At 43.9% G+C, this 144,179-nt stretch overlaps 2 protein-coding genes and 1 long non-coding RNA gene across 6 annotated transcripts in view; 2 read left to right on the top strand and 1 right to left on the bottom strand.

Moving 5' to 3' along the window:
- Window positions 1–31,004: 31,004 nt before the first annotated feature.
- fam78bb (family with sequence similarity 78 member Bb) lies at window positions 31,005–90,895 on the top strand. Its single transcript, XM_028810875.2, has 2 exons — window positions 31,005–32,493; window positions 89,228–90,895. Exons 1-2 carry the CDS (start codon window positions 32,231–32,233, stop codon window positions 89,748–89,750), a joined length of 786 nt encoding a protein of 261 aa, XP_028666708.2. The 5' UTR covers window positions 31,005–32,230; the 3' UTR covers window positions 89,751–90,895.
- Window positions 90,896–107,375: 16,480 nt separating this feature from the next.
- Window positions 107,376–108,090, top strand: LOC127529389 (uncharacterized). 3 transcript variants are annotated; one of them, XR_007936066.1, is made up of 3 exons: window positions 107,376–107,424; window positions 107,818–107,918; window positions 107,966–108,090. It is a non-coding gene; the product is annotated as an uncharacterized LOC127529389 (long non-coding RNA). The 3 variants fall into 3 exon arrangements; XR_007936065.1 differs by having other exon boundaries at window positions 107,380–107,424; window positions 107,818–107,928; window positions 107,985–108,090; XR_007936067.1 differs by having other exon boundaries at window positions 107,382–107,431; window positions 107,807–107,918.
- Window positions 108,091–134,666: 26,576 nt separating this feature from the next.
- The window catches only part of trabd2b (TraB domain containing 2B), a 384,138-nt gene continuing 374,625 nt past the window's right edge, over window positions 134,667–144,179 (bottom strand). For both annotated transcript variants that reach the window (XM_051932730.1, XM_051932731.1), the window contains exons 6-7: window positions 142,888–143,127; window positions 134,667–135,083 (exon numbers count right to left, since the gene is read on the bottom strand). In XM_051932730.1, the coding sequence (XP_051788690.1) occupies window positions 134,855–135,083; window positions 142,888–143,127 (469 nt within the window). In that variant the 3' untranslated portion in view covers window positions 134,667–134,854. The remainder of the gene's footprint in view (window positions 135,084–142,887; window positions 143,128–144,179) is intronic.

Here is a 144,179-nt window from a genome sequence, read left to right as displayed (position 1 = left end):
GCTGGGCAAACGACCCCCTGAATCCCGATGAGGGACAACTGCGATAACAAATCTCATGCACGTTAAGTACAATTATCAAATTCCCTCATCAAGACCACTTACACCACACGGCTTTCCTCCTGCACACCTACACTCATGGGGTCTGCGCTGCCTCATTGTTTTTAATTAAGTCCATATACCACCAATGGACCCCTAACTCACTTTACCAGGGAGATATGAAAAGCACTATATTATATATACACAAATGAAAGATACTATAAAATAGACAGACAGATAAATATGAAAGGTATGATATAGTATCTAAAGGTATCTATATATGATATAGAGTCAGTGCATGCATATGAAAAACATCATGTAATAAATAAGCAGGTATGTCATAATACATAGATATAAAAAGCATCCAATTATATATATATATATATATATATAAATATATATATATAAATATATATATATATATATATATATATATATATATATATATATATATATACAGTACTGTGCAAACATTTGAGGCAGGTGTGAAAAAATGCTGTAAACAAAGAATGCGTTCACAAATGGAAGTGTTAATCATTTATTTTCATCAATCAACAAAATGCAGTGAATGAACAAAAGAGAAATCGAAATCAAATCAATATTTGGTGTGACCACCCTTTGCCTTCAAAACAGCATCAATTCTTCTAGGTACACTTGCACACAGTTTTTGAAGGAACTCGGCTGGTAGGTTGTTCCAAACATCTTGGAGAACTAACCACAGATCTTCTGTGGATGTAGGCTTCCTCACATCCTTCTGTCTCTTCATGTAATCCCAGACACACTCGATGATGTTGAGATCAGGGCTCTGTGGGGGCCATACCATCACTTCCAGGACTTCTTGTTCTTCTTTACGCTGAAGATAGTTCTTAATGACTTTGGCTGTATGTTTGGGGTTGTTGTCCTGCTGCAGAATAAATTTGGGGCCAATCATACACCTCCTTGATGGTATTGCATGATGGATAAGTATCTGCCTGTATTTCTCAGCATTGAGAACACCATTAATCCTGACCAAATCTCCAACTCCATTTGCAGAAATGCAGCTCCAAACGTTCAAGAAACCTCCACCATGCTTCACTGTTGCCTGCAGACACTCATTATTGTACCGCTCTCCAGCCCTTCGACGAACAAACTGCCTTCTGCTACAGCCAAATATTTCAAATTTTGACTCATCAGTCCAGAGCACCTGCTGTCATTTTTCTGCACCCCAGTTCCTATGTTTTCATGCATACTTGAGTCGCTTGGCCTTGTTTCCACATTGGAGGTATGGCTTTTTGGCTGCAACTCTTCCATGAAGACCACTTCTGGCCAGACTTCTCCGGACAGTAGATGTGTGTACCTGGGTCCCACTGGTTTCTGCCAGTTCTGAGCTGATGGCACTGCTGGACATCTTCTGATTTCGAAGGGTAATAAGCTTGATGTGTCTTTCATCTGCTGCACTAAGTTTCCTTGGCCGACCACTGTGTCTACGATCCTCAACGTTGGCCGTTTCTTTGTGCTTCTTCAAAAGAGCTTGAACAGCACATCTTGAAACCCCAGTCTGCTTTGAAATCTTTGTCTGGGAGAGACCTTGCTGATGCAGTAGAACTACCTTGTGTCTTGTTGCTGTGCTCAATCTTGCCATGACATGAAACTGTCTTCCACAACCTCACCTTGGTACAGAGTTTGGCTGTTCCTCACCCAGTTGTAAGCCTCCTACACAGCTGTTTCTGTTTCAGTTAATGACTGTGTTTCAACCTACGGGTGACATTGATGATCATTAGCACCTGTTTGGTAGAATTGGTTGATCAGACACCAGACTAGAATCCTACAAAATCTGTGACTTTGTGCAAGTGGACCTATAAGAATTGATGCTGGTTTGAAGGCAAAAGGTAGGAACACCAAATATTGATTTGATTTAGATTTTTCTTTTGTTCGCTCACTTTGCATTTTGTAAATTGATAACAATAAACGATCATTATTTATATTTCTGAAAGCATTCTTTGTTTACAGCATTTTTTTACACCTGCCTAAAACTTTTGCACAGTACTGTATATGTATATATCCATCCATCATCCAACCCGCTATATCCTAACTACAGGGTCTGCTGGAGCCAATCCCAGCCAAAACAGGGTGCAAGGCAGAAAACAAACCCCGGGCAGGGTGCCAGTCCACCGCAGGGCACACACACACACACACACACAGCAAGGACAATTTAGGATTACCAATGCATCTAACCTGCATGTCTTTGGACTTTGGGAGGAAACCCATGCAGACACGGGGTGAACATGCAAACTCCATGCAGGGAGGACCCGGAAAGCGAACCCACTGCGCCACTGTGCCACCATATATATATATATATATATAGATATAGATAGATATATGAAAGGCACTATATAAAAGATTGATAATAATAATAATAATAATAATAATAATAATGCATTAGTATCTATCTATCTATCTATCTATCTATCTATCTATCTATCTATCTATCTATCTATCTATCTATCTATAGATAGATAGATAGATAGATAGATAGATAGATAGATAGATAGATAGAGAGATAGATAGATAGATAGATATGAAAGGCACTATATAACTGTAGGCCCCCCCTTCCTATACAGCATGTAGCTGGTGGAGGTGTAGATTAGAATGCGATTGCTTATCAGAGGTGCTCACTGTCCGGTGGGTCACTTGCTGGAGACCCTGCAGATGTCGTGACACTCATTCACTCGCAGGACATCCACTGCGAACCCACTGCGCCACTGTGCAACCATATATATATATATATATGTATGAAAGGCACTATATAAAACATAGATAATAATAATAATAATAATAATAATAATAATAATAATAATAATAATAATGGGCGGAACGGTGGCGCAGTGGGTAGCACTGCTGTCTCACAGTTAGTAGACCTGGGTTCGCTTCCCAGGTCCTCCCTGCATGGAGTTTGCATGTTCTCCCCGTGTCTGCGTGGGTTTCCTCCCACAGTCCAAAGACATGCAGGTTAGGTGGATTGGCAATTCTAAATTGGCCCTGGTGTGTGCTTGGTGTGTGGGTGTGTTTGTGTGTGTCCTGCGGTGGGTTGGCACCCTGCCCAGGATTGGTTCCTGCCTTGTGCCCTGTGTTGGCTGGGATTGGCTCCAGCAGACCCCTGTGACCCTGTGTTTGGATTCAGCGGGTTGGAAAATGGATGGATGGATGGATAATAATAATAATGCATTAGTATCTATCTATCTATCTATCTATCTATCTATCTATCTATCTATCTATCTATCTATCTATCTATCTATCTATCTATCTATCTATCTATCTATCTATCTATCTATCTATCTATCTATTTAGATAGATAGATAGCCCCTCCTCGAACTGCCAATTACCATGGTGGAGGGGTTTGCGTGTCCCAATGATCCTAGGAGCTCTGTTGTCCGGGGCTTTATGCCTCTGGTAGGGCCACCCAAGGCAAACTGGTCCTAGGTGAGGGATGAGACAAAGAGCAGTTATACAAACCTCCTATGATGAATAAAAAATTTGGACGCGTTTTCCCTCGCCTGGACGCGGGTCACCGGGGCCCCCCTCTGGAGCCAGGCCTGAAGGTGGGGCTCGATGGCGAGCGCCTGGTGGCCGGGCCTGCACCCATGGGGCTCGGCTGGGCACAGCCCTAAGAGGCAACGTGGGTCCCCCTTCCCATGGGCTCAGTACCTATGGGAGGGGCCAAGGAGGTCGGGTGCAGTGTGAGTTGGGTGGTGGCTGAAGGCGGGGACCTTGGCGGTCCGATCCTCGGCTACAGAAGCTGGCTCTTGGGACGTGGAATGTCACCTCTCTGAAGGGGAAGGAGCCTGAGCTAGTGCGCGAAGTTGAGAGGTTCCGGCTAGATATAGTCAGGCTCACCTCGACGCACAGCTTGGACTATGGAACCAATCTCCTTGAGAGGGGCTGGACTCTGTACCACTCTGGAGTTGCCCCCGGTGAGAGGCGCCGAGTGGGTGTGGGTATACTTATTGCCCCCCGACATTGGGGTTTACCCCAGTAGACGAGAGGGTAGCGTCCCTCCGCCTTCGGGTGGGGGGACGGGTCCTAACTGTTGTTTGTGCGTATGCACCGAACAGCAGTTCGGAGTACCCACCCTTTTTGGAGTCCCTGGAGAGGGTGCTAGAGGGCATACCTTCTGGGAGACTTCAATGCTCACGTGGGCAATGACAGTGAGACCTGGAAGGGCATGATTGGGAGGAATGGCCCCCCCGATCTGAACCCGAGTGGTGTTTTGTTATTGGACTTCTGTGCTCGTCACGGATTGTCCATAACGAACACCATGTTCAAGCATAGGGGTGTTCATATGTGCACTTGGCACCAGGACACCCTAGGCCTCAGTTCGATGATCGACTTTGTGGTCGTGTCGTCGGACTTGCGGCCACATGTCTTGGACACTCGGGTGAAGAGAGGGGCGGAGCTGTCAACTGATCACCACCTGGTGGTGAGTTGGCTTCGATGGTGGGGGAGGATGCCGGTCAGGCCTGGTAGGCCCAAACGTGTTGTGAGGGTCTGCTGGGAACGTCTGGCAGAGCCCCCTGTCAGAAGTAGCTTCAACTCCCACCTCCGGCAGAACTTCGACCACATCCCGAGGGAGGTGGGGGACATTGAGTCCGAATGGGCCATTTTCCGTGCCTCTATTATTGAGGCGGCTGACCGGAGCTGTGGCCGTAAGGTGGTCGGTGCCTGTCGTGGCGGCAATCCCCGAACCCGTTGGTGGACACCGGCGGTGAGGGATGCCGTCAAGCTGAAGAAGGAGTCCTACAGGACCCTTTTGTCCTGTGGAACTCTGGAGGCAGCTAATAGGTACCGGCAGGCCAAGCGGAATGCGGCTTCAGTGGTTGCTGAGGCAAAAACTCGGGCATGGGAGGAGTCTGGGGAGGCCATGGAGAACGACTTTCGGACGGCTTCGAGGAGATTCTGGTCCACCATCCGGTGTCTCAGGAAGGGGAAGCAGTGCAGTGTCAACACTGTATATAGTGGGGATGGTGCGCTGCTGACCTTGACTCGGGACGTTGTGGGTCGGTGGGGGGAATACTTCGAAGACCTCCTCAATCCCACTAACATGCCTTCCAATGAGGAAGCAGAGCCTGGGGACTCGGAGGTGGGCTCCCCCATCTCTGGGACTGAGGTCACCGAGGTGGTCAAAAAACTCCTTGGTGGCAGGGCCCCGGGGGTGGATGAGATACGCCCGGAGTTCCTCAAGGCTCTGGATGTTGTAGGGCTGTCTTGGTTGACACGTCTCTACAACATCGCATGGACATCAGGGACAGTGCCTCAGGATTGGCAGACCGGGGTGGTGGTCCCCCTCTTTAAGAAGGGGGACTGAAGGGTGTGTTCCAACTACAGAGGGATCACACTCCTCAGCCTCCTTGGAAAAGTCTATTCGGGGGTTCTGGAGAGGAGCGTCCGTCGGATAGTCGAACCTCGGATTCAGGAGGAACAGTGTGGTTTTCGTCCTGGTCGCGGAACAGTGGACCAGCTCTACACCCTTAGCAGGGTCCTGGAGGGTGCATGGGAGTTCGCCCAACCAGTCTACATGTGTTTTGTGGACTTGGAAAAGGCATTCGACCGTGTCCCTCGGGGAATCCTGTGGGGGGTGCTCCGGGAGTATGGAGTACCGGACCCCCTGATAAGGGCTGTTCGGTCCCTGTATGATCAGTGCCAGAGCTTGGTCCGCATTGCCGGCAGTAAGTCGATCCCATTTCCAGTGAGAGTTGGACTCCGCCAGGGCTGCCCATTGTCACCGATTCTGCTCATAACTTTTATGGACAGAATTTCTAGGCGCAGCCAGGGTGTTGAGGGGGTCCGGTTTGGTGGGCTCAGGATTGGGTCACTGCTTTTTGCAGATGATGTTGTCCTGTTTGCTTCATCAGGCCATGATCTTCAACTCTCTCTGGATCGGTTCGCAGCTGAGTGTGAAGCGGCTGGGATGGGAATCAGCACCTCCAAATCTGAGACCATGGTCCTCAGCCGGAAAAGGGTGGAGTGCCCTCTCAGGGTTGGTACCGAGATCCTGCCCCAAGTGGAGGAGTTCAAGTATCTTGGGGTCTTGTTCACGAGTGAGGGAAGAATAGAGCGTGAGATCGACAGGCGGATCGGTGCGGCATCCGCAGTAATGCGGGCGTTGCATCGGTCTGTCGTGGTGAAAACGGAGCTGAGCCGCAAGGCAAAGCTCTCAATTTACCAGTCGATCTATGTTCCTACCCTCACCTATGGTCATGAGCTATGGGTAGTGACCGAAAGAACGAGATCGCGAATACAAGCGGCTGAAATGAGTTTCCTCCGCAGGGTGTCTGGGCTCTCCCTTAAAGATAGGGTGAGAAGCTCAGTCATCCGGGAGTGGCTCAGAGTAGAGTCGCTGCTCCTCCGCATTGAGAGGAGTCAGATGAGGTGGCTCGGGCATCTGATCAGGATGCCTCCTGGACGCCTCCCTGGTGAGGTGTTCCGGGCATGTCTAACTGGGAAGAGGCCCCGGGGAAGACCCAGGACACACTGGAGGGACTATGTCTCTCGACTGGCCTGGGAACACCTCGGGATTCACCCGGAAGAGCTAGAAGAAGTGGCCGGGGAGAGGGAAGTCTGGGCATCTCTGCTCAAGCTGCTGCCCCTGCGACCCGACCTCGGATAAGCGGAAGAGGATGGATAGATAGATAGATAGATAGATAGATAGATAGATAGATAGATAGATAGATAGATAGATAGATAGATAGATAGATAGATAGATAGATAGATAGATAGATAGATAGATAGATAGATAGATAGATAGATAGATAGATAGATATGAAAGGCACTATATAACCCTTCCTATACAGCATGTAACTGGTGGAGGTGTAGATTAGAATGCGATTGCTTTTCAGAGGTGCTCGCTGTCCGGTAGGTCACTTGCTGGAGACCCTGCAGATGTCGTGACACTCACTCGCTCGCAGGACATCCCGTTCGAAGCCGGAAGCGCCTTTCCTGCCGCGCGCCCTGTGGTTTTCTCCGTGACCCCCAGCCTTCTGTGTCCCCCACCCTCTGACAGTTTTAGTGCAGGAAGCGTTTCCTGTCCTTTTTTCTTTATCACACTGTATAGGTAGAATTGCATTAGACATTTCACAAAATAATTATCAGACCCTTAAAAAGTACATTGTAATGTTTAATTAAATACTCCTCGAACTGCTTGTGACAATAAGACGCCGTGTTGCAGGCTCAATGGATGCTCAGTTTCACGGCGTTGTTCCTGGGATTGGCCAAATAAAAAGGAACTGATGGCCCCCATTCCCGAATCGCCTCGGGGATGTCTTTGTGCAGAATGTGAACGCCTCGCCAATAACTGCGTGCTTTATTGATGGGAGCCTTTCTCTGATTCAAACGAGTGATCGACTTTCTAACTAAAATCTTGAAATGACACGCAGAGCCGCGTACAGCAAAAGAAGGTCTGCGTGTTAACCAAACAATGTGCCGTCCCAGCACTTGCTGCCTCAGCTCGTTCGCTCACAGGGCAGTCTTGACGATTTGCTTGTTGAAGGTTGCCTTGCCTTGCACATTTCTGTTGCCCGTCACCCCGGGCCGAATGTTTGCGACATTAACAGCACTTAGATAACGGCCGATTCCCTTGTGTAAGCTTGGGATTCACCAGGGATTCCCTTTTCCTTCCAAGGTGCACATTGTCGTGTGTGAGATGGAATGACGGAACGAGGTCGCTGCGAAGTAAAGAAGTCGGAGTAGTCATCAGAGCAGACGATTATGACGGTTGCTTTCCGCAAATGGACGAGAACCAAACTCGTGTACAGTACTTGATGAATTGACACCTCTAGGCGAATGTGAACAACCAGGCCTGCGTCCCGTCCAGAAGTCCTTCCTGTCCTACACATGTACAGTAGCTGTCGCGGTGGGATCCGTTTCCTTGTGACATTGTAAAGGAAAAGGCGATTTCATAAAACGGACGGATTGCATAAAGCACCACAGCCATGTATGTCCCATTAGCCGTGCCATAAATAAGTTAACAAATGAGGGATTTATCGACTTACGTGGTGGAATATTATGTGTTGGCATGGAAAAACAAGACTAAAAATTTTGTTTGTTGGTCCCATAGCGATCTACGGAAGCGTACCTCATTTAAGGTTATATTTTACTTAATTTTAGACTGCCAACTGACTACTGCTGATTACTTATAGTAGAATTTGTTTACAAGACTGGCACAGAAAAACCTGCTCTGGAGGGGCGCCATGTCAGAAAATAATTAGGGATTGGGCAGCATTAGCAGTCCTGTTGCATTTAACAATGTTCTAAAACAAATGAATTCATATTAATTGCTCAATTAATTCACATGTAAAAAAAAGTGTAATATACATCCATCCATCCATTTTCCAACCCGCTGAATCCGAACACAGGGTCACGGGGGTCTGCTGGAGCCAATCCCAGCCAAGACAGGGCACAAGGCAGGGAACCAATCCCGGGCAGGGTGCCAACCCACCGCAGGACACACACAAACACACCCACACACCAAGCACACACTAGGGCCAATTTAGAATCGCCAATCCACCTAACCAGCACGTCTTTGGACTGTGGGAGGAAACCGGAGCGCCCGGAGGAAACCCACGCAGACACGGGGAGAACATGCAAACTCCACGCAGGGAGGACCCGGGAAGTGAACCCAGGTCCCCAGGTCTCCCAACTGCGAGGCAGCAGCGCTACCCACTGCGCCACCGTGCCGCCCGTGTAATATACAGTAAGTATTTATTCACTTACAACTGGCAAACCAGCCACAGGGGATACACAAACCAGTGTGCTTCTTTCTTTGTGCCCGTCTCAAGCCCGGACAAAGATTATCCGCTGTGGTAAACACTAACGGGAGCAGCCGAAAGAAGAAGGAGATTCACTCACAACTTGTCCGGAGAAGGTGGCGCAACTGCTTCTTGGAAACCGCTCAGTTATTCAATTGAAGGTTGTTTTTTTTTTTTTTTATTTGCCTTCTCATTGCAGCCATAAGCTTAACATTTGTCCAACACCCTACCAATTTAAACCTCAAGGTAAGCGTACACCTTACGATAATGGTAATGGTTTACTTGTTACTATACCAAGGCATCTCTGTAATATATACATTTAAATCAAATCAATAAAATAATTAAACAAATTCTTACAATCAAAATTCATTGACCCTGAAATGCAATATTTATCTTTATATAGGAAGCTTTACCCACAATTCCTCTTCACTGTATCTTAGTGTATGCAAATAAAGCAATCGAATGTTCCAATCAATGCACAGCCTCACAGTTTTTATTTTTATTTTTTTTTTCAACGAGAGATGAACTACAGAGGACCCCTTTAACGTGGCAAGTGCGAATGAAAGATAATGGGAAGTTTTACCGCAAGTTTTCATGTAAGCTTCAGAGATGATCATAGTTGGAATTAAATTAGCGTTTGGCAACGCGTTCAAGAGTTGCTGTGTGTGTCTTCTATGCTACAGTTTGAAAATTATTATCATAAGCAGTAGTCAGTCAGTCATTCTCCAACCCGCTACATCCTAATACAGGGTCATGGGGGTCTGCTGGAGCAAATCCTAGCCAACACAGGGCAGGAATAAACCCAAGGCAGGCCACACACACACGCCAAGCACAATGCATGTCTTTGGACTGTAGGAGGAAACTGGAGCACCCGCAGGAAACCCATGCAGACACGGGGAAAACATGCCAACTCCACACAGGGAGGACCCAGGAAGTGAACCCAGGTCTCCAAACTGTGAGGCAGTGGTGCTACCACTGTGCCACCATGTAGTAGTAGTAGTAGTAGTAGTAGTAGTAGTAGTAGTAGTAGTAGTAGTAGTAGTAGTAGTAGTAGTAGTAGTAGTAGTAGTAGTAGTAGTAGTAGTAGTAGTAGTAGTAGTAGTAGTAGTAGTAGTAGTAGTAGTAGTAGTAGTTCTTGTAAGAGCCAAATCCTTTAAGTTAATTTTAATAGTTCAGTGTTCAGTGCAGACCGTGGTACGTTAAAACAAACCTCTTGTTATATTATGAAGTCACATAGTGCCCTAAAATGACTCATAAAAGACAAAAACTGGATATTCGCCCTTTTCAAGACTCTTGGACGAATGAATATGGGTCTGTAGAACAAAAGGATCGTGCTGTGTGTACGTCATACTGTGAGAGTGTCGCGTGTCGTACGTCAAGTGTACAAAGACGTCATCAGACTTAACATCAGTCCACGTTTAAAATCTCTGATGAGAAAAGTGAAGCCTTAAAAATGTCTGTTTCTGGCTTTAAGGAGCACATAATGGAAACATAAATCAAGCCACCAAATGCAGTTATACAATTGCTTTGCATTAATTGATTAATAACTCTGATTAATAATAAAGAATGATTAATCATATTAGAATTCTTGACCATTTTTTTTTATTCAAACTATGTATTTTGTATTGAAAAAACTGGTACTTTATAATTGTAATACAATTTTTAATTAATACAGTATGTTGAAAATTAAAATTTGATAAAACATTCTTTTCACATATGATCCTATGTATTTTAAAACATTGAATAACCAATAATATAAGATCCAGTTAAAACGGGGTATATCTTTGAAGCCCATTGTAACCAGACCGATTTTGATACTATATACAGGGGGCTGAAAAAGTATTCGACCCCCTAGACAAAGTTTAAATTTCCTGTAATATTTTACTTTGAAAATGCATCTGTAGTTTCATACTGTCACATATAAATGAGGGCCTCTTGGATAATAAATTTTCACTAAAAAATCCTGAAAATCAAATTATGCTGCAACGATAAAGAATATATCAGTGAAATCTGCTGTTGACTAAGTATCCGAGGCCTAATAGCTTGGAGACTGTATGATTGTTAACAATGCAATAAGGGTAATGAAAACAGGCGTAAACAATCAAGCCATTAATCCTCTAGCGTGTTGACTGGTCTAGAAGTGATTATTTAGAAGACAAGACACAATCTAATGCATTTCTGGATACATTAGAGATACCTCAAATAGATACTCTTAGTGCAGAGAAATTGGATAAACCTCTTGCGCTACCAGAATTACTAGATGCTATAAGGTCACTTCAGAGAGAGAAAGCAGCAGGCCCCAATTTGCTATCCTGCCGATTTTTATAAGAAGTTCTCCATTCAGCTAGCTTCCCTCCTATTAGCAACATTCACAGAAGCTAGAGACAATAAAATTCTACCTCAAACTTTTCGTCAAGCATTAATCACCATCTTTCCTAAACAAAATAAGGACGTATTACAATGTGCATCATATAGACCAATTTCACTTCTGAATAATGATGTTAAGATACTGTCCAAAGTCCTAGCTAGAAGGAGGGAGAAAGCGCTGCCTTCAGTAATATTACAAGATCAAACTGGATTTATTAAAGGCTGGCATTTAGCATCCAATCTCCGACGCCTGTTTAATGTAATATACTCACCCGCAAAGTCAAACATCCCAGAGATTTTATTAGCCTTAGATGCAGAAAAGGCATTTGATATGATTAAATGGAACTACCTTTTCACTACATTGGAGAAATTTGGGTTTGGCCCGAACATTTGTGCATGGATCAAACTACTGTATACCAATCCAGACGCTTCAGTTTATTTTAACAACATTAATTCAGACTACTTTAAACTAGAACGTGGTACCAGACAAGGATGCCCCTTGTCACCACTACTTTTTGCAATTGCCATTGAGCCACTGGCAGCTCACTTTCGAAATGCTTATGAGATAAAGGGGATTATCAGAGAAGGACTTGAACAGAAAATTTCTCTATATGCAGATGATATGGTACTGTATATATCAGACTCACAAAATACTGTGCCTGCCGTCTTAACGGCACTAGCAGAATTTCAAAAGATTTCTGGTCTCAGAATTAACTTGACTAAAAGTGTGCTCTTCCCAGTGAATTCTCAAGCACACAATATTAGATTGGGCACCTTCCCTTTTATCATCACAGATCAGTTCAAATATCTAGGGGTAAACATCACAAGTGATTATTTAGGCCAGTTCTTAGGAACACACAACTGAGAAATCAGTACGAGTGGCTTATTTGGGGAAACCTCAAAAACTGGCAAAAATGAAGACAAGGGAACTTTCTAATGACTTGAGACGCACTGTGATTAAGAAGTTTAAAGGTGGCAATGGTGCCAAGAAGAATACCGAGCTCCTTAGACTCAGTGTGTCCACTGTGAAGGCCATCATAGCAAAGTGGAAGACAACTGGAAGCATAGTGAACCGGCCTAGGTCAGGCTGCCCTGTTAAAATAACAAAGAAAATGTCAAGAAAACTAGTCAGAGAAGTAAGAGCAGATCCTAAGGTGACTCTTAGTGACTATCTGCAGCTGGAGTGGATGTGCACAAGACTACAATAGTGAAGGGGTTGTATAGCAGAGTTGCCAGAAAAAAGTCACTGCTAAAAAAATGTCATCTGAAAGCTCGATTAGAATTCACTAACAGACATCTTGACAAGAGTCCTGCATTCTGGTGTCTGATGAGACCAAAATTGAACTTTTTGGCCTCAACACAAAGGTGTTTGTCTGGCGAATGAAAGGGCAAACACCATACCTACCGTCAAGCATGATGGTGGGGAGCGTCATGCTTTCAGGCTGCTTCTCTAGGGCAGGCACTTGGGTCCCTTGTCCGCATTGAAGGAAGAATGGATAGTAAGAAGTAGATCTAGACTTTGGAAGAAAACCTTCAAACGTCGGCCATGAAATTGGGACTCGGACGATGCTACCACTTTCAGCAGGACAACGACCCGAAACACTGTGCAAAAGTAACCAAAGCATGTTTGACAAAAATAAGATCCAGGTCTTGCAGTGGCCTAGCCAGAGTCCGGATCTGACTCCGATTGAAAATTTGTGGCATGATCTCAAAATTGCAGTTGACAAACGAAAGACCTTCAAACTTTGTCCAATTGGAGCAGTTCTGCAAGGAAGAATTGGAAAAATGGCCTCCATCCAGGTCTGCTAAGCTTGTAGATGGCTATCCAAAGCGATGGCAAAGCAATAATTGGTGCTGCTGCCAAGTATTGACTGTGTGTCATGTGAAGGGGTTCATTACTTTTTCAACAGCATTTTTCACAAACATGACTCTCAATTTGCATTTGTTTAGTTCACCAAGCTCTAAATGTTTCAAAATATGTACACAGAGAAATAAAAGTTCACTGTGATACTCTGCATTTGTGATTTTTATAGGTTGTAATGATGTAAGATGGAAATTCAGTGGCTTTCCAGAGGGGGTCAAATACTTTTTCAACCCACTGTATAACAAAATTGGTAGAATTATGTCAGCACGTGGATTAATAATAGTGCAACTCAGGTTCGGCACGACACCGCTGAAAGGTTGCTGACCCCTGGTATATAACATCAGGTACCCACTGACTTAACAGAAGGTGAGTTAGGATTCTTCCAGTTGAGCAACACAAGTCTACGTGCTAATAGTGAAGTAAAGGCAATTCCAGTTTGCTTGACCTTCTCCACTTTAAGCCCCTCTGTGAGCCCACCAAACACAGCTGTTAGTGGATTAGGAGGGATTGGGACCCCAAAGCTGTCTGATAGGCATTTTAAATTTTTGCACCAGAATGACGTTAATTTGGTGCACACCCAGAACATGCGGCCCAGTGAGGCCGGAACTCGATTGCAACGTTTACAGGTTGGATTTTACCCTGGAAATATTTTGGACAATTTTAAATGAGATTGATGCGCTCGATAAAAGATTTTAAGGTGAATAATTCTATGCTTTGCGCATTTGGAGCTCGAGTGAATTCTGTGCATTGCTGCCTTCCATTCCTTTTCTGACATGTGGAGTGAGAGATTCTTTTCCCACTGTGCTCTGGGATCTTTGAAAGGAAGAGACTTTAAAATGTTTTTATATATTACGGAAATGCTGTCTGAGTCCTCAAGACTGATCAATATCTCTTCTGGAATAGAAGTAGGTGGGAGGTGAGGGAAACTGGGCAGATTTTGCTTAGTAAAGTTTCTGATTTGGAGAGAGTGGAGAAAATCGTGTTGATGGGAAGTGTAAGAGATGGCCGGCAGCCCAGCCTGGCTGGGACACCCAAGAAGTGGAAGGCTGGGGGAAGGCAGCCTCTTTAGGGCACTGCTTCCCCCAGAATGCTAGATGGCAGCTCCCCTGGATTGCAGTGGTGCCCCAAATTCTCACAGGGCACTATGGGACTTGGAATTCTTTATCTCAGTCCTGCTGGGTACCATGGGTGCTGTAAAAATGGAGGAGACATATGGCATTGGGGTTTCTGCCTAACCCAGAAGTGCTTACAGACCACGTGGTCGGAAGAACAGAAGCACTTCTGGTTCAGACACTAAAAGGACTTGCCAGCCTCACAGCGACGAGCCAGAATCAGGGGGTGGAGGACAAAGCTTGCGAGGAAGAATGGAGGTGACACAAGAAGAAGAAGAAGAACAAGAAGAGACTTTGTGTCATTAGATGGTGCTTGTGTAGATAGATAGATAGATAGATAGATAGATAGATAGATAGATAGATAGATAGATAGATAGATAGATAGATAGATAGATAGATAGATAGATTTGAAAGGCACTATATAATATAGATAGATAGATAGATAGATAGATAGATAGATAGATAGATTTGAAAGGCACTATATAATATAGATAGATAGATAGATAGATAGATAGATAGATAGATAGATAGATAGATAGATAGATAGATAGATAGATAGATAGATAGATAGATAGATAGATAGATAGATAGATAGATAGATAGATAGATAGATAGATAGATAGATAGATAGATAGATAGATAGATAGATAGATACTTTATTAATCCCAAGGGGAAATTCACATGTGTACTGTGCTGTGAAGTGAGGAGCAAAAGAAAAACACTTCCCCATTTAAATAAATGTATGGTATTAGTCTGTCTGTGTCGGGATTTGGGGAGCGGTACGCCCCCTAGTGATCCACAGAAGCTAAATCTGGAGCATAATTGTTCACAGGGTGCACAGACGTTACCTGTGTTGTCGCACACATGCAATTGGGAGGCAGCTAGAGGGCCTAAATAATAGTAGTACCATGCCAGACCAGGGGGTGGCGAACTGCACTAACTTTCTCTCTCTGTCCTCTGCAGAATATCCATGGAAAATCCCATTAGGTGCCGGCACTATTGTTGATGTCACTTCCGGTACCGACACTATGGATGACGTCACTTCTGGTCCCGAAGATGTCACTTCCAGTTCTGGTGCCATAGATGACTTCACTTCCGGTCTCAACAACATCACTTCCAGTTGTGGTCCAGATGATGTCACTTCCTGTCATGGCCTTTAAAGCCACCATCTTATCAAACTAAAATCAGTTCTGTTTTGGATTTCAACCTGAACACAACTCATCAAAAAAATACCCATTTGCAGCCAGGGCATATTATATGGGTGGCTGCCCCAAACCTTTGATATCTCTTGGCTAACTTTGCTACAATATATAAATCTCTAAGTGATTTAATCCCGCATGCTTTCCAAACATTAAAAACTGTGTAAATTAGAGAGGATTAAAAAGGTGGTTATTGTGTTGAGGTGCCACAGATAAAAGCTTCCCCAGCTTGAAGTGCTTCCTTTATTGGTTCCATATTCTGAATGAATGAAGGACAATTGGGTTGTTAGTATATTGACGATAACTCATACGATAACTCGTATTGCTATTATTCAAAGCAAAGAATATAAAGAAGAACTGAAGGATTTTATTTCTATTGCAGACCAAGCCTGCGTGTGTTCATCTATTTGTGTCAATCTCCAGGTTTTTATAGCTTGTATATTTGCTTCCCGTTAATAAAATTGTAAGTTAGGTAGTGCCATGCCACCTTCTGATTTAGGTCGTTGTAGGGTTGTCCTTTGGAAAGCATGGAGCTTTTGAATTCCATATAAATGAGGTTATGATTGAATCTAACTTCTTAAAAAATGCAATGCATCCACTCTGGGCGCAGAATTTTCTGACGCATGTATGTATATGCGGTGAATGAGATAACAGCTGGAAACCTTAAGAAACGTAATCTAGATAATCAATACCATAAACCAGTGACGTGCAGAACTGTGACACTCTCAGAGAACTAAACCTGTTTAGTCTCGAGCAGAGGAGACAACGTGGGGACCTCATCCAGGCCTTCAGAGTCCTCCAAGGCATCGACAAAGCTGATCCAGTAGAATCCTTTGAACCTAAGGGTGAATCACATACTCGAGGACATCTCCAGACAGAGGAGCAGCTTCAGCCACAGACTGCTGTCACCGTCCTGCTCCACTGACAGACTGAGGAGATCGTTCCTCCATCACACTATGTGACTCTTCAATTCCACCCGGGGGGGTAAACGTTAACATTATACAAAGTTATTGACTGTCTGTATACCTGCATTGTTATCACTCTTTAATTTAATATTGTTCTTTATCATTATGCTGCTGCTGGAGTATGTGAATTTCCCCTTGGGATTAATAAAGTATCTATCTATCTATCTATCTATCTATCTATCTATCTATCTATCTATCTATCTATCTATCTATCTATCTATCTATCTATCTATCTATCTATCTATCTATCTATCTATCTATCTATCTATCTATCTATCTATCTATCTATCTATCTATCTCTTTTCATGAGACAACACTGAAGATATGACACTTTGCTCCAATGTACAGTAGTCCGTGTACAGCTTGTATCACAGTGTCAATTTTCTGTCCCATCGAAATAACTCAACACACAGCCATTAATGTCTAAACCGCTGGAAACAAAAGTGAGTACACCGCTAAGTGAAAAATGTCCAAATTGTGCCCAATTAGCCATTTTCCCTCCCCGGTGTTATGTGATTCGTTCGTGTTACAAGGTCTCAGGTGTGTTAAATTTGGTGTTATCGCTCTCATACTGATCACTGGAAGTTCAACATGGCACCTCATGGCAAAGAGCTCTCTGAGGATCTGAAAACAAGAATTGTTGTTCTACATAAAGATGGCCTCGGCTATAAGAAGATGGCCATCACCCTGAAACTGAGCTGTAGCACGGTGGCCAAGACCATACAGTGGATTAACAGGACAGGTTCCACTCAGAACAGGCCTCACCCTGGTCGACCAAAGAAGTTGAGTGCACGTGCTCGGCATCATATCCAGAGGTTGTCTTTTAAAAATAGACGTATGAGTGCTGCCAGCATTGCTGCAGAGGTTGAAGGGGTGGGGGGTCAGCCTGGCAGTGCTCAGACCGTACGCCCGCTGCACACTGCATCAAATTGGTTTGCAGGGCTGTCATCCCAGAAGGAATTCTCTTCTAAAGATGGTGCACAAAAAAAGCCCACAAACAGTTTGCTGAAGACAAGCAGACTAAGGACATGGATTACTGGAACCATGTCCTGTGGTCTGATGAGACCATGATAAGCTTATTTGGTTCAGATGGTGTCAAGCGTGTGTGGTGGCAACCAGGTGAGGAGTACAAAGACAAGTGTGTCTTGCCTACAGTCAAGCATGGTGGTGGGAGTGTCATGGTTTGGGGCTGCATGAGTGCTGCCGGCACTGGGGAGCTACAGTTCATTGAGGGAACCATGAATGCCAACATGTACTGTGACAACTGAAGCACTGCAAGATCCCCTCTCTAGGCCGCAGGGCAGTATTCTAACATGATAACGACCCCAAACACACCTTCAAGATGACCACTGCCTTGCTAAAGAAACTGAGGGTAAAGGTGCTGGACTGGCCAAGCAGGTCTCCAGACCTAAACCCTATTGAGCATCTTTGGGGAAGGTGGAGAAGCACAGGGTCTCTAACATCCACCAGCTCTGTGATGTCGTCATGGAGGAGTGGAAGAGGATTCCAGTGGCAACCCGTGAAGCTCGTGTGAACTCCATGCCCAAGAGAGTTAAGGCAGTGCTGGAAAATAATGGTGGCCACACAAAATATTGAAACTTTGGGCACAAGTTGGACATTTTTCACTTAGGGGTGTACTCATTTTTGTTGCCAGTGGTTTAGACATTAATGGCTGTGTGTTGAGTTATTTTGAGGGTACAGCAAATTTACACTGTGATACAAGCTGTACACGGACTACTGTACATTGTATCAAAGTGTCATATCTTCAGTGTTGTCCCATGAAAAGATATAATAAAATATTTACAAAAATGTGAGGGGTGTACTCACTTTAGTGAGATACTGTATGTCTTATGTGTTTCACTTTCCTTTTTATCTTCAACATCTTTTATATAAATATACACTCATTGAGTGGATTATTAGGACCACCTGCATGTCTGCTTACCGGTGCTATTATCTAATCAGCCAATCGTGTGGCAGCAGCACAATGCAAACGAATCCTGCAGATGCAGGTCAGGAGCTTCAGTTCACGATCACATCAAACGCCAGAATGGGGAAAAAAATGTCATCTCAGTGATTTGGACCCGTGGTGTGATTGCTGGCACCAGACGGGCTGCTTTGAGTATTTCTGTAATTGCTGATCTCCCCAGGGGGTCTCCACACACAACACTCTCGGTGATTTACTCTGACAAAACCAAAAAAAAATGCTCAATGAGGAGTAGTTCTATGCACAGCTAGAATGATAAGCGATGATTTGTTTATGGTGGCAGACTCTGGACAAACCAGCGTATTAATTCTGTTACAATACAATACAATGCAATTTATTTTTGTATAGCCGAAAATCACACAAAGAGTGCCGCAATGGGTTTAAACAGGCTCTGCATTTTGACAGCCCCCCCTCAGCATTGACTCTCTAAGAAGAGAAGAAAAAATTCCAAGCTAAACAACCCTTGAAGGGGAAAATAATGGAAGAAACTTTGGGAAAGGCGATTCAAAGAGAGAACCCTTTCCAGGTTGGGTGGGCATGTGTGGGGGTCATAAAAAGGGGGAGAATACAAAACAATACACAGAACAGAGCAGACGTAATCCTCAATACAATATGAAATATTACAAGTACAGAGCAGAATTCAACAGGAGATGATATCACCTCAGTGCAGCATATGACACTCGGGTTAGACATGACATTCTACTCTGCAGGACATGCTGGGTACCCCTGGCACTGCCCTCCAGTGGTTTAAGGCCACAGCTGGCCCAGCTCAGCACCAGTCACACAAAGAGTTCCTCAGGGCTCTCTCCTTGGCCCTCTGCTCTTCTGTATCTTCATGCTGCCCCTCTGCCATATCATTTGTAGTTTTAGACCAGGGTATCATTTCTATGCAGATGATAGATGAAAAGTGTTAAGATTTGCATTGGATGTGACGAAGATGAACAGGATTAGAAATGAAGACATTAGAGGGTCAGCTCAGGTAGGATGGTTTGGAGACAAAGTCAGAGAGGCGAGATGGTGTTGGTTTGGACATGTGCAGAGGAGAGATGCTGATGGGAGAAGGGTGCTAAGGATAGAGCTGCCAGGGAAGAGGAGAAGAGGAAGGCCTAAGAGGAGGTTTATGGATGTGGTGAGAGAGGACATGCAGGTGGTGGGTGTGACAGAACAAGATAACGAGGACAGAAAGATGTGGAAGAAGATGATCCACTGTGGCGAATCCTAACGGGAACATCCGAAAGAAGAAGAAGATACTCAACTTTATTTCAATGTTAAAAACGAAACTTCATCAGAGCTTTCTCAGGTCACAACTTGGCTCATTGAAATTAAAACCTGGAATGGAGCAGAACTCTTTCAAAATGAAACTGCAACAAAAACTGAACTCCTGCAAATTGGCACTAAAGCGCAACTTAAGAAAACGACCCCTTTGTCAGTCACTCTTGACGGTGATCTCATCAGACCTTCATTAAATGCAAAGACTCCTGGTGTCACTTTTGATTCCTCCCTTTCTTACTCCACCCACGTAAAACCACATTAAGAAACATTCTGACTTCCAGCTCCGTCACGTACCCCGTGTCCGCTCATTACTCTCCTTTTCTAATGTCTACCACATCCTGTATCGATTATTGTAACTCTCTACTGGCAGGTGCCCCTTCTAATCTTATAGCACAGCTCCAGTGGATTCAAAACTCTGCTGCAAGAGTCCTGACATGGACCAGCAACACAAGCACATCACAGCCATCCTGCTGCTGGACCTGCACTGACTGACTCCCTGTGTCTTGCAGGATCGAATATGAAATTCTAGTAATTACATGCAAAGCTTTAAATCGCCTCACACTGGACTCCATCAGTGACCTTCTCCATCAATCTGCTCCTGTTCACCCACTAAAGGTGCTCTGATTTTGACCACCTTGTTGTGCCCCCCACTAACCTGCACATGGTGGGTGACAGCGGGGCCTTCAGTTGTAGAGCTTTTTATTTATTTGTTTATTGTCCTATGCAGAAACTGTTTGCATTATTTTGTTTTAAGTTTCTTGAGCATGAGAAGAGTGCTATATAAATAAAATGTATTATTATTATTATTATTATTATTATAGTGGCATGGTGGCACAGTGGGTAGCGCTGCTGCCTCGCAGTTAGGAGACCCGGGTTCACTTCCCAGGTCAGGTCCTCCCTGCGTGGAGTTTGCATGTTCTCACCGTGTCTATGTGGGTTTCCTCCCACAGTCCAAAGACATGCAGGTTAGGTGCAGTGTGCGTTTGGTGTGTGTGTGTGTGTGTGTGTGTGTGCACGCCCTGCGGTGGGCTGGCGCCCTGCCCAGGGTTTGTTTCCTGCCTTACGCCCTGTGTTGGCTGAGATTGGCTCCAGCAGACCCCCATGACCCAGTAGTTAGGATATAGCGGGTTAGATAATGGATGGAGCGCTGTTGCCTCGCAGTTAGGAGACATGCAGGTTAGGTGGATTGGCGATTCTAAATTGTCCCTAGTGTGTGCGTGTGTGTGTGTGTATGTGTGTGTGTGTGTGTGTGCGCGAGCCCTGTGGTGGGCTGGCACCCTGCCCGGGGTTTGTTTCCTGCCTTGCGCCCAGTGTTGGCTGGGATTGGCTCCAGCAGTCCCCCGTGAACGTGTGTTATGATATAGCGGGTTGGATAATGGATGGGTGGATTATTATAGTGCACAGAATGACCTCCCTAAATTAATTAGATCAGCTGACTCAATTCATTCTTTTAAAAAGATGTTCAAACTCATCTGTTCAGGAATGTATTTAACTTAACCTGACATTAATAATAATAATAATAATAATAATCCATCCATCCATCCATTTTCCAACCCGCTGAATCCGAACACAGGGTCACGGGGTTCTGCTGGATCCAATCCCAGACAACACAGGGCACAAGGAAGGGAACCAGTCCCGGGCAGGGTGCCAATCCACCGCAGGACAAACACAAACACACACACACACCAAGCACACACTAGGGCCAATTTAGAATCGCCAATCCACCTGACCTGCATGTCTTTGGACTGTGGGAGGAAACCCACGCAGACACGGGGAGAACATGCAAAGTCCACGCAGGGAGGACCCGGGAAGCGAACCCAGGCCCACTGCGCCACCGTGCCGCCCAGTAATAATAACAATAATAATAATAAATTTTATTTATACAAGGCGCCATTCAGAGAACTCAAGGACACCGAACAAACAATAAATCTATAATAATAAAAGGCAAAGCCCTCACTGACTGACTCACTCACTGACTGACTGACTCACTCATCACTAATTCTCCAACTTCCCGTGTAGGTGGAAGGCTGAAATTTGGCAGGCTCATTCCTTACAGCTTACTTACAAAAGTTAGGCAGGTTTCATTTCGAAATTCAAAGCGTAATGGTCATAACTGGAACATATTTTTTGTACATACACTGTAATGGAGGAGGCGGAGTCACGTATCGCGTCATCACGCCTCCTACGTAATCACGTGAACTAAAAACAAGGAAGAGATTTACAGCACGAGTCACACGCGGGAACGAAGGTAAATGACGTTAATTTTTGACTGTCTTTTAATACTGTGTAAGCATACATATTAACACATGTGCAATTAAACGTGTGCATTTACGGGGTGATTTCTCAGGCTTAAAAGCTCACCTTTTATCAAACGCGGGAACAAAGGTAACTGACGTTGTTCACTGTCTTTTAATACTGTGTAACCATACATATTAACACATGTCCAATTAAACGTGTGCATTTACGGGGTGATTTCTCAGGCTTAAAAGCTCGCCTTTTACTAAAAAGGTAAATGCAAAACTATTTTCAATCAGTTTATTGAAACACTCCCGTTAAGGATTGCAATAACATATTCGCGAGATAAAAGAACGAAGTAGGGGGAAATGGAGGAAGAGCCGCAAACAGCGAAGACCAAAAAATTAATTAAACAATTGAGAACGGAGCGAGTTAAGCATACAAGCATGTTCATAAGGGAAACAAAGCACGGTGTAAAACGTAAGTTTAAATTAAGTTTATAGAAACGCTCCCGCTGCGGATTGCAATAACATATTCGCGAGATAAAAGTTTAATGAGAAGACACGAGGTATAAACAAACCACACGCCGTGGCGCAACGTTAGGGGCAACAGTTTCAACCATTCTATGATCTGCTTCTCGCAACTGAAAGACGGCACATGGCGGATGTTAGCCGACTTGCTGACCGCAACGTTAGGGGCTTCAACTATGGCGCTGACGCCACATCTCAGTGCCAACACTTTGCAGACTGTACTTAAAAGACACGCCCTCCTCACTGGACAGTTAAAAAGACCAATCAAACTAACGATGACATCAAGTATTACCCAATCAAAAGTAGGAAAGGCGGCATCTTCATAAAATGCGTGTGGGATGATTTGCATGAGACGCTGCTTTAAAAAAAAAATGATAAAAAAAATACGGGATAAATCCCGTCCAGTATTGATTCAAAACGGGACGCGCAATTTCATTCTCAAACGCGGCACGATTCCGTATTTTAAAGGACGGGTGGCAACCCTACAGTGCCAGGTAACCACCCATACAATCAGATTGTGATTCAGACTAGGAATGCAATGAATGTAATTACCCCGATCTACATACAAGGCGAAAGTCTTGCAACATTCAAAGATGATGGTTTGGGATAAGTACACCATACAACATAAAAGAGCTTATGAAGCCTTGAACCGAAAAAAGCAAGATCTCAGAGATCGTAAAAAAAAAAATAGGAGGTAATGTCGTTTTACTCGCTGTAGATTTTAGTCAAACATTACCAGTTACTCCACGAGGGAGACCAGCAGATGAACTCAACGCGTGTTTAAAATCCATGCTTCTCCCACGCTCGGTTATATGTCGCGTGTTCTCGGGTAGGTGCACCAAAAAATGTATACATTTAAGCATGTAATGGGCAAACAAAAAATGAGGTATACCCGAAGGCACTGCAGTAGTACTCTATGTAACTTTACTTCTTAAATGTTAATGTTTTACTGTTTAATAATTTATACGCTTCTTATATGTTGTTCAAATTCTTTTATCAAAATACCACTGACAGCGCAATGCACGATAACATGGAGTGAATACACCATACGCATCCGCCCACGGCTGCCCTGCTGTGCGCAGATAGGAGTTGATTCTACAATAAAATAAAATTAACATAAAAAGAGTAAAACAATCATCACCCATAAAGCGTGTGTGTGTGTATATATGTGTATATATATATGTTGATATGTGGATGTGTATATGTATATATGTATATATATATATATATATATATATATATATATATATATATATATGTAGATATGTATATATATGTGTATATGTATATGTATATATATGTTTATATGTGTGTGTGTGTATTTTATATATATAAAACACAGCAACACTCATAACAATGACAACACAATTACATTGACAATCATGTTACGTTATTTTTAAAATGTTTCCTTTTTTTTTTCATAACCTCTTTAACACACTACTTCTCCGCTGCGAAGCGCGGGTATTTTGCTAGTAAATAAATAAAAGACACAGTTATAAACAACTTAAAACATCAGAAAATCTAAAAATTAAAACCAAACAAAACCACTATAATCAGTCAGAAGGAAAAAGAAAAAGCCATTTTAAACAGATGTGTTTTAAGTTTACATTTGAAGGATGAATATGATTTGATATTTCGGAGATCCGCAGGTAATGAATTCCAGAGCTTGGGAGCAGAACGGCTGTAAGCTCTGCTCCCCATGGTGGTTAGACGGGCGGGAGGGACGGTCAGATGGGTGGAGGAAGAGGATCTAAGGTTACGGGATGGAATGGCAACATGAAGAAGGTCAGACAGATATGGAGGGGCGAGGTTATGGATGGCCTTAAATGTTAATAGCAGAATCTTAAAATTAGTACGAAACTTGATCGGGAGCCAATGAAGCTGCTGCAAGACCAGAGTAACATGGTGAAAAGATGAGGTTCTAGTAATGATGTGTGCTGCAGAATTCTGGACTAACTGAAGCTTATGAAGAGATTTATCAGGGAGACCAAAGAGGAGTGAATTGCAGCAGTCCAGCCGAGACGTGACAAGACTATGAACAAGAATGGCAGTGGTATGAGGAGTGAGGGACGGGTGAATGTGATTAATATTACGTAGGTGGAAGTAAGCAGACCGGGTGATGTTATTAATGTGACATTGGAAAGATAGAGTACTGTCGAGCATGACACCCAGACTCTTGACCTGAGATGATGGGGAAACAACAGAGTTATCAATAATAAGAGAAAAATGATTGGTTTTGGATAATGATGATTTTGAACCAATGAGGAGAACCTCAGTTTTGTCACTGTTTAATTTAAGAAAATTTGAAGAAAAACAGGATTTAATTTCAGAAATGCAGTCAATAAGCGAGGGTGGTGGAAAAGAGGAGGTGGGTTTACCAGCAAGGTAGAGCTGGGTGTCATCAGCATAACAGTGAAAATTAATGTTATATTTGCGAAAAATATTGCCAAGGGGAAGAAGGTAAATAATAAAAAGAAGAGGCCCCAGGACAGAGCCCTGGGCCACACCAAAAGTAACAGCGGTGGGTTGGGATGTGAAGGTTTTAAGCTGTATGAACTGAGTGCGGCCTGAGAGGTAGGATCTAAACCAATCAAATGAAGTGTGAGTAATGCCAATCAAAGATAATCTATTAAGGAGAGTGGTATGACAAATAGTATCAAAGGCCACACTCAGATCAAGGAGGATGAGAATAGTGATTAGACCAGAGTCAGCAGCCATAAGGAGGTCATTGGTAATTTTAACAAGTGCCGTTTCTGTACTATGAAGAGGGCGAAAGCCAGACTGGAACTTTTCATATAGAAAGTTCATGTGCCCCTTCTTTCAGTCTACCTCTCTGTCCAGATGCTCAGCACAATTTGTGTATGTGTGTGTGTGTTATATTACAGATTAGCTGAGCCTCGTGTCTCCGTCCACATAGTACTGAAACAGGACAGCAAGGAGGGCCCTGCCCTGCTCCCCACTCCTAACGTCACGTTTCCTTCTCCCCTCGGCCCGCACCCTCTGTCTCAGATTAGCCCGAATATATCGCTCCTGCAAGTGAACTCTGATTCTTAGCACAATGAGAGAAGTCGCAAAATCAACCATAATGTTCAAGCAAATTATAAAAAAAAAATGCTCAATCTAAATCTTTCATTTAGTTCTCTCGCTAGCTAAGCAGAGGTAAGGTACGCCCCGAGACTGATGCGTGAGTGAGGAGGGGCCCTCCCACCTTCCCTCAGCCCGCTGCGTGTTTCTTGGATTCGTGCAAATAAATCAGTACTGCAAGTGAATTATGATACATAGCAAGATGACAGAAGTCGCAAAATCAACCGGAATGTTCTAGCAAATTATAGAAAAAAAACAAAAAAAACCCAATCTGAATCCATTCAGTAGTTCTCTCATGAAAAGCGGACAGACATACAGACAGACAGACATTGGACTTTATATATATATATATATATATATATATATATATATATATATATATATATATATATATATGATATGATTTGTTCAGGTGTTTTTTTTAGTTTTAAATTTAGTATTCTACTCTGGTTTACTTTGTGTATCCTGTAACGTAATGGAATGCAGAAAGTAGTTACATTTAATGGTACATACTGTATACCCTGCTGTTCTTTGTGAGAGTCTGTGAAGTGACCTGAGCATGGGAAAAGCAGTGGCATAGCTAGGGGGGGGCGGGCAAGGGGGGACATCTGTCCCTGGGCACAGCATCCAGGGGGTGCCAAATTTCCCTTCCCCATTGCATTTTGGCAAACAGGGGGGGGCGTGAAATCTTCAGTTGTCCCCGGGTGCTGAAAACCCTAGCTACGCCTCTGTGGGAAAGGTGCTATATAGATAAAATATATTATTATTGTTATTATTATCACTAGGGGACTTCGCTTGGCAACCCCCCTGGCCTGCACTACGTGCCAGCCACTTTTCGTCTCTAATCCGTATTAACACCTACTCTCTCTTCTGTTCTTTTTCTGGTTTTCTGTGTTGTTGTGATCTGCACCACCACCACCTGATCAAAGCACCGTGATGTCCTTACATTGATGGATTACACGGCCAGAAGTCCACGTGACCGTCATCATCAAGTCCTTCCATGAGAATCCTGAATACCATGAGGACTGATTGAGGTCATTGATGTTAGGTAGAATGCCTAGAGGGGGCTGGGTGGTCTCGTGGCCTCGGACCCCCTGCAGATTTTATTTTTTTCTCCAGCCGTCTGGAGTTTTTTTGTTTTTTCTGTCCTCCCTGGCCATCGGACCTTACTTTTATTCTATGTTAATTAGTGTTCTCTTATTTTAATTCTTATTTTGTCTTTTTTTTGTCTCTTTCTTCATTGTGTAAAGCACTTTGAGCTACATCATTTGTATGAAAATGTGCTATAGAAATAAATATTGTTTCTGCCGCTCGTGTATGTGGATTTCACTTTCACCAAACAACAAATCTTTAAATTCTCGCAGACAGGCCTCTTCATTGGGAAGAAACGCTACTTTTCCCTGATGGCAACACGAATTAGACAATCTACAAGTCTCCGACTTAAAGTTTTAAGCCGAGCAATATCTACATAGTTCTATCATATCACCGATGTTCTTTTATTCAATCTCTTTTCGCTGTTCTGTTATTTCACCAAGTAATAATTTCCGTTCGTTTGCGCTAATCTGATCTTTACTCTCAGTTTTTTGAGACTTTTGAATTTTCCCACTTCCATAATCTCTAACCTGCTCTGTATGTGTATCACACCAACGTTTATGAATTCTTTACGACGTTCTACTTTTGTCATCTACTCTTTGTCTTTTATTTCTGGTCCCGGGTCTGGTTAAATCTCTTGGCACAAAGTCTCGTCTCGAGGGACATGAAAGTGTCTCTCTGATAAAGTCTCGTCTCATCCCAGGCTAAAAAGTCTTAGATAGATAGATAGATAGATAGATAGATAGATAGATAGATAGATAGATAGATAGATAGATAGATAGATAGATAGATAGATAGATAGATAGATAGATAGATAGATAGATAGATAGATAGATAGATAGATAGATAGATAGATAGATAGATAGATAGATAGATAGATAGATAGATACTTTATTAATCCCAATGTGAAATTCACAAATTCTTGTCTCTTCCCAGGATTTTTTTTGTTATAATAGAGAGATTACTATGGAAATGCCTTGTTGGTGAAAGAGGTCAGACTGGTCTAAACTGAACAAAAGGCGTCCATATGTCAGATCACTGCTCTCTAGACATGTGGTGAGCAGGAAAGCATCTCAGAAAACACAACATGTTGAACCTTAAGATGGATGGGCTACAACAGTAGAAGATCACATCGGGTTCCAGCCAAGAACAGAAAGCTGAGGCTGCAGTGGGCACAGGCTCACCAAATCTGGACAGATGAAGACTGGAAAAACATCGCCTGGTCTGATGAAGCTCGATTTCTGCTGAGGCACACAGATGGTAGGTGCAGAATTTGGAGCCAACAGCACAAATCCGTGGACCCAACACGCTTTGTGTCAACAGTCCCAGCTGGTGGTGGTGGTGTACTGATGAGGAGAATTTTCCTTGGCACACTTTGGGTCTGCTAATACCAACCAATCATCAGCCTATCTGAGTGTTGTTTCTGACCATGCACATCCCTTGATGGCCACAATTTACCCATCTTCTAATGGCTACACCCAGCATGATGATGGACCATGTCGCAAAGCAAAACTTGTTTCATGAACATCACAATGAGTTCAGTGCTCTTCATTGGATCTCCCAGTCACCAGATCTGAACCCAATAAAACATCTTTGGGATGTGGGAGAATAGGAGATGAATGTGCCGCTAAGAAACCTGCAGAAACTGGGTGATGCAATCGTGTGAACGTGGACCAGAATTTCAACTGAACATTAGCTTGAACATCTTGTTGGGCTTAAAGGGGCTGCTCTTAACTGGTTCAGGTCATATCTAACTGGTAGACACTTTTCCGTGACTTTAAATTCCTCTTTTTCGTCTACTGCTCCTCTTAAATGTGGTGTTCCTCAGGGATCCATTTTGGGTCCTATTTTATTCTCCATATACCTTCACCCTATTGGAGCAATTTTTAGGAAATTTAGCATTGCTTTTCACTGCTATGCTGATGATACTCAGGTTTATATTCCCGTCTGCAACTCTGCAATGAATCAACTGCACAACTGTCTGTCTGAACTAAGATCCTGGATGGCTAATAATTTTCTTGATCTGAATCACAATAAAACTGAGGTGCTTATAGTGGGTCCATCAGCTGAAGTCCAAATTGGTCTTGGACTTCTCGGCTCTTTCTCTGTCTTATACAAACCTCAAGTCTGCACTCTTGGTGTTATCTTTGACAGTAACCTCTCTTTTGAGAAACAAGTAAATTCTGTAGTCAAGAGTTGCTTTTTCCAGCTTCGTCTTTTAGGTAAGATAAAGTCTTTTTGACCTTCTAGGGTTCTTGAGATAGCTACTCATGCGTTTATTTTTTCTCGCCTCGATTACTGCAACTCAATGTATTCTGGGATTAGCAAATCTCTGATACGCAGGTTACAGTTGGTCCAGAATGCTGACGCTCGCTTCTGATGGGGCAAGAAAGTCTGACTCAGTTTCTCCAATATTAGCTTCTTTACACTGACTGCCTGTCAGTTTTCGAATTGATTTTAAAATCTTGCTGCTAGTTTTTAAATCTTTACATGGGTTTGCTCCTGCCTATTTATCTGAATTGTGTGCTTTACACCAGCCATACAGAGTGCTTAGATCTTCTGGTCAGTTGTTTCTTGTTGTCCCTTGTACCAAGTGTAAAACTAAGGGGGACAGACAGGTCTTGTGCAGCTGCTGCTCCTCACCTGTGGAACTCTTTACCTCATCACATAAAGGAGTCGTCTACAATTAAACTGTTTAAAACAAAATTAAAGACTCATTTCTATTCACTTGCTTTCCGTGACCTTCAGTAACGCTGATGGTTTCATCATTGTGATTATGTAACATTACTTCTATTTATTATTTATTTTATTTATGTTCATTTATTTTATTTCTATTTATGTTATTCATGTTAATTGTATGTTTTTCTTTTATTCTATTATTGTAAAGCACTTTTTCCACAGCTTTCCTATGTTGTTTTAGATGTGCTATATAAATAAATTGACATTGACATTGTTTCCAACTTCTTGTAGAATCCATGCCATGAAGAACTAGGGCTGTTATGAGGGCAACAGGAGACCATACCGGTATTAGGATGGTGGTCCTAAGAATCTGGTCAGTGAGTGTATATGTTTAATATATTTTTGAGCCAACTGAGGTGGCTCGGGCATCTGATACTGTTACCTCCTGGATGCCTCCATGTGTGGGTTTTACAGGCACAACTAGCTGAGTGGAGACCCCCAGGGAAGACGCAGGGCTTCAGGGATGGTTATGTCTACCAGGTGGCTTTGGGATCCCATAGTGTGAGTTGGCAAATGTGGCTGGGGAAAGGGACTTATGTTCCTGACTGCTAAGACTGTTGCCCCACAACCCGGCTTCAGATAAGTGGTGGAGAATGAATGAATGACTGAATGACGTAATTAATTAATTAATTAATTAATTAATTAATTAATTAATTAATTAATTAATTAATGCAGGGGCGGCCTTAGGCATGTGCAAACTGTACACCTGCACAGGGCCGCCAAATCCCAGGGGACGCCACGCCAATATATATTGAATATAAAACAGAAAGAAAAAATAACGACACAGCTGATGGCAATGTGGCCGAAAAACATTGTGTTTCTTGTTAATTAGTACACCGTATTTACTAATGTCGCTCGAGTCGGAGCAGTAAGCTATATGTAGTATTATAACGTTCTGCCGTAATGAGAATATCATGGGCCGCCATTTAGTTTTCAAGTTACGGACACGCGTATATAGAAGCGAAGCTAGTGCAAGTGGGCGAGTCGTCTTACAAGTTAATAAGATACTGTGTATAAGATACAATATTGACATTGGGGGGCGAAGGGGCCACCGATTCTTTCTCTGCCCAGGGCCACCACAAGCCTAGAGCCGCCCCTGATGAATGAATGAATGAATGAATGAATGAACTCTGAATTTGTTTAATTCTGAGTTTATGTACATCACCTTAGTCAACATTTGTTGTGTTTCAATGTGCTTTATAAGTAAAAGATTGATTGATTGATTGATTGATTGATTGATTGATTGATTGATTGATTGATTGATTGATAAGAAACCAAATCCATAAAATTAGCATGTCGACTGTGTACCCACAACCCGGCTTCAGATAAGTGGTGGAGAATGAATGAATGAATGAATGAATGAATGAATGAATGAATGAACTCTGAATTTGTTTAATTCTGAATTTATGTACATCACTTTAGTCAACATTTGTTGTGTTTCAATGTGCTTTATAAGTAAAAGATTGATTGATTGATTGATTGATTGATTGATTGATAAGAAACCAAAGCCATAAAATTAGCATGTCAAATGTGTACTTCGCTACTCTTAGTAAAAGAATAAGGGTTTTATTAATTAATTAATTTATTTATTTGAGACCAGATTATTTATTTTCTAAGATTTTTCAGGTAATGAAGACCGATGTTGTGAGGTCAGGTAGTTGTACTCACTGAACATGGCGCCCATGACTGACCACATGTTGCACGCCGACTTTCCCTGGACAATTTTGTCCACGTGACAGTTGTCACTATATCCTACAACCTGATAATAAATTCGGTGCATCCACCGTTTTCCCGAGCAGCGGTGTTTAGTGAAAGCAGTGAATGATCCGGGGTTATCACTGCCTCGGTTGTATACAGAATCCCCAAATCTCGCAGATGTAGCGTGCCTGCGGCATATTAAATCACTCAGCAGTTGCGAGAGGAGGGCACATGCCAGTCGGCATCGTGCGCATGGCACGGGGCGCGATTATCGGATTGGAGCTGATTATCTGTCAGACCGCTTGCCACTGCGTTCAGCAGGCTTATTACCGCAGCTCGCTCTACAAATTGCAGACTGCCGGCTCAGGACGGATCGCCGCTGCGGCCAAACTACATCCACGTCCGTCAGTCGCAAACTAACGCGACGCGTTTTTTTTGTTTTTTTTTTTACGTTTCCAAAACTGCTTCATTGAGCATCATCTCTCGGCAAGGAAACAAAGGTGTGACGCTGATGAGAGAGGATGAGTCAGGGGGAAGCCGATGCAGAAGAGTGCGAAGCTGGAAGGATTGCGTTCAGTTGAAGCTGAGGCACCTTGCGTACGCGGGGTTGCTTGGTTCTTACGTCTGCACCTCAGCAAGAAAAGGACCTGCGCGACACCCGCAATGAAAGATGTCTTACATCGCAGGTCGTCTGAACGTCGCTCAAACCGGTCCATGTGCCACCGGTAAATCTAGCCGGGGATATGACGGTAATGCAGGGGTCTCTGCCCTGCTGCTCTCGCTGTGCCCCTCGCCATTCTCTATGATGTGGAAAACCGCCGCGCCGATCTCCTTCTTCTCTTCACTTTGGCTTATCTGTTCGGAGACATGCTGACCTGGCTTCCTCTGCGCTTATTTCCTGCTCTTTGTGAAATGACAGCCAAGGGGAGACGAAAAAAGGGGCGCAGACCGGGAGCCGGACGTGTGGATTTTAAAAGAAGGTTGAGCCGATAATAAAGCAAAAAGGGAGTGAAGCTTAAAGAGTCGAAAGGGTGCCACATAAAAAGGGAAGAAGGCAAAAGGAGAAAACGCACAAAGAGAAGCCGCTACCGCTGCCTCAGGAGAGATCCGCTATACGAGCTGCTTGGAAGCCAGCCAGAGAGGCATCCCCGACTCCATCCCCGTCTCTCCAGGATTATCCGTGGTTTGATCGCTTCATTCTCATTGTATTCGTGTTTATTTGGTCTGTGACTCGCTCGCTGTGTTCACCCCCCATATCGCACACACCCAAACCATGGGATGCATACAAAGCATCACTTGCAAATCGAGAATCAAAAGGGAGAATATTGTGGTGTACGACGTATCAGCAACCATCGACCCCTGTCCAACGCTCATCGAGGAGAACTCTCCGATCGTGCTGCGCTACAAGACCCCGTATTTCAAGGCGTCCGCCAGGGTAGTGATGCCCGCTGTCCCACGCAATGAGACCTGGGTGGTCGGCTGGATACAAGCCTGCAATCAAATGGAGTTTTACAACACCTACAGCGACTTGGGCATGTAAGTGGATTTAATGCTGGGCTCCTAGTGTTTGGGGGGATTGTCGGAGGGCGAACAGGTCGAGGACTAAGTGAATCTGACGATTCCTGCAGGGTTACATACAGCGCGGGGCGAATGCAGCTGCGGTAGGGGGCAGTCACCCGCACAGACAGCACATCCACAGGCGTGCAGCCCCTGCTTCACCGATCGGCCTTAATAAAACGACCCACCTCAAGTTATGGTGCTTTGTGGGATCATATGGGCATGAGGCGCTTAACTGGCATTCGGCATGGGTGCTGAGTACTGCCTATCTGTCTTGGAAAGGGCGCTTTTCACATCTATCTATCTATCTATCTATCTATCTATCTATCTATCTATCTATCTATCTATCTATCTATTATATAGTGCCTTTCATATTCATTTATCTATGCTATTTAGATTTTTATATTTATTTAACTATTTTATTGTGTTTTTCATATTTAATTATTATGCAGTATAATTGTAACTTTCATATCATAAATGTATCTATTGTATACTGCCTTTCAACTTTATTTATAATATAGTGCCTTTTATATCTCTCTATTATATAGTGTCTTTCATCTTTGCATATAATATAGTGTCTTTCATATCTATCTATCTATCTATCTATCTATCTATCTATCTATCTATCTATTATATAGTGCCTTTCACATTCATTTATCTATGCTATTGTGATTTTTATATTTATTTATTATGCAGTATAATTGTAACTTTCATATCATATATGTATCTATTGTATACTGCCTTTCAACTTTATTTATAATATAGTGCCTGTCATATCTGTCTATTATATAGTGTCTTTCATCTTTGCATATAATATAGTGCCTTTCATATCTATCTATCTATCTATCTATCTATCTATCTATCTATCTATCTATCTATCTATCTATGACATAGTGATTTTCATATTTATGTATCAATTTTATTGTATATTTAATTCTTTCATATTTATATGAAATTTAAATGAATGTGAAATGAATTAAATATTTATATATTAAATAGTGCATTTTCTATGAATGTATCTATAATATATGTATAGTGCGTATATAAATATATATATATAGTGTGTGTATATATATATATATATATATATATATATATATATATATATATATATATATATATATATATATATATATATATATATTAAATAGTGCGTTTTCTATTAATGTATCTACAATACAGTGTGCTATAAAAATCTATTAGTGCATTTTCTATCTAGCTATAATATAGTGCCCTCTATCTATCTATCTATCTATCTATCTATCTATCTATCTATCTATCTATCTGTCATATCACATCATATAGTACCTTTTTATCTATCTATCTATCTATCTATCTATCTATCTATCTATCTATCTATCTATCTATCTATCTATCTATCTGTCATATCACATCATATAGTACCTTTTTATCTATCTATCTATCTATCTATCTATCTATCTATCTATCTATCTATCTATCTATCTATGATATAGTGATTTTCATATTTATGTATCAATTTTATTGTATATTTAATTATTTCATATTTATATGAAATTTAAATGAATGTGAAATGAATTAAATATTTATATATTAAATAGTGCATTTTCTATGAATGTATCTATAATATATGTATAGTGCGTATATAAATATATATATATAGTGTGTGTATATATATATATATATATATATATATATATTAAATAGTGCGTTTTCTATTAATGTATCTACAATACAGTGTGCTATAAAAATCTATTAGTGCATTTTCTATCTAGCTATAATATAGTGCCCTCTATCTATCTATCTATCTATCTATCTATCTATCTATCTATCTATCTATCTATCTATCTATCTATCTATCTATCTATCTATCTATCTGTCATATCACATCATATAGTACCTTTTTATCTATCTATCTATCTATCTATCTATCTATCTATCTATCTATCTATCTATCTATGATATAGTGATTTTCATATTTATGTATCAATTTTATTGTATATTTAATTATTTCATATTTATATGAAATTTAAATGAATGTGAAATGAATTAAACATATATATATTAAATACTGCGTTTTCTATTAATGTATCTACAATACAGTGTGCTTTAAAAATCTATTATATAGTGCATTTTCTATCTAGCTCTAATATAGTGCCATCTATCTATCTATCTATCTATCTATCTATCTATCTATCTATCTATCTATCTATCTATCTATCTATCTATCTATCTATCTATCTATCTATCTATCTATCTATCTATCTATCTATCTATCAACTGCTGTTGCTAGCTGCGTGAAACTGGACGCTTGACAATAATTGGAAACCACAACTGACACGTGGTGTAACGTAATGAATCACGTATTGTGTTTTTAAATCCTCGCATCTGTCCAGACTTGCGGTAACCAGGCGTGGGCACAGTCTCCAGGGACCTGGGCGTGATGTATTTGGGGCAGAATCTACTCGATGGCATACTTAAGGTTTTTTTTTTTTTTTAATGGAGTGAAGGGGTCGCTATCTTCTTTGAGCCTCCTCCAGCTCGACCCCAAACGCGGGGTATCATCCATATCCCATGTCTGTGCAGGTTGTAGCAAATGTCTATGAAATGCCTCACACACTACTTTTTTCACATGAACTAAGGAAATATCTCACGGAATGTAAAATGCGGAAAGGCGTTTTCAAAAATTAATATGGATGTGGCTGTTGAAAGCGTTTAGCAAAGCGTTATCAGCGTTTGTTTGAATTCATTTGCGTGGAATTTTAATGCTGTTGGGTGCCGAACCTCGCACTTGAAAAGGGCAGTTTGATAATTCGCAAGGAATAATGTAAAATGATAGGTGTGATGGAATTATTACCGGATAAGTAGCGAGAGAAGGCTTGATCGCCTAATAAGTTCAGATATCATGAAACGACTTCCAAATTTTAATGTAAAAAAGAGTCTGGTAAACATAACCGCCACGTTACAGCCGGTAAACAAGCCAGCGGTTCGGTTTCGCGCTTTATTACGTTCTGATCCCTCATTCTTGGCCGGAGTTCTCGTCTTCACACCGTTAACTAGTAGTAGTGAGGCGGACGGGGGCGCCGTGTACGAGAGACGGTGTGTTGCTAGTGCAGTATTAATTGAAACAGCGCGAGACCTCCGTTATTCCCGCTATCCCGCTATACGCCTCTTCAGTTCAGGTGAACCGGCGTGTTCGGCGTGAGGGAGCGGGCTGTCTGCACACAAGCGCGCTCTTTTATATCCTTAATGCATTTAAAGCGAATCGCCGAGAAGACATCGTGACATTTGGACCGAAGAGGTCATCTGGCAGCTGTTTCCCCAGGCATGCGTAGATAGGACGAATCCGTACACCACGCACCTTTCAATTCTAGGTACATTGATTTACAATAAACATATATATATCACCTGCGGTGGGTTGGCACCCTGCCCAGGATTGGTTCCTGCCTTGTGCCCTGTGTTGGCTGGGATTGGCTCCAGCAGACCCCCGTGACCCTGTGTTCGGATTCAGCGGGTTGGAAAATGGATGGATGGATGTATATATCACACTGAATTTACACTATTGATGTAAAACAGCCAACGCTTTTAAATAGGAGTAGATAATAAAGTGATGCATAGATGGCATTTGGTCACCACAATCTGGACAACTACACATCTACTTGAAGCGCTGTTGAGATTTCCTTGTCCATCCATCCACTTTGTTAACCAGGGAGGATCGCGAGACAGCTGGAGCCAATCCCATCAAGCATCGGACGCAAGGCAGGAACAATTCTTGGAAGAGATGCCAGTCCCTCACAAGGTGAACACACACACACACACACAAACATACTGGTCAGTTTATCTATAAACAGCATGTCTTTGGACATAATTGGGCTGAGCCCAGTAGGATGACGCGATTTGTCTTCAAGTTGCTAACAGATCACGTGATTGGTTAGTTTGTCCGCTGGCGCTCAAGTGTCGCTCTGGTCAGCCGCCTATAAGGACTTTTGCAAACCTTTCTGAAAACTTGTTTTCACTTTGCCGTTATGGGTTATTGAATGTAGAATGCTGGTGGACAAATTGCAAAAGTATCCATTTAATATTGAATAAACACAATAAAGTGTGCAGAAAGTGAAGGGGTCTGAATACTTTCTGAATCCTCTGTACTTTCAAGGGCTATTGTTCTCGTTTAAGTATTGTTGTCATATACAGATAACAATAATAATAATTCTTTACATTTATATAGCGCTTTCACCAGTATTGAAATTCCTGAACTCGGAGTTCCCTTTAGATTGCACAGTAAAATAAGAATAATGTAAAACAATAAAAGTAAGAATAGAATTGTAAGGTGCATAGTAAAAAATTAATTGTCTGTAGAGCAAGGAAGTGTTGTGCGTGTATATATTACTGTACGGAAGGTAAACCCAAAATTGAGTATATTATTTTTTAAAATGACTGTTGTTGTCAAAGTGATCGTCGCTATTCAGTTCAATAGACGATGGCTTGTGGGTAGAAACTGACCCTGAACCTGCTGCTGGCGCGGGTCTGGATGCACCTGTACCGCCTGACAGTCTGTGGCTGGGATGGATCAGAGAGGATCCGCCGTGTCTTCCTCCTGCAGCGCTGGGGTCCTGGATGGCTGGCGGCTCAGTCCGGGCGATGCGTTGCGCCGATCTGATCACCCTCTCTAGAGCTTTGCAGCTGCCATCACAGGTCGTGATACAACCAGATAGGATACTTTCGATGATATCATTAGAAGTTGGTGAGTATTCTAGAGTCCAGGTGCTAAATAAATCCTCATCCGCAGTATAAGAACCACTGTCTTTCGTGATCGTGTTAATATAGCGCGACCAGCTTAGATCTTCAGTGATGTCTGAAAAAACCGAAATTCTCCACCTCTGCCCCCTCAATGTGAATGGGGGGGGGGGGGCGCCCACCACCCCGCAATCTCCTATAATAGTCCACGATGGACCTTGCTGACTTTGAGCAGCAGGTTGTTGTCCCGACATCATGATGTCAGGGCTGTCACCTCTGCTCTAGAGGAAGACTCGTGTCTATCTGACATGCAGCCCATACTAGTTGTGTCGCCTGCAAATTTAATGACAGCTCAGGAGCTTTGTGTGGCCGTACTGTCATGGGTGAACAGGGGGCTGAGCACACATCCCCTGGGGACACCGGTGCTGAGTGTAAGCGTGGAGGAGGTGGCATTGCCAGTCCTTACCACTTATGGTCTTTGAGTGTCAGCATGGAGGAGGTGGCATTGCCAGTCCTTACCACGTGTCAGGAAGTCCAGGACCCAGCTGCACGGGGATGCACTGATGCGCTGACCACTGTAGCTTCCTAACCAACCTGGATGGATTTATGGAGTTGAAAGCGAAGCTGCGGGCAGCATGTAGCGCAAATGCCATTGCATCGTCTGTGAGTCTGTTTGGCCTCTAGGCGAACTGGAGTGGATCGAGTGTAGCGGGTAGCATGGATGCGATGTGATCTTTAACCATATTTGCTTAAAGTGTTCTTTATGGTTAGCGTGTGTGTATCTACTGTAATATAATATGCTGCTGTCTATAAATCTGAATGCGTTTGTATCCTAATTTTGCAAATTTTCCAAAAAAAAAACAACGTCTCTTTATGAAAATGTAGTGACCGCGCTTGCATTTTATTATACTTAAGTTCTCCCAGAAGGCATTTCTGGGACTTGGGACGCGTATCTAAAGTAATCCCCCTCGGGGGTTTAATCTGTTCTCCCCTTTGGGCAGTCTACTTACTGTCCGCACATGCGCTTTACTTCACCCTGCGCAGCGCTGGGCGCCACGCTTATAATATTGGTATTAGTACAATCTATTTAACTGACGCCTTTATCCAATGGGACTTATAACATGGGCGGCACGGTGGCGCAGTGGGTAGCGCTGCTGCCTCGCAGTAAGGAGACCTGGGGACCTGCATGTTCTCCCCGTGTCTGCGTGGGTTTCCTCCCACAGTCCAAAGACATGCTGGTTAGGTGGATTGGCGATTCTACATTGGCTTGGTGTGTTTGTGTGTGTCCTGCGGTGGGTTGGCACCCTGCCCGGGATTGGTTCCCTGCCTTGTGCCCTGTGTTGGCTGGGATTGGCTCCAGCAGACCCCCGTGACCCTGTGTTCGGATTCAGCGGGTTGGAAAATGGATGGATGGATGGACTTACAACATTTGCCATACAATTGGTGACATTTCATTTGTTTTCCGCAATAGGGCAGGTGAAGCGACTTGCTCAGGCGCCACAAATTTGTTGAACCCCACATCCTCAGGGTTGCTCTACCAATAAAAGGCGCATGCAGTCGCCGTATCTTCCCATGTACACACTCGGATACCTTAGCGCCCCGTCTCTTCCATTTTCAGTAATGATTAAATGGGCACACACGTTGCCTCCTGTTAGATTTTCGACACAAACCTCCAATTCAGATCTGTCGGTATGGCGCCTTCTCTCTGTCACGTTCATGCTACTTAAAAGTCTCCAGACCTTGTTGGCCAATTTAAGGCGTGCGACTTGGTTGCAGATCGCCAATGTATCGCCCAGCTGATCAGAACTGGTGCCAGTGACGTAGTGTCGGGGTGGGCGGGCCAAGCTAGCAGCGACACGCTCCTCAGAGTCCTCAGCCAATTGACATAATTAGACTGAGCCCGGCAGGATGACGTCATTTGTCTTCAAGTTGCTAACTTGTCATATGATTTATCAAAGTGGTCCGTTTGTCCGTTCGGGTCAGTCGCCTATATACGGGTGGGCTGGTCTCGCCACTAATCACTGCTACTGAGCTGCCCAACTGTTTTCATCCTCTCAAAATGACAAAGTGGGCGTCTCGGGTTACAAAAAACTGACGTATCCTCGTCAGGCGCACACACAGCCACGTCTTTAACACATTCTCCATTATTCTGCTCTTCAGATCTACTGTATTAAATAGTGACTGTCGTTCCAGAGTCCTTTCAATTCTGGTATCCATAATCAGGCCCGCGTGCATGACAGCGACAACTACTGGGCAGTGGGCACCACCACGTGTAGAGCCGTTTAAAAGGAGTGAACTGGAGGGCATCGAACGGTGTCAAAGCTCATGAAGCGAGATAAGGGCGCTGTCAGAAAACATCCCGTCTGAATTTGGGATGTGCCTAAATAATTAATACTTAGCTGTTATAGGTGGCTGTCTCTCCCCGTCTCACAGAAAAGTAGTTGTATATCGACAAATATGAAAGGCAGGGTGTGAAAAAAGATATGAGAGGATATAAAACAGCTGTAGACAGATGGCAAGGAATGAAAGGCAGTGCATAAAAGTGATCTACTCCTCCTATGGAATAGTATAGTTATGTAGATATTAACGTCACTGACTGTGAAAAGCACCTAATAGATAAATAAGACAAATAATGGAGTGAAACGACTTACTTGATAAATATATAAACTGAAAGACACCATGTAATAGACGTGTATGAAAGGCGCTATATAAAACTGTTGTAGACAGATGGCAAGTTTTGAAGTGCACCGTGTAAAACTGATCAAGACAGACGGGCACATGTGAAATATTATAGTTATATACTGTAGATATAAAGGTCTCTGTATGTGAGATATGAAAGGCACTATATAAAACGGATCTAGATAGACAGGTACGTGTAATGTTTTAGACAGATGTGAATGTCACTTTCTGTGAGATTGGAAAGGCGCTATATAAAACCGTTGTAAATAGATGGCAAGTTTTGAAATTCACTGTATAAAATTCATCAAGACAGACGGGAACATGTGAAATATTATAGTTGTACAGATGTGAATGTCCCTATATGTGAGATATGAAAGGCACTAAATAAAATGTAATTGACAAAGACAGATATGATTGAGTGAAATGCTTTATTTGATAAATATAGATACAGTGAAAGGTACAATGTAAGAGACAAATATGAAAGGCACTATATAAAACAATTATATGGGATAAAACTGATCTAGGGAGACAGATATGATGTATTAAACTGACATGAATGTCCCTCTATACGAGATATGAAAGGCACTATATAAAACAGTTGTAGACAAAACAGCATGTTATGAAATGCACTGTTTAAACTAAACTGATCTAGGTAGACAGGCACACATGATGTATTATCCAGATATGAATGTCACTATAGTGTCACTATGAAAGGCGCTATATTAAACAAAGATAGATGGAAAACACACATGATAGAGTAGCTGAAAGGATGTGTGTAATAGATGGATATGAAGGCACTATATAAATATGAGGTGTCACTATAGGATAGCTATGAAAGGCACTATAAAATACACAGATAGACAGAAAGCGTGTACACACATGATGTAGTAAATTTCTTTTTTTGCTAGATATACAGACAAAGTGAAAGGCAACACGTAAGAGATGTAGATAGATGGCAAATTATGAAATGTACTATAGAAAATGACTTAGGTAGACAGACGCAGAAGAAATATTATACATACAGTGCATCCAGAAAGTATTCACAGCACATCACTTTTTCCACATTTTCTTATGTTACAGCCTTATTCCAAAATGGATTAAATTCATTTTTTTCCTCAGAATTCTACACACAACACCCCATAATGACAACGTGAAAAAAGTTTACTTGAGGTTTTTGAAAATTTATTAAAAATAAAAAAACTGAGAAATCCCATGTCCATAAGTATTCACAGCCTTTGCTCAATACTTTGTCGATGCCCCTTTGGCAGCAATTCCAGCCTCAAGTCTTGTTGAATATGATGCCACAAGCTTGGCACACCTATCCTTGGCCAGTTTCGCCCATTCCTCTTTGCAGCACCTCTCAAGCTCCATCAGGTTGGATGGGAAGCATCGGTGCACAGCCATTTTAAGATCTCTCCAGAGATGTTCAATCAGATTCAAGTCTGGGCTCTGGCTGGGCCACTCAAGGACATTCACAGAGTTGTCCTGAAGCCACTCCTTTGATATCTTGACTGTGTGCTTAGGGTCGTTGACCTGCTGAAAGATGAACCGTCACCCCAGTCTGAGGTCAATAGCGCTCTGGAGCAGGTTTTCATCCAGGATGTCTCTGTACATTGCTGCAGTCATCTTTCCCTTTATCCTGACTAGTCTCCCAGTTCCTGCCGCTGAAAAACATCCCCACAGCATGATGCTGCCACCACCATGCTTCACTGTAGGGATGATGCCAGGTTTCCCCCAAATGTGACACCTGGCATTCACACCAAAGAGTTCAATCTTTGTCTCATCAGACCAGAGAATTTTCTTTCTCATGGTCTGAGAGTCCTTCAGGTGCCTTTTGGCAAACTCCAGGCGGGCTGCCATGTGCCTTTTACTAAGGAGTGGCTTCCGTCTGGCCACTCTACCATACAGGCCTGATTAGTGGATTGCTTGCGAGATGGTTGTCCTTCTGGAAGGTTCTCCTGTCTCCACAGAGTACCTCTGGAGCTCTGACAGAGTGACCATCGGGTTCTTGGTCACCTCCCTGACTAAGGCCCTTCTCCCCCGATCGCTCAGTTTAGATGGCCGGCCAGCTCTAGGAAGAGTCCTGGTGGTTTCGAACTTCTTCCACTTACGGATGATGGAGGCCACTGTGCTCATTGGGACCTTCAAAGCAGCAGAAATCTTTCTGTAACCTTCCCCAGATTTGTGCCTCGATACAATCCTGTCTCGGAGGTCTACAGACAATTCCTTTGACTTCATGCTTGGTTTGTGCTCTGACATGAACTGTCAACTGTGGGACCTTCTATAGACAGGTGTGTGCCTTTCCAAATCATGTCCAATCAACTGAATTTACCACAGGTGGACTCCAATGAAGCTGCAGAAACATCTCAAGGATGATCAGGGGAAACAGGATGCACCTGAGCTCAGTTTTGAGCTTCATGGTAAAGGCTGTGAATACTTATGTACATGTGCTTTCTCAATTTTTTTATTTTTAATAAATTTGCAAAAACCTCAAGTAAACTTTTTTCACGTTTTCATTATGGGGTGTTGTGTGTAGAATTCTGAGGAAAAAAATGAATTTAATCCATTTTGGAATAAGGCTGTAACATAACAAAATGTGGAAAAAGTGATGCGCTGGGAATACTTTCCTGATGCACTGTAGTTATCTAGATACAAATACCATTAATGAGAGATATGGGAAGCACCAGATAGATGAAAAAGACACTAATTATGGAATGAAATGCTTTCAAACATATATAAAATTAAAGTATGACAGTATGAACAGATATGAATGTCACTATAGGATAGCTGTGCAAGGCGCTATATAAAGCATAGATATAGAGAAAGTACACAAATGATAGAGTGCTTTATTTGATTGATTTACAGATAAAGTGTAAAGCACCTTGTAACAGAGAGATATTTAGGCACCATATAAAACAGACCTGCAGTTTCACACAAGAGGAATATTGGGGCACCAACCTGGTCGTCCAAGTTTAATAAATGCAAAACAAGCACTCGATGGTTCAAAATAAACAAACTAAAGTGGTGTCCTGTCGAGGGACGTTTCTCAAGCCTCATAAAGTCACAGCAGGATGAAGCTCCGTCCTGTGGTGCATTCTCAAAATTAGTGACGCTTCCTTCTGGGAACCAGGGAATCCAGAAGGGACGGAGTCATTTGTCCTCACTTGGTGTTTTCTCAGAGCTGCGGAGGGAGAAAGCATGGATAAGGTTAGTGCCAGCGCCCCCTCTTGACCCGGCATGGAAACACATACCTCAGAAGAACCTAAACAATGATGTGTGAGATATTTATATGTGTGTGTGTGTGTATATAATATTGTGGTTTGGTGGTGGAACAACAGTCTTCAACTCAAAGAATTTTAGGGACGCCAACCTAGTCTTCCCTTTTCTTCGTCACTAGACGAATGAAAAGCTTTAAAAAAAAGATAGAAACGTATGAGTCCTTGCACAAATCAATGCTGTGGGGTTTCACATATGTATATATATATATATATATATATATATATATATATATATATATATGGTTGAAATAGTTTACTGTCAAATAAATGCAAAGAGTACACGACACGTGTTTCGCCCTCATTCTGGGCTCATCAGGCGTTACCTGGTAGGTAACCACCCACACTATCAGATTGTGACACAGACTTCGAATGCCGTGAATATATATATATATATATATATATATATATATATATATATGTGTGTGTGTGTGTGTGTGTGTGTGTGTGTGAGACCGAAGGAAGTGATGTCAATAGTGGGGTCGGAACCAGAAGTGACATCATCGGGGCCAGGCAGAATTTCTTTTAACTGATCTGCCAAGAAGTGAGAGAAGAGTTTAGTGCACACCACCACCCTCTGGTCTGGCATGGAATTACTATCATTCAGCCCTTTAGCTGCCTCCCATGTGCATGTGCGTGACAAATTTTTATATATATATATATATATATATATATTTGCTGGCATCACCCCCTGCTCACTTCGCTCAAACAACCCCCCCACCCCTGCCAGCGCTACGTGCCGTTGTGAAGAGGGGGACTGAACGCTCTTCTGAAACCCCCTCTTAAAAGGTGATATAATGGGTAAACAAATCTTTTTATTTTTTTACCTCCTCTTTGCTCAATCAGCTGCTGCTGCTGTGCTGCATGATGTACATCTAGCACGGCGCTTCGAACGTGTAAAAGCCTTTTGTCTCACTGCCTTGTCTCTCTTCTCCCCTAGATATCCTCACACACTATTCAATCTCTTTTCGCTGATCTGTTATTTCACCAAGTAATATTTTCCGTATGTTTGCGGTAATGCGGTCTTTACTATGAGTATTTTGAGACTCTCGAATTTTCGCCTTTGTAGATTTCAAACTGTGTTTTGGGTCGTTGTCTTGTTGGAATATCCAACCCCTGCGTAACTTCAACTTTGTGACTGATGCTTGAACATTATTTGTTGATATTGGGTTGAATTCATGTGACCCTCGACTTTAACAAGGGCACCAGTCCCTGAACTGGCCACACAGCCCCACAGCATGATGGAACCTCCACCAAATTTGACAGTAGGTAGCAGGTGTTTTTCTTAGAATGCGGTGTTCTTCTTCCGCCATGCAAAGCCCTTTTTGTTCTGACCAAGTAACTCCATTTGTGTCTCATCAGTCCAAAGCACTTTGTTCCAAAATGAATCTGGCTTGTCTAAATGAGCATTGGCATACAACAAGCGACTCTGTTTGTGGCGTGAGTGCAGAAAGGGCTTCTTTCTCATCACCCTGCCATACAGATGTTCTTTGTACAAATTGCTCTGAATTGTAGAACAATGTACAGATACACCATCTGCAGCCAGATGTTCTTGCAGGTCTTTGGAGGTGATCTGTGGGTTGTCTGTCACCATTCTCACAATCCTGCTCATATGCCGCTCCTGTATTTTTCTTGGCCTGCCAGACCTGCTGGGTTTAACAGCAACTGTGCCTGTGGCCTTCCATTTCCTGTTTCCATTCCTTACAGTTACAGAAACTGACAGTTTAAACCTCTGAGATAGCTTTTTGTAGCCTTCCCCTAAACCATGATACTGAACAATCTTTGTTTTCAGATCTTTGGAGAGTTGCTTTGAGGATCCCATGCTGTCACTCTTCAGAGGAGAGTCAAAGGGAAGGAAGCACAACTTGCAATTGACCACCTGAAATCCCTTTATATCTCATGACTGGACACACCTGTCTATGAAGTTCAAGGCTTAATGAGCTCATCAACCAAGTAATCAGCATTGAGCAGTGACAGGCATTCAAATCAGCAAAATGACAAGGGGACCCACATTTGTGCACAGCCAGTTTTTCACATTTGATTTAATTTTATACAACTAAATACTGCGTCACTAAAAATCTTTGTTCGGAAAACACCGCAGTACTCAGATGTTCCTAGGAAATGAAAGACAGACCACTGTTATCTTTTTTGTTGAAAGGAGAGTCAATTATTATGCAGGCTGAGAGGGGGTCCCAAACATTTTCATGACTGTATATATATATATATATATGGGCGGCACGGTGGTGCAGTGGTAGCGCTGCTGCCTTGCAGTAAGGAGACCTGGGTTCGCTTCCTGTGTCCTTCCTGCGTGGAGTTTGCATGTTCTCCCCGTGTCTGCGTGGGTTTCCTCCGGGCGCTCCAGTTTCCTCCCACAGTCCAAAGACATGCAGGTTAGGTCGATTGGTGATTCTAAATTGGCCCTAGTGTGTGCTTGGTGTGTGGGTGTGTTTGTCTGTGTCCTGCGGTGGATTGGCACTCTGCCCGGGATTGGTTCCTACCTTGTGCCCTGTGTTGGCTGGGATTGGCTCCAGCAGACCCCCGTGACCCAGTGTTCGGATTCAGCAGGTTGGTAAATGGATGGATGGATATATATATATGTATATATGTGTATATATATATATATATATATATATATTGTGGCAGGAGGCTGGGGGGCAAACCCAGCCGGGATGCCTGAAAGGACCGGGAGGTGGTTTATATGTCCCCCGGGCCACGAGAGGGCATCCATTCTGGATGTCGAGCGGACCACGGGGAAGAAGCAAGGAGGCTCAAGCCCATTGGGGCCCGTGGTCACCGCCAGGGGGCGCCCTGAGCATTGTGGAATCCGGGAAACATGAACTTCCGCCACACCTGGGAAGGTGGAGGAAGATCCTTCCAGCAATTCCCGGAGTGCTTCTGGGTGCAAGGGCAGCACTTCTGCCACACCAGGAAGTGCTGCCGGAAGGACATCATCAGGCACCTGGAGCACATCCGGGTTGAAATAAAAGGGGCCGCCTTCCTACAATCAGGGAGCTAGAGTCGGGAGCGGGAGCAGGAGCAGGATGAAGCTCCCGGGAGCAGAGGAAAGGTGGTCCAAGGACATTGTGGAGAAGGCCCGTGTTAGGGGTGTTTGGTGCGGGAGCACTCTGTACTGTGTGAAGTAGAGGAAAAATAAACGTGTGCTTTTATAAAGAAGTGGTGTCTGTCTGGTGGTGTTCGGGCGTATCTCACAGTATATATATATATATATATATACACTAGTCATTTAGCCCGTTACAATAATGGGCGCTAGAACAGTAGTACATAAACATTAGTAGGAACAGTCTATATTAAATGGCAAGGGACTTTTGTTGATGTTTACTTGCTGAGCTCACCGTTCTTCGTGGGTTGCCGCCGTCTTTTGTGTGTCTTTAATTTTCTGTGACAGTAATACAGTCTTGTACGTCCGCTGGCTTGTACGTCCGTAATATACCTTTAATTTTCTCTGGCGGTAATACAGGCGTGTGCGTCGGTAATATGCCTTTAATCTCCTCTGACAGTAACACTGGCTTGTATGTGGCTGTAATATGCGTCACTGTATTGTGTACCTTTAATTTCCTCTCGCTGTAATACTGGTTTGTATTTCCGTAAAACGCCTGTAACTTTCTCTGACAGTAATATCGCGCCTCGCACCGTGCCCCGCGCACGCGCACTTCACCAGAAGACACCCACACACGGACACCTGGATGCACATAGGGATTTTATTAAAGAGGATATATCTATATGTATTTTTGTATATTTATATAGCTATAGATGGATTATATTTAATTTAGTGTGGTGCTGAGGTGTCGCCCTCTGCACTTGGGTCCCAATCCGGGTCACAACACGAAAATGAAGGAGTCACAAAAAGGTTTGTAGATGGTTGCATACAAAGTAAATCAAATGGTTTCATGGAGTTCAAAATAGAACTTCTGCATAGGTGGAAAATGGTGGTATTTAAAGAGAGGCAGAGGAAGTGATGTCATCGGGACCAGAGCCGGAAGTGACATCATCAGGGCCAGGTGGAATTTCCCGAGAATTGTCTGCAGTGGAAGAAGAGAAAGGTTTAATGCACTCTGCCCCCTTCTGGTCCGGCATGGAATTTCCCTCATCTGAGCCCTTTATTTGCCTCCCATGGGCACATGTGTGACAGTATATCTATATCTATACATTATATAAGAAGACTTATAGATTTGAAATTCAGTACTGCATATAGATATGATGTAGGTCCATAGCTAAAATGTGATATACAATTTATTAAACAGACATGGATAGTGAAAACAACATGTGGAAGAGTGAAAGGCTCTATTTAATGCATACATAGAGTGAAAGGCACTATATAACAGACAGATGTGAAAGGCGCTATATAAAAGAGACTTGGCTATAAATTAAAATGCTATAGAACACAGGCGGAGATAGATGAGTTCTAGACATCTAGACAGATGGCTAGAAAAGGCCCTCCACAATAAACTGCACAAAGCCACCTTGGACAGGGGTGGTCTGACGTTTTGGCAGCTGTACTGTTTCCTCCCCCCATATGCGGTGGTCTTCCCAGTATTGTGCGTCCGGACGCTGGATGAGGCCGTTATTAATAACTGATTGATGGATGGCTAAGCACCATATTATTATTTTTTTTTCTGCTCTCATTTATTTCCAAGGTGATTGATGGTGGCAGCGTTTTGCTGCTTTGAAGTGCCTTGCAGCGTATTTCAGCCTGACAAATATTATATGAAGACGGTTATTAAAAGCATCCTTTCTTGAGATGTTCATTGATTTCTTTTTTAGTTTTATTTTTAAGTTTGTTTCTCCAGATACTCGTCACTTGCTTTTAGATCTTTTCGAAGCCTTAAATCGGTTGCGGCTTTCCAGATTTGCTCCATCTACCGTGGATGTTTTTTTTTTGTTGCTATTTATAGAGTACCTTGAACTATTTAGTTTAGAATGAGCGGCGCTCGGAGTTTCATGCAAAGCGTGGAGCTGCTAAACGTTGTGATGGAGATCAGGTTGCATTCGTATCCTTTATTGTGCGTGTTGTATTTTAGTTTGCTTTGTCATTTGGTGGCACGCTGGCACAGTGGCTGGCATTACCTGATTCAATTGCTAGTTTGTGTACATTCTGTGTGTACTTTGCATGTTCTCCCTTTGACCCTGGACTTCTTCGAACTCCTAAATGAACTCTGGCGTGTGGGTATCTGAGTCAATGAAGGCCTTGGTTTTTTAATAAAACAATGTGCCCCTCAAAAATGAAAAGTCATGCCAGCCCCTGAATGCCATGCACGTCAAAAGCCTCATTCTTCTTCCTAATGGATTCCATTGACCTCCTTCATCTTCAAAGACCCTAACGTGAGGAGTTGGTGGTGTAACTGTCCCGTCAGGAGACTGCAGTGTCCACCCCTCCGTGTGCCATGGACTTCGCTTCATTTGATTTTGATTGTCCATCCAACTTGTTTTTTTTTTGTTTTAGTCAAATCACAGGCTGGGATGTCCAGTTAATGGCTGGATAATTGCATAGCATGTTTCGTTCTGTGGCGGCATGGTGGCGCAGTGGGTAGCGCTGCTGCCTCGCAGTTAGGAGAGCTGGGTTCACTTCCCAGGTCCTCCCTGCGTGGAGTTTGCATGTTCTCCCCGTGTCTGCGTGGGTTCCCTCCCACAGTCCAAAGACATTCAGGTTAGGTGCATTGGCGATTCTAAATTGGCCCTAGTGTGTGCTTGGTGTGTGAGCGTGTTTGTGTGTGTCCTGCGGTGGGTTGGCACCCTGCCCGGGATTGGTTCCTGCCTTGTGCCCTGTGTTGGCTGGATTGGCTCCAGCAGACCCCCGTGACCCTGTGTTCGGATTCAGCGTTTTAGACAATGGATGGATGTTTCGTTCCTCATGTGTAAACTGCAGCCATTTTGGAGCATCACTTTCATGAAGCTGCAGAATGTATTTTGTTCTATTGCAGCCTTGTGCTAAAATCTTTTAAATGTGTTTTTTCCACTCCTGATGACACCATCAACACCCCCCAGAATGACAAAGCGATAACTGGATTTTAAAATTTCAGTGCATTTATTAAAAAAATAATAAATAAAATAACAACAAATATCTCATTGAGACAAGGATTCAGGTTGCCTGCCTTGTAACTCCGCAGGTGTGGCGTCCCTTTCTGGAGCCTGGGTGACAATTGAGCAGGTGGCAGGTGACATGACAAAGTCGGTCAGCACAGGCGATAAGATCTCGAGGTCCGGCGACTTTCCTGTGTGTTGGTCATCCCTTATGGACACCCTAGCTGACGCTCAGAGGGAGACTCCATGCTTGCCACTCCACTTGAAGTGGTGGGAGTTGTGGATGCAGTAGGGATGGCGAGGAGGAAGAAGGTAGCAGTGGGAGGCAATGGTTAAGTCCATTAGCGCTGTCCACAAACCCTTGTAGGTTGAAAGTGGGGTGCGGTCTATTAAGACGTCCCCCAACCCGCTCTCTCCGGAAATGGGGGGGGGGTGGTTACCTTGTGTTTGGTATTCTATTGCACCCCCTGAGGACTGAGCAGTAAAAGAGTAGAATCCTCAAAAACAGAACAAACTGCTTGGAAGGTCTCCTCGGAGGGCTGAAAACCTTCATGGTATCCTACACCTCCATGAGGGAATGGCTCTTACATCTGCTCCCCTGGCTAAGTAAGCCCGGTTCCAGGGGGCTACTCTTAGAGGTTTTGACCCAAGCTGAAATGGCAGCCTAGGCATACAAATAGAAAACCAAAACCTTAGGAGACTCAGTGTAACATCTACAGGTGCATCTCAATAAATTAGAATATCATCGAAACGTTCATTTATTTCAGTAATTCAATTCAAAAAGTGAAACTCATGTATTCTATAGATTCATTACACACAGAGTGACATTTCAAGCATTTATTTCTTTTCATTTTGCTCATTATGACTTACAGGTAGGCGGCACGGTGGCGCAGTGGGTAGCACTGCTGCCTCGCAGTTGGGAGATCTGGGGACCTGGGTTCGCTTCCCGGGTCCTCCCTGCGTGGAGTTTGCATGTTCTCCCCGTGTCTGCGTGGGTTTCCTCCGGGCGCTCCGGTTTCCTCCCACAGTCCAAAGACATGCAGGTTAGGTGGATTGGCGATTCTAAATTGGCCCTACTGTGTGCTTGGTGTGTGGGTGGGTGTGTTTGTGTGTGTCCTGCGGTGGGTTGGCACCCTGCCCAGGATTGGTTCCTGCCTTGTGCCCTGTGTTGGCTGGGATTGGCTCCAGCAGACCCCCGTGACCCTGTGTTCGGATTCAGCGGGTTGGAAAATGGATGGATGGATGGACTTACAGGTAATGAAAACTCAAAATTCAGTATCTCAGAAAATTAGAATATCACATAAGACCAATAAAAACAAATGATTTGTAATACAGGAATGTTGGCCTACTGAAGAGTCTGTCCATGTAGGCACTTGATACTTGGTCAGGGCTCCTTTGTCATGAATGACTGCATCAATGTTGCGTGGCATGGAGGCGATCAGCCTGTGGCACTGCTGAGGTGTTATGGAAGCCCAGGATGCTTTGATCGCGGCCTTCAGCTCGTCTGCATTGTTGGCTCTGCTGTCTCTCATCTTCCTCTTCCTCACAGATTCTCTGTATTGTTTAGGTCAGGCGAGTTTGCTGACCAATCAAGCACAGTGATGCCATGGTCATTAAATCAGGTGTTGGTACTTTTGGCAGTGTGGGCAGGTGCCAAGTCATGCTGGAAAAAGAAATCAGCATCTCCATAAAGCTTTTCAGCAGAGGTGCGCATGAAGTGCTCTGAAATTTCCTGGTAGACGTCTGGCTGCGCTGACTTTGGACTTGATAAATAAAACCCAGTGGACCAACACCAGCAGATGACATAGCTCCCCAAATCATCACTGGCTGTGGAAACTTCACACTGGACCTCAAGCAACTTGGATTCTGTGTCTCTCCACTCTTCCTCCTGAATCTGGGACCGCAATTATCCTAATGAAATGCAAAATTGACTTTCATCTGATAGGAGGACTTTGGACCACTGAACCACATTCCAGTCCATTTTCTTCTTAGCCCAGGTAAGGGGCTTCTGACATCATCTCTTGTTCAGGAATGCTGTGACAGTTGTAGCCCACGTCCCTGATATGTCTGTTTGTGGTGGCTCTTGAAGCTCTGACTCCAGCTGCAGTCCACTTCTTCGGAATCTCCCCCAAATTCTGCTTCACTGTCCTCTGAAGGTTTCGCTTATCCCTGTTGCTTGTGCACCTTTTTCTGCTGTCACATTTTTTTCCTTCCACTCAACTTTCCATTAATATGCTTGGATACAGCACTCTGTGAACAGCCAGCGTCTTTAGCAATGACCTTCTGTGGCTGACCCTCCTTGTGGAGGGTCTCAATGACTGTCTTCAGGACAACCGTCAAGTCAGCAGTCTTCCCCATGATGGTGTGGCCTACTGAACCAGACTGAGAGACCATTTAAAGGCCCAGGACCCCTTTGCAGGTGTTTTTAGGTTCATTAGCTGAGTGGATAAGGACACCAGGGGCCTCATGTATAAACAGTGCATACGCACAAAAATGTTGCATACTCCCATTTTCACACTCACATCATGATGTATAAAACCTAAACTTGGCATAAAGCCACGCACAAATTTCACGCTAGCTCAATCCCTGGCGTATGCAAGTTCTCCACTCGGTTTTGCAAACTGGAGGCACCCAGCGATAAAGCAGTGCTACTGTTCCAGTGTGGTTTCCTTTTCTTTTTTAGATCCACATCCCTGACGTGGCTTTATCATATACACTGAAATTAACCACATATTGTTTATTAGTTTAAGGCATCTGAATGTAATTAATCCTGTAACAATATAATAGTCGACGGAATGGCCAAACTAATCTAAATACCATAGCTGCTTTAGCGTTGTTACCCTCACTGCACCACTGAGAATATTTATCCCACTGTATCTGAGTGGGGAATCACAGCTCTACAGCAGCTGATCGGAAAGAGAATTCTCGGTATACACCATCAAGCACACGCTGCCTCAGCCATGCACACTGTCTATTTGAACTTCACTCATACGACAAATGCTTCAGAGCCTTTCCTGTGGACCTCGCGGTTCAGAAACAGTTTCATCCCAAGACCTCTGAACGCACTCAATCAATCCATCAAGTGATCCTTGTAGAACTGTTTGAACTTATTAGTACAATCACCTCACTGTAAACTTGCGATACAGTTATAATATTGCACAACCTGAGCCACTTTATAAAGTGCGTATTTACATATGATGACGATATCATTTTAAGATGAAATGCAGCAAAATATGTTTATTACATTTATACAGATAAAATGTTATCATCATTTAAATAATCTATATTGTTAATCATTAAACATGTGAGGACACGGTGCTGCAGTGCTAGCAAGGAGCTGGCGCCTGTTCAGGGATTGTTCCTGCCTCACCTGTATTCTTGCTGGGGCAGGCACGACACTGGAACGATAGATGGACAGAATAATTAAACACGTACTACGAAGATATTTCAATGTTCCTTAAAAGTTTTGAAGAATTGGTGTTCTAAGCTTACAGATGGCTTAATGTCTGTTACAGAGCTGATTGTGCGGCGATTGGTTACTTGGAGAAAGAAAAGTAAGTACAGGAATTGGGGGTTAGTACGTTTGAAAGAGACAGTACTGCTGCAATAAATTATTTCATCGTGTGTCGTGCACGGCGCAGCAAGCATCTTGTGTGAGGCAGGAACAATCACTGGACGTGGCGCCAGCTCATCACCATCACTGCGCCACCGTGTTCCCATGTTTAATAACATGCTTTAACTCCTATCATCATGAAAATGATATCAAATATACATCTCAGTATTTAAATTGTTCAGAGAACTGTAATATCACGAATGTAATGGATTCTGTGTCCTGTCGGAGGAAGAGAAAGCCCGTTTAAGAAGCACATAGTGATTCACACACAGAGCACATAGAAGATCAAATTCAAAACAAAGCATTTAACGCGCTACTTTAGTTACGATGGGATTTGAGATGATGTTCTACTTTAATGACAATAAACTACGTGATTATAGTGGAAATTTTGAGATTAAAGTTGACATTTTGAGCTTTTTTCCCCACTGTGTCCCTATTTTTTTTGTCTTTTCTCTGTACCCTAATAACCTTTCATATGACAGTCAAATGCTGGGCTACAACTCGCCTTTTTACAGCGACTTTGATATCTGACAATTTCTTTTTTATTTCGGGCACTGTGCGACTTTGTGAGCTTGAGCTTTCGAGTTTCTCCAACACTCTATGTCACTCGATCAACTTCCTTTTGTTGTTCATATCACTATTCAAACCAACAAATAATACGTTTTTCTTTACCTCCACTTGGTATTCACTGAAATTCTTCTAATTCCCCCCGTGCTTTTGCCATTGCCTTTTCACAGAAGGCTGAGTTTAAGGACTATTTATATTGATTTGTGTATTCAAAGAGGCGTAATTCTGGGAGGAGTTGGGGCGGGACAGCAGGCGCGTGCACGTGCGTTACTTTTTACGTTGACCGGGATTTATGGAGCGGAAGAACGTGGAAGTTGGCGTACACATAGATTCATGCATCTGTATTTTTTTGTGCGTACGCACATTTCCGCTATTGTCCTTACGCCATGTTTTAGTGTGAATTCTACGCATGGCGTTATACATGAGGCCCCAGGAGTCTACAATATTGAACTTTTTCACAATACTCTAATTTTCTGAAATACTGAATTTTGGGTTTTAATTAGTTATAAGCCATTATCAGCAAAATGAAAAGAAATAAACACTTGAAATATATCACTCTGTGTGTAATGTATCAATTTAATATATGAGTTTCACTTTTTGAATTGAATTATTGAAATAAATTAACTTTTTGATAATATTCTAATTTATTGAGATGCACCTGTACATGTACATCCTCGTGGTGTGGATCAGATATTTGGTTCCAAGTAACAAAAAGATGCATTTACTCAACCAATACGTAAGAAAACAGCTAAAGCAAGGCCAAAGGAGAATACCTCTGAGCTTAGAGGTGGGCTACCTCCCAGATTGGCCTTCAGGAAGAGAGAGCAGATGGCCATCAGGGCCATAGAGGAGCCTGGATGATGATGGTCAACGACTCCATGATAAGGACCTAACCCAAGCTCAAAGCCCACAAGGCCAAAGGGGAGACTGGAGAAGGAGAGGAAACAAGCCTGTAACTCCAAGGAACGTCTCCATTATCTGCACCTAGATATGGCCCACATAGTAACATCACACAGCTGGGAAAAGGATGGCGGCTCTAAGGTTGGAATGACAAGTGACTTCTACCTTCCCAGTGAATCCCCTGTGAATTCTGGGGAACCATTGGGAACGGAGTCATTGTCCAAAACAACCCTAACCTGCCCTCCAATCCAATGGTGATCCGTCCCCAGCCACTGGTCAGGTCAGGTCAGGTTGGGGAGCAGGCACTGGTATGGCGTATTTCTGTATCCACCACATGATGAAACAGCTTGGGATCCCAGTTGGCAATGCCCCAGGCAGACATGCAGTTCAGTACCACTGCCCTAGAAATGACCCTCTATCTGATGCAGCCAGGTGTTACATGGGCATCCCCTTGGCCTGGTGCTCAACAATGAGGGTCCTGCAAGTCGAGTCACCCTCAGGTAATCACGCCACATGGCCATAGTACCCTAACTGAACTCATCGGCATGTTCAAGAAACCAGTTTGAGAAAATGTGAGGTTTGTGCCATGGCGCGTTATCCTGCTGGAAGGAGTTATCACAAGATGGGGACACTGCGGTTGTAAAGGGATGGACATGGTCAGTGACAATACTCAGGTAGGCTGTGACATTTAAGCAATGCTAATGGGTACTAAGGGGCCCAAAGTGTGCCAAAAAATACAACACCCCCAACCCCCCCCCCAAACACACACACACACATAACACCTCCACCAGCAGCCTGAACCATTGACACAAGAAGGCAGGATGGATCCCTGCTTTCACGTTGTTGACACCAAATTCAGATCCTACCACCCGAATGTTACAGTAGAAATCGAGACTCATCAGACCAGGTGATGTTTTCCCAATCTTCTGTTGTCCAATTGTGGTGAGCCCGTGTAAATTGTAGGCACAGTCGCCGTTTCTTAGCTGACAGGAGTGTCACCCAGTGGGGTCTCCTGCTGCTGTAGCCAACATGTTGTGTGTTCAGATCTGCTCTTCTGCACACCTGAGTTGTGTTCCTGTTGCTTTTCTGTCAGCTCAAACCAGTTTGGCCATTCTCCTCTGACCTCTGCCATCAACAAGACATGTTCCCCCCAGAGAACTGCAGCTCACTGGTATTTTCCCCTTTTCAGAACACCCTCTGTAAACCCCAGAGATGTCTGTGCATGAAAATCCCAGCAGATCAGCAGTTTGTGAAATCCTCAGAGCAGCCCGTCTGGCACCAATAACCATGTCACCACGTTCAGAGTCACTTCAGTCCCCTTTCTTCTTCCCCATTCTGATGCTCAGTTTGAACTTCACAGGTGGTCTTGACGAGGCGCCCTGCCTGGGGTTTGTTTCCTGCCTTGCGCCCTGTGCTGGCTGGGTTTGGCTCCAGCAGACCCCCATAACCCTGTCTTAGGATATAGCAGGTTGGACAATTACTGTAAAACGTCTGTAAAAACAATATTTGGAATTAACTTTTCATCAACATCACTTTGAATTTTGATTCCGTTTTTGGACTTTCATCGTGACAGCGCAACGTATAACTGCCCGTGAGTGAATTTCGTTTTTTTCTCTCAAATAAATAAACTGACTTTTTCAAATGTCTGTCCCTGTGATTTGTTAATTGTCATAGCAAAAGCTATTCTAATAGGAAACTGTAAACGTTTTAATACGAATGGCATATCAAGATCTCCTTTGGTGTCTAATGTTAGATGTACTCCATTACCTTTCTTGTCGCCTGTTAAAATTTTACATGTCAGAATTGTTCGTCCAATTTTCAATACAGTAATCCCTCACTTATCGCGGGAGATAGGTTCCAAGGCCGACCGCGATAACTGAATTTCCGCGAAGTAGGGACACTATATTTATTTAATTATTTAACGTGTATTTGGACATTTTTAAACCCTCCCTGTATTGTTGACAACCCACCATTTACTCTATTAAAAACAAACGGTAGATAAGTTTACACTTACTGTATAGCGAAGTACACGTAGCAGCTTGTAGGCGGTCATGACGTCGTCGACCTTGTTGCAAAGATTCCTAAAGCAGATTCCATCCAGACTACTGCCTTATCACGTCCACTTGCAACTCGTTTTGCACCCTGGTTAAAGGACACTGCAGCCGTAGATCTTATATGCTTTTCCTCCTTTTTAAATAAAAAGAATCGATGTCCTACAGCGGTGTAGCTGTTTCCTTCCTTCAACATATCCAAAACTTTTACCTTTTCTGCAATCATTTGCATCTTCTGTTGGTGCTTGGACACGGCCCCTGAAGCATTAGCACGTTAATGATGAATGAGTGAGATGAGACTTCCTGGTTAATGCAACACTCCGTCGCTGAGCCAATCAGCAGCACACAGGAACTTAACTGCATGCTCTGATTGGGTAGCTTCTCAGCCATCCGCCAATAGCATCTCTTGTATGAAATCAACTGGGCAAACCAACTGAGGAAGCAAGTAAAAAGACCCATTGTCCGCAGAAACCCGCGAAGCAGCGAAAAATCCGCGTTATGAATTTAGATATGCTTACATATAAAAACTGCGAAGTCGTGAATCCGCGAAAAGTGAACCGTGAAGTAACGAGGGATTACTGTACAACTAATGTGGTCCAATTGCATAGCCCATCACTCGACATAAATAACATTACGATACACCCTTCTTTCTACAATAATTCGGCTGGTGGAAGACCAGACGGTGTTAACGCTTGTAGATATTCTTCATGATATTCTAAGTTAATGTTTTCATCTTCCGCACCATCACCACCATCTGTTTCAGCAGAGTTTATTGATACGTATTTAACCAATTTGCCGTGTAACCGGTTGACAGTTTTCACGTTAATTTGTTTGACTTTGTCGTTTCTCTGTGCTAGGATTGCCCGTGTACTCATTTCTTCTGTTGATAACCCATCGTGATGAAATTTTTCAATAAGACTTGGACATAATACGTCTTCTTTTATTGGGAACTTAAAGTGAGGAAAAACGTAAAAATTTATAAGAGTTGAGAGCGCAGGAACTGTGTCCAAGAAAAGCAATCATTCACACGAATGAGAGGTGAGAGGACCGCGGGCGCGGGCCATGAACCAGAAATGGTGGAGAGGAGGGCAGGACTTGAGAAAATCTCTTGGCGATAGTCTCGTCTCATCTCAAGATTTTCTTTTATAACAGAGAGATATACTTAAACATCGTATTATTCCTACTGATTTCCCATTTCATTTCAGAAGAATCCACTTTCCTGTAAAACTCTGTTTTCAATGATCATCAGTAAAAGCCAAGTCGCTGGGTAAAGCAGGGATTGCTCTGCAGATTTAATGTCTTCCTCCTGGATATTTGTGCAAAGCAGGGGTCCTCAGCATGTGGGCTCCTGCTGGCGGGTTGGGAGGACCTGTTGTTGTTTACAATTGTGGTGGGTCTCGCGTGGGTCACCACTCTTGACGATCACACTTGATTCATCAACAGGGATGCAGGGATGTACAGAGGGATGTACAGAGGGACCCCTCGTCCAACCTTATCCCACTCTTGGTGGTTTGCGAAGACACTGACTTTGTGGGGGGATATGTGGGTTGTGTCGCCCTGCGTTTTCAAGAGGAAGCGTCTCATTGCGACCTAGAAACATTGTTATTACTCACAATTGTGATACAGCTGTCCTTATACTTTAATTGAAGACATTTTCATGACAAATTGTTATTCTTTGTTATTTGAAACGCACCATTTTTATTTTCATAAGAGCATTCAGAAAATGGCCCAAGTCTGAGCGTAAACTGAATACTAAACTTTCAGCAGGCCCTGCTACGTCTTCAAAAGGTGATCATTTGATTGTTCCACTTTTGCAGCACATTCTGTTCATTTCAATGCACCACAATATGGACATTTAACATTCATGGACCCTGTTTGCATTTCTTTATTGGATTCTATAGCTGTGCTGCCCATCTAAGATGGAGTGAAATCAACGTAGACCTCGGTATGAATGTTTACAGTGCACCGTCTATTGGATTGGATTTTGTAATGCATGTAGTAATAAAACGCATTGAATTTGTCATTTCAGCAGAAGGCACATCACAAACATTTGTCTTAATAAAATGCATCACTACAAATGTTTGTGATGCGCCATCTGTTGCAATGACACATGCAATGCATTTTTTTACAGCAAATGTTGGTGATGCTCCTTCTGGTAGAATAACACAAGACATAAACGGGTAGCACAGCCTGTCCACCTTAATAAAAAGATAAATGTCTGTGTAACTCTTGTGAATTTCCCATTGGGATTAATAAAGTATCTATCTATCTATCTATCTATCTATCTATCTATCTATCTATCTATCTATCTATCTATCTATCTATCTATCTATCTATCTATCTATCTATCTATCTATCTATCTATCTATCTATCTATCTATCTATCTATCTATCTATCTAACTCTGGGTCTGTCTGATTTCTAAGACTTATTTAAATCTAAGGAATCAATGTTGTTGATGCTTGCAGTCCATCATCTATTGGATTGTATTTTGTAATGCATGTAGTAATAAAACACATTGCATTTGTCATTTCAGCAGATGGCGCATCACAAACATTTGTCTTAATAAAATGCATCACTACAACTGTTTGTGATGCACCATCTGTTGGAATGATAAATGCAGTGCAATTTATTACAGCAAATGTTTGTGATGCTTCTTCTGGTAGAATAACACAAGACATCAAAATCAGACAGACCCGGAGTTACACAGACACGCAGACATTTATCTTTTTATTAGGGTTGGCAGGCCGTGCCACCCCTGTCTAAGCTGGGTTGAAATCTAAATAATCAACACAGACCTTAGCATTAATGTTTGCAGTGCACCATCTACTGGACTGTATATTGTAATACATATAGTAATAAAACGCATTGCATTTGTCATTTCAGCAGATGGCACATCACAAACATCTGTCTTAATAAAATGCATCACTACAAATGTTTGTGATGTGCCATCTGTTGGAATGACAAATGCAATGCATTTTATTACAAGAAATGTTTGTGACGCTCCTTCTGCTAGAATGACACAACACATAGAAATAAGACAGACCCAGAGTTACACAGGCAATTATCGTTTTATTAAGGCGGACAGGCTGTGCTACCCGTCTAAGACATATTTAAATCTAAGCAATCAATGTTGTTGATGTTTGCAGTGCACCATCTATTGGACTATATTTTGTAATACATGTAGTAATAAAATGCATTGCATTTGTCATTTCAGCAGATGGCTCAACACAAACATTTGTCGTAACAAAAAGCATTTGAGCTGTGCCATCTGTTGGAAAGACAAATGCAATGGATATGTCTCTGTTGTAGGCCATTTGGTATGAGATTTGCAAAAGCAGTGGTAATGTTTGTGACATGCCATCTGTTGGAATGAAAACTGCAATGCATTGTATTACTACAAATGTTTGTAATGTACCGTACGTTGGAATGACACAAGACATAGAAATCAGACAGACCCGGATTTACACAGACACTCAGACATTTATCTTTCTATTAGGGTGGACAAGCTATGCTACCCGTCCAAGATGGGTTGAAATCAACATGAAGTAATCAACATAGACCTTAGCATTAATGTTTGCGGTGCACCATCTACTGGACTGTATATTGTAATACATGTAGTAATAAAATGCATTGCATTTGTCAGTTCAGCAGACGGCACATCACAAACATTTGTCATAATAAAATGCATCACTAAAAATGTTTGTGATGCACCATCTGTTGGAATGCCAAATGCAATGCATTTTATTACAACAAATGTTTGTGATGCTCCTTCTGCTTGAATGACACAAGACATACAAATCAGACAGACCCGGAATTACAAAGAGATTTATCTTTTTATTAAGATGGACAGGCTGTGCTAACTGTCTAAGACATATTTAAATCTAAGCAATCAATGTTGTTGATGTTTGCAGTGCACCATCTATTGGACTATATTTTGTAATACATGTAGTAATAAAATGCATTGCATTTGTCATTTCAGCAGATGGCGCATCACAAACATTTGTCGTAATAAAATGTATTATGACAAATATTTGAGCTGTGCCATCGGTTGGAAAGACAAATGCAATGGATATGTCTCTGTTGTAGGCCATTCGGTATGAGATTTGAAAAAGTAGTGTTAATGTTTGTAACATGCCATCTGTTGGAAGCAAAACTGCAATGCATTTTATTACTACAAATGTTTGCAATGCATCGTATTTTGGAATGACACAAGACAGAGCAGGCAAACAGTTACAGTTACATACACACACGGACCTTTAGCCTTTTATTAAGATGGGCTAGCTCTGCTACCCTTCCAAGACAGGTTGAAATCTATATAATCAATGCAGACATCAGCATTAATGTTTTCAGCACACCATGCAAGGCATGTCTCTGTTATATACAATTTGTTATTTCATTTATAAAAGCAGTGTTAATAGTTGTGATGCCCCATCTGTTGAAATGACAAATGTAATGCATACGTCTCTGTTATGTGTCATTTGATATGGGATTCATAACAGCAATGTTAATGTTTGTGATGTGCCATCAAATGGAATGACAAATGCAATGCATTTTACTTCTACAAATGTTTGTGATGCTCCATCTGTTGGAATTACAGAGAGACAGCAAACCAGTCGGACACACAGAGACTTATTCTTTTGCTAGCTCTGCTACTAGTCTAAGACGGTTTGAAATCTAAGAAATTAAAGTAGACTTCAGTGATAACATTTTCAGTGCACCATGCAACACATATGTTATTGTTTGTGACAGATGCATTGCATGTGTCTCTGTTGCATGCCATTTGGTACTGGATTTGTAAAAGTAGTGTTAGTGTTTTGATGCGCCATCTGTTGGAATGACAGAGGTATAGCAACTGAACAGACACTTCTTTTTTTATTAAACTGGATTTTTGATTTTTGATCCATTACTTGATATCAGCTCCTCTACTGACCTATGAGAAGGTGAAAAATGATAATTGTCTATAGCAATTGTGAATATGTAGACTTTGAACATTTAATTTGAAGCCCACATTTTAACATTTCAAATATCTGACACAGCTATTCTTGTTTGTTTTGTATTTCTACCTCATGAAGTGAATCATTACGTCTCTTTTAAGCACCCCAACAAGTAGTTCCTGTTTGTTCATTTCTTATTTTTATTGGTTTTGTTTAAACTGTTGTATTTGTATTGTATTGCTGTTCAGCGGTCGGTGAAGGGCGCTATATAAATAAACTATTACTACTACCCTGAATTAGGGTGGCTTATGCTAATTCCAACTTTAACATTTCAAAACCTTACCATAATGAGACATGACTGATTGTTTAAGGTAACCCCAAACTTTCATGACTCGGGGAGTGGGGGTCTAATCGAGTGACGAGTGTAAGAAACTGTAACTTGCCCACCCAGGGACTGTCAACTTAAATGCAGCTGCTTTTTCATCAATCTCCACATCATGTGAATCCACGGATGCTGATGTTTTATTGCAAACCTTCTATACTTCCTGCTGTTCTGTGATGGATGTTGTAGCCCCACTCAAACAGAGTCCATCCAAAGTCAAGCATGACCCATGGCTAAATGAACAAACTCGCTCCATCAGGCAAAACTGTAGGCGGCTAGAACGTAAATGGAGGAAAGATGGTCTCACTGTTACCTTTGACTGCATGAGAGACATGTGGTCTCAATACCAGAGAGCAGTCAGAGGTGCAAGGAACCGTTTTTTTTACTGACATCATTTCAAAAAATTCTGGCAATCAATGTGTCTTATACAAAACACTGAATGCTGTCCTCTCTCCAGCTGCAACTGTTTTCTCTTCTCCCTCCAATGCTCTTTGTAATCAGATCCTTACGTTTTTTCTGGATAAGGTCACGAACATTAGATCCCAGATCTCCATTTCTTCTTCTGGCTCTGTTGATTTAGCCGTTCCTGTACACGGCTCCCTCACTAGCTTTGAACCCATTTCGCTCCCCCATCTGGAAAAAATCGTCGCCTCAATGAAGCCTTCGGGCTCTCCGGACGATGTGGTGCCATCCAGACTGCTGAAAGATGTCTTTCCTGTGATTCGATATGATGTCTTAAAGATCATAACTAGTAGTCTATCTTCGGCTACAGTTCCTTGTGCTTTCAAACACGCAGTTGTACATCCAATCGTGAAAAAACCTGATCTTGACCCTGCCGTCTTCTCCAATCTTCGTCCAATTTCCAAACTACCTTTCCTGTCAAAATTACTCGAAAAAGTAGTTTATGAGCAATTAATTCACCACCTACAGGACCATCAGGTAATGGACCTTTTTCAGTCAGGCTTTAGGCCCCAACACAGCACAGAAACCGCGCATTTACGTGTCCTAAATGATGTCCTTTTGGCATTGGACTCAGGACTCTACGTGATTATGGTTCCTCGATTTATCTGCTGCCTTCGACACAATCGACCACGACATCATGATCTCCCGACTCGAATCCTGGGCTGGTGTATCTGGCTTAGCCCTCGACTGGTTCAGGTCATATTTCTGCAACAGGACTCTTAGAGTCATGCTAGACGATTTTTCGTCTGAATCAGTCCCACTCCCATGTGGTGTCCCCCAGGGTTCCATTTTGGGGCCACTACTTTTTTCAATTTACATCCTGCCTTTAGGTGCAATTTTTAGAAAACATGCAATCTCGTATCACCTATATGCTGATGACTGCCAAATTTATTTCTCCCTCAAGTCAACTGACTCCACTAAACCTCTTCTCGACTGCTTATCTGACATTAAGGACTGGCTGGCTGTAAACTTCCTTCACCTGAACGATTCAAAAACCGAGGTCATTGTTTTTAGTCCCGACCGCAAACAGACCCTACCCCTTGGCCTCGACTTTCTTCCCATTCCAGTAACTTCGTCTGTTTCCAATCTTGGAATCAAAATGGATATGGTCCTGAAAATGGATGCTCAAGTCAACAGCACAGTAAAATCCTGCTTTTTCCATCTCAGGTGAATTGCCAAACTCAAACCAATTCTGCCTTACCACCTCCTGGAATCAGTAAACCATGTATTCATTACGTCCCGGCTCGACTATTCTAATTCCTGCCTATATGGTATTAGTAAAGCCACTCTTTCGAGACTCCAATTGGTTCAAAATGCGGCTGCAAGACTTTTAACTGGAAGCAGCAGAAGCCAACACATTACACCGATTTTAAAAACCCTACACTGGCTGCCGGTTAGCTTCAGAATTGATTTTAAGATACTCCTCTTAACCTATATGGCACTAAATGGTCTAGCCCCTGCCTACTTGAGTGTCTTGCTCCATCGTCACAATCCCCCTCGTGTTCTTAGATCCGCAGATCAGCTGCTCCTAACCGTTCCCAAGGCACATTTTAAAGCTCGTGGTGAAAGGGCTTTTTCTGTCTGTGCACCCAAGCTCTGGAACTCCTTACCTTTAGTGGTTAGGCAAGCCACTTCAGTCACCACATTCAAATCACACCTAAAAACGCACTTCTTCACATTGGCTTTTAATTCTTAACCTGTCTTATTTCCACTTGCTTTTTGCTATTTCTCTGTTTTATTGGGTCCCCTGACCTGTTTTTAGTGTCTCTGTTTTAATTCTCTCTTAATGTTTGTTTTTAATATTTTGCTTTTAGTCTTGCTTGTTTTAACTGTACAGCGCTTCGGTCAGTTGTAATGCTGTGTTTTTAAGCGCTTAACAAATAAAAATGGTATGGTATGGTATTAAATGAGTTTTAAGTTTGGTTAATGGCTGGTATTGGTGAAAGTAAGACTGATGACTAATTAACCAAATACTTCTGCAAGTCTCCTACTTTCTTTACCTTCCCTTTCTCTATTGCTGGCGGGGGTCTCCAGCCTTCAGACTTATAATCAAGGTAACTGATGCCCACTCATTTTAAGAAACAGAATAACATATTTTATTAATAAACAGGAGGTTTAAAGAAGTATGATAAGTGAATGTGTTTATTGTGTAATAAATGGCAGACATAGCCTGGCGTCCTGGTTCAAGATTCCATATCTGGACGGGAGGCCAACCCGCCCACCAGTTAGGCTGAATGGTCCCTTCTGCAGCCAAGGAATGGACATGAAAGGATAGGCTGGCATCCCAGAAGGAACTGATAAGGGATTCTTACCTGGCCATTAAGCCAGTACGATGGACAGACAGGAGAAGACAACTGAAACGCTAAGGGGACAGTGTCCCGGGGTTATGGTACTTTTACAGATACCCACAGGGCATGTTGGGAACTGTAGTTCCATGGGGCAGCCCTATTGGGTTCCATGGGTGCCACCAGAGGGCGCTGAGGGGATTACTGGTCCTTACTTTATGGGGTTTCCTCCTAACCTGGGAGTGCTTCCTAAGGACAGTGTGGTGACACCAGAAGTAATCCCAGGTCCTGGATAAAGGAAGCAGGAGTCAGGAGAGGAGCTCACCAGGAGGAAGGAAGGATGGAGGGAAGGAAGGAAGACAGAAAAGGAAGAATGGTCAGTGCTTGTGATTTTGAATGAGCTGTGAGGATATCTTGTGCAATGTCTGCACTCGGGACTGGTGCTTGTGAGATTGTGTTTGGGATGCTGCATTGCCCCCTACTGGTCACAATTGACATATAAAACTGGAGGCAGACAGACAAAGCCAAACATATAACATACAGGCTGTCTGTTTACTGCTATTTAGAGTTCTACTTTACCTTGGCACAGGTAATCAGTTTTATGATGTGTGGAGTCGTTGATTTGGGTTCAAGAGGAGGATTCTTCTTTCTCTTTGTTCCTTGGCCCCTGGTCAATGGTGGCCCTTTGCCATGTCATCCACTATTCTTTCTCAGACCTTTTCGGACTGCTGGCACCCGGCTTTGTTCTTCTTGTTATTATTATTAGTTTGGAAAGCAAGTGGGGGGATGCCTGCACCCCTTGTTCAATCTGCTTTCTGAACAGGCCTGGTGGGCAATGCAACCTTTGTCCTACACGAATCCTACCTGGCTCTTCTTTTGTTCGCCCCGCAGCTGAACCTCCCATCTCTCTTAATGTGACCCCCTACACTGTGAACAAGGAAGCTAATTTTACCATCTGAGCTGCCAGCAGCTGAAGGGAGTAATTGAGGAGCACGCTGGAAAAAGGCCTTCTGTGAAACACGAGCGCAGCGGACGAGAGTAACGGGATAATGAGAGGGTTGGACTCTGTGAGACGCCGATCGGTGACACACAAGAACGACTTGACAGTCAGAGAAGAGAAATGAGCACATGGGGCGCAGCAATGGGCCTGCAATTTGAGCAGGTGCCAGGGACCATCTAGAAAATGAGGCTTGGCACAGGAACTCCGAAGAGTTAATAAAAAAAGCTCACTTTGATGAGTTGAAGTTACGTCGTGAACACTGAAACAGACAGGGGAGTGGTGGTCTTGACCTGAATAGGAGAGAGAGAAGGGAGCGCACACAAATCCTGCTGCCCACTTTCCCTCGGGTGTCCCATCTGGAATCTGAGTGTTGGGTTCCGCTTTAGCTTGAAAACTGGGGACCCCCACCAACCGACATAAAGGCTGCGCTGCAATTACAAGCGACTACACTTCCTCAGCGCAGCGGTAATGAGGCCGATGTGGTGGGCACCTAGTTATTAAATCTGAAACAGCAACACCCACCTTTTAGGATTCTTCCCAAATTGTAACATCCATGTAGTTATTAGTTGCGCCCGCTGTTTCGGATTTACACTTTCATTGTCTCTGGAGAGTTCGCCGGCGGAGTCCTTGGGTTTCTCAAGTTCATTGACCTTAAAATCCAAAGTCAGAAATCTGCTCTCATGACCTCCACGCTGTCTGAGATAACAAACAGCCTCTTCACGAGAGGACCAAGGCCTTTTTGCATGCTGGTGAAACAAAAGAGTAACCCACTGTGGACCCCAAGTCAGTGTTTGCCCATGTTTTGTCTTGGTAGAGTAATATACAGGTACTGTCACAAGCACCGTGAAAACTATAAAGAAAAATATAAACACGCATTTTCAACATTTTACAAAGAAACAGAATAAACGAATAAATTGCGTACCTCGCTCTATTTACCAAGGGTGTCTCAATTTTAAAGCTCAGTGTTAGCCTTCCGTTATTTCTTCACAGTTTCTCCACACTATCCGGTATTCTACGTCATTTACGTCCCCTACGTGCCGAATGATTTTGCGACCATTTACACGAATACCACAGAGCCGATAGTCGACACACTCGGTGTGATTTTTCTACCATAAATAACTTCTACTTTTCTAAATTCTTTGTTAGTTGTGGTAATTACAACTCAAAGACACATGATATCCTATATGGTGTTCCACAAGGCTCTATCCTGGGTCCGCTGCTCTTCTCAATCTCCATGCTTCCATTAGGTCAGATTATCTCGGGACATAACGTGAGCTACCACAGCTATGCTAATGACACACAGCTGTATTTATCAATAGCACCCAATGACCCTGAATCTCTTGATTCGCTAACACAATGTCTAACCTGTATCTCAGAATGGATGAATAGTAACTTTCTCAAATTAAATAAAGAGAAAATCGAAATCTTAGTGATTGGCAATAATGGATACAATGAGGCTATTAGAAATAAACTTGATGCATTAGGATTAAAAGTCAAAACGGAGGTAAAAAGCTTAGGGGTAACCATTGACTGTAATCTGAATTTTAAATCACATATTAATCAGATCACTAGGACAGCATTTTTTCACTTAAGAAACATAGCAAAAGTTAGACCTCTTATAGCATCGAAAGATGCGGAGAAATTAGTTCATGCGTTTGTTTTCAGTCGGCTAGATTACTGTAACGCACTCCTCTCAGGACTACCCAAAAAAGACATCAATCGTTTGCAACGAGTACAGAATGCAGCTGCTAGAATCCTTACCAGGAAAAGAAAATCCGAACACATTTCTCCAGTTTTGATGTCACTACACTGGTTACCTGTGTCATTCAGAATTGACTTTAAAATTCTGCTTATGGTTTATAAAGCTTTAAATAATCTCACTCCATCTTATATATCGGAATGTCTGACATCTTATATTCCAAATCGTAACCTCAGATCCTCAACTGAGTGTCTCCTTAGAATTCCAAGAGCAAAACTTAAAAGAAGTGGTGAGGCGGCCTTCTGCTGTTATGCACCTAAAATCTGGAATAGCCTGCCAGTAGGAATTCGCCCGGCTAATACAGTGGAGCACTTTGAAAAACTGCTGAAAACACATTACTGTAACATGGCCTTCTCATAACTTCACTGTAATTTAATCCTGATACTCTGTATATCCAATTCATTATAATAACTATTCATGGTGGCTCTAAAATCTGTACTAACCCCTACTCGCTTTTCTGTTTCCTTTTCTGGTGTCCTTTTGGTGGTGGCTTGTGCCACCACCATCTACCCAAAGCTCCATGATGTTCCAACAATGATGGATGGATTAAAAGCCAGAAGTCTGTATGACCATCACCATCAAGTGACTCCTGTGAGAACCCTAACTACAAAGAGGACTATTTCATTTATGTTAGGTAGAATGCCCAGGGGGGACTGGGCGGTCTCGTGGCCTGGAACCCCTGCAGATTTTATTTTTTTCTCCATCCATCTGGAGTTTTTTTTTGTTTTTTCTGTCCACCCTGGCCATCTGACCTTACTCCTTTTCTATGTTAACTAATGTTATCTTATTTTAATTTTGTATTTTCTCTTTTATTTTTCTTTTCTTCATTATGTAAAGCACTTTGAGCTACTTTTTGTATGAAAATGTGCTATAGAAATAAATGTTGTTGTTGTTGTTGTTGTTACTTCAATTTCCATTTTTTAATCCCTTAAGTAAATGAGTTGCTTACCACCCTGCAACCTTCAGGCAAGTCTGACAATGCAGGTTGTACTCTATGCCCCCATCATCCAGCCGGATGAGCTGCACCGTGAAAACATGACAATGAAGCAAAGGGAATGTGCAAAAGTGCTTTTAATTTAAAAGCAGCAAAACCAAAAACAGTGTCCAAAATAGTGCAGTGCGTCTAAAAGTCATTAAATAAATAATCTATTAAAAACCAGTGAAAAAGTCGAGGTTAAAATTATCCATTAAAACGAGGTTAAAAATACTACGGCTGGACGCAGTCCTTTCATTAAAAACGAACACAGTGCTTTCTTCAACTGGTTGCTCCCCTGCTTCTCCCATCCGCGCTCTCCCTACCTGTAGCTCCCCTTCTCCTGTTTAGGCTGTTGACCTGTGGTCCCTGACTCTGCAGGACTCTCCAGCAACCAGGACGCTCACGCTGGGGCTGCCACCTCCAAAGCCTTCCTGCTACCTTCTACTCCTCCAAAGTGCTCAGCAGGAGCGACTACTTCTAGCTGCCCCCGAGTTTCGTCCTAACACTCCCAAGGGGCTCTTCCCTCAGCTGCCAGCCTGTGTAAAAGGTTAAAAATGACATAAATATAAAGTTAATTTCATCACAGTTTTAGTAATATTTTCTAGTGTTTTGTATGTTGTATGTTGTTTGAATGGAGGGAGCGTCACTTACGGCACTACGGCCATGTGGCGCGTTTCCCCCGAGGGTGATCCGGCTCATTAGATCCTCATTGTTGGGGACCCAAGTGCCTGGACCAGGCCAAGGGGTCGCCCACGTAACACCTGGCTGCGGCAGATAGAGGGTCATTTCCGGAGGATAGGACTGGACTGCATGTCTGCCTGGGGGGTTGCCAACCGGGATCCCGAGCTGTTTCGACGTGTAGTGGGTACCAGTGCATGCTCCCCAACTTGACTTGACTTGTTTTGAATGTCAAATTAATGGTGCTTGGTGCTCTGCTGTGAACACTGTGTCAAGCAAAATACCCAAACAGGTCACTAGATGGCGCTATCGCTAGGGAGGAACCCTAAAACACCATAGAGCTGGGGACCCCCTGTCACTGCAGGTTCCAACCAGCTTCTGTTTTTAATTGAACTCCTGGGCTAATTAAGTGAACTGATATTTCCCAAGTTCTGTGTTTAGGGAACAATATATTAATTAGAAAACTAAGTTTGCTAAAAAAAATATATATATATATATTAAAATGTACCAAGCAGTTATATAGGAATAATGTACTTTTTTTCTTTTTAACAGTATTTTCATCTGATTTTCATTCTACTTTTCAAGGTGTTCTAATTGTTTAATCCATTATTTACTAATTAGTGGATCTGACGCTAAACTAGTTGCAGCCTTTGATTATTCAGTGTATTGTTTGCCAGCGTGTCTGATCTGCTCATTTTAAATTGTCATTATTAAGATACAACAAAGGGGGAAAAGCTGCACAGAGAAAGGGCAAAGTATAATGAAATCAACAAAAGAGAGTTAAGCATTTAAATCTAGAGCAAAAGCAGAAATTTTATAAATGTCTTTTATAAATTGGGTGGCATGGTGGCGCAGTGGTAGCGCTGCTGCCTCACAGTTAGGAGACCTGGGTTCGCTTCCCGGGTTCTCTCTGCGTGGAGTTTGCATGTTCTCCCCGTGTCTACCTGGATTTCCTCCCACAGTCCAAAGACATGCAGGTTACGTGGATTGGCGATTCTGAATTGGCCCTAGTGTGTGCTTGGTGTGTGGGTGTGTTTGTGTGTGTCCTGGGGTGGGTTGGCACCCTGCCCGGGATTGGTTCCTGCCTTGTGCCCTGTGGTGGCTGGGATTGGCTCCAGCAGACCCCCGTGACCCTGTGTTCGGATTCAGCGGGTTGGAACATGAATGAATGAATAAATGTAAAAATCATGCTGCTATGCTTTTCTGAATGTCGAATAAAAGAAAAAAAAAACAGCTAATTAAATGAGCTCAGTGTTATCAGGTGTTGTCACTGATTAGGAATCTGGTTGGAACAAAAACCTGCAGCCACAGGGGGTCACCAGGACCGAGTTTGAGAAACACTGCCATAGAGGCAAGCGTGGCAGATTAAATCCTGCAGACCATAGACATATATAGATAGACGCCGCATTCACTGTGTTGCCCGGTCGACGCAATACGTCAGCGTGTCCGCCATATTGCGAGTGGCAAAAGTGGCATTTAAACTAATACAGATAGAGGTGCAAACCGGGTTTTCTGATGAAAAAACAATAACGTTTAAAACAGTATCGTTTACATACAACAGATTTTGGTGAATCATTTAAATGCAATTATTTTTATCCATTTATACACTAATAATGTCAATTATTAAATAATAATAATAATAATTATTATTAAATAATTCCTCCATATAAGTAACATTTCTCGGACTGCCTTCTTCCATCTCAGAAACATTTCTAGACTTTGTCCTGTTCTTATGCAACACAGTACTGAAGTATTGGTTAATGCCCGAGTCACCTCACGTATAATGCTATTCTATCTGGCATCCCACAAAAACTTATCTATCTCTTACAACTTATTCAAAATTCTGCTGCCAGGACAATAACCTGCTGTTCTAAATCCACTGGACATATTACACCTCTTCTCTCTCAACTTCACTGTCTCCCTATTAACTACCGATTACAATATTAAATACCGCTCTTAATATTTAAAGCTCTCCACAACCTCACTGATCTCCTCCAGACTTACACTCCTCTTGCTCACTCAGATCCTCATCTAAAGCTCGACTTTCTGTACCGCACATCAAACTCTGTTCTATGGGAGCTCGAGTGTCTCTCATTGTGCTCCTCAACTCTGGAATTCTCTTCCCTCTCATATACGTCAGCTCGATTCAATAACACATTTTAAAAGTACCCTCAAAACTTATCTTTTCAAACTGGCAAACCAATTGTGAATTTTGCACTGTTACTGCCAGTTATCTTTGTTTGTCTTTCTTTTAACAGTGAAATGATACACACAGTGACAAAAATAAAGAATTTTATTGTATACAAATTGGTTTGATAATTTCTGAAAACATTTCACTCATTCCTCTCTCTCTCTCTCTCACACACCTACAATGTGGTTACTTAAATATATACAGGATAGGATCTAAAATCCATGAAACAGAACTGTCTTAAAGCTTTTTCCGTGTGTTGCCACTCTGTAATTTGAGAGTATTCAGTCTGGCAATATGGTGCAGCCTTAGTTTGTGGAAGACAGACACAACTAAAGACATGAGCATAAAATGATGGTTGTCAATTTCAAACTGTGTCTCCTCAATGAGCTCCTTGAGAAAAAACACATCATCTGAACCAATCTCAGCCCAAACAAACTGATTGATCAAAGACCCACTGACAGCATGCCTAATGTCGACTGTCTGATAACATGCTCAGCTACTTTAACCACCTTGACTGGACCCTCAGAAGGAATCATCAAACCTCCTTTGTTTTTTAATGTGAGCGAGTGGTAGCTTTGATCATATGATGCCGGTACAGCATCTGTAACCAAACTAGCACGGCACACATCACAGCACAGCTTTCTCAAAATCCCGTCTAAGGGCTTCCTCCCACTGCCTCCTGAGGTGGATTTCTTTGGGAAACCTTCACAGTTTGAGAAATGTTAACAGCTAACAACAATCTACATAGTTAGTGACTAAATACGTTTAGCCAAAACGTGGTTTGGAGGCTCACCTGAGCACATAAATGCATAGCTTTGCGATCTTAGCCTGGCGTAGCTAAAGTTAAGATTATAAAACGGGATTTTCTAATGACCAAATATAACCAAAACAATTGTTCAGCTTTACCCATGAAATGTAATCCCTGTGATCTGGTTTGGAGCGTACAGCGGTTTGTTAAATCCCAAGCAGCACATGTGTGAGGCATCTTTATCTATTACTTCACTCCACAGCAGTGCCACTCGCAATATGGCGGCAACGTTGACGTATGATGCTGCTGGTCATGAGGCGTCTAGTAATTCTATGTCTATGCTGCAGCCAAGCTGAACGCAAGTTAAAGTTTCTGCCTCTTTGTTTCTAACTAACAGGTGGGTTAATATTCCTTCCAAACGAGATGTAATACTCCTGAGTAAGACATAAGAGTGTTGTGAAGCTGTGTACATAACGTGCAAATCTGGGAGTTAAGTATTTTGATGTAATTTGATGAAAATAAGATGTTTAGCTATACACGGTGAATCTAAAGCCACGAGGGTTGTTTTCACATTAAGCACCAGACACGTTAAAGGGCTGATACACCTCTTGTCTTGGTTTATGTCAATGTATTGCGGTATGTTTACGTGGTTAATGAATATGAGCAGTTTGATAATTGATAAGCTTTCAATCATAGGGTTTAAAAAAAAAAGAAAGATGTCAGCTGGATAATTTTACAAGTACTATTTTATATGGAGTAAAATATGTGTTCTGTGACATTGCTAATACTTGAAAATATGGTATATACACTATAACATGAGTTGCTCCAGTTAGTGTTGCATACCTGGTGTTAAAATGAACTTATTGTGTTAGCTCTGGAATAAGTGTTATGTGTTTGTGGTTATGAAAAATGAGATTAAATCCTGCAACCAAGCTGAACGCAAGTTAAAGTTTGTGCCTCTTTGTTTCTAACTAACGGGGTTTAGGAATACTGTACACTTCTCTCTAACACCCTCCAGGCCAGTGGGGGTAACACCTGCCTGCCTGCCTGCTCACTTGCACACACCGCCTTTCAGCTTCCTGCCACCTTCTTCTGTTCACTTCCCCTTTCTTTTTTTCCCCTCCCACTCTCGCGCTCCTGCTATACATAATGGGGACCTGGGGCCTCATGCATAACGCTGTGCGTAGAACTCACACTATAACATGGCGTAAGCACAAAAGCAGGAATGTGCGTACGCACAGAAAAATCCAGATGCAGGAATCTGTACGTACGCAACCTTCCATGTTCTTCCGCTACATAAATCCCGATCAGCGTGAAAAGTAACGCACGTGCACGCGCCTTCTGTCCCGCCCCAACTCCTCCCAGAATTACGCCTCTTTGAATATGCAAATCAATATAAATAGCCTTCTGTGAAAAGACAATGGGAAAAGCACGGGGGAAAATATAAGAATTTCAGCGAATACCAAGTGGAGGCAAAAGAAAAACGAACTATTTGTTGGTTTAAACAGTGGTATAATCAACAAAAGAAAGTTGATCGAGTGACAGAGTGTCGGAGAAACTCGAAAGATCAAGTTCACAAAGTCGCACAGTGCCCGAAATAAAAAAGAAATCACATATCAAAGTCGCCGTGAAAAGGCAAGTCGTAGCCCACCGTCTGAGTGTCATATGAAAGCTTATTAGGGTACAGACAAAAAAAATAGGCACACAGTGGGAAAAAAGCACGAAATGTCAACTTTAATCTCGAAGTTTCCACTTTAATCACGTAGTTTATTTTGCCATTAAAGTAGAACATCATAAACGTCATCTTAAAATCGTTTAATTTACTAGTTTCTCAAATCCCATTGTAACTAACGTAGCACATTAAATACTTTGTTCTGTATTTGATCTTCTATGTGCTCTATGTGCTTGAATCACCACCTGCTTCTTAAACGTTCTTTCTTTTTCTCCGACAGGACACAGAATCCATTACATTCGTGATATTACAGCTCTCTGAATAATTAAAATACTGAGATGTATACGTGATATCTTTTTCATGATGATAGGAGTGAAAGTATGTTATTAAACATGGGAACACGGTGGCGCAGTGCTTGTTCATGTCTCACGCAAGAGGCTTGCTGCGCCATGCATGACCTTTGATGAAATAATTTATTACAGAAGTACTGTCTCTTTCAAACATACTAATCTCCAATTCCTGTCCTTACTTTTCTTTCTCTAAATACCCAATCGCCACACAATCAGCTATATAGACGTGAAGCCATCTGCAAGCTTAGAACGCCGATTCTTCAAAACTTTTAAGGAACATTGAAATATCTTCGTAGTACATGTTTAATTATTCTGTCCGTCTATCCTTCCAGTGTCGCGTCAGCACCAGCAAGAATACAACGCAATGCAGGAACAATCCGTGAACTAGCTAGCGCTGCGGCACCGTGTCCTCACATGTTTAATTATTAACAATACTGATTATTTAAATGAAGTTAAAGTTTTATCTGTATAATATAATCAACATATTTTGCTGCATTTCATCTTAAAAACGATATCGTCATCATATGTAAATACGCGCTTTATAAAGTGGCGCAGGTTGTGCAATATTATAACTGTAGTGCAAGTTTACAGTGAGGTAGTTGTACTTATAAGTAAACAGTTCTACAAGGAGCACTTGATGGACTGACTGAGTGCGTTTATAGTTCTTGGGATGAAACGTTTTCTAAATCGCGAAGTCTGTACAGGGAAGTCTCTAAAGCGTTTTGCTGTGGCTCAGGCAGCGTCTGCTTCATGCTGTATACCGATAATTCTCTTTCTGATCAGCTGCTGCTGTGATTCCCCACTCAGATACAGTGATATAAATACTCCGAGTGGTGCAGTGAGAGTAATATGGAAAAAGATGATCTGCTGTGGCAACCCTTAATGGGAGCAGCTGAAAGAAGAAGAAGATGCAGTGAGAGTTACAACGCTAAAGCAGTTATGGTATTTGGAATACTATGTCTATTCCCTGGCCCATTATATTGCTGCAGGTTAATTACAATCAGATGCATTACACTAATAAACAATATGCAGTTAGTTTCAGTGTATTTATAAAGCCGCGTCAGGAATGTGGGTCTAAGAAAGAAAGGGTGACCACACAGGAACAGCAGCACTGCTTTGACGCTGGGTGCCGCCAGTCTACAAAACCGAGCGTAGAAATTGCGTACGCCAGGGTGTGAGATACCATGGAAAAGTGCGTGGCTTTACGCCAAGTTTAGGTTTTATACATCGCAATTTGAGCATGGAAACGTTCATACGCAACATTTCTGTGCGTACGCACCGTTCATTCATGAGGCCCCTGGCGATTAGCAGCTCCCGGCATTAATCACGGATGCGGACGATTCCTCACCTGTGCACATACGTGAGGAAATGCCCACAGTACGTCGCGTCCGAGGACCGCTCCAGCTACACTACCATGCCCCCTTTAGAAGCCACGATTGCGGAGATTATCTATTTAAAAACTGCGCTTTTCTTCTGAGCCGTGGACCCGCTATACTACAGATGACACTAATTGCAGCAGCCCTTGATTTAATTAAATCGACACACAGAGAGTCGCAGACTGCTGCCTTTATCTTTATAAATGTCTGAAACTTTACATTCTTTATTAACGTTGTTATACCGTCACAAGCACCGTGAAAACTATACACAAAAAGCATAAACATACATTTTTTAACATTTTACAAACAGAATAAATTAAACAAATTATAATGCGTACGTCATTCCATTTACCAAGGGTGCAACAATTTTAAAGATTACCGTTTTAAAGATCAGCATTTGCCTTCCATTATTTCCTCACAGTTTCTGCACACTTCGGGTATTTTACGTCATTACGTCCCTTACGTGCGGAATGATTTTTGCGGTCATTTACACGAATACCACAGATCCCATAGTCGACATACTCGGTGTGATTTTTTCTACCATAAACAGTTACAGGTAGCGAGTTTGTTTCAATAAATAGCTTCTACTTCGATTTCCACTTTTTTCGTGCCCCCCCTTGTAGATATCTCATGCCCACTAGGTAAGAAACACTGCCCCACGTAAATGAGTTACTTACTACCCTGCACCCTTCAAGTAAGGGCTATTTCATGGAACTGTCCTGTCTCCCTTCTTGTTGACTCTCTACACAATGGACGTCCAGTGCAATATCAACCCTTGCCATCTACAGAAGTTCTCAGATGACTCCTTCATCATGGGTTGTGTTGATAATGAAGCCAAGTCAGAGGCTGGTGGAGGACTTGGTCTTGGGGTAAAAGAAGAACCACCCACAGCTCAACATCAACAAGACAAAATAGCTGGTGTGTCAAGGAGCCTCCTGAGACCACTCATCATCCAGAGGAAGGAAGGTGGTGGTGGTGCAGAGCTAAAAGTACCTAGGGGGTCCATATGAACGGCAAACTGGACTGGTCTAAGAACACAATGGTGCAGTACACTGGGGATGTACAGGAGAGTATACAGAGGAAGAGGATGGTGAAGAAGAAGTGAAATAGTCAGAGAGATGCAGAAAGTAGACAAGAGTGCAAGGAGATAAGGCGCAAGGTGAAGAGAGAGGTGGTGAAGGTTAAAGAAAAGACGTATGATGAGTTGTATGAGAGGTTGGACACTAAGGAGGAAGAAAAGGACCTGTGGGCTAGACAGAGGGACCTAGCTGGGAAAGATGAGCAACAGGTTAGGGTGCTAAAGGATAAAGATGGAAACGTACTCACAAGCGAGGAGAGTGTGTTGAGCAGATGGAAAGAGTACTTTGAGAGGCTGATGAATGAAGAGAACAAGAGAGAGAAGATGTTGGATGATGTGGAGATAGTGAATCAGGAAGTGCAACGGATTAGCAAGGAGGAAGTAAGGACAGCGATGAAGAGGATGAAGAATGGAAAGGCCGTTGGTCCAGATGACATACCTATGGGGTTAGGGTGTGTAAATGAGAGGGAGGACAGAGGAATGGTGAGGATGCAGGGAGTAGAGTTGGCGAAGGTGGATGAGTTTAAATACTTGGGATCAACAGTACAGAGTAATGGGGACTGTGGAAGAGAAGTGAAGAAGAGAGTGCAGGCAGGGTGGTGTGGGTGGAGAAAAGTGTCAGGAGTGATTTGTGACAGACGGGTATCAGCAAGATTGAAAGGGAAGGTCTACAGGACAGTAGTGAGACCAGCTATGTTATATGGGCTGGAGACGGTGGCGCTGACCTGAAAGCAGGAGACAGAGCTGGAGGTGGCAGAGTTAAAGATGTTAAGATTTGCACTGGGTGTGACGAGGATGGACAGGATTAGAAATGAGGACATTACAGGGTCGCCTCAGGTGGGACGGTTGGGAGACAAAGTCAGAGAGGCGAGATTGTGTTGCTTTGGACATGTGCAGAGGAGAGATGCTGAGTATATTGGGAGAAGGATGTTAAGGATACACAGTGGCGCAGTGGGTACCGCTGCTGCCTCATAGTTAGGAGACCCGGGTTCACTTCTCGGGTCCTCCCTGCGTGGAGTTTACATGTTCTCCCCGTGTCTGCGTGGGTTTCCTCCGGGTACTCCGGTTTCCTCCCACAGTCCAAAGACATGCAGGTTAAGTGCATTGGCGATTCTAATTTGTCCTGTGTGTTTGTGTGTGTGTGTGTGTGTGTGTGTGTGTGTGTGCGCGCCCTGTGGTGGGCTCGCACCCTGCCCGGGGTTTGTTTCCTGCCTTGTGCCCTGTGTTGGCTAGGATTGGCTCCAGCAGACCCCCGTGACCCTGTAGTTAGGATATAACGGGTTGGATAATGGGTGGGTGGATGGATGTTAAGGATAGAGCTGACAGGCAAGAGGAGAAGAGGAAGGCCTAAAAGAAGGTTAATGGATGTGGTGAGAGAGGACATGCAGGTGATGGGGTTAACAGAACAAGATGCAGAGGACAGAAAGATATAGAAGAAGATGAGGAGGCAACAAAAGGATACGATCAAAGAGGAGCTTATGATATTATTTATCTGGACTTTCAGAAAGCATTTGATAAGGTGCCACATGAGAGGTTGGGCATCAAATTAAAAGAGGTGGGAGTTCAGGGTGATGTTTGTAGATGGGTGCAGAATTGGCTCAGACACAGGAAGCAGAGGGTGATGGTGCGAGGAACCTCATCAGAACTGGCCGATGTTAAGAGTGGTGTTCCACAGGGGTCAGTGCTAGGGCCGCTGCTATTTTTAATATATATAAATGATTTAGATAGGAATATAAGTAACAAGCTGGTTAAGTTTGCAGATGATACCAAGATAGGTGGATTAGCAGATAATTTGGAATCCGTTATATCATTACAGAAGGACTTGGATAGCAGACAGGCTTGGGCAGATTTGTGGCAGATGAAATTTAATGTCAGTAAATGTAAAGTATTGCACATTGGAAGTAAAAATGTTAGGTTTGAATACACAATGGGTGGTCGGAAAATCGAGAGTACACCTTATGAGAAGGATTTAGGAGTCATAGTGGACTCTAAGCTATCGACTTCCCGACAGTGTTCAGAAGCCATTAAGAAGGCTAACAGAATGTTAGGATATATAGCACAATGTGTGGAGTACAAGTCACAGGAGGTTCTGCTCAAGCTTTATAACACACTGGTGAGGCCGCATCTTGAGTACTGTGTGCAGTTTTGGTCTCCAGGCTACAAAAAGGACATAGCAGCACTAGAAAAGGTCCAGAGAAGAGCGACGAGGCTGATTCCAGGGCTACAGGGGTTGAATTATGAGGAAAGATTAAAAGAGCTGAGCCTTTACAGTTTAAGCAAAAGAAGATTAAGAGGTGACATGATTGAAGTGTTTAAAATTATGAAGGGAATTAGTGCAGTGGATCGAGACTGTTATTTTAAAATGAGTTCATCAAGAACACGGGGACACAGATGGAAACTTGTTAAGGGTAAATTTCACACAAACATTAGGAAGTTTTTCTTTACACAAAGAACGATAGAAACTTGGAATAAGCTACCAAGTAGTGTGGTAGACAGTAAGACGTTAGGGTCTTTCAAAACTCGACTTGATGTTTTCTTGGAAGAAATAAGTGGATAGTACTGGCGAGCTTTGTTGGGCTGAATGGCCTGTTCTCGTCTAGAGTGTTCTAATGTTCTAATGTTCTAATGAGAGCAGAAGAAAGAAGACTACATCCTAGCAAAAAGTTTAGAATGAACAGCCTCTGAGATATCCACCCGTGTACAATGATAATTTCCCCAAAAAAAATTGACTGACCTTCTTCAAACAAGTTGCACCACAGACTCCATGCCTCTTGTTTTTTGGTCCAGTTTGGTTTCTGTAGTTATCTCCAATTCCATCAAGAACGGATTGATCCATGTCCAACAATAATAACTGTTTAATCTCACTGGGGATTGTGGAGTCTGCTCCATTTAGTCATAGAAGGAGGCCTTTGAGTAGTTTGGGAGATATGTCATTTATTTGAATGTACTGTACACATGCAGTGCGCACACACAGGCAAGCGCACACTTACTTCATTTAATCCAAAATGCTTACTTTCAAATGAACTATTATTTAAATTGTTCACTTGATTCAATTTTCAGTTCATTTTAGTCCACATCTACTGTATTTGTGTACATAATAAATATTATGTAAGCTAATGTACTTGATTGTATATTAATATAAATTATAAAATTGATCGTATTATATCGTAAAGTGGGCGGCATGGTGGCGCACTGGGTAGCGCTGCTGCCTCGCAGTTGGGAGACCTGGGGACCTGGGTTCACTTCCCGGGTCCTCCCTGTGTGGAGTTTGCATGTTCTCCCCGTGTCTGCGTGGGTTTCCTCCGGGCGCTCCGGTTTCCTCCCACAGTCCAAAGACATGCAGGTTAGGTGAACTGGTGATTCTAAATTGGCCCTACTGTGTGTTTGTGTGTGTCCTGCGGTGGGATGGCACCCTGCCCGGGATTGGTTCCCTGCCTTGTGCCCTGTGTGGGCTGGGATTGGCTCCAGCAGACCCCCGTGACCCTGTGTTCAGATTCAGCGGGTTGGAAAATGGATGGATGGATATATTGTAAAGTTGTCCATTGAGTGATCTCCAGAGGTATCACTAAAGTAAATGATATGGAAGTCCTGGATGGACCATTCTATACTGATTTTTTTTTTTATTAATAAAAAGTTTAAATTAGTGTAACAAAACATAAGTTGGGTGTTCATTAAACTTTATTAATCCTTGGGGGAAATTCACATGCATACAGCAGCAGAAACATAAAAAAGCAAGGATACAGACTCACAGGACATATCATGCAGCAGAAAAGAAATATAAATACAACCTGTGGACATCCTGGGGGCACTCCAGCTCCCCAAACACCCAACACAAACAGGCTTGGAAACAAGTATAGAAGTAGAGTTTTTATTGTGGGGAATCCTTCTTGGGCAAGCGTTTCCCACCACAGCCACAGTACAAAGCACGAAGGCACTCGACACGCAGTACTCTTCAATTCTTTTCTTCTTTTTTTTTTCTCTCTGCCTCCTCCACTCCTTCTCATAAGCTTTGTTGAATTCCTCCCATAACTGAGGCAGGCAGCACCTTTTATCTACCATCCCAAAGTGGTTCCGGTGTTCCATACACGCAGCCTGAAAGCACTTCCGGGTGAGGCAGATACCCCAAGAAGTAGGGCTCCCCAGTCCCTGCAGCACCTCCTGGCAGCACCCACAGAACCCAACAGGGCCGAGTTGACAAACTCCAAGTCCCATGATGCCCTTTGGGAATCCGTGGCACTGATGCACCTAATATTCCAGGGAGACAATGTCCTTTGCATGCTGTCTCCCCCTGTCCTTACATCTTGAGGGCATCCCGGCTAGGTAAGGACACCGGCTGTCCTTCACAAACCATAAATAAATACGAAGTGAAATGCTTCATGAGGTAGAAGTACATAACAAATAAGAACAGCTGTGTCAAATATTTGAAATGTTAAAATGTGTGCTTTAATTTCACTTATATAATGTCTAAATATTATCGGTTACATACACCCTCTGCCAGAGATCTACAGAGGCCTATCTTCCTAGTAAATGGTCAGCAATCAAAAAATAACATCATTTTCATAATCACTGACCTTGAAATAGTCTAAAACGATACCCCACATGCTTATGTTTGACATTTGTCATTTTGAACCTTCTGGAAATGACCCTTAGAGGTGTAGGACCACTGATATCAAACCAAATGTGAAAAATATGATCACATTTATGATCAGTAATCTCAAAATAGCATAAAAATACACAAGCTTAAATTACAGACCCTCCTTTATTCAAAGACTTGTGTGGAGATACAACTGTGACCTTTGACCTCACATGTTCCATTAGAAGGTGAACCCCTGGGGTTGGTTGATCTGATCATTTTTTGGTGAAGACACCTATTGGTTTACTTTTGATCATAAAGATGTAATTTCCTACACTGGTCCAAAAAATGTCTTACAAATTAGTTTTTTCGGGGGTTTTTTGGGTCTTGGGGGCCAAAAGTATGGAGTAGCCCCAAAAAGTTCAACATCATTTTTTTATCTAGACATCATATGTGGGGGGTTTTCTTGTACTGGTGAGTCAGGAGGCACCAGACATTTTTAAAAACTGAAGCGATTTCAGAGCATTAAGAAGAAAGTATTAGGCCTAAGAGATGTCGATCAGCTGTGGTCCCCAGTATTGATTTGGTGTCCTCAGTGTTTTGTCTTGTGGGGTCCTATGGTGACCCTCATTTCACTTTCTATACTCTTTCTTCTGCAGACTTAACCAAAATGCCTCAAATCTCCTACTGGGTGGTCAGATACACCCATTGTGAGTTCAGCACTTCCTCTCCCCACTTTCCATCTTTACTCCTATAACCTCATGCAATTAGAGACAGTGAAAGAACAGGCAGGAGAAGGAGCGACACTTGTAACTATGTATTATTACAGGTGATACGTTTTATTCTTAAATATATTTTTTTTTTATATTTTATTTTTATATAAATGTATTTTTATTTATAAAGTTTATGTAATTTCAGGTGGTGCAATAACTTATCGTTGCATTTGATTCTTCCTGGTCAGCTAATCCTCTGCACAGGCCCAGACAGCCAGCTTTCTTCAGGTCATCATCTGGTCTGCTTTTGTCAGGATGCCACATGGGAGAGAGAGAATGGGCCTTTGCAAGCCTCTATGACAAACACACAGTTTCCTGGGCCATTCACCAATGGAATAGCTGAGGCAGCGTTCCAACACCCCCCAATTACACCTGAAACCATTTTGTTATTTTTTATGTCAATCCCAAACGTTTACCATTCTGTGGTCAGATCCACTACTTCAGTTCAGCACTTCCTCTCCTCTCTTTTCTTCTTTACTCCTGCAACCTCAGGCATTTAGACAGAGTGAAGGAACAGGCAGGTGAAAGAGCTCCACTTGAAACTATGTATAATAGGGAGTATATTTGATTAGAATTAGTGTCATACAAGCAAATAGATGTAGCTTTGTAGAGCAGGACCATAAAGCCTGATAATGCTAGATGTGTAATCTCATAGTTACAGTCGATTCTTCCTGGTCAGCTTATCCTCCACACAGGCCGAGGCAGCCAGATTTCTTCAGGTCATCATCTGGTCTGGTTTTGTCAGGATGCCTCGTGGCAGAGAATGGGCCTTTGCAAGCCTCTCTCTTTATTGTCCCTGACAAACACACAATTTCCTGGACCATCCACCAATTGAATAGCTGAGGCAGTTGTCACGACGCTGACGTTGGATTGTGTGGTTCACCGAGCTTCAAGGTACACCACACAAACGACACATTGTAACAGTATATATGGTATTAGCACTATTTTTACTATTATTAATATTTGTTATTATTGTCATTTATATCGTTATACTTCCTATACTTCTAACTTTGTACATTTAGTGTTTTGTACGTTTTACAATAGTAAGATAAGATTTAATATATATGTAATTTTTCAAGCAAAAAAATGGCGGTTAAGCAATAAAACTCACCCTCTCTGGCACAGGCGGCCAGCACTTCAGTCAGAAGAGCCAGCATTCTTAGAGCTTTGGGGGTAGAAAAGAAAAACTGCTTTGTCCATTCTCCTTGCTCTTTAAACATAATTACAAGTAAAGCAATAATTCTACAAATAAAGATGTACAAAACATTTATCAGCTTAATTTAAGCAGCCATCAGTTAAAATACAACAAGGAAATGATGTTGAGGGAAAAAAAAATAGAAGAAAAAAGCTGAAAAACCCAAACTAAAAGAAGCTACTAGGCCTGGCCCTCCGAGACCCTGTGAGTGCAGCCAGATTGTGTGTATTCTTGACCCGAGATACCCCAGAGGTCCAGTTCTAAATGTCTGATTTTGAGGTTTCCATTATTGCTCAGAGATGATCGTTAAGAGACGCAAAAGTTTATCCAAGGTAGAAATCCACACAATCAGGGGGAAAAAAAAATGTGTCAGCCTCTCTCCTGCAAGATTCACGGGCTAAATTGGCAACTAAAGTGTCCAAAGGAAAGATTTGCTGCTGGTAGGTGACGAAGAGAAGGAGGAGGAGGAGGAGGAAAGGTCCGGCACCCTCTTCAGAAGCACAACTCTAATATGGCACCTGACGGGGTTGTGTCATTTCTCGTGGAGCGATCACTTGACAAATTTTCGTTCTGTGAAGGCTTCTTTCGATATGAATTTGGCTCTTTGGACTTTGTAATGGTTCCTAATATGTGGACCAAACAGAAATCTGTAATGTAATCGAAAGAGTTAAACGATTGGACGTATCAGAAATTCTACAGCCAATAATGGAAACAAATCTCCATACGTCCAAAAGTATCACACTTTACACTAAATTTATCGGCAAAACACAGACAAAGAAATATTCTTGGATTTCTATATGAATCCGAAAGATCACGGTCGCATTTATAATAAACCAACATGTGAGAAATTGTCAGCGATAATAGTTTTGAAAGATGGAGTTATCAAAGACAGAGTTGATATTCGTGTTTATACAAAAGCACAGCACGATTCAAAAGGAGATCTTGATAAGCCATTCGTATAAAAACGTTTACAGTTTCCTGTTAGAATAGCTTTTGCTATGACAATTCACAAATCACAGGGACAAACATTCAAAAAAGTTGATTTATTTATTAGAGAGAAAGAAACAAGATTCACTCACGTTCACTCATGTTGAGTTGTCACAATGTAAGACCAAACACGGAATCAAAATTCAATGCAATTTTGACGAAAAGTTAATTCCAAATATTGTTTTAACTGAAGTTTTAAAGTAAAAGTAAAAATAATGCATACAGTATGTGCTAATTCCCATGAAAATAACCATCTCTTCAAATTGTGTATCCTTTAAACCAAACCCGGGGTTGGGTGAGTGAAGTGAGCAGGGGCAGAGCCCCCTAGTATATGTATATATATATATATATATATATATATATATATATATATATATATATATATATATATATATATATATATATATATATAATATATATATATATGTATATATATATATACAAATATCCATCCATTATCCAACCTGCTATATCCTAACTACAGGGTCACAGGGATCTGCTGGAGCCAATCCCAGCCAACACAGGGTGCAAGGCAGGAAACAAACCCTGGGCAAAGAGCCAGCCCACCACAGTATATATATATAGTAAGAAGACACTATATAACGTCTGACCCGACACAGATTGACTCAGAGGCACGGGTAAAATAAAGCAATTTATTTTTCTTCAGCTGGAGGGCATGTCTTTCCCGTAATCCCTCCAGCCAGAACACAGTCCCCAACACAGTACAGTACACCAAGCACTCTTTTTCTGCTCTCTTCCACCACCACTCCTCCTTAGCAAGCTTTGTCTGCCTCCATCTGACTCTGTCCGCTGAGTGGTGGTCGCTGGCTCCCTTTTATTGGGTACCCGGAAGTGCTCCAGGTGCTTGATTGGTGACATCCACCTGCACTACATGCCGTGGCGCAGCATGAAGGGACTTGTCTGTGACGCTGACGTCCGAGGAGTGTGTGAGTGTGTTTGCCTGATGAGCCCAAATAAGGGTGAAATACATGTCGCGTACTCTTTGCATTATTTGACAGTAAACTATACAACATTCCATGATTTGCTTCTCGCAACTGAAAGAGGACACTGTGGCGGATGTCTGCCGAATGGCAGACCAACCACAAGCATTACCTGGTAGGTAACCACCCACACAATTCAGGTTGGGACTCAGACTATGAATGCAATGACTATAGGTCTGTGGTCTGTGGTATGGTTTGCATATTTGTAGCTGGAGATCCACAAAGGGAGAAAAATAAATCACGTATCATCAAGTAGTTTTTATTCCTGAGCTTTCAGCTCCTGCCAGGAGCCGTCATCAGTGGATAATGATTAGACATACAAGAATCAAAGGCAATATACAGCAAAATAAGGTGGGGGGGCAGGTAATGAGGTGGGGTTGGGAGGGGTATTAGTCATAAAGTTTTATTTTAAAGCTCAGGAATAAAAACTACTTTATGATACGTGATTCATTTTTCTCTCTTTGTGGATCTCCAGCTACAAATATATATATATATATATATATATATATATATATATATATATATATATATATATATATATATATATATATATATATATATATATATATACATACAGTGGAACTTTGGGTCACGAACATCTTGGACCACGTACAAATCGGGTTACAACCAAAACATTCGCCAAACTTTTGTATCTGTTCACAACCACACACTCGGGTGACGAACAAGCCAGTTTCTCTTCTGGTTCGTACACGCCGATGATTTCCGCACGTCTTCAGTCTCTCCCTGTGCAGCGAGCGAGTGAGAGAGAGAGAGAGAGAGAGAGAGAGTGCGAGTGAGTGAGCGAGCGAGGGAGAGAGAGAGTGAGCGAGAGAGCCCAAGCAGAAGAAGTAAACATTACAGAAGAAGTAAGTAAACATTTAGTTTACTATTATACTGTGCATTCTATGATATAATTAACTATTTTTGTGCTTAAAAATCTTTAAAAAAAAATATATTTACATACAGCTCGTACTGTCCGGAACAGATTAATTGTATTTACATACAATCCTATGGGGGAAATTACTTCGGGTCACGATCAAATCGGGTTGCGACCAGAGTTTTGGAATGAATTACGGTTGTGACCCGAGGTTCCACTGTATATATATATATATATATATATATATATATATATATATATATATATATATATATATATATATATATATATATATATATATATGTATATATATATATATATATATATATCCATCCATCCATTGTCCAACCCGCTGAATCCGAACACAGGGCCACGGGGGTCTGCTGGAGCCAATCCCAACCAACACAGGGCACAAGGCAGGAAACAATCCTGGGCAGGGTGCCAACCCACCGCAGGACACACACAAACACACCCACACACCAAGCACACATTAGGGTCAATTTAGAATCACCAATCCACCTAACCTGCATGTCTTTGGACTGTGGGAGGAAACCGGAGCGCCCGGAGGAAACCCACGCAGACACGGGGAGAACATGCAAACTCCACGCAGGGAGGACCCGGGAATCGAACCCAGGTCCCCAGGTCTCCCAACTGCGAGGCAGCAGCGCTACCCACTGCACCACCGTGCCGCCCCATATATATATATATATATATATATATATATATATATATATATATATATATATACTGTATATTAGAATGGCTGGGATGCCTGCATAAAGCACGGATGGGGGAGAAAGCTTTCATGGGGCATTACCCCCACCGCCCCAGAATGGCAGAGGGCAGTCCCCCTAACTTAGGACAGTGCCATAGATTTGGAGCTTGGAAGCTCACACCTGGAAGTGCTTCCGGAAGGAGATCACGGGACACCTGGAGCACTTCCAGGTGCTCTATAAAAGGAGCCGCCTCAGGAGACAAAGTCAGGAGGAGGAGGAGGAGGATAAAGCTTGCCAGAGGAGGAGTGGAGGCGGAAGGGTAGACAGAGGAAGAAAAGATAGAAGTCATGGTGCTTGGTGCATTACTTGTGTTTATTCTGCTTTGGACTATGCACTAAAAATCAAAGCCTTGTGTGTGCTGGACTTGTGCCCATGTCTGTTGTGTCAGATCTTGGTCACAATATGTATGCCAGTTTTTAAATTTAATGTGGGAGTCACTTTTGGTGGAACCTGGTAGAGCTGCACCATTTTCAGTTTTGCACTATTTGCTCAATGGTAAATCTGACAATGGAACATTTCTGTGGTGTCCACCCACCACCCTTGATGCCCTAAGCACGTACTTATTTTACTTAATGGTTAATCCAGCCCTGCCAGTGTCTCACAATCACACACCACAGGCAATGCTCTTCATGCATTTTATAGTAACTTTCTTTTCACAGTTTGAATTACAAATCACACGGCTTCATGTGAAGTATCAATGGCAGCTGCTGTACATAGCTTTCTGTTAGTTCGAGGAAGGCGCTCGATTCGTGTCCAACACCTCGTTTGTCAGTCAGTCATTTTCCAACCTGCTATATCCTAACACAGGGTCATGGGGGTCTACTGGAGCCAATCCCAGCCAACACAGGGAGCAACACAGGAAACAAACCCTGGGCAGGGCGCCACACTCACACACCAACCACAATTTAGGATCGCCAATGAACCTAACCTGCATGTCTTTGGACTGAGGGAGGAAACCCACGCAGACACGGGGAGAACATGCAAACTCGAGACAGGGAGGATGCGGGAAGCAAACCCAGGTCTCCTTACTGTGAGGCAGCAGTGCTACCACTGTGCCACCGTGCCGCCCAACACCTCATTTTTGTAGCCTGGCATTGTTAGATTTTTTTTCTGTACTGCATTTCTTAGGAAGTCGGGGTGTATGGAACAATAGTTTCTCAAAGATCAGGGGTTACAATCCAGAGATCAGGGGCTAAAGTCCTGGAAGCCCCCCAAACTTGAGATGCCACCATCTTCTAGCAGCTCCAAGCAGGTTAGGGCAGTTCATGCTTTCTGCAAAAGCCTATCGAAGTCGGCAGTCGTTACTTAAATTAGGAAAATTGCTAAAATGCTTTTACTCCTACTGCTATGGGTGGGACCAAATGTGAGTCACTGAGCCATTTAGGACTGGTTTCCTACTCTGAGATGCTTGATAAATATGGCCCCTGTTTTCACTTTGGCATAAAAGGGTCTTTTTCTGTTGATCGGTGTCATTAAAGCCAAAGTAAATCCATTGAGATTTGATGTTGTATAGTAATATAAAGTGAAAACCTGCAAGGGGAGTGAATACTTTCTATAGGTGCTATATATATATATATATATATTATGTATATACTGTATATATAATATTGCATGCTATGTATTAAATTTATTTATTGTCAGCTATTATCAGGAAATATGCAGATAATAATTTTATTGTACTGCGTACACATGACAATAAATAAAGGGACACTTCTTATCTCTTTTTCTACATTTCTTACAAAGAAATAGAGTCACGTGCTGCTGCTTGTAAGCAGTGAATTAGGTTTTAACAGTAGAAAGGGAGAAAAGAGAAACATGGGAATGACCAATGAGGAGACAAGGGGCGGGGCTTGAACCACCATAGCCACTCCTCTGTGCCCGCCCCTGAAGCCGACTGCTTTTTAAAAGTAACTCACTGAAAGAAAAGAGCTTTTTAAAGGTGAAAGACCAATGAGGAGATAAGGGGTGGGACTTCAGCCAACGTAGCCACTCCTCTGTTGCTGTCCCTGAAGCCAACTGCTTTTTAAAAGTAACTTATTGAAAAAAAAGAGCTTTTTAAAGGTGAAAGGCCAATGAGGTGACAAGGGGCGGAGCTTGAACCACCGTAGTCACGGCTTTGTGCCCGCCTCCGAAGCTGACCACTTTTTTAATGTAATTCATTGAAAGAAAAAAGACCAATGAGGAGACAAGGGGTGGAGCTTCAGCCAACGTAGCCACTCCTCTGTTGCTGTCCCTGAAGCCAACTGCTTTTTAAAAGTAACTTATTGAAAGAAAAGTACTTTTTAAAGACGAAAGGCCAATGAGGAACAAGGGGCGGGGTTTGAACCACCATAGTTACTCCTATCTGCCCGCCCCTGAAGCTGACCACTTTTTATGAGTAACTCTTTGAAAGAAAAACATTTTTTGCAGGTGAACAGCCAATGAAGAGGCAAGGGGCGGAGACTGAGCCACCATAGCCACTCCTTTGTGCCCGCCCCTGAAGCCAACTGCTTTTTAAAAGTAACTCATTGAAAGAAAAGAGCTTTTTAAACATGAAAGGCCAATGAGGAGGCAAGGGGCGGAGCCTGAGACACCATGTCCACTCCTCTGTGTCTGCCACATCATTAACACAAAAGCACCTTCTGCATTCCTACAGGCTCACTTCAGCATCTGCAATCTTTATTTTCACTCTTTAATTCTGCCATTATTGTTGGATGCCTTGTAATGATGTTCTCTTGAAAATGTGCTATATCAAACAAAGATGGCCCCCTATAGCCCACCCTGATATAATTTATTTTGTTTGCTTTTCTTACTCATTGCAGGTCCAGCTGGGAGCTTCCAGAATTGCGGGAAGGCAGAGTGAAAGCCATTAGTGACTCGGATGGTGTCAGCTATCCTTGGTATGGTAACACAACCGAGACGGTGACTCTGGTGGGCCCCACCAACAAGATTTCTCGCTTTTCAGTCAGCATGAATGACAACTTCTATCCCAGCGTGACCTGGGCAGTGCCCGTCAGCGACAGCAACGTGCCAGTGCTGACACGTATCAAAAGGGACCAGAGTTTCACTACTTGGCTTGTGGCACTCAATGCCACCACCAAGGAAAAGATTGTGCTTCAAACCATCAAATGGAGGATGCGGGTGGACATTGAAGTAGACCCTTCACAGCCTCTGGGGCACAGAGCACGTCTAGTTGGTAGAGCACAGCAAGAGCAACCCCGGATCCTGACCAGGATGGAGCCAATCCCTTCCAATGCCCTTGTCAAGCCCAATGCCAATGACGCACAAGTGTTGATGTGGAGGCCGAAAAGAGGCATCCCTCTCGTGGTCATCCCTGCCAAATAGCAGAGCCACAGTCCCACATGTTCACTTTCAAGTATGGTGGATATCAAAGAACCACAGGAAGATGCTGTCTCTCTGTGCCTGCCTAGCTGTTCCCTCCTGTTGGTGTCCAAGAAATCTTGGTTAGCCAAGCAAGGACAAGGTGGATGGGTTTAGATGTTGATTCACGTCAGTCAGTGGACTTGAAATAAGCAGCACTGGACTGGAACGAGCAGATGGAGGAGAAGTAAGCATGGAAAACTCATGTTGCTGGGCAACACACAACAAGGAAGGGCAAGGAAGGGACTGGTGTGAAATGGGGGGGTGGGGGGCGCAAACCAGTTTGAAATGTAAGCCGAGATCAATGACCGCTTATGTGGGAATACTTAAAAGAAGGACACAGAGACAGATGCCTGAAACGGCTTTAGGAGATGCACCAGCCAAGAGTTCAGCTCGCTTGCCAATGGCCAACGCGGGCCGCTGGATATGACCCTACTCAGGCTTTAACTCTTTCAGCGCCTACGCTTTTCTTCTTTGTTTGTTTGTTTGTTTTTCTTTTCTAAATTTTGTTTCGGTTTGGTCCAAGTGCCAAAGGATTTGTGCTCAGTGGTCCCATTCATTATGTGCTTAAAGAGGACACCATTTGTTACTTTAAAAAAAAAAAAAGAGTGCTTCCACATGAGTGGACTAACAAGGACGCCCAGCTGCTCCTAGCCCTCATGACTTTATTTTTTAATTTTTATTCATGTATTTATTTTTTGGAGACCTAAAACTCTGTATTTTTAAGTGGGCTAAGGTCACGTAAACACTATGCAGTCTTTCAGAAAACTTTATAGGCAAGGAAAAAACAAAAACCCGCCTCGAGTCGTTATTATATGTTTACAGCAAGAAAAGAGCAGAGTGCTCGGGGGGGTTTTGGGGAATCCACAAAAGACCCCCCATGACACCCCACCCCACCCCGAGCCCTTCAGCATCGCCGCCATCCTGTACCATTCAACTGTGCGCGCTCTGCCATTGCCGCATTCACTGGATCTGTCCGTGGTGCTGAAAGCCAAGCAGCGCCGGCATTTCTGCGCTGCGCTTAACCGCACGCCGCCAGCCCTTCCTTTTTTTCTACGAGTCGTCTCGTCGGTCGACAAAGCAGCAATTTAAAAAGAAAAACTCAAAAATGGAAAATGTTTTTGCATGTAATTCAGGATGTTTTTAAAGTGGATTAAGAACTGAATTTCACCCCTTTCTCTGTGTGTGTTTTTTATATATTGCTGTATAGAAATGCTCAGCGCACACTGCATTTCTTGTAATTCATTCAAATTAAGAACACTTGCACTAATGAACCCATTGGGTTATACAAATATTAAAGATACAGTATATAAAACAAGAACTGCATCAAAAATACAAAACAGAGAAGCAGCTATACAAATCTACTATGTGCATATAATGTACACACTTAAAAATAGGAGTTCTTTAATGGCGCCTACCTGGGTTGTGTGGTTTTGTTTGACAAAGAACCATTTCATTCTGGGAAGGGCTCTTTGTGCTTTGAAAGGGTTCCTAAAATGTGGACATAACAGAAATCTGTAAAGTCTAGCAGAATACTAAAGATCAAGAGTGCAAAAACTCAGCCTGTGTTATTTATTGTATGCAGCGAGGATCTTTTCAAAATCAGGAATGCATCTGGGATTTCACAAATCTGTTATCATCTATTCAGGGCTATTGTTGAACCTGTGACTGATCTAAATAAAGAAAGGCTCTTTCTGGAACTTTCATGTGGGGGCTTCTTTTGGGAACCAACAATGAGTTCATCCATGGCATCGCTCTGAAGAACCACTTTGGCACCTTTATTTTTAAGAGTATAGTAAATTTAATATTATATATTATGTAGGGTGGCAGTGAGGCACAGTTGTATTGCTGCTGTCTCCCCACAACATAGGCTGGGGTTTACAACCTGGATCTTCCCTATATGGGGTTTGCACATTCTTCCCATATCCAGGAGGGTTTCCCCCCAGGTGCTACAATTACATCCCAAATTGTGAATTTCCCCTTGGGATTAATAAAGTATCTATCTATCTATCTATCTATCTATCTATCTATCTATCTATCTATCTATCATATAGGGCCTTTTGTTAATTATCTATTTGTCTATTAATTATATAGTGCCTTTCGTATCTTTCTATCTATCTCTCTATTATATAGTGCCTTTTGTATCTATCTATCTATCTATCTATCTATCTATCTATCTATCTATCTATCATATAGTGCCTTTCATATCTATCTATTATATAGCGCCTTTCATTAATTATCTATCTATTAATTATATAGTGCCTTTTGTATCTATCTATCTATCTATCTATCTATCTATCTATCTATCTATCTATTTATCATATAGTGCCTTTTCTATCTATCTATCTATCATATAGTGCCTTTTGTTAATTATCTATCTATTAATTATATAGTGCCTTTCATATCTATCTATTATATAGCGCCTTTCGTTAATTATCTATCTATTAATTATATAGTGCCTTTCGTATCTATCTATCTATCTCTCTATCTATCTATCTCTATATCTATTATATAGTGCCTTTTCTATCTATCTATCTATCTATCTATCTATCTATCTATCTATCTATCTATCTATCTATCTATCTATCTATCAAAATCCCAAGACATGCAGGTTAGGTAAACTGGTGATGCTAAATTGGCCCAAATATATGAATGTTCACCCTGTGAAAGACTGGCATGCCATCCAGGGATTGTTTCTGTTTTGTGCTCCAGCTGCCCCTTGACCCCACTTAGGACAAAGTGGGTTTAGTTAGTGTCTTATCTTTTTTTTTTTAATTGATTTAATTTGGAATTGTTAATACAGTGGAACCTCAAGATATGAACAGCTCTGCATACGAGAAATTCAAGATGCGAGGAAAGTATGAGCAAAAAATTTGGATCTAAATACGAGCATTGGCTCGCGTAACGAGCCACGAGCCAGGCTGTGGGTATGCGTGACGCGTTTCCCGATCCGCCTCGACTCGGGGATTCACCCAAGCTGACGCTGCCCGCCCATCAGCTCACTCAGTGTTCCTTGTTCTCCCATAGCGTGAGGACCTACGCGTTTGTGCGCTTCTAATTTCATTGTTTTTTTTGCATTTAACGTGAAAATAATTATTCCACGATGCCTCTCAAGAAGATTGTTGCCTCAGATAGTGCTGCAAAGAAAAAAAAGGAAGCCATGGCCGTTGAAATTAAGAAAGAAATCATAGATAAACATGATTATTTATTAAAGGTAAACTACAATATATATATTATTTATTAGTGTTATTTGTTAGGAAAATTGATTTTTATGTTGATATTTTTGGGGGTGCGGAACGTATTAACTGGATTTCCATTATTTTCAATGGGGAAGTTTGTTCTAGATATGAGAAATTCGCTATACGAGCTCAGTTTTGGAACGAATTAAACTCGTATCTCGAGGTTCCACTGTATATAGAAGCCTGTCTAGGCTGATTTTGCCCAAAAATGGTAAATATATAAACTGCTCAAAAAAAATTAAAGGAACACTTTGAAAACACATCAGATCTCTACTGCTATGGACTGATAGGGTGATGTGTTAGGAATGAAAGGATGGCACATCGTTTGATGGAAATGACAATGATCAACCTACAAAGGGCTGAATTCAAAGACACCCCAAAAATCAAAGGGAAAAAATGATACAGCAGTCAAGCGAGTCCATTTGGCCAAAATATCATTGTAACAACTCCAAATTATGCTTAGTAGTTTGTATGCTGCCCCCAATTCTGACAACGTGCTAATGAGACGACGGATGGTGTGTCCTGGGGGATCTCCTCCTAGATCTGGAGAAGGGCATCACTGAGCTCCTATACAGGCTGAGGCGTCGGATGGACCGAAACATAATGTCCCACCCAGAGATGTTATTGGACTGAGGTCAAGCGAGTGAATTGGGGGAGCAGGCAATGGTATCAATTCCTTCATCCTCTCGCTACATGAGGCCGGGCATTGTCCTGCACCAGGAGGAACCAGCATAGGCTCTGACAATGGGTCTAAGGATTTCATCCCAATACCTAATGGCAGTCAAGGTGCCGCTGTCTAGCCTGTAGAGTTCTGTGCATCCCTCCATGGATATGCCTCCCCAGATATATCATCACTGACCCCCCACCAAACTGGTCATGCTGACCGATGTCACAGGCAGCATATCATTCTCCATGGCTTCTCCAGACCCTTTCACGTCTGTCACATGTGCTCAGGGTGAACCTGCTCTCTCATCTGTGAAAAGCACAGGGCGCCAGTGGTGGACCTGCTAATTCTGGCATTCTATGGAAAATGCCAATCGAGCTCCATGGTGCCCACTAAAGGATGCCGGGCCCTCAGAGCACCCTCATGAAGTCTGTTTCTGATTCTTTGGTCAGAGACATTCACACTAGTGGTCTGCCTGCTGGAAGTCATTTTGTAGGCTCTGGCAGAGCTCATCCTGTTCCTCCTTCCCCAAAGGAGCAGATACCAGTGGGTCCTCCTGACGGGTTAAGGACCTTCTACAAGGGGCCCCCTGTCCAGCTCTCCTAGAGTAACCACCTGTCTCCTGGAATCTCCTCCATGCCGTTGAGACTGTGCTGGTAGACACAGCAAACCTTCTGGCAATGACACGTATTGATGTGCTATCCTGGAGAAGTGGGACTACCTGTGCCACCTCTGTAGGGTCCTGGTATTGCCTCATGCTACCAGTAGTGACACTGACTATGGCCAAATGCAAAACGAGGGAAAAAGCAGATGAGGAGGGAAAAGTGCCAGTGGGCTCCCTCCACCTGTTAAACCATTCATTCCTGTTTTGGGGGTCGTCTCATTGTTGCCCCTCTAGTGCACCAAAGCAGCTGAAACTGATGAACAAGCCCTTCTGCTACTAAACTGAGCAGATCAATAGCCCACAAGTGTCATTGACTTGATGCTATACGTGTGCTCTCATTAAAAAGGGGTCCTTTCATTTTTTTGAGCATTATATGTAAATATACACATACACATTACCAGTGTGTAGAACAGCACAGCTTGTCTTCAAATGTAATCACTTGAAATGCAATGTATGACTTAACATGAAAAGGTAAGCAGTACACTGCCAGATATTTACATTTAAAGTTTAGGTTCACAAAAATTAAAAGAGGGAAATGTCAAAATATTTCAAATGTGCCTTCTTCAGAAAACAACTAAAAGGTTACACCCTACTGATGCTCTGCAGAAATTAAAGTAAATGAAGCCTTGCAAGTTGAAGCAAACAATTTACACAGGTGTCCCAACTCTGCTGATTACTTAAAAACCCTCTGTGTGTCTTAAAGCAGAGTTGGACCAGACTACTGTGTTGCTACACCCTCTGAAGGACGACTTGGAGAATATTCCAGTGAAAATGGCAATTAACAAATGGAATGAGACAGAGCGTTATTACTCTTACAAATGTAGGCCTTTCTTTTAGAAAAATTGCAAAAAAAAAATAACTCAAGTGCCAGTGAGTCCAGTGGCGTCCCACACAATCCAAAAGCAACTGGAATCTGGAAGAACCTCTGATAGGAGGAGATCTCTGGCAGAGCCAAAGTCACCAGCCAATCAGAAGACGTTTCTGAGGGTCACCAGCTTCTGTGCTCACAGGCGCCTCGCAGTACAAGAGCTTAATAGAGCAGGTCAATAAAAGCAAGTGTGAAGAGGAGACTTTGTCCAGTCTGCACTAGTCCACATCTCAAGGCCCTATTGTGTCCTTTAAGGGAGGGCCTTCTTACTGCCACTTGCCCTGTCAAACCTGCAGCACAAAGTCTCCTCTTCACACTACAAGAGATCAAGAGAAAAAGAGCAGGAAATCCATGGAGCTGTTGCTGCAGTGCGGTGTGGTATACGGGACAGAAATGACACAGCATTTTAATTCTTTTTGCTGTTATATATATATATATATATATATATATGGAAGAGAAGGTCTGTGATACAGTTTCCATATTTGCAGTTGGAGATCCACAAAGAGAAAAAATGAATCACGTATCATAAAGTAGTTTTTATTCCTCTGCTCTCAGCCCCTACCAGGGGCCTTCATCAGAGGGTAATGCTTAGACTTACAAGAATCAAAGGCAATATATAGCAAAAGTAACGTGGGGAGGGGTCGGGGTCGGCGAGGAGAGGTCTAAGTCAGTGTGAACAGGGGGGGAGGGGGGGGGATTTTATTTATTATGAGTATGTTCTTCTTAAGTTTGCATATGCTGGGTTCATGTCCAAATGTCTGTTGATGGCGTTCTCATTTGATAGCCAAGATTCAGCCAGCTCTCTGGTACTTTTGGTACTGGCCTAGATAGATAGATAGATAGATAGATAGATAGATAGATAGATAGATAGATAGATAGATAGATAGATAGATAGATAGATAGATAGAAATGAAAGGTGCTATATGATAGATAGATAGATAGATAGATAGATAGATAGATAGATAGATAGATAGATAGATAGATAGATAGATAGATAGATAGATAGAAATGAAAGGTGCTATATGATAGATAGATAGATAGATAGATAGGATAGATAGATAGATAGATAGATAGATAGATAGATAGATAGATAGATAGATAGATAGATAGATAGATAGAAATGAAAGGTGCTATATGATAGATAGATAGATAGATAGATAGATAGATAGATAGATAGATAGATAGATAGATAGATAGATAGATAGATAGATAGAATATTAAAGGCACTATATGATAGATAGATAGATAGATAGATAGATAGATAGATAGATAGATAGATAGATAGATAGATAGATAGATAGATAGAAATGAAAGGTGCTATATGATAGATAGATAGATAGATAGATAGATAGATAGATAGATAGATAGATAGATAGATAGATAGATAGATAGATAGATAGAAATGAAAGGTGCTATATGATAGATAGATAGATAGATAGATAGATAGATAGATAGATAGATAGATAGATAGATAGATAGATAGATAGAAATGAAAGGTGCTATATGATAGATAGATAGATAGATAGATAGATAGATAGATAGATAGATAGATAGATAGATAGATAGATAGATAGATAGATAGAAATGAAAGGTGCTATATGATAGATAGATAGATAGATAGATAGATAGATAGATAGATAGATAGATAGATAGATAGATAGATAGATAGATAGATAGATAGAATATTAAAGGCACTATATGATAGATAGATAGATAGATAGATAGATAGATAGATAGATAGATAGATAGATAGATAGATAGATAGATAGATAGATAGATAGATAGAAATGAAAGGTGCTATATGATAGATAGATAGATAGATAGATAGATAGATAGATAGATAGATAGATAGATAGATAGATAGATAGAAATGAAAGGTGCTATATGATAGATAGATAGATAGATAGATAGATAGATAGATAGATAGATAGATAGATAGATAGATAGATAGATAGATAGATAGAAATGAAGGTGCTATATGATAGATAGATAGATAGATAGATAGATAGATAGATAGATAGATAGATAGATAGATAGATAGATAGATAGATAGATAGATAGATAGATAGATAGAAATGAAAGGTGCTATATGATAGATAGATAGATAGATAGATAGATAGATAGATAGATAGATAGATAGATAGATAGATAGATAGATAGATAGATAGATAGAAATGAAAGGTGCTATATGATAGATAGATAGATAGATAGATAGATAGATAGATAGATAGATAGATAGATAGATAGATAGATAGATAGATAGATAGATAGATAGATAGATAGAATATTAAAGGCACTATATGATAGATAGATAGATAGATAGATAGATAGATAGATAGATAGATAGATAGATAGATAGATAGATAGATAGATAGATAGATAGATAGATAGATAGATAGATAGATAGATAGATAGATAGATAGATAGATAGATAGATAGATAGATAGATAGATAGATAGATAGATAGATAGATAGATAGAAATGAAAGGTGCTATATGATAGATAGATAGATAGATAGATAGATAGATAGATAGATAGATAGATAGATAGATAGATAGATAGAAATGAAAGGTGCTATATGATAGATAGATAGATAGATAGATAGATAGATAGATAGATAGATAGATAGATAGATAGATAGATAGATAGATAGATAGATAGATAGATAGATAGATAGATAGAAATGAAAGGTGCTATATGATAGATAGATAGATAGATAGATAGATAGATAGATAGATAGATAGATAGATAGATAGATAGATAGATAGATAGATAGAATATTAAAGGCACTATATGATAGATAGATAGATAGATAGATAGATAGATAGATAGATAGATAGATAGATAGATAGATAGATAGATAGATAGATAGATAGATAGAAATGAAAGGTGCTATATGATAGATAGATAGATAGATAGATAGATAGATAGATAGATAGATAGATAGATAGATAGATAGATAGATAGATAGATAGAAATGAAAGGTGCTATATGATAGATAGATAGATAGATAGATAGATAGATAGATAGATAGATAGATAGATAGATAGATAGATAGATAGATAGATAGATAGATAGATAGATAGATAGATAGAAATGAAAGGTGCTATATGATAGATAGATAGATAGATAGATAGATAGATAGATAGATAGATAGATAGATAGATAGATAGATAGATAGATAGATAGATAGATAGATAGATAGATAGATAGATAGATAGATAGATACTTGTATTAATCCCAAAGGGAAATTCACACACTCCAGCAGCACCCTACTGATAATGAAAATATTAAATTAAAAAGTGATAACAATGCAGGTATAACAGACAGACAATAACTTTGTATAATGTTAACACCCCCTGGTGGAACTGAAGAGTCGCATAGTGTGGGGGAGGAACGATCTCCTCAGTGTGTCAGTGGAGCAGGACGGTGACAGCAGTCTGTCGCTGACGCTGCTCCTCTATTTGGAGATGATCCTGTTCAGTGGATGCAGTGGATTCTCCATGATTGACAGGAGACTGCTCAGCGCCCGTTGCTCTGCCACAGATGTCAAACTGTCCAGCTCCATGCCTACAATAGAGCCTGCCTTCCTCACCAGTTTGTCCAGGCGTGAGGTGCCTCCCCACCACACCACCGCGTAGAAGAGGGCGCTCGCCACAACCGTCTGGTAGAACATCTGCAGCATCTTATTGTAGATGTTGAAGGATGCCAGCCTTCTAAGGAAGTATAGTCGGCTCTGTCCTTTCTTACACAGAGCATCAGTATTGGCAGTCCAGTCCAGTTTATCATCCAGCTGCACTCCCAGGTATTTATAGGTCTGCACCCTCTGCACACAGTCACCTCTGATAATCACGGGGTCCATGAGGGGTCTGGGCCTCCTAAAATCCACCACCAGCTCCTTGGTTTTGCTGGTGTTCAGGTGTAGGTGGTTTGAGTCAAACCATTTAACAAAGTCATTGATTAGGTTCCTATACTCCTCCTCCTGCCCACTCCTGATGCAGCCCATGATAGCAGTGTCGTCAGCGAACCTTTGCACGTGGCAGGAATCCGAGTTGTATTGGAAGTTCGATGTATATAGGCTGAACAGGACTGGAGAAAGTACAGTCCCCTGTGATGCTCCTGTGCTGCTGACCACAATGTCAGACCTGCAGTTCCTGAGACGCACATACTGAGGTCTGTCTGTAAGATAGTCCACAATTCATGCCACCAGGTATGAATCTCCTCCCATCTCTGTCAGCTTGTCCCTAAGGAGCAGAGGTTGGATGGTGTTGAAGGTGCTAGAGAAGTCCAGAAACATAATTCTTACAGCACCACTGCCTCTGTCCAAGTGGGAGAAGGATGGGTGTAGCATATAGATGATGGCATCCTCTGCTCCCATCTTCTCCTGGTATGCGAACTGCAGAGGGTTGAGGGCATGGCGGACCTCTGGCCTCAGGTGGTGAAGCAGCAGCCGCTCCATGATCTTCATCACATGTGACGTCAGAGCGACAGGCCGGAAGTCATTCAGCTCACCAGGATGTGATACCTTTGGGACTGGGGTGATGCAAGATGTTTTCCAAAGCCTCTGGACTCTCCCCTGTTTCAGACTCAGGTTAAAGATGCACTGTAGAGGACTCACCAGCTCCAGTGCACAGGCCTTCAGCAGTCGTGGCGATCCTCCATCTGGACCCACTGCTTTATATTTCGTCAAACCTGTTAAAAAAGTTGTTCATCTGGTTTGCTCTCTCCACATCTCTCTCGATGGTGGCACCCCGCTTCGAGCTGCAGCCAGTGATGATCTTCATCCCATCCCACACTTCCTTCATGCTGTTATTCCGCAACTTCTGCTCCAGCTTTCTCCTGTAGTGCTCCTTCACCTCCCTGACCTGGACTCTGAGTTCCTTCTGCACGCGCTTAAGCTCATGCTGATCACCGAGTTTACAATGTCAAAAATATTATCAATTAGCACGCCCGATACTTCTTTGAAAAAACTTATTGGTATCGGGTCAAGGATGCAGGTGGAGGGTCTCAGTTGAGAAATTATTTTATATAAATCAGTTTAATCTATTCTGGTGAAAGAATTTAATTTGTTTATAATGGAGTACCAGAGTTTAAGAGGATCAGTATTGGGGAGATATACTATATTATTTCTAATATCATTAATTTTGTGATTAAAAAATACAGCAAAAGCCTCACAAGTTCTCACTAGAAGTTCTTTGGAGGCATTCCTTTGAGTGACCTCTGGGTTTAGCAGGCGATCAATCGTAGAGAATAAGACTCTGGGATTACTAGCGTTGTTATTTATAATTCTAGAAAAATAGCAGCGCCTCTCAAGACGGACTGTGTTGTTGTAAAAAAACGCAGTAGGTGACTCAAAAAGCACACAACATCTGGTGAGCAGTTCAGCTCCTCGTGGGACAGAAGGAAATGCAGCCAACTCATCTGAGTTTTGTCTGCACTAAGAAATGGCCTTGTAGGCAGTGCTGCATCTGAGAAGCCATTCTTGATGGAAAGGCGACAAACAAAAGGGACAGTATTAATAAAAGAGTGATGGCAGGCAGCTGAAAGTCTTTCCATTGAAAGGTTCCATCCGTATTTTACTTCATATGGTTAGTTGTGTTTTTGCATTATTGTTTTTCATCCATCCATCCATTATCCAACCCGCTGAATCCGAACACAGGGTCACGTTTTTCATGTGTTTTTTTTTTTTTACATGTATTTTGGTTAATATTGTTACTGTCACACACACGTGCAATGGGGACAATTTCTTCTTCTTCTTTCAGTTGCTCCCATTAGGGGTTGCCACAGCGGATCATCTTCTTCCATATCTTCCTGTCCTTATCATCTTGCTCTGTCACACCCATCACCTGCATGTCCTCTCTCATCACATCCATAAACCTTCTCTTAGACCTTCCTCTTTTCCTCTTCCCTGACAGCTCTATCCTTAGCATCCTTCTCCCAATATACCCCTCATCTCTCCTCTGCACATGTCCAAACCAATGCAATCTCACCTCTCTGACTTTTTCTCCAAACCATCCAACTTGAGCTGACCCTCTAATGTCCTCATTTCTAATCCTGTCCATCCTCGTCACACCCAATGCAAATCTTAGCATCTTTAACTCTGCCACCTCCCGCTCTGTCTCCTGCTTTCTGGTCAGTGCCACCATCTCCAGCCCTTATGACATAGCTGGTCTCACTACCGTCCTGTAGACCTTCCCTTTCACTCTTGCTGATATCCGTCTGTCACAAATCACTCCTGACACTCTTCTCCACCCATTCCACTCTTCCTGCACCCTCTTTTTCACTTCTCTTCCACAATCCCTGTTACTCTGTACTGTTGATCCCAAGTATTTAAACTCATCCACCTTCGCCAACTCTACTCCTTGCATCCTCACCATTCCACTGACCTCCCTCTCATTCACACACATGTTTTCTACCTTGGTGGTCCTACTGACCTTCATTCCTCTCCTCTCTAGAGCATATCCCCACCTCTCCAAGGTCTCCTCCACCTGCTCCCTACTCTCACTACAGATCACAATGTCATCAGCAAACATCATAGTTCACGGGGAATCCTGTCTAATCTCGTTTGTCAACCTGTCCATCACCATTAACAATAAGAAAGGGCTCAGAGCCGATCCCTGATGTAATCCCACCTCCATCACTGCCACCGCAGTCCTCACCACTGTCACACTTCCCTCATACATAACTCTTACGTACTTGTCTGCCACTCCCGACTTCCTCATACAATACCACAGCTCCTCTTGAGGTACCCTGTTATTTGCTTTCTCCAGGTCCACAAAGGTGCAATGCAACTCCTTCTGGCCTTCTCTAAACTTCTCCATCAACATCCTCAGAGCAAACATCACATCTGTGGTGCTCTTTCTTGGCATGAAACCACACTGCTGCTCACTAATCATCACCTCACTTCTTAACCGATTTTCCACTACTCTGTCCATTAACTTCATGCTCTGGCTCATCAATTTTATCCCCCTGTAGATATTACAGTCCTGCACATCCCCCTTATTCTTAAATACCAGTACACTTGTTCTCCACTCCTCAGGTATCCTCTCACTTTCCAAGATTCCATTAAACAATCTGGTTAACAGGCTCAAAAAGTGTTATTTGTGAGCCAGACCAGAGGTTGGTGCTCTCACCTCATCCTCTCTCGTCTTATTCCTCTGCAGCCCAGCTGAAGACCCTGACTCTTAATGACATCGCCATTGACCCACCCACTGTTGACATCACTTCCGGCCAACCATGATGACATCATTTCCTCTACCCAGAATTCCCCTTCCTGCCACATCAGTTCCCGTTCCGGCTGTCTTGACTCCACCTCTACCTCCTACCTACCACATTTGTAGATCCGTCTCAATCTCAATCTATTCAGTTCAATTGTGAACTCTACTCCTGTAAAGACACGTTTCTTTTTATTTACTGATTTTTCAGTATACGGGGTGGCCATCCCCAAACCTTTTTCTGTCTGATTTTTTTTATCACATTGGCGTAGTCAGCAGGATTTCAGCTCTAAGATGACCCAGGAGCATAACCTAAGAGACTCTATTAGCCATCGCAATGAAACTCCAATCTTGAATGGTCCAGGTAGGCAACCAGATTGTTGAGTGTGAGGGTTGTGTTGCTATTCGGAAGGACCAAGCATGACTTCTCTCCTAAGTATATCGGTAATATTACCAGATGGACCATCTTGGGAGTGTGCGGGGAGGGGGGTAACAGAATTGGGCCAATCCTGAAAGAGAAAGCGCAAGGGGCTTATTATGAACTCTCGGAGGAGAATGTCACCCAGCACAACCCCACAAAGGCAGCGACCATTGACAAAGGTGGGGAGGTCCAAGACCAGCAGGCGAGGCTTGTGACTGAGTGGACATTTGACCCTGAGCGGCCAACTCACTCGCAGTCTTTGACCCTATGGGGCAGGACCGGGTGCTGGCTAAGGCCAGGATGAAAACAATGCCCGAACATTGAACAAGTTGTCTGTAACTTTCTATTGAGTGCCCTACCTGAATATCTCACCCACCCAGTTCGAGAACAACCTTTCAAAAATATGAGTGATCTCATGGAGATCACTGAGAGATATAGGGCCCAAAACAGTCCATTCATCAAACCCCGACAGGACGTGTCCCTAACCTCCAGCCCAAATGTCACCATATGGAACAAACGCCAAAGCCTCCAGACAAGCGGCAGTACTGGGCAAAGATCCGGTATGCTGGGGAATCGCGGAGATGAGATATTGTGCTAGTGCTAACCTATTATCTTTCCCTTGGACGAGGATGGTAGTTGTAAATGAACATAAGGTCACCCTGCTAATAGACACCTCTATGTGTTACTGTGACAGTGGCGTAAAGGGAAGACTAGTCTAACCTGTATTCACGGGGAGACACAGTGGTACCGTCCCGCCTCCTGTACCATCTGTTCCATAAGGCCTTTGCAGATGGCAGTCCACTCTTCCTCGTGATCCTGGGTAGAGACTGGTCAAAAAATAAAAGCGATATCACACTGTGGCGGACAGCTGGGGCCCTTGCTCGGCCAGAACACCCCTATGTTGGAAGGACCAGGGCAGAGGACATATTCTGGGCAATACCTCCCCAGGAACACGAGAGGGCCATGGGTTTGGAGCTTAGAAGCACAACCCTGCTGGGGCGCCTGGCCACCACCAGGGGGCACCTGGACTGCAGCACTTCCACCACACCCGGAAAATCCTGCCAGAAGAGGATCCGGGTACACGATAAAGGAGGCCACCTCACTCCATTCGAGGAGCCAGAGTTGGGAGGTGGAGGACAAAGCTTGCTGGGAGAGGAGTGGAGGCGGCAGAGAAAATGAAAGACAGAAAGAAAGAAGAAGAGAGAGAGAGAAGGGACTGAGCAGTATGGCTGTGGGTAACTGTGTACTGAACTGGAGAGCGGGGAATAGAGCTGCCCCTCAACAAGATAAACTGCACTTGTGTCTTTGTTCTCTGTCTGTGTCTGGGTTTTGGGGGCTGTACGGCCCCAGTATAGATAGATAGATAGATAGATAGATAGATAGATAGATAGATAGATAGATAGATAGATAGATAGATAGATAGATAGATAGATAGATAGATAGATAGATAGATAGATACTTTATTAAGCCCAAGGGGAAATCCACACCACACACACCAACCACTCCCGTCAAACCGTTGGACCTGGCAATGGATGGAGATAATCCGCCCCAAACTGTCCCCACACCGCCTACACTGCCAGCGTGAAAGAGTCATGTGGTGACCCAGTGTGACACAGCGGAGGTTTCAGAAACGACCCCGGATACCCTGACGCCCGGGCCGTCGACATTGCGGGTGGACGCTTTGCCAACTGAGGTGAGTCCTGATCTTCTGAATACCCTACAATTTCAATTTAGACAAACACCGGCCTCCTTTGAATGAGAACAGTGGATTGATGATTCCTTTAAGTTTGCCAAGAATGCAGGTGTTTCAATAAACGGTCAATGCACCTTATGCCCACGCCACCAGGGCCCCACTTTGTCATAGAAAATGACTTATTATATGAGGTAGCTGAGCACGAGGGGGAGGCGAGGTCACCATTATAGTACCACAGACCTTGCGGCAGCAGGTTTTTGAACTTGCACACACCCACCTCCTAGGCACCCATCTGGAGGCCGACAAAACCATTGGAGAGAATCAAACTCCGATGTTATTGGTCAGGAATCCATGAGGAGGTCCGACATTTCTGTGCTTCATGTCCCGAGTGTCAGTTACGTCAGATTGCTAAGGAGGACCGTGCTCCATTGGTTCCCCTTCCCCTGATTGACATTACCTTTTAAACGTTTAGGGGTCAATATCTTACCCCTTGATCCCTCTACTAGACGACATAAATATATTCTAGTCCTTGTTGATTATGCTACTCATTACCCTGAGGTAGCCAATTCTAAAGTGATTGCACGGGAACTGGGAGGGCTCTTGGCACGATTCGGCATCCCTAAAGAAGTCTTGACGGACCAAGTGAAGTGGAGACGTTCAGGAAGTTGCCAAATTACTCAAAATCAAACATTTAAAAGATCGCAGAATGTCACTGTAGAGAGATTTAATCAACTCTCAAACAAATGTTATGTGAGATGGTCAGCGAGGATGTAAGGGACTGGGACCAGCTCGGGCCCCCCCCCCCCCCCCCCCTCACACTTTTTGCCCATCGGGAAGTGTCTCAAGTCTCCTCAGGCTTCTCCCCATTTGAGTTATTATATGGATGACAACCCCAATGAATATTGGACATTCTTAAAGAAGGAGAGGAGGAGGAGGCCCTCCCTTCCTCTACCATCTGGAGTACGTTGTGCAATTACGTGATTGATTTGCAAAAATTAGACCGAAATTAAAGGAGAATACGGCATAAAGGCTCAAGCAGCGCAGGCCCGATTGTTATGATCGTGGGACGGTACTTTGGGAGTTCCGCCATGGAGACCATGTCATGGTACTCATGCCGCACTCTAAATTAATGGCCCATACGAAGTTAAGGAGCAAAAAAGGTTAACAAATCATCGACGGAGTGAAAGGATTTATCACGTCAACCTGCTGAAGCCGTGGAGGGACAGGGAGCCCGACCCTTTCTCTTCCGGCCAGCCCCGTTCCCTTTTCGCCTTTAAATAATGTCCTTAACTTCAGCTCTAGTTTGATGCCCACACAACAACAGGCTCTTTGGGCAGTAATCCTGTCTGTCCCTGGGGTAGTCAGCGAGAAACCTGGTTGGACCACGCTCATTGATCATAACATAATAGCAGACCCTGGGGTAATCGTTCAGGAGCGGCCATAACTCCCTCTCTAGCTAGCCAAACTGACCAATCAAATTACACTGAGGGCCACGACACACAGACCTTAGTGTTTTATTATATAGTAGTATAAGTGCCACGGAGGACAGATGGGCATCCCGATTGGACGATTGGATAACCTCTGGACAAAATGGAAAGGGGCCAGGGGATGGACAAGCACAAGCTGGAATCCAGGAGCAGTTCCATACCCCTTGTGTTAGGTGGCAGTGGTCTGCTGGAGGCATCCCAACTTGTACACCTGCAGGGATTCATGGGAATTGTAGTACAGAAATCCAGCCCTGTCTGGGAGGCCTACCCTGGTTCCCAAAACAACCTGGAAGTACTCTCCACAAGTCACACTTGGTTACCAAAAGCAGTGCTGGGCCCAGCAAAAAAGGAGTCAGGGTTGGGAGGTAGAGGGAGACGCTCAAGTGGAGGTGGAAGGGGAGGATAGAGGTCCGTCATCTGTATGGTTATGGCTGTGCTCAAGGTAAAAAAGTATTTGGTGGATTATAAAATCTATTATTTGAACCTGTTGACCGTTGTTGGACATTATTGGGTCTTGGGTTTTGAGGCTCGGTGATGCTCCTTATTGGTCACAGTAGCCTGCATTGTTGCATTTAAGCCATACTGCATTCCTTGTGTTTTGTTACAGACAAGTATTTTTTTTTTTCCTTGGCTTGTATTTAGTTCTTGTTTCATTATTGCGTTTTCTTATTTTTGAATTATTACAATTCACATTTAAAGGGCTTTATTATTTACTGTTCATGCTCTGTCTCTTTAAATGTTTTGTCCATTCCGTGAACTTTGTGGATGGAGCCCCCAGGAGGTGGAGTTATGTCTCAGACAGGGTTCCTGACCTCCTACTTGTTTTGTGTCTTTGTTGTCCATTTTTGGATTTACTTTGAATTTCTTTTGTTCATGATCTGCGGTATTCTTTGCGCTTGTATGCATCTGTATTTAAGCCCGTTGTTTAGTGCCAAGTATTTTGTGGGTAGTCCCTTAAGAGGCGTGGTTACCTGCCTTTCACCCTATAAATCTAGAGGGTCTCCCACTGTTCCTGAGAGGGATAGAAGAGAGAGAGAGAGAGAGAGAGAGAGAAGAGAGAGAAGAGAGAGAAGAGAGAGGTGACTGGAGGTGACTAGAAGAGAGAGAAGAGAGAGAAGAGAGAGACAGAGAGAGAAGAGAGAGGTGACTGGAGGTGACTAGAAGAGAGAGAAGAGAGAGAGAGAGAAAGAGAGCAAGAGAGGTAGGCTGTCAGAAGGGTGGAGACTAAGAGAGAGAGAAGAGAGAGAAGAGAGAGAAGAGAGAGAGAGAGAGAGAAGGGGGAGAGAAGAGAGAGAAGAGAGAGAAGAGAGAGAAGAGAGAGAAGGAGAGGGAGGCTGTCAGAAGGGGTGGAGAGAAGAGAGAGAAGAGAGAGAAGAGAGAGAAGAGAGGTAGGCTGTCAGAAGGGGTGGAGAAGAGAGAGAAGAGAGAGAAGAGAGAGAGAGAGCAAGAGAAGTAGGCTGTCAGAAGGGGTGGAGACTAGAAGAGAGAGAAGAGAGAGAAGAGAGAGCAAGAGAGGTAGGCTGTCAGAAGGGGTCGAGAAGAGAGAGAAGAGAGAGAAGAGAGAGAGAGAGCAGGAGAGGGAGGCTGTCAGAAGGGGTGGAGAGAAGAGAGAGAAGAGAGAGAAGAGAGAGCAAGAGAGGTAGGCTGTCAGAAGGGGTGGAGACTAAGAGAGAGAGAGAGACAGAGAGAGCAGGAGAGGTAGGCTGTCAGAAGGGGTGGAGAGAAGAGAGAGAAGAGAGAGAAGAGAGAGGAAGAGAAGTAGGCTGTCAGAAGGGGTGGAGAGAAGAGAGAGAAGAGAGAGAAGAGAGAGAAGAGAGAGGTGACTGGAGGTGACTAGAAGAGAGAGAAGAGAGAGAAGAGAGAGAAGAGAGAGAAGAGAGAGGTGACTGGAGGTGACTAGAAGAGAGAGAGAGAGAGAGAGAGAGAGAGAAGAGAGAGGTGACTGGAGGTGACTAGAAGAGAGAGAAGAGAGAGAAGAGAGAGAGAGAGAGGAGAGGAGGCTGTCAGAAGGGGTGGAGAAGAGAGAGAAGAGAGAGAAGAGAGAGAAGAGAGAGCAAGAGAGGTAGGCTGTCAGAAGGGGTGGAGACTAAGAGAGAGAGAGAGAGAGAGACAGAGAGAGCAGGAGAGGTAGGCTGTCAGAAGGGGTGGAGACTAAGAGAGACAGAGAGAGACAGAGAGAGCAGGAGAGGTAGGCTGTCAGAAGGGGTGGAGACTAAGAGAGAGAGAGAGAGAGAAAGAGAGCAAGAGAGGTAGGCTGTCAGAAAGGGTGGAGACTAAGAGAGAGAGAGACAGAGAGAGAGAGAGAGCGAGCGAGAGAGGTAGGCTGTCAGAAGGGGTGGAGACTAAGAGAGAGAGAGAGACAGAGAGAGACAGAGAGAGCAGGAGAGGTAGGCTGTCAGAAGGGGTGGAGACTAAGAGAGAGAGAGAGAGAGAAAGAGAGCAAGAGAGGTAGGCTGTCAGAAAGGGTGGAGACTAAGAGAGAGAGAGACAGAGACAGAGAGAGAGCGAGCGAGAGAGGTAGGCTGTCAGAAGGGGTGGAGACTAAGAGAGAGAGAGAGACAGAGAGAGACAGAGAGAGCAGGAGAGGTAGGCTGTCAGAAGGGGTGGAGACTAAGAGAGAGAGAGAGAGAGAAAGAGAGCAAGAGAGGTAGGCTGTCAGAAGGGGTGGAGACTAAGAGACAGAGAGACAGAGACAGAGAGAGCAAGAGAAGTAGGCTGTCAGAAGGGGTGGAGACTAAGAGAGAGAGAGAGAGAGAAAGAGAGCAAGAGAGGTAGGCTGTCAGAAGGGGTGGAGACTAAGAGAGAGAGAGAGAGAGAGAGCAGGAGAGGTAGGCTGTCAGAAGGGGTGGAGACTAAGAGAGAGCGAGAGAGAGAGAGAGACAGAGAGAGCAGGAGAGGTAGGCTGTCAGAAGGGGTGGAGATTAAGAGAGAGAGAGAGACAGAGAGAGACAGAGAGAGCAGGAGAGATAGGCTGTCAGAAGGGGTGGAGACTAAGAGAGAGAGAGAGACAGAGACAGAGAGAGCAGGAGAGGTAGGCTGTCAGAAGGGGTGGAGATTAAGAGACAGAGAGACAGAGATAGAGAGAGAGAGAGAGAGAGACAGGTAGGCTGTCAGAAAAGGGCAGAGCCTGAGAGAACAAACTGTCAGAAGGAGGTGGAGCCTGAGAAAAAGAGGCCGCTAGAAAGAGAGAGAGACACAACATAGACAGTAATGATAGGAGGAGCTTCAGAGAAATGGTTGGGGGGTGGTGTTTCAGAAGGGGTGGAGCCATCCTGAGAAGTTGTGCAGCGTTTGTGTGAGAGAGCGAGATGGTGAAGCACTTAAGAAGCAGCACGTACGAGACTTGCACTGCTTAAATCCATTAGCCTTTCACCCTATACATCTGGAGGGTCTCCCACTGTTCCTGGTGGTTCATTTCAAATGCACTAGGGAGGTTGGTGAGTTTTCTTGCATTCTGCTGTGCTTTGTAATTTTGTCTTGATTCCCGGCCATTTTTTTCTACTTTTCACTTTGCCTTTGAATTGCGTACTGGGATTTGTTCTCTTTGGATTGCCTATGCTGGTAACTGCCTTGTGTGTTTTATAAAGCTTCACGTGCATATGGATCATTTTTGTGATAATAAATCATTTGATTTTAGAAAGATTTTACATGGACCGTTTTGTATCTAGCCAGGGGTTTTGGTGGGATTTCACCCTCTAGTGGGCATTTTTTAGAAGTGTCCTTAGGGTTTAAGTGCTTTGCGACTCTGTGGGGGGCATCCTGTTGTCACAGCTGCTGGCTCCACCTACCACCTTAATATTTGGCCAGATGGGAAGAACCCAGCTGTGGATCTTTGACTTTGTAAGGAGTTGTTATGTGAGCATTGCTTTTCCTCTGAAGTTGTGCAATTTTGACAAAACCTGTTTTTCCTCTTGCCTGCCTTGCTACTCATTGTATCGTTTGAATTCTTCAAATATAATACTTTGTTTTTGTTTTTTTTAATGATTATTATTATTAAGCAGTTTTCCCTCTGCTTTAACCTGGACATTTTTAACAATCTGAACTTTTCATGGCCTGTGTAGGCCAGTAGCCTACCATTTGAGTTTAGGGCTGGGCTGCCTAGGGTGAGACCTGCTCTGTGGGCCCAGATTTGTACAGAGGGCAGGTCTGTTGCTTTGTATTTGTGTTGGAGATTCAATGTGGCTGGAATCACATCAGCTGGAGAAGGAGACGTCTAGATCAACAGGTGCCAGTTAAGGGTGAAGGGTGAAGGACGGTCATTTTGGTCTCAGTGTAGGTAGGGAAGCACTTCATTGAGTTCACGGATTTCAGGACAGAGAGGCCAAAGCTGAACTGACCCTGTGCTTTGGATACACAGAACAGCAGGCATGATTGTCACGGCAGAGGCGCCAGGGTGTACTCAGCAGGAAAGAAAAGTCACAGACACAGAGAATGGAAAACGCTGGGTACAGTCACTCATGTCTGTGGTGTGTCACCCACATGGCTACCCGCCGGTTCAGTATGATAGCAAGTGACAGAGTAATGAGGCCCAGATCAGTCCTGTAAATAACAGCTAAGCTGATGCAGTGCCTGCTCTCCTTCCAGGCGACATCAGCGAGGACAGCAGGGAGAAGAGAGAATGTGTCTCCGCTCTCTGTGAATTTCAGTCCGTTAACAATAAGCAGCTGAATCATCTGCCATCTGGGCACAGTGAAGAGGAAGCAGATCCCAGCAGACGGCGGATCATAATCTGTCCCCTCGCGCTCAAATTGCAGTGTAATTGTTAGCAAGTGACTTACGGTAATTAGTGGCATAAAACACAACGCGTGCTGTAATTTAAGATGAAAGACGCACTTCCAGTCGTCAAGTGGCTTACAGCTGGGCTGTCTGAGGATAGTCTGGCTGCCCACACAGGTGCATCTATGGAGCTTTTCAAAGAATAAATGTGGAAAAGGCAAAGAAACAAAAAAGAAAGAGACGAGAGAGAGAGAGAAAGAGTGTGAAAGTATTCAGACTGGCTACCCCAGAATCACAATGAAGGCGAATCCAATCACGTCTGAGCACAGCAAATGAAGCCCACCCAGAAGACAAATTGAAGCAGTGAGCTTACCACGCACCTAGAATGGTGAAGATGAAAGGTAGGCGAGGAAAAAAATATATATATTTTATACACTCCCTCCTCACATAGCTCATCATCACAAATTTAACAAAAGTAATAAAATGCAGTATAAACCAACAAGTCTCATTACAATATAATTTGGGTGAAGAGGATGAAGCGTGCAAACAATCAAAGGCAGGGAAGATTCTGCTGGGGCCACACGCACCTGGGAGAGGAAGGAAGGAAGGCTGTCAGAAGGGGTGGAGCCTGGTGGGGGGAGAGATAGAGAAGGGGGGGAGGGAGTGGGAGGGAAGCTGTCCGAAGGGGTGGAGCCTTTGAAAGACAGAAAGAGAGGGAGGCTCTGAAGGGTGGAGCCTGAGAGAAAGAGAGAGAGGGAGAGAGACAGAGAAAAAAAAAGAGAGAGACAGGTAGGCTGTCAGAAGGGGTGGAGCCTGGTGGAGGGAGAGAGAGGGATAGAGAGAGAGAGAGAGAGAGAGGGAAAGAGGGAGGGAGGGAGGCTGTCAGAAGAGGTGGAGCCTTTGAGAGAGAGATGCTGACAGATGGGGTGGGGCCGGGGGGGCGGGAAGGAGGCTGTAGGTAGGGGCAGAGAGAGAGAGAGAGAGAGAGAGAGAGAGAAAGAGAGAGTTAAGGAGGGAGGCTGTCAGAAGAGGTGGAGCCTGGTGGTGGGAGAGATAGAGAAAGGGGGAGGGGGAGGGAGGGAAGCTGTCCGAAGGGGTGGAGCCATTGAGAGACAGAAAGAGAGGGAGGCTCTGAAGGGTGGAGCCTGAGAGAAAGAGAGAGAGAGAGAGAGACAGAGACAAAAAAAGAGAGAGACAGGTAGACTGTCAGAAGGGGTGGAGCCTGGTGGGGGGAGAGAGAGGGATAGAGAGAGAGAGAGAGGGAAAGAGGGAGGGAGGGAGGCTGTCAGAAGAGGTGGAGCCTTTGAGAGAGAGATGCTGACAGATGGGGTGGGGCCGGGGGGGGCGGGAAGGAGGCTGTAGGTAAGGGCAGAGAGAGAGAGAGAGAGAGAGTTAAGGAGGGAGGCTGTCAGAAGAGGTGGTGCCTGGTGGGGGGAACAATAGAAAGAGAGGGGGGGCTGTCTGAAGGGCGGAGCCTGAGAGAAAGAGAGAGACAGGTAGGCTGATAGAAAGCGGGGGGGAGAGAGAGAGAGATAGAAAGAGCATGAGAGGTAGGCTGTCAGAAGGGGTGGAGCCAGGGAGAGGGGGACAGAGAGAGAGAGAGGCTGAAGGAAGAGGTGGGGCCTGGGGGGAGGGAGGCTGTCAGAAGGGGTGGAGACTAAGAGAGAGAGGCTGAAGGAAGAGGTGGGGCCTGGGGGAGGGAGGCTGTCAGAAGGGGTGGAGACTAAGAGAGAGAGGCTGAAGGAAGAGGTGGGGCCTGGGGGGAGGGAGGCTGTCAGAAGGGGTAGAGACTAAGAGGGAGGGAGGGAGGGAAGCTGTCAGAAGAGGTGGAGCCTTTGAGAGAGAGACGATGACAGATGGGGTGGGGCCTGGGGGGGGGGGAGGAGGCTGTAGGCAGGGGCAGAGAGAGAGAGAGAGAAAGAGAGAGTTAAGGAGGCTGTCAGAAGAGGTGGTGCCTGGTGGGGGGAGCAATAGAGAGAGGGGGGGGCTGTCTGAAGGGCAGAGCCTGAGAGAAAGAGAGAGACAGGTAGGCTGTTAGAAGGGGGGGAGAGAGAGAGATAGAAAGAGCAAGAGAGGCAGGCTGTCAGAAGGGGTGGAGCCAGGGAGAGGGGGACAGAGAGAGAGAGAGAGAGGCTGAAGGAAGAGGTGGGGCCTGGGGGGAGGGAGGCTGTCAGAAGGGGTGGAGACTAAGAGAGAGAGGCTGAAAGAAGAGGTGGGGCCTGGGGGGAGGGAGGCTGTCAGAAGGGGTGGAGACTAAGAGGGAGGGAGGGAGGGAAGCTGTCAGAAGGGGTGGAGCCAGGGGGGGGGACAGAGAGAGAGAGAGAGAGGCTGAAGGAAGAGGTGGGGCCTGGGGGGAGGGAGGCTGTCAGAAGGGGTGGAGACTAAGAGGGAGGGAGGGAGGGAAGCTGTCAGAAGAGGTGGAGCCTTTGAGAGAGAGATGCTGACAGATGGGGTGGGGCCGGGGGGGCGGGAAGGAGGCTGTAGGTAGGGGCAGAGAGAGAGAGAGAGAGAGAGTTAAGGAGGGAGGCTGTCAGAAGAGGTGGTGCCTGGTGGGGGGAACAATAGAAAGAGAGGGGGGGCTGTCTGAAGGGCGGAGTCTGAGAGAAAGAGAGAGACAGGTAGGCTGTTAGAAGGGGGGGGAGAGAGAGAGATAGAAAGAGCAAGAGAGGCAGGCTGTCAGAAGGGGTGGAGACTAAGAGGGAGGGAGGGAGGGAAGCTGTCAGAAGGGGTGGAGCCAGGGGGGGGACAGAGAGAGAGAGAGAGAGAGGCTGAAGGAAGAGGTGGGGCCTGGGGGGAGGGAGGCTGTCAGAAGGGGTGGAGACTAAGAGAGAGAGAGAGAGAGCCCAAGAGAGGTAGGCTGTGAGAAAAGGGCAGAGCCTGAGAGAGCGAACTGTCAGAAGGAGGTGGAGCCTGAGAAAAAGAGGCCGCTAGAAAGACAGAGAGAGACACAACATAGACGGTAATGATAGGAGGAGCTTCAGAGAGAAGGTTGGGGGTGGGGGGTTTCAGAAGGGGTGGAGCCACCCTGAGAAGTTGTGAAGCATTTGTGTGAGACAGTGAGAAGGTGAAGTACTTAGAGAGCAGCGCGTACGAGACTTGCGCTGCTGAAATCCATTAGCCTGGATACAAAGCTGCCAGTGAGCCTTGGGAAGGATCCTAGTTTGGTTCAGCTGATTTGGATTTGGGTGCAAGTGAGTGCAGCTACTGTGGACGACAACTGAAGGGCTGTGAACACAACAGAGAAAGGATCACTAGAGCTACGTAAGAGGAGCCATGGAAGACCGGTAACATGAAGAAGCAAGACTAACTTGTGATGATAAAATGTCCATTAAATAATATCAGAAAAAACAAAAAAAACAAAAACAAGTAAAGATCTAATAACATATTACTTTGTCATGCAGTACGACTACCAAATGACAACATTAAAAGAAATTTTAAACTCAGCATTAAATATTCAATACCAAAAGCAGAAATGCAAGTACATATTTATAAATTTCCCATTTTTGTTCATTGGCCATATGCATTTTACATAATTAATGGGCTTTTTCATAACAATAATGGCGACTGTTCCAAAATAGGGAGATGCTATGCGTTTACACAAAGTTTAAATTGCATCATTTATCGGGTCATTTCAAACGGCTCTAAGCCTTCGACACCCAAGATGGACCTGAAAAGCTGAGGCCTCACCTGTGCAAATTTCTGGTGAGAACATGGCAGGGACGAAGCGCCTTCTCAGACAATCTGGAATCAGGCGAGCAGCGCCAGACACAAAGACAAGACATTGCAATGAGAAATTTAGAAAAACTCAGTGATGAGGACGAGGCCGAATGTTCTATAAACATTTTAAAAGACTGTTAGATTATTGAGACAAGTATACTTACTTACTGACCTCGGCAGAGACATTCATGTGACTCCGGTGACTCTTCCTATGAAGTCAGTAGACGGATTGGGAGAGTACGGGGGGGTCATGAGGTCACTAGAAAGGTGTGTGTGGCGCTCCTGATATCTCTGCAAAAGGATGAAGGTCCAAGTCTTTAGAGTCCTGGTGCTTCCTGTTTGTGAGACATGGACGCTATCCAGTGACCTGAGATGAAGACTGGACTCCTTCAGTACTTGTGTCTCTTCTGAGAATCCTTGGGTCCCGTTGGTTTGACTTTGTGTTTCTCACAGAGTCCCAAATTAGGCACATGACCTGCATTGTGAGGGAGCGTCAGTTACAGCACTACGGCCGCGTGGTGCGATTCTCCGAGGGTGATCCGGCTCACAGGACCCTCATTGTTGAGGACCAGGCCAAGGGGACACCCACATAACACCTGGCTGTGTCAGATAGATAGAGGGTCATTTATTTTGAGAACTGGACTGTATGTCTGCCTGTTGGGTTGCCAACTAGGATTCCAAGCTGCTTCATCATGTGGTGGATGCGGCAACGTGCTGTACCAGTGCATGCTGCCCAACCTGACCTGACCTGTGGTTGGGGAAGGACTGGCATTTCTTCCACTGGAGGTGGGCAGGTTAGGTTTAACTCTTTCAGGGCTGATGTCGACTTTCGTGAAAAGGAGGAGTCGACGATGGCAATCAACTGTAAACTGTGACAAAACCAACTGTTATGTTTTAGTTGGACTCTCATTGCCTGAAGGAACGTTAGATTGATTGGTTTGACCGAGATTTCCTGCGTTCGCGTGAGTAGTAAGGCGCACACAATGGCAACAATGAGACTGACATCTGGCGAGAGAGCAAAGCAAATGCGTAAAGCAGAATACACCGCAGATGACATTTTGCCTATTATCTCTGAACTGGACTATGACTTGATGGACTCCGATTTTGATACAAGGGACTGAAAATGAATGTGAGGTTCCAGCTTCAGCTGATTGGTCTCCAGCTAATCATGGTACTGACAATGTTCACCAGGTAGAACTGCCACGTAACAATGATAAGAGGTAGAAACCACATTACAATGCACTGCAACAGTGATTGCTGCTGCTGCTGCCCCAGCCACGTGAAGACAGCCAGGCAGCAAACCTGACACACATTCTTCACTGCATGCAGCAACAGATGTTTTACATTGATTTCTGTGTGAAACTGTTGCTTTTCAGAAACTGTTTTTTGGAAAAAATATTCAGCCCTCAAAGAGTTAATGGAAGAAGACTCCCTTCCCAACCTGACCTGCCCTGTCTACTACTGAATTCTTTTTTGCACAACATTGCCATCTGCTGGGAGATTGAGGGAAGTGTCCCACTTTCTTTAAATGACAGACGCCTCTGTTCAAAATAATAAACTGCAGAGCTCTGTCTGTGTAGCACAGTATCGATTTTTCTAATTTGGGTCCTCAGATTAAAACGTTTAAGACCTCCTGCTTTAGTGGAATAAAATAAACTTCTGAAGAGTAACATGAAGCAAACACGACTTCATAATTTAATAACCAAATACGGGAAAGAGTATAAAGCAGCAGAAAACTGAACAATTGCGTACAGTTATTATTATTTTGTGCCATAGGCCAAGCTTATTAGTGTGCCAACCGACTGTTTGGTAGCCAACCCGTGTGGCTGCCCAAACCCCCTATGATTTGTGCCCTACGAGAACGCTTAATTCGCATTAACGGTGGCGCCGGCTCTGCTTGCGTATTCCTTTTAAGGCGAATGTTAAAGAAATGAGGGGCACTCACCATAAAAGGAAAGCACACTTTTGTGAAGAAGAGTTGGTTCTTCGTTTAGATGACTTCCCCACGCCGTATTTTAGAAGCACACAGTGAACTTTCCAACAGCACGAAAAATAAAAGTGAGAGACGCAGTAATGAGACTTAGTCAGCAGAGTGCAACCGACTTACTCTCCTTCCAACAGCACCTGAATATTTAGATAATCGGTTCTTTAACCACAATCGTTAAAATAAGTAAATAAATTCCAATTTGCATTAATAACACTTCCTTGTATGGTGCATGGCGAGATCACTTTTCAAATGTACAGGGAATGTTATATTTTATAATCTATATATTTAATTCACTAAGTCCATGGCAAGCAAGACGCACACAAGAGAAAGCCACGCCAGCCAACTCACAGAGCCCCGCCCACCAACAATTCCCTAACCCTAACTTTCAAAAACGATACAGTGCACCTGGAAAGTATTCACAGCGCATCACTTTTTCCACATTTTGTTATGTTACAGCCTTATTCCAAAATGGATTAAATTCGTTTTTTTCCTCAGAATTCTACACACAACACCCCATAATGACAACGTGAAAAAAGTTTACTTGAGGTTTTTGCAAATTTATTAAAAATAAAAAAATTGAGAAAGCACATGTACATAAGTATTCACAGCCTTTGCCATGAAGCTCCAAATTGAGCTCAGGTGCATCCTGTTTCTCTGATCATCCTTGAGATGTTTCTGCAGCTTCATTGGAGTCCACCTGTGGTACATTCAGTTGACTGGACATGATTTGGAAAGGCACACACCTGTCTATATAAGGTCCCACAGTTGACAGTTCATGTCAGAGACACAAACCAAGCATGAAGTCAAAGGAATTGTCTGTAGACCTCCGAGACAGGATTGTCTCGAGGCACAAATCTGGGGAAGGTTACAGAAACATTACTGCTGCTTTGAAGGTCCCAATGAGCACAGTGGCCTCCATCATCCGTACGTGGAAGAAGTTCGAAACCACCAGGACTCTTCCTAGAGCTGGCCGGCCATCTAAACTGAGCGATCGGGAGAGAAGGACCTTAGTCAGGGAGGTGACCAAGAACCTGATGGTCACTCTGTCAGAGCTCCAGAGGTCCTCTGTGGAGAGAGGAGAACCTTCCAGAAGGACAACCATCTCTGCAGCAATCCACCAATCAGGCCTGTATGGTAGAGTGGCCAGACGGAAGCCACTCCTTAGTAAAAGGCACATGGCAGCCCACCTGGAGTTTGCCAAAAGGCACCTGAAGGACTCTCAGACCATGAGAAAGAAAATTCTCTGGTCTGATGAGACAAAGATTGAACTCTTTGGGGTGAATGCCAGGCGTCACGTTTGGAGGAAACCAGGCACCGATCATCACCAGGCCAATACCATCCCTACAGTGAAGCATGGTGCTGGCAGCATCATGCTGTGGGGATGTTTTTCAGCGGCAGTACTGGGAGACTAGTCAGGATAAAGGGAAAGATGACTACAGCGATGTACAGAGACATCCTGGATGAAAACCTGCTCCAGAGCGCTCTTGACCTCAGACTGGGGCGACGGTTCATCTTTCAGCAGGACAACGACCCTAAGCACTGTGATAAGCTGCCCGGACACAGACAGACGGACACCATATTCAAGTCCACCACACGTTTATTGTACATTATAAATACAATATCCAAGTGCACAAACCCAGTGCCAAAGCACCAATCTCCCCAAAATCCAGGCTCTCACTCAGTCTCTGCCTGCTCGTCAGGCCGCCTCCTCTCTCCTGCCTCGCAACCTTGTCCACTCCTCACCCGACTCCAGTCCTTCTCTGCAGGGAGGCGGCCCCTTTTATAAGTGCCCGGATGGGCTCCAGGTGATCCCCGACACTCCCTAGACACTCCCTTGTGTGGCGGAAGTGCCGGCTGTGTTCCCGGAAGCCCTCCGGGTGTTCCCAAACTTCTTCCCCCCAGTACTTCCTGGTGTGGCGGAAGTGTTGGGGTTCCGGGTCCTTCAGGCATGGGGGCGCCCCCTGGCGGAGACCACGGGCCCCTACAGGGTTGGGCTTCCAAGCCCTGCACCCGTGGCCCTCAAAGGAACCAGGGCGGCCGCCCCCTCGTGGTCCGGAGGAGGTATGAGCCCTCCTCCTGTCCTCCTGGGCGTCCCGGCTGGGCACCACCCCAGCCGCGTGCCACAGTACCCCACCGCAAGCTGAGACCCCTGGGCCCAGCGGCCAATCCCGTGAGGGCAGGTTTTCCTCGGCGGGAAGCCGACACACTTCGTTCCAGGGCCCGGTCCTATAAAAAAGAAGACAGAACAAGGGGCAGAGACGCTGCCCTGACGCCGCCACTTGGCGTCTCTCTGACGTCTATACGGGCAACGCTCCCCCTTTTGACCGGCACCCCGGTGCTTGCCAGCTCGGCCCCCCTTTCGTGGCACCCTTGCCCCTCGTGGTGGGACACCGGACGGGAGCGCACGCGCGCCCGTCTCCTCAGCCTTCCGTGGGTTTACCCTCTGCAGCCGCAGAGGGTGGCCCTTCTCCAAACGTGAGCATCCTGCCTCACGTTTGCCCTTATCGGAGGAACCGGCATTCTTCCCTCGGCTCCCCCTTTTACTCTTGGACGCGGTGACGGACTGAGTCTCCTTATAGCGTAAAAAGAGACCCTGTCGCGTCTGCGTCCTTTTAACTCGCCTCAAGGCTGCGGCAGGCTTAGGAGGGAGGGCGCTAGGACCCAGGGCACTTAACAGCCCACGTCCTGCTAGTCCCCTCACTGATTCTCCCCTCACCAAGCACGCAGCACTCACCGCCACATCTCCTGTAGGAGATCCCCCTTTTGGACTCTGATCACAGGGTTCACAGATCCTGTCGGTGGGACCTCCAACATGCTGTACGGGATCGATGAAACTTACCGGTCCCGCTGTACCTCTCCGGCCGAAGGTTTGCTCGCCGCGCCGCTTCGTCCGCTCTTCCAGCGCCTCCTCTGACGCGACTGGCTTCCCCTCCAGCATCTGCTCCCCAGCACGGAGGGCACCTAGCATTTGTGGATGCGACTCCACAGAACACTGATCAACCGCCAGCGCCTGTAGAGCCGCAGACATGGACGAAAGTACAGCCAGCAGTGAGCTTTCCTTATTGTCAGCTACAGCTGCTGGCTGCTCTTTAAGGCTCTTTGAAGAATGCACGCACCCAGCTGCACATTCTCCCTTATCGGAGGAACTGGCTTCCTCAAGCCGCTTCCTCCATTTACTGTGGGACGCCGCGTCAGTTCGGATCTGCCCATTGTAAAAGGGCAGACCCAGCCCCGCAGGCGTCCGGAGCTTCACAGGGTCGGTCTCCCTTACCTTCCCCGCTGTGCCTCTCCGTCCAGGAGTTCCTGCAGCGCGCCGATCCCTTCCTGCCTGCGGCTCTCGATCCAACGCCACTGCCATCCCTCCTGAGTCCAGCGTCTCCGCCCGGAGGGCACATCGCTCGGCCGGCAGCGACAACACGAGCTGGATCTCGCTCTGCAGCTCCTGCAGTATCGCTGCCAAAGAGGAAGAGACAGTCGGCGGTGTGCTTACCTTCCAGGCGGCGCCACTCGCCGGCTGCTCTCCGTGGGCTCTTTCCTGCAGCCCACTCGGGTTACTTGGAAGCACGGGACAGACATTCCCTGCTCTCGCCTCCGACCAATCGCTGGCGAGAGGACAGGACACGCTGTCCAATCCCGTGCCTGTTATGAGGAGGGACTCCTGGTCCGCCGCCATTTTGGCTCTACTGCCCCTGGTGCGGCGCCATTCTGGCTCTTGGAGTTGCAGCTCCATCCTGTCTGCAGCTCTCCCGACTGCAGCCTCCGCGCTGCTGACGGCCCGTGGACCGGCACGCCTCTGCCACAGACACGGACCCGGGCACACCCTGCCGGCAACAAAAAAGGGAAGTCCTACCCCGCAGGGCAGACCATTGTTACGCAGGGCACTCACCTCCCGGATCCCGTCATCCAGCCGTATCTGCTGCACACTGGCCTCTCCCTCAGCGATACCGTCCTGGCCGCCGTTTCCAACAGCACGTCGGTCGGAGTCTGCTGCACTCCAGCCACGCCCGTTGGTGCTCGTCCGCACCCAGGGGTAAGAGCCGTTTTGCGGACTACTGGCAGTCCCAGGGGAGAATCGCTCCCGCGGAGTTGTGCATGCGTCGCTCCCGCGGCGCGTGTGGGGGTTCCGCTGCTGCGCCGGGCTGCTCACAGAACATTTTTTCTCTACAGGTTCCTGCCTTGAACCAGGCAGACCCTCCTGCCGACTACGCCACTGTGATAAGCTGCCCGGACACAGACAGACGGACACCATATTCAAGTCCACCACACGTTTATTGTACATTATAAATACAATATCCAAGTGCACAAACCCAGTGCCAAAGCACCAATCTCCCCAAAATCCAGGCTCTCACTCAGTCTCTGCCTGCTCGTCAGGCCGCCTCCTCTCTCCTGCCTCGCAACCTTGTCCACTCCTCACCCGACTCCAGTCCTTCTCTGCAGGGAGGCGGCCCCTTTTATAAGTGCCCGGATGGGCTCCAGGTGATCCCCGACACTCCCTAGACACTCCCTTGTGTGGCGGAAGTGCCGGCTGTGTTCCCGGAAGCCCTCCGGGTGTTCCCAAACTTCTTCCCCCCAGTACTTCCTGGTGTGGCGGAAGTGTTGGGGTTCCGGGTCCTTCAGGCATGGGGGCGCCCCCTGGCGGAGACCACGGGCCCCTACAGGGTTGGGCTTCCAAGCCCTGCACCCGTGGCCCTCAAAGGAACCAGGGCGGCCGCCCCCTCGTGGTCCGGAGGAGGTATGAGCCCTCCTCCTGTCCTCCTGGGCGTCCCGGCTGGGCACCACCCCCAGCCGCGTGCCACAGCACACAGCCAAGATATCAAAGGAGTGGCTTCAGGACAACTCTGTGAATGTCCTTGAGTGGCCCAGCCAGAGTCCAGACTTGAATCCGATTGAACATCTCTGGAGAGATCTTAAAATGGCTGTGCACCGACGCTTCCCATCCAACCTGATGGAGCTTGAGAGGTGCTGCAAAGAGGAATGGGCGAAACTGGCCAAGGATAGGTGTGCCAAGGTTGTGGCATCATATTCAACAAGACTTGAGGCTGGAATTGCTGCCAAAGGTGTATCGACAAAGTATTGAGCAAAGGCTGTGAATACACTTAACCTGCATGTCTTTGGACTGTGGGAGGAAACCCATGCAGACACAGGGAGAACATGCAAACTCCACGCAGGGAGGACCCTGGAAGTGAATGAGAAGCATTCTGCACTCAATAAATGACGGACTACTTTACTGTTTGAAATTCAGCTCAAGAGAGGTCACTTGTACTTGTAAATTTCATATTCAGTATTTTCCACTTTCACACATCAGAGAGCCGCTTCTGAAGTCACTTTTTAAAATGACCGTAAAGTCGTATGCACGTGTCCGCGTGCCCCCGTCGTAAATGTGCCGCTTGTCCAACAGCAGTGGTGCGGTTATTCTGAGCAAACCTTTATCAAACTTCACACACAACACTATACTATATAGCAAATAAAAATGTCTCCTTGATGAGAGATTCAATAAATGTAAAGTGCTTTACCTTGCTATCAATCTGTCCATTTCCTAAACCCATGTATTGACCCGGTCTGCAGCGATACCCTTCTCAGGACGCACAGATGCTGGAGCCAAAACCTTGATGTGAAATTGATGCGCCTGTGGAAGGCACAAGGGGTGCGCGACCATAGACATATATAGATAGACGCCGCATTCACTGTGTTGCCCAATCGACATGATACATCAGCACGTCCACCATATTGCGAGTGGAAAAAGTACCATTTAAACTGATAAAGGTAGACGTGGAAACCGGGTTTTCTGATGAAAAAACAATAACGTTTAAAACAGTATCGCTTACATACAAAAGATTTTGATGAATCATTTAAATGCAATTATTTATATCCATTTATACACTAATAATGGCAATTATTAAATAATAACAATAATTATTATTATTAAATAATTTCTCCCATATAAGTAACATTTCTCGGACTGCCTTCTTCCATCTCTGAAACATTTCTAGACTTTGTCCTGTTCTTATGCAACACAGTACTGACGTATTGGTTAATGTCTGAGTCACCTCACGTACAGATTACCATATTGCTATTCTATCTGGCATCCCACAAAAACTTATCCATCGCTTACAACTTCTTCAAAATTCTGCTGCCAGGATAATAACCTGCTGTTTTAAATCCACTGGACATATTACACCTCTTCTCTCTCAACTTCACTGGCTCCCTGTTAACTACCGATTACAATACTAAATACCGCTCTTAACATTTAAAGCTCTCCACAACCTCACTGATCTCCTCCAGACTTACACTCCGTCTCGCTCACTCAGATCCTCATCTGCAGCTCGACTTTCTGTACCGCACATCAGACTCAGTTCTATGGGAGCTCAAGTGTCTCTCCTAGTGCTCCTCAACTCGGGAATTCTCTTCCCTCTCATATTTGTCAGCTTGATTCAATAACACATTAAAAGTACTCTCAAAACTTATCTTTTCAAACTGGCAAACCAATTGTGAATTTTGCACTGTTACTGCCAGTTATCTTTGTCTTTCTTTTAACAGTGAAATGATACAGTCAGTGACAAAAATAAAGAATTTTATTGTATACAAATTAATAATTTCTGAAAACATTTCACTCATTCCTCTCTCTCTCTCTCTCACACACACACCGTGTGGTTACTTAAATATATACAGGATAGGATCTAAAATCCATGAAACAGAACTGTCTGATAGCTTTTTCCGTGTGTTGCCACTCTGTAATTTGAGAGTATTCAGTCTGGCAATATGGTGCAGCCTTAGTTTGTGGAAGACAGACACAACTAAAGACATGAGCATAAAATGAAGGTTGTCAATTTGAAACTGTGTTTCCTCAATGAGCTCCTTGAAATAAAACACATCATCTGAACCAATCTCAGCCAAACAAACTGATTGACCAAAGATACATTGACAGCTTGCCCTAATGTCGACTGTCAGATAACACGCTCAGCTACTTTGACCACCTTGACTGGACCTTCAGAAGGAATCATCAAACCTCCTTTGTTTTTTAATGTGGGCGAGTGGTAGCTTTGATCATATGATGCCGGTACAGCATCTGTAACCAAACTAGCACGGCACACATCACAGCACAGCTTTCTCAAAATCCCGTCTAAGGGCTACCTCCCACTGCTTCCTGAGGTGGATTTCTTTGGGAAACCTTCAAAGTTTGAGAAATGTTAACAGATAACAACAATCTACATAGTTAGTGACTAAATACGTTTAGCCAAAACGTTGTTTGGAGGCTCACTTGAGCACATAAATGCATAGCTTTGCTAGTTTAGCATGCCGTAGCTAAAGTTAAGATTATAAAACGGGATTTTCTAATGGCCAAATATAACCAAAACAATTGTTCAGCCTTACCTATGAAATGTAATCCCTGTGATCTGGTTTGGAGCGTACAGCGGTTTGTACAATCCCAAGCAGCACATGCGTGAGGCATCTTTATCTATTACTTCACTCCACAGCAGTGCCACTCGCAATATGGCGGCGATGTTGACGTACGATGCTGCTGGCCATGCGGCGTCTAGTAATTCTATGTCTATGCGCGCGACGAATATGACGTCAACACAGACTCCCGCCCCCCACGAGTTGCTCAGCCTCTCTGCTCCATTCATTGGTAAAGAATCTGTTTTTCCATTCAAACCCACAGTACTGTGGGAATAAATTACTTCCTTGTTGACATTTGCTGGGGAGTTTTTCCAGGAATTAACTATTAATAACATTTGTAGTAACAAATACACGTATTTGGCTCTTTTTGACCACACAGAAGGATCGCGGATATGTGGATTAGACGACACAAGTTACGTGAGATTCTTTTTTCCATCGACATTTTTCACTTTGTTTGGCACTATATGGCGTTGACGCCACTGGGTTTGAATATCTTCATAATACAATATAATATTTTTCCACAAAAACATGAGATTAATTTTTTTCCTCTCATTCAGAGAAAAAAATGACATGGGTAATATTTAAAAACAAAATGTCATTTTTGGGTGGAGTATTCCTTTAAACAAGTCTTCTGTCTGCAACGTCATGATGTTTTTGTTTACCCTAAAACTTTCATTTTTCAAAAATTAAGTGTGAATATGTATGTATTTATATATACTAGGGGGCTTCGCTCGCCAACATCCCCCGGCCTGCGCAACCTGCCAGACACTTCACGTCTCTGCCGCTCGCGTTTGTGGATTTCACTTTCACCAAACAACAAATCTTTTAATTCTCTCAGTTACGCCTCTTCATTGGGAGGAAACGCTACTTGTCCCTGATGGCAACACGAATTAGACGATCTACAAGTCTCCGACTTAAACTTTAAAGTCGAACAATATTGTAACGATCTGGGAAACAAATTGCCACTAAAAAGTTCAAAAAGGAGGGGCGGGCAGAGACACACCTGCCACTCTTAATGCGCAGCCGCTGGGGAGGAGGGACTTTTGGAAAAGGATGTGCAGGTAAAAGACGAGGGCGTTTAACTCGTGGGGTGGATGGTTTTTGAGTTTCAGTGTGCTTAGGGTTTGTCCTGACTACGTTGTTTTTCGGTTTGTGAAGTCAGAAGAAAATAAATAAAAGCATTGATTAGTTTTTTTTTTTTTTTTGGACAATTACCACCACTTACTTGTGAGATTTATTTGCCCGCATGGGAATTGATATTACAATATATTTGATCTCTCTTCGCTGTTTCGTTATTTTACCAAGTAATAATTTACGTTTGTTAGCGCCAATGCGATCTTTACTTTTGAGACTTTCGAATTTTAACCTCTAATCTGCACTGCATGTGTGTCGCGCATTCAACGTTTTTGAATTCTTTACGACGTTCTACTTTGTCTTCTACTCTTTGTCATTTATTTCCGGCCCCGGGCGTCGTTACATCTCTTGGCACTGGGGCAAGGGGTGCAATGCACCCGGGCCTCGGGAGGGCCCATCAGGCCTTTTTTTTTTTTTGCGGCGCTCTCATCAGGTGATCAGGGCATCAGACCATCAGTCACAGTCAAATTAGTTAGACTGATCGTATTGCTTATTAATTTAAGTAACTTTGTAGTAAGGACTTTCACATATCCGTATTTAGCGATTTTAGCCACCGTCAGTCAGCATTTTTACATTTTCCCACAATTACATTATTTTCATTAGCGCCGTCCGACTCGGCCGGGCGGGGCGGCACATTGTGTACAGACGGCGGCGGCTAAAAACAAAGCGACATGTTCGCTTCATTCTCCGAAAGGCTATAGCAGGGGTAGGCAACGTCGGTCCTGGAGTGCCACAGTATGTGCAGGTTTTTGTTCCAACCCAGTTCCTTAACGAGAACTCAATTATTGTTGATGAAGCACATATTGCTTAAGTGACATTTTGATGCTTCATTTTAGTGGTCTCGCTTGTTAAGGCTCTCCAACCTTAATTGCTTATTTCAATCTTAAACTGCTGCATTCAGTGTTTTAATTGCTCCTTATTAGCAATAAGATGTAAAAGACAAAGCAGCCAGCAGTTCTCCAGCTAGCTTTCTTCCAATTACATCTGTGTGTGTTCATCATGCACGGTTTGATTTAATAAAACACTTAATAGAAAAATGTGACAGACTGAAAATGATCTGTTTTAGGCTTCAAATCATTTGGATGATATCCTTGGAAAGGAAAAAAATCTACGATATAAAAGCCTTACATTGCACAGACTAACAAGCCATAAAATTAAATAAGGTCTGAGACTGGCAATGATTGGTTTCTAATTAAGCAATTGGGTTGAATGAAAACCTGTGGCCACTGCGGCTCACCAGGACCGACATTGCCTACCCCTGTTTTACATCTTATTGCTAATAAGGAGCAATTAAAACACTGAATGCAGCAGTTTAAGTGTTTTAATTGCTCCTTATATTGTAGATTTTTTTCCTTTCCAAGGATATCATCCAAATGATTTGAAGCCTAAAACAGATCATTTTCAGTCTGTCACATTTTTCTATTAAGTGTTTTATTAAATCAAACAGTGCATGATGAACACACACAGATGTAATTGGAAAAAAGCTAGCTGGAGAACTGCTGGCTGCTTTGTCTTTTACATCTTATTGCTAATAAGGAGCAATTAAAACACTGAATGCAGCAGTTTAAGATTGAAATAAGCAATTAAGGTTGGAGAACCTTAACAAGCGAGACCACTAAAATGAAGCATTAAAATGTCACTTAAGCAATATGTGCTTCAGCAGCAATAATTGAGTTCTCGTTAAGGAACTGGGTTGGAACAAAAACCTGCACATACTGCGGCTCTCCAGGACCGACGTTGCCTACCCCTGGTCTAACTAACTCACTTGTCAGGTTATCAGTCATGTATTAGTATTACATGTACTTAATTTATGATAACATAATAATCATAACAATGGTATTCAGTGTATATAAGTTTGTATAACAATTTTTATTGACGAAATATAAAGAGATGAGAGATTAAAATTGTCTGATTTTTACATAATTATAGACGTTCCGTACTTCCGTATTGTATGGGATTGGGACAATTTCGTATTTCGGCGCCCCTGTCTGTCCCGTTTGCCGTTGCCGTGAGGCTTGAGCCCCTGACGAATATTGAACGGAATGCTGAAATGCTCGTTATATTCCGTATTGAAAGTTTTATCCGTCGTGATTTTGATATGTAAACATAGATAATCCTTTATTTTTATTGTTCTATAGTACCGGCTGAGACAACAGACGAGTACAGTGTATATACACTATTAGGCAATAACGCCAAGACGCCAACACACGTCTGTTTTTACGCTTTACAAAACAAAACTATATTTTTCTCCGAACATCCTTTTTAATGGTTTCCTTCTCAATCTATCTTGTCTTCAAGCATTTCAGCAGCGAGAGCCCCCCCCCCTCCGGAGCGCGAGCGCACGAAGCGCAGAGGTTTGGGGGCCCATTCGATGATGATTGCACCCGGGCCCCTGTGAACCTTGCTACGCCGTTGTGTCCCAGGATATATTTTTTTAAATATATAATAGAGCAGTGTGTGTCCTGTGGTAGGTTGGCACCCTGCCCGGGATTGGTTCCTGCCTTGTGCCCTGTGTTGGCTGGGATTGGCTCCAGCAGACCCCCGTGACCCTGTGTTCGGATTCAGCGGGTTGGAAAATGGATGGATGGATGGATAATAGAGCAGGGGTTCTCAATGTCGGTCCTGGGGGCCCACTGTGGCTTCAGGGGGGTATTTTTCGTACGTCGCTTAAATCATCCGAGATCAGGTGCCTCATCTTGGATAAGTTAATGCCGGTGACACTCATCCAGCTTTTCAAACGCAGCCGTGTATTAGATTAGTCTCCTGGATCTAATCATCTGAGATGAATGCGCGCACCCACGCTGAGTGAAAAGCCCATATATATCGAGTCTAGAAAACCTGATCAGCAAGTCTTTAATAGGCTGTAACAAAATGACGAAAGAACGGCCGCATTTTTTTTTCACACACGCGGCGCAAGACCTTTTATTCGAAGGACATGAAGAATTTCAAGATATAATATACATAAGGGGTAACACTGCAAAAGCAGCCCAGACCAGAAAAGACGGCTGGCAAAAAGTGGCAGACGAATTAAACGCTAAGTAGTGTACATTGTACTGTACTTACTGAATGCAGCGTTTTATTTCCTATGTGTCAGATTAATTATTATTTAATATGTCATAATTCCAAATCAAACGTGAGCACAAGGAGAACATGGGAACAGGTTAAAGTGAAGTACAAGAATATACTTCAAACTGGTAAATATTGGTATATAACTATTTAAAGAATTGTTGACATAAAGAATCATATATAATATAAAAACATTAATTTTAAAGCTAATAAGAAGGCTGACAAGCAAAAAACAGGTGGAGGTCCACGCGGTCCAGACCTAACCCCTGCAGAAGAGTTGGCTCTCCAGCAAAATGCCCATCGCCCTGTTATGATGGATGGATTAAAAGCCAGAAGTCTGTATAACCATCAGCATCAAGTGACTCCGTGAGAACCCTAACTACAAAGAGGACTATTTCATTTATGTTAGGTAGAATGCCCAAAGGGGACTGGGTGGTCTCGTGGCCTGGAACCCCTACAGATTTTATTTTTTTCCCCAGCCTTCTGGAGTTTTTTTTTGCTTTTTTCTGTCCACCCTGGCCATCGGACCTTACTCCTTTTTATGTTAACTAAGGTTGTCTTATTTTAATTTCTTATTTGTCTTTTATTCTTCTTTTCTTCATTATGTAAAGCACTTTGAGCTACTTTTTGTATGAAAATGTGCTATATAAATAAATGTTGTTGTTGTTGTTGTTGTTATCTGAGGGCATTCCAGGGGGAAGCTCCTCCTCAGAACCAGTGGCAGGATGCAGTGGTCACTTCATTTAAGGTAAAGGATGCTCACTGCATATATTTGTCCTCCATTTGTGCCATAGGTATGTTCCATATAGCCCTCTTTTATTGTTGGGTCAGTTGCAGGGAATGTCATATCCCTTGAACCCGTGTCTGACCAACGAGATATTGACGAAGGTCAAATATTTGATGAAGACACTGTGTCTGATTATTCATCAGGCAGGAGGAGAGGTACATTTTCCAAATAATGTTTGATCAAACTCCACTCTGATCAGTCCCATGTGCCCCAATCACATTTAATAAGAATGTTAGGCTGATTGTGGGATTCTTTATGGAACTGTGGGTGTTTTAGCCTGTGTATTACCTACCTGCAATGGCATGAAACGCCTCTTTTATTGTCTGCACACGCAGGTGTCCAGGAAACACAATGAAAACCCGAAGGAAATATTTCAGAGCCAAACAGACTTTACGAATTGCCTGGCAAACTGCACTTTTAGTTAGATGTTCCGCATCGCCTGCAGTATATAAAAAAGTGCCGCTTGCAAGAAACCTCAAAGCAATGCCTACTGTCTGTGTGGTTGTGAGAGCCCGACTTCGCCGAGTTTGACTTCGAATATAAGGTGCTAATAAATCTTTGAGGTACAATATTCCCCCTCGGCTAAAGCGGTATGTTTCGTGCAGAATTTCCTCCGGGGGCAATAACGGATCTTGCCGATCGCGCAAAGCCCTCTCTATATGAAATTCTCTTCTTATAATTTGCGCACCGATATCAATTGGTCGCTCATTCATGAACGGCGAAGCTCTGACTGGATGACTTCCACGCACCGTCACTGATCACGTGTGTAAACTAATCCTTGTTTACGTAGAATTGCGGATTAGGATGCGTTGCTATGACAACACTTCCAGCAAGAGTTTCGAAAAACCGACAGATCAGGATCAGGCCGTCAACAATTACATCCAGCTAAACGAGCAATCCACGTACGAAAAATACCCCCCTGGTTTTTTGTTCCAATTCCTAATTAGTGACATCTGATAACACTGAGCTCAATTAATTAGCAGACATTTTTTTTTCTCTTCACTTATTCTTCATTAAAGAAAGCACCGCAGCATGTTTTACATTTATAAGACATTTAGGAATATTTCTGCTTTTGCTAGAGATTTAAATGCTTAACAACCTTTTGTTGATTTCATTCTATTTTGCCCTTTCTCTTCGCAGTTTGCTCCCTTCATTGTATCCTAGTAATGACAACCAGCGGAGCAGACAGCCAGGCAAACAACAAGGCTGCAACTACTTCAGCGTTAGACCCACTAATTAGAAAATAATGAATTAAGTAAACAATTAGAACACTGCAAAAAACAGACTGAAATTCAAGATGAAAATATTGTTAAAAAGAAAACAAAATACATTATTCCAATATAACTGCTTGGTACATTTTAATATACGAAACTTACTTTTCTAATTTCTACATTTTCCGCAAAACACAGAATTTGACAACAGTTCACTTAATTAGCCCAGGAGTCCAATTAAAAATAGAAGCTGGTTGGAACAAAAACCTGCAGCCACAGTGGGCCCCCAGGACCGACACTGAGAACCCCTGTAATAGAGAGCCTTTTTTGGGGGGGGTGACATGAAGAGCTTCACTTTGCTTCAATAGACCGGCAATCTCCTGGATTACATGTGATTGTGCTGCCATCTAGTGGAACACTTTGGTCAGCCCATTCTGATTCGTTTATGTCGGCTGCTCTCTGAATGAGAGATTTGCCTTTTCTTTCCTACGCTTCTTTTCATTTCTGTGCCAACACTGCAGTGAATCAGTTTGACGGAGTACGACGTTTGTTTTAACCACAACTGCCCTGTGGTCTAAAAATGTTTCCGACATCGCCGTAATGACAAAGAGAAGAAGCCGATCGGATGAGTAGGGAAAAATGTCTTCAGGAATACACAGCAAGAGCAGTTGTTTTTGATTCATGCAGGAGCTGAAGTGGGTTTAAGCACAGGGGCACTAGGAGGGTGAGGTGGCACCTTGCAATGACATTAAAAAAAATCATAAGGCCTTTTGAGTTTGGTTGTGCATTTCGGAGAGTTTAAAAGAATAACTTCATTTTAAAGAGCTAATAAAAGTCTGCACCTTGTAGTCTAACTCAGTGCTGGGGACCCCCTGCGGCGGCAGGTTTTTGTTCCAACCAGCTTCTCTTTTTAATTGGACTCCTGGGCTAATTAAGTGATGTGTTATGGGAACAATATAGAAAATAGAAAACTAAGTGTGATAAAAAAAGTATATATCTACAGTGCATCTGGAAAGTATTCACAGTGCATCACTTTTTCCACATTTTGTTATGTTACAGCCTTATTCCAAAATGGATTAAATTCATTCTTTTCCTCAGACTTCTACACACAACACCCCATAATGACAACGTGAAAAAAGTTTACTTGAGGTTTTTGCAAATTTATTAACAATAAAAAAACTGAGAAATCCCATGTCCATAAGTATTCACAGCCTTTGCTCAATACTTTGTCAATGCCCCTTTGGCAGCAATTCCAGCCTCAAGTCTTTTTGAATATGATGCCACAAGCTTGGCACACCTGTCCTTGGCCAGTTTCTCCCATTCCTCTTTGCAGCACCTCTCAAGCTCCATCAGGTTGGATGGGAAGCGTCGGTGCACAGCCATTTTAAGATCTCTCCAGAGATGTTCAATCAGATTCAAGTCTGGGCTCTGGCTGGGCCACTCAAGGACATTCACAGAGTTGTTCTGAAGCCACTCCTTTGATATCTTGGCTGTGTGCTTAGGGTCGTTGTCCTGCTGAAAGATGAACCGTCACCCCAGTCTGAGGTCAAGAGCGCTCTGGAGCAGGTTTTCATCCAGGACGTCTCTGTACATTGCTGCAGTCATCTTTCCCTTTATCCTGATTAGTCTCCCAGTCCCCACAGCATGATGCTGCCACCACCATGCTTCACTGTAGGGATGGTATTGGCCTGGTGATGGGCGGTGCCTGGTTTCCTCCAAATGTGACACCTGGCATTCACACCAAAGAGTTCAATCTTTGTCTTATCAGACCAGAGAATTTTCTTTCTCATGGTTTGAGAGTCCTTCAGGTGCCTTTTGGCAAACTCCAGGCGAGCTGCCATGTGCCTTTTACTAAGGAGTGGCTTCTGTCTGGCCACTCTACCATACAGGCCTGATTGGTGGATTGCTGTAGAGATGGGTGTCCTTCTTGAAGGTTCTCCTCTCTCCACAGAGGATCTCTGGAGCTCTGACAGAGTGACCATCGGGTTCTTGGTCACCTCCCTGACTAAGGCCCTTCTCCCCCGATCGCTCAGTTTAGATGGCCGGCCAGCTCTAGGAAGAGTCCTGGTGGTTTCGAACTTCTTCCACTTACGGATGATGGAGGCCACTGTGCTCATTGGGACCTTCAAAGCAGCAGAAACTTTTCTGTAACCTTCCCCAGATTTGTGCCTCGAGACAATCCTGTCTCGGAGGTCTACAGACAATTCCTTTGACTTCATGCTTGGTTTGTGCTCTGACATGAACTGTCAACTGTGGGACCTTCTATAGACAGGTGTGTGCCTTTCCAAATCATGTCCAGTCAACTGAATTTACCACAAGGTGGACTCCAATGAAGCTGCAGAAACATCTCAAGGATGATCAGGGGAAACAGGAGGCACCTGAGCTCAATTTTGAGCGTCACGGCAAAGGCTGTGAATACTTATGTACATGTGCTTTCTCGGTTCTTTTATTTTTAATAAATTTGCAAAAATCTCAAGTAATGTTGTCATTATGGGGTGTTGTGTGCAGAATTCTGAGGAAATAAATGAATTTAATCCATTTTGGAATAAGGCTGTAACATAAGAAAATGTGGAAAAAGTGATGCGCTGTGAATACTTTCCAGATGCACTGTATGTATACCCTGCTGTTCTTTGTGAGAGTCTGTGAAGTGACCTAAGCATGGGAAAGCAGTGGCGTAGCTGGGGTCGGGCAAGGGGTGACATCTGTACTCAGGCGCAGCATCCAGGGGGCGCCAAATTGATGTTTCTTTTGCATTTTGGCAAACAGGAGGGGGCACGAAATCTTCAGTTGTCCCCGGGCGCTGAAAACCCTAGCTACGCCGCTGGCCTCCAGGACCGTGTTTGGGAAGCAGTGGTCTAACTCCGTCGATTGAGTCTTCTGTAAAAAGGGCCGAGTGCAAGGGCCACACGCAGATCTCTCTTCACACACACACACACACACACAGTTTATTTGTGTGACGTGACACTGCAGTTCACGTCTCGGGTCCTCCCGGTGTGACGTCTGCATGTCCTCCTTGTGTTTAGTTGGGTTTCCTTCAGCTGTTCCAGTTTTGCAGATTAGGTGGACCAGTAAGGTTAAACTGGCCCCTAATTCTCAGCTCTTTGCTGTGAGCCCACTATGGTGGTGCAGAGGTTGGAATGGAAGAGATGGACTCTGTGGACAGGTGGGCTTTCTACACATCACGAGGTGCGATCAGGAGTGACTGTGATTGATTGATTGATCAGGAGTGTCTGATTGGCGATTACAATCAATCAATCAATCTGTGGGTTGGAGGGGATCAAATCCTAATTTCACTCTTTGACCTGCAAATCAATTTATAACTTTGATGTCAAGTGTTTTTTTTCTGGATGTTTTGCTTGATATTCAAAATGACCGTCAAAATTCGAGACTGTGAGAGAGCAAACTGACAGATTCAGCAGGGGATCAAATGCTTATTTCCCCCACTGTATATAAAATTGAAATGTTACTCTCTTCTTGTATGGCTTTGTGTCAAGCTCTGCATGTAAGGCACTCTATAACATAAAAGCTGATTTGTACCCCTAATACCTGAGTTTTCTTTTCATTGTACTCTTTTTTTATTTGTTTTTGAAATCTCCAAGCTGTTGCTGGCACAATTGGCCCTCCAGCCACCATAAGAGTGTGGTGCGGAGGTGTCACCCGTCCCATGGCCGCACTCGGGTCCTAATCTGGGATCCTGAGTTGGTTTGTCACGTGCTGTGCCAGCAGCGCCTGCTCCTAACCTCTCCTGACGATGGTGCTTCTTGTGAGAGCTTGACTGCGATCTGTGCTGATGAGCCAAATGAAATCCCGCCATCTTTGTTTTAACTTTAAAACTTGTTGTTTAGCTGCCTGCCTGTCAGAGATACTAGTTGTGTTCTTGTGTGCTTCGACTCTGTGTGAATGGCACTATATACACTAAATCTTTATTGAAATCTTGGCACTGTTTTGTACTTTTTTTTTGCTGTTGGGGTGCCACGTGATGTTTCTTGCTGTGGAGGACACTGAATACAATAAAAGGTGACAGCACCCTCCACTAGACCACACCCACTACCGATGGCCACACCCCCCTCCCTCAGGACTCCATCCATCCATCCATCCATTTTCCATCCCACTGAATCCGAACACAGGGTCACGGGGGTCTGCTGGAGCCAATCCCAGCCAACACAGGGCACAAGGCAGGAACCAATCCCGGGCAGAGTGCCAACCCACCGCAGCCTCAGGACTCCTCCAGATCTAATATGGAGCAAGCTTCGCAAAGCAGTTGCCACACCCCCTTGTGTAAACCACGCCCATTCTGAATAGCGATTTGAGTTCAGTAGCTGATGACATCAGAGCAGCATGTTGTCACAGTGGTTACCCCGCCCCTTATCAAACTAACCACTCCCCTCCACCGTTGACCACGCCCCCACCACATACCGTGCCATTCATGAGGCTTCAGGAGAAGCATTCAGTTCAGTTTTCACTTTCGCTTGGTTTGATAAAGAGAGACAATGAGAAAGAAAATAAACTTTATGGCTGAATAAATATACATTATTCTGTATAAACACATATTTTACAAAATCCCAAATAACTCTGGGTAATTTGCAATCCTCCTAAGCAAATTTTGCTTCATAAAAGTGGAAAAAAAGTGAAATATGAACATTTGTATTCCTTAAAGTCCCCAGGTGTGCTGTTTGTCTGATGAAGTCGCTGGCGTTTCCCTTTTTAGTTGTTTGGATTCCGTTTGTTGTTTTTTTTCTTTTCATTTATTTTATTTGGCTGCAAGTACAATATGTGCCCAGTAGGGCGGCGCCCTCTGCATGTCAGGAGGGGTGCAGTAACTGCCAGAGGAGGAGGCTGAGCAGGCAGACAGCTGACAGAGGACTCGGCGCCGGGCAGCAGGATGAAGAGGCGGCGGTGGCGGTCACTGATGTCCACCCAGGAGCCTGTGGCTTTTGGGATCCCGTCCGCTGCTGATTTTCCTGCTGGGTCAGAGGGGGGTCCACTGTCATGTATCCATTAGTGATTCGGATATTTGGCTGCTGAGTTGTGCTAAAAAGCAAAAATAAAAACAGAAAAAACACCTCAGTTCAATGAACCCGGAGATGGAGTGCAGGCTCCTTCTTTGCCCTTGAAAAGTGATTCATTCACCCCACTTATATAACTGGGGGTGATAGGAGACCACCTTTGCTGCATCAGGTTCGAGGCTGGGCTGAGTGCCTGTATAATAATATTATTAATCTCAAAGGCAATTCATATACTTGTATAGTATATTTGGGCAAAGAATCCTGGAAAGAAGCGCACAGGAAAAAAAGCGCACGTGGAAGAATACGCATACGGTAAAGTGCGCACGTGGAAAAAAGCACACGGCGGCGACATATAACTATTACAAATATAAAATGCTAGACATTAAGCCCGTTACAATAACAGGTGCTAGAACTGTAGTCCATAAACATTTTTAGGAACAGTCTATATTAAATGGCAAGGGACCTTTTACCTCATTAAATTTTTCCTGTAAAATGCCTGTAATTTTCTCTGACAGTAATACTGACTTTGCTGTCCGTAATATGCGTTAAATTTTCTGTCACAACAGTGGGCAATCAGCAGATTCTTCCCAGCAACTGATGTAATGTGTGCGAAAATAAATCCACTTTTAAAAGTCATCGTTTTGTAAAATCATGAAAATTTGTATATTTAGGAAAAACCCCTTCAGCGACTGACACTTTACCGGGCCAGGCTTCTTAATCGCAAATCTGACACCCTCAGAGTGAACACTTGCACAACAATGGGGAAGCTGGTCTCCGCGTCTCAGTACCCGATTGGATTTTTCGTGTTTTATGTTTTAGGTCTTACCTCATTTACCGAAATCCGATTGGATCGGCCATACGATATTTTATAGGTCCCGCCCTCTCTGTCTTGTGTGACGCGTCAGGTGGCCTTTGAAGCATCTGCTTTGAAAGCGTCGCACCGTGCCCCGCGCATGCGCACTTCACCAGAAGACACACACACACGGACACTGGACGCACACAGGGGTTTTATTAAAGAGGATACTCCACCTATACTGCTATGCATTTTTTATTATAAGAAAACCAGTAACGGCGCACTACACGATAACGTGCAGTGAATCCACTTGACTTGAGCATTTCTAGTTTTCCTCTTCTTTCTCTGTCTCAGTTTAACATTCGTTTGCTCAGAGGTTGATGCGCTTGCTTCTTCCTGAAGAGCTCTTCTTTACTCCACCCTAGCGGACCACTGCTTCTATTCTTTCGTTGGCATCTTTTCGCGTTAAAACTGATGTAGTTTTTGTATTGCAATTACTTTGTACGTTTTCTTTAATCTTTCACTTAATCTGGCACTTAAGTCTTCAATCTGCCTCAAGAATGATTAGCGAAGGTGGTAGGGAATGAGAACGACGCCAATACGCATGCGCCATACAGCCGCCCTGCTGCGCGCTGCCGAGAGTTGATTCTACAATAAAAGAAAATAAAAATAAAAAGAGTGATAAAATCATCACCCCGAAAGCAGATAGTAGATGTCACGTAGTATATGTGTAGCAAATTTCAAGTCAGTAGGTGAAAGGGTTTGCGAGCACACAGGTGATTTAAAATCCTGGACAGACAAACGAACAGCCACAGTAGACAATGACAATGTCTCCGTTCTTCGTTTTCATTAAGGAATGGCACTTTGTTGATCGATTCTCACGGCACCTCCAAGCATCTGTTCCATTTGTTGTGCGAAAACGCGGATATTCAAATCACTTGTAACCGAGAATTTGCTTGCCTTTCAGACTGGTCGAAAACTCCATCTCGCTTATTCAAAAAAAAAAAATGTCGACTTGCCTTGCTCGAATGTTAGGGAAGATTAAAGAAAACTCTAACTGTGTGGCCTGTTTATAGGACGACCTTTACTTACTTGCCGTAATAAAAACTGTAAAACACTAATTACCACTACCTGTGGAATAAGAAGGTACAGTGCATCCGGAAAGTATTCACAGCACATCACTTTCTCCACATTTTGTTATGTTACAGCCTTATTCCAAAATGGATTAAATTCATTTTTTTCCTCAGAATTCTACACACAACACCCCATAATGACAACGTGAAAAAAGTTTACTTGAGGGTTTTGCAAATTTATTAAAAATAAAAAAACTGAGAAAGCACATGTCCATAAGTATTCACAGCCTTTGCCGTGAAGCTCAAAATTGAGCTCAGATGCATCCTGTTTCCCCTGATCCTCCTTGAGATGTTTCTGCAGCTTCATTGGAGTCCACCTTTGGTAAATTCAGTTGACTGGACATGATTTGGAAAGGCACACACCTGTCTATAGAAGGTCCCACAGTTGACAGTTCATGTCAGAGCACAAACCAAGCATGAAGTCAAAGGAATTGTCTGTAGACCTCCGAGACAGACAAATCTGGGGAAGGTTACAGAAAAATTTCTGCTGCTTTGAAGGTCCCAATGAGCACAGTGGCCTCCATCATCCGTAAGTGGAAGAAGTTCAAAACCACCAGGACTCTTCCTAGAGCTGGCTGGCCATCTAAACTGTGCGATTGGGAGAGAAGGGCCTTAGTCAGGGAGGTGACCAAGAACCTGATGGTCACTCTGTCAGAGCTCCAGAGGTCCTCTGTGGAGAGAGGAGAACCTTCCAGAAGGACAACCATCTCTGCTGCAATCCACCAATCAGGCCTGTATGGTAGAGTGGCCAGACGGAAGCCACTTCTTAGTAAAAGGCACATGGCAGCCCGCCTGGAGTTTGCCAAAAGGCACCTGAAGGACTCTCAGACCATGAGAAAGAAAATTCTCTGGTCTGATGAGACAAAGATTGAACTCTTTGGTGTGAATGCCAGGCATCCCGTTTGGAGGAAACCAGGCACCGCTCATCACCAGGCCAATACCATCCCTACAGTGAAGCATGGTGGTGGCAGCATCATGCTGTGGGGATGTTTTTCAGCGGCAGGGACTGGGAGACTAGTCAGGATAAAGGGAAAGATGACTGCAGCAATGTACAGAGACATCCTGGATGAAAACCTGCTCCAGAGCACTCTTGACCTCAGACTGGGGTGATGGTTCATCTTTCAGCAGGACAACGACCCTAAGCACACAGCCAAGAGATCAAAGGAGTGGCTTCAAGACAACTCTGTGAATGTCCTTGAGTGGCCCAGCCAGAGCCCAGGCTTCAATCTGATTGAACATCTCTGGAGAGATCTTAAAATGGCTCTGCACCGACGCTTCCCATCCAGCCTGATGGAGCTTGAGAGGTGCTGCAAAGAGGAATGGGCGAAACTGGCCAAGGATAGGTGTGCCAAGCTTGTGGCATCATATTCAACAAGACTTGAGGCTGGAATTGCTGCCAAAGGTGCATCGACAAAGTATTGAGCAAAGGCTGTGAATACTTATGGACATGGGATTTCTCAGTTTTTTTTATTTTTAATAAATTTGCGAAAACCTCAACTAAACTTTTTTCACGTTGTCATTATGGGGTGTTGTGTGTAGAATTCTGAGGAAAAAAATTAATTTAATCCATTTTGGAATAAGGCTGTAACATAACAAAATGTGGAAAAAGTGATGTGCTGTGAATACTTTCTGGATGCACTGTATAATTATAAATTCTGAAAACTATTTTAAAGAAGAATAATTTCCTAGAAATGGTGATTTTAGCACAACAATGACATTAATAAAAGGATTAATGACTATTTTATTTTATGGACCATCCAACAGCCCACTATCCCAATTAGCACAGATTAAAACATACAAGCTTATAAATATGTTTAGTGACCAATTATACAATTTCGTTTATTGCGATGTATAATATAATTTGTTTTCTTCTTTGCATATACGCCTTTGCCATATACACATTTATCCACGTGCACTTATATGACTGTGTGCTTCTTTCCGGTCACCTTCGACAAGATATATGGCCCCCTTGTGGCTAAACATTGAAAATACAGGCCAGCCTCAACATCTGCTTATCTGTCTTACCCGTAACCAGCCTGTATGTGAAATATGTAAAATTCCTGGAGCTGTGTTCAGTAGGGAAAGGCACTATATAATGTGTTCTTGTTGACAATGATTACAATAGCCCTCGTGGATGGCCTGTCATCCCGACTGGGATAGAGGATGACCCCTTACCTGGCCGAGTGGCCACTATAGGCGGATTCGTATCCCAGGTGGGATGGGTCCTACTCCCTTTCCCAGACGAGGGGAGTGAACAGCGGGTGGACTTGAAGGGTGGCTACCTGTCAGCAGTTCCCCCAGGATGACAGGTGGCAGCGTTCCCCTGTGCTACCTCCCGTTTGGGCATCCGCAGAGCCGTCTGGGATTTGTAGTTCTAGTAGTTTGGACTGACTGGCCATGGAGCTCTGTGAAGAGGATTACTTGTGTAATGGGCTTCACTGCGTCTTTCATTTCGGATGTGCTCCCCCTAGTGACCAAACTGAGAAGTACAAATTTGTAAACGACCGTTGAAATTGATTTGTCACGAGCCTCAGCTGGGCACCCTTCCAACGCAGGACGCACACGTACTCAAGTCATCAAGCAGTCTAAATCAGGCGTCTTTGCAGACAAAAACACACCCGGGGAATTTTGTAAACCGGGTAGAGGATCAATCTGTGAGGTAATCACTGGCCACTCTGCAGACACACCAGCTCAAATGACAGAAACAACATTAAATTATGGCATTATGTCATTGTGAGCGAGTGGGTGAGTGGGGGGTCTGGCATTTGTGCCAAGCCTTAGCTCTGCCTAGAAATGTTGTGGTAGGAAACTCCAAAGTGTTAGCGACTTGTTTCTGAGCAGGCACTTTTATATACAGTAGAGCCTTCTTAATGGACAGACTGGCAGCTTGACATCCCTTGAAAAGTACATGTGTGGTCCTAACCCTGACGCTTGGCACAGACCCCACCCAACACCCTGTTGCTGTGCCTCTCAGTCTATGAATAAATCCTGCTGTTTGAGGTAGGTGGGGCTGTGAAGTGGGCGTTATGATCATGTGATCACGGGTGGGAGGGGTATTGTGAGATAGGCGGGGCCACCCTGCTTGGTTGGGAGTGGAAAGCATTAACAGTTGACACTTTCAGTACAAGGTGGGTGCGGCCATATTGAATGTTTTGGAGTGTCATCGTGAGGTGGGTGGGGCCACCCTCTATGACTCTGAATGTCATTGATGGCTGTAGGTGGAAGTCGGTCTGCACCACATGGAAATGGGTGGAACCTTCATACACAGTTGGTGGTGCCATTGTGTGCTGGGCAGGGCCACCCAGACTATGAATTCCATTGACAGATGGGTGGGGACAGCCGGCATGCGCCAAGACTAAGCCACTGGAATTGAACTGAAAGACTACGACTGCCATTGTAAGGTGGCTGTGCCTGATGCAAGTGTTTTGAAGTGTCATTGTGAGGTGGGTGGTGCCACCCTACATAAATGTGTATGTCATTGATGGCCTGTATAGCTGGAAGTGACATCACAAGGTGGGTGGGACTGCACTGAATGACTGGAAGTGCCATTGGGAGATGGGCATTGCCACTCTGCTTGACAAGGAATATCATTTGGAAAGTGGGCAGAAGCGTTGCAAATGGATGGCACAGCCATTGTTAAGTGGGCATAACTGTCATGCTTGTCTTTGAGTGGCACCACAAGGTGGGTGGGACTGAACTGAATGGCTGGGAGTACCACTGAGAGATGCATGGGGGCATTGCGCTTGATGATGAATACCGTTTGGAAGGTGGGCAGAACCCCATTAAGTGGCTAGAAGTGCCAAAATGAGGAGAGTGTGACAGCTAGGAGTGTCATTATGAAATGGGTGGGACCACTGTGCATGATAATGAATGCCATTTGGCGAGTGGGCATTGCTGTACCAAATGGCTGGAAGAGCTGTCCTGAACTGGGTATGGCCATCATGCTTGGCTGGGACTGCCATTGTGAGATGGGCGAGGCTGCTAGGCTTGATTGTGATTACGATTGACAGGTGGGTGGAGCCAGCATGCATGACAGAGGATGCTAAGACCAATCCACTGAAAGTGGGCGGGAGTAAACAGAACTGATGGGAGAGGTAGGCGGGCAGCACCAACCTACATAGCTATGAATGCAGTTGATAGCACAACTGGGAGGAAAGGTGACCCTGCATAGATGGGAGTGCCACTGTGAAATGGGCAGGGACAGTCTGAGCAACAATTAATAAAATGTAGAAAGTGGGTGGGACCACACCTAATGGCTGGGAGTGCCATCATGAAGTGAGGGTGGCCATCATGTTTGGCTGGGAGTGCTATTGCGACTTGGTGTGGGGTTGCAATTGATAGATGGGTAGTGCTATCCACTGGAATTGTCATCGTAATGAAGGTGGGATTGCCCTGAATGGCTGGGAGTGCTGGATGGGCAGGGCCACCTTGCAACAGGTATGAATGCAATTGAGAGTTTGGAGGGGCCAGTGAGGACAACTGGGAGGGTCATTCTGAGGTTTGGGAAAGTTCGCAATGTATTGTTGTATAGTTGACATTGTGAGATGGGTGTGACTGCCCTGAGCAACTGGGAATGTCATTATGAGGTGAACTGGGCCAGCCAGCACAGGAAGGAATGCCATTTGTGAGAGGCGGCGCCATGAATGGCATTGACCGATGGATAGGGAATGTGTGCACAAGTAGGAGTGGCAGTTGGAGATAGGTGGAGTCATCATTCACAGCTGGGAGTACCGTTGCAAGATGGGAGGGACCACCTTAAATGGCTGAGATTGCCATTGTGCAGTACGTAGGGTCCTGAGGTTTCTTGATATGTCACATGACCTGAGGTGGGCGGGTTCCTTGTTATGTCACATGACTTGAGGTGGGCGGGTTGCTTGTTATGTCACATGACTTGAGGTGGGCGGGTTGCTTATGTCACATGACTGGAGGTGGGTGGGATTCTTGATATGTCACCTGACCTGTGGTGGGCGGGTTCCTTATGTCACATGCCTTGAGGTGGGTGGGTTTCTTGATATGTCACATGACTTGAGGTGGGCGGGTTGCTTGTTATGTCACATGACCTGAGGTGGGCAGGGTTGCTTATCTCACATGCCTTGAGGTGGGTGGGTTTCTTGATATGTCACATGACTTGAGGTGGGCGGGTTGCTTGTTATGTCACATGACTTGAGGTGGGCGGGTTGCTTGTTACGTCACATGACTGAGGTGGGCGGGTTGCTTATGTCACATGACCGGAGGTGGGTGGGTTTCCTGATATGTCACCTGACCTGTGGTGGGCGGGTTCCTTATGTCACATGCCTTGAGGTGGGTGGGTTTCTTGATATGTCACATGACTTGAGGTGGGCGGGTTGCTTGTTATGTCATCATTTGGACACACCCCAAATGACTTTTTAACCATATGAAATGAAAAGTTCCTGCCCTTAGAAGAAGGTTTAGTTTGTGGTGAAATTGTGCAAATAATAATCTTAATATTGTTAACTAAATCCGAGCCGGTGCCATGTGCACTCAGTGGTTGTGCACACTGATGAAGTAGAACTTGGATAAAGTCACACGTTCCATTCTCCTGATACTGAGCAAACAGAGTTGCTCCAGTGTATGGTCACCATACAGCCCCCTCATCATGAAGAGATTGACTGATAGCCAACTATACGCTTCATCAGAGTCACCTAATGCTAGTTAATAGACCTGGTGACACTAAAGGGTGGTCTGCACTTTGCTGCATCTTTTAGCAGTCAATTCCTTGCTGAGCTGCCCAGGATGTGGCTCTGGACCTGACATAGCCAATCTAATGATGCGGGTGGGATCTCAAGTCCTGTCGGTGGGCTGCTTATATTAAAGAATGTGAAAAAGTGAACTGAACTCCATGTCAAGCCCTCTTGTGGACAGACCCAGTATTGCACACATACCTCTCCCCCATGCGCACCCACAAGTCATTGAACTGCCGGTGGCGCCCGTGGTGCCGGTGATGTTTCTTTGGAATCTTCTTCTGGCGGCCAAACTCCTCCAGCTGGTTCAGGCTGTCAGGGAGCAGCAGGTGGGGAGTCATCAGGCCCTCATCTAGTGGGGGCGAAATGGGCGAATCGGTCTCCGAGGAGCGCCCCCATGTGGTTGGAAACTGCGTTGCTGTTGTAGAAGGATTCAGCTTCCTAAAATGTCAAAGGTATACAGATATCTGTTAGTTTACTTTGTTTTTTTTTTAAGGAGACCCCTCAAACCCCTCCACCCCAACCCCTCCAAGGCTGACAGTTTTCTTGCATACATCACAATAAAGTCAGAGATTCTACCTTTGTGAGAACTTTCTTGAGGGCTGGGAGTGTGGCATGACAAGGTGGGTGGGACAGAACTGAATGGCTGGGAGTACCACTGAGAGATGCATGGGGCCATTGTGCTTGATGATGAATACCCTTTGGGAGGTGGGTAGAACCCCATTAAATGGCTAGAAGTGCCAAAATGAGGCGAGTGTGACAGCAAGGAGTGTCATTGTGAAATGGGTGGTACCACTGTGCATGATAATGAATGCCATTTGGTAAGTGGGTGTTGCTGTACCAAATGGCTGGAAGAGCTGTCCTGAACTGGGTATGGCCATCGTGTTTGGCTGGGAGTGCCATTGTGAGATGGGCGGGGATGCTAGGCTTGATTGTGATTATGATTGACAGGTGGGTGGAGCCCGCATGCATGACAGAGGATGCTAAGACCAATCCACTGAAAGTGGGCGGGAGTAAACAGAACAGACGGGAGAGGAAGGCGAGCAGCACCAACCTACATAGCTATGAATGCAGTTGAGAGTGGGCATAACTGTCATGCTTGTCTGGGATTGGCACTACAAGGTGGGTGGGACTGAACTGAATGGCTGGGAGTACCACTGAGAGATGCATGGGGCCATTGTGCTTGATGATGAATACCCTTTGGGAGGTGGGCAGAACCCCATCAAATGGCTAGAAGTGCCATTTTGAGGCGAGTGTGACAGCTAGGAGTGTCATTATGAAATGGGTGGTACCATTTGGCGAGTGGGCGTTACTGTACCAAATGTCTGGGAGAGCTGTCTTGAACTGGGTATGGCCATCGTGTTTGGCTGGGAGTGCCATTTTTGAGAGATGGGCGGGGTTGCTAGACTTGATCGTGATTACGATTGACAGGTGGGTGGAGCCAGCATGCATGACAGAGAATGCTAAGACCAATCCACTGAAAGTGGGCGGGA

Source organism: Erpetoichthys calabaricus, chromosome 10, assembly GCF_900747795.2.
Source record: "Erpetoichthys calabaricus chromosome 10, fErpCal1.3, whole genome shotgun sequence".
NCBI classification, from domain to species: domain Eukaryota; kingdom Metazoa; phylum Chordata; class Cladistia; order Polypteriformes; family Polypteridae; genus Erpetoichthys; species Erpetoichthys calabaricus.
This window is presented reverse-complemented; position numbering and strand designations above follow the sequence as displayed.

Coding starts and splice junctions, on each gene's coding strand:
- fam78bb (XM_028810875.2), top strand. CDS start 32,231: ATGGGATGCATACAAAGCATCACTTGCAAATCGAGAATCAAAAGGGAG. Junction 32,494..89,227: donor ACCTACAGCGACTTGGGCAT/GTAAGTGGATTT, acceptor TACTCATTGCAG/GTCCAGCTGGGAGCTTCCAG.